The following is a 116,906-nucleotide window of genomic DNA, read 5'->3' as shown; positions in this document are numbered from 1 at the left end:
ATCACCCAACAAAGAAGTGAAAAGAAGATACACATTTGTATAAAATATACAGCCGCTAATTGATTGCTATAGATACAATGGGGAAATCATTTTATATTTTTACTAGAAAACAGTAAAGGAGAAGTGTTTGACCAGCCAACATATGTGCCTTGGGGTTTATTTTGCTGCCAGGTGCTAATTATTTATGTGCAATTTTAAAGCCCCTGCTTTCCCTCCTAATGGTCTTTTTTAATCATTAAATTGGATTTGGATTGGGACCCCTTCCAACTGAGAATATCTTAAAACAGAGGACTACCCTTTGCAAAGTACAACATGCGACTAGCCTATGGCAAACATGGTCTTTTCAAGGATTTTTGCATCACTTTTAAAAGGAATCATGATTACACCTGCCCAGTCTCTGGATGAATGTAAAGAGATACAAGTTCATTAATTTTTTTCCCTCCCCCCCCCCCACTCCTTGTCACAGGCATGGAGAAGTAGGTACAGTGAATCAAAGACAGGATAACTCTAAACATTGCTGCTCTGAGTTGGCGTAGACTTGTACTGATTCCATATTGTTGGAATGGAGAGACCATTTGGCAGAGGTACAACTTCAAAAGTTTATTCCCATATAACTGAGCTTGCGAGTCTCATCTTTCTATTGCATTCCAATCTTCCATTCTTGCAGCCCTCTGTTCATCAGAGGGTTCACTTCTGCATTGGGAGCCTTCTCTTCTCATATACTCTTATGGCATGATTTTCTTTGGATCGTGGTCACAGAGTCCCTCCTGTGGCACCTGCCTTGTGGAATCTTCTCCTCCCGGAATTGAGATTAGCTCCATCCCACTTAACATTCCATAAATCCCTCAAGTTCTGGCTGTGTGATCAGGCCTGAGGTTCCCAGGAGACTGGGGAGATTTTATGATGGCTCCCTTATTAATTTTATTCACTCCTGTTTTGTGTGTTTGTACTGTTTTTTATATGTAGCTGTTTTTATGTTTTTATTTTTTTAATTGTTGTACGCCACCCAGAGTCACCTTGTGTGAGACGGGCGGCTATATAAATATGATAAATAAAATAAATAAATAAATAAATAAATAAACAATACCCCTGAGGCTGAAAGGCTAGTCATATTGGTGGAAAGAAATGTAGTTTCCAAGGCAACAGTGGAACTATAGACCCCTAAGATGCCTGAATCCCAGAATTACCAGGCTTGTGATTATTGAACCAGAAACCAAATGGAGACCAGTGCCTGCAGCTTCCAGGCCTAAGCTCAGTAATATCCAATATTCCTACTGCCAAAGGCTATACAGCAGATACCCCAACACAGACAGCCTGCCCAGGATAATCTCAAGAAGAAACAACTCAGTACTATGTACCAGACCCTTGATTAATTGATAAATTTAATATATTTATCTGTGTTTCCATTAAAAATTGTATGTCCGATGGTTTTCACTTCTTAGGAAATAGGTGAGGGCTGAGAAGGACGGTCAGGCTCAAGGAGCATACAGGTAGTCCCCACGTTAAGAACACCTGGGTTACAGATGGCCCATATTAAGAATGGAGCCTATTGTAGCAAAATTTGAGTTAAATACACAATGATTCAAGTTAAATACACAATGGTTTGAGTTCATTACGCAATACTACTTATACAGTATTATACAATAGTGCTGTTCTGGCTTACATACAAATTTGACTTAAGGACAAACCTTGGAAACGGAATTGTTCTGAAACTGGGGACTACCTGTACTGTACATAGAAGAGCTCTGTTCAAAAAAGGCTGTGATTAAAACAAATTGCTGCTGCCTTGGCTCTGTCCAGGGTCCTGAAAAATTTGCAACTGCCCCCACTTGTCTATGGTATCATCTTCTTTTGTGCTTAGCTATATACTAGATGTGTACCCTTCTGCCATCTGGCTCTTCATTGCAGATCAGGAAATAATTGGTAGAAGAGCTGAGCCTTGACTGGGCAGATCCAAATTCAAGTCAGCCTTTAATAATGAAAGCCCCTTTGGTGACTTTGGGCCAATCAGTATCTCTCAGCAAAACCTGCATCATAAGGCTATTGATCTGGAGAAAATGGGAGGCTATAAATCCAATAAATAACTGAATGAACATTATACATGACTCTTCAGTTTAAACATCCAGACATCAATACATGTAAGACAGTGATCTGGGGTGATGAAGAGGCCATGGAGAAGAGGTTTGTTTCAATGGAGAAACTTCATGTGCTCAGCTATGCATGCATATATCAGTGTTCAAATTAGTGTGTGTGTGTGTGGGGGGGGGATATATTATACAACCATCACTGGATATGATTCTTGAACTGAAAAATGTACCTATCCCTGGACTAGGCTTTAAAGAAATGTCCGGTCAGCATCAGCCTGTAGTGTGTAGATCCACTTCAGAAGAATTGAGCCCTAGATCATATCTCCCTATCTATACTGAGCCACCAGGGAATTATTGGATAGCTATGGAGACTCTGCAAATGCCTATTTACTTATTTATATGCAATATTAGCTTCCTTCAACATGGCTTACAGCAATAGCATCACAATATAGCTACAGTATAAGATAATACAATTTTAACATAATAATAAAGCACTAATAAAGTCCATAAATAGCACAGCTAAATCATTTGCCACATTCTTAAAATTAGACTCATAACAGCTTAAAAACTTAGAACAGAGTAATAAACCCATTCAGGAAAAGATTCAGTAGTCCTCCAATACCAACCAACTCATACATCAAAGTCTGCCCAGAAGACTGCCCTGACATAAAACCTGTGATCACAGGTTGATTCATCAGACAAAGCAGTAGCCAGGAGTTAGGCCTTCTCAGAAGCAGCACCCCAACCTATGGGAGAAAGCTATCTTCTCTTAGATAACATTTATGTTCATTCAGACATTTGTAGAATAACAATTTATTCCAAGATCAAACCATCTTTTAGATGATAATGATGACAATGATGACGATGATGACGATGAATCACCAGGAGGTATAAGAGTGGTATAGAAAATAATTGAACAACCGATAGAAAGATAGAGATAGATGATAGATGATAGATGATAGATGATAGATGATAGATGATAGATGATAGATGATAGATGATAGATGATAGATGATAGATAGATAGATAGATAGATAGATAGATAGATAGATAGATAGATAGATAGATAGATAGGCAGGCAGGCAGGCAGGCAGGCAGGCAGGCAGGCAGGCAGGCAGGCAGGCAGACAGTTTTTAGGGGTTTTAAAAAAACCAAACCAGACAGAATAAGGCATTATGGAATCAAGTATAACACATTTTTTAGAAAATGACAGAGAGTAAGAAGGAAAAATTTAAAAATGGTAGAAATAGGCTGCATTTGTAAAACTATACAGTTATCTGAATCATGTGCAGAATTAAAGTGCAATGCAAATACCTAAAGCTGGTTAGCTGCAGGGCTAAGGAAAGGCAGCTTTAACTAAAACCAGCCTTCATTTTCTTTGCATTAAAGTGACCTTTCCCTATCAGTTGTATGGGGTGAAAACCATAACCCAGTTGTTCAGTCCCATCTGCTCAATACTCCAGGAAAAAGAGAAGAGGTACAGATGGCACTACAGGTTTAACATTCACAAAAGCACTGAGGTGAGACATGGCTGTACTATTTAAGGTGTCCATAGAAAAACACCACAACCTTTTCTCTATTACCCTATAATGCAGGATTTGAAACAGTGAATTTAAGTTATGGGAAGGTACATTGCCGTTGGTGGTAGTGGGAAACTGCTCACACCAAAATCAAGACACAAGGAAAGCCAAACAACCTCCAGCGCTGCAAAAGGGGTGAGTGTAGACCTTTTACCGAAAAAAGTAGGCAAAGTGTTGACAGGGAAAGGCCTGAAGGCTTGAAACTTCAGAACTGCATCCCCAGCCCCCAGGTCTTGCAGCCTGCCAATTGCTGGAAAGAACCAAAAGGCAAGCCAAAGGAGACACAGAATACTGTCTTTGGAGGAGTGTTGCAAGAGACTTGTAGCATCTATTAGTATCATCTTTTTGGGTGGTGAACCTACCCATATGAATATGAAAATCAAAATAATTGAAATAAGAAGGCACATTCTGACTAAATGTTTAAAAAACTTTTCAAAAGTAAGAGTAACTCAATGGTTGAAACAATTGTCTCAGAACTGATGCCTTCTTCTTACAGGAGGTACTCAAGTAGCCTGGATTGTGGCATTGAGATAGAAACTGTACCTGTGGCAGGGCCACCAGCTCTGAGTGGCAAAATTCTGAAAGACCTCTAGAAGGTAGCAAGTTGGAGTTGTCTGTATCTCTGCTGCCATCTATTGCAGCCTGCACCTGGTAGTCCTCCTCCATGGCCTAAATGGCCCTCCTAACTCTAGATTCTATTATTCAAATAACCTTTGGTATTTCTCCTTTGTAAGGACAACTTGCTGCTACTAGAAAGGAAATGTCTTGCCTCTTTAAGAAAACATTTTTGAGTAAGATGATTGAACACACTGAGATGATGCAGCCTATGATGTTCCTACTCAGGCTATTATCTTTCTTGTTTGATATCTCTCTGGGGGCTGGTTTGGGGGCTAAATCTTATTTTATGACCCTGACAGTTACATGGTGATATTCTAAACTTTTTAAAATTCAACTATTACATATCTTGTTGACATACATACTAAAAAACAAAATACCAAATTAAATTAAAGTAACTTATGCCTGCTGTGAATACCAGTCCAAATGCAAAAGTTTTACAGCTCTTATGTGAAGTGGATAGACTCAGATTCTGTTAGATTTTGGGAAGGTGATTTGATGACTGTGGGAGCAACTCCTGAGCACCTTCAGGCAGTTTTTAGTATTGATCTCTTGTAAGAGATTCTTTGAAAAAGTGTTAAGGGAGCAGGGAAAGTAGAGATAGGAGCAAGTTAAGTGAACTTCTGAACATATTGATCCTGTTTTTCATGATTGGGCTTCTCTTGTTTTATGAATGCAAAACCCTGATCATTGTCCACATCACCTAATCATTCAAAATGTAAGTAAAGAGAGTGTACGCATTTATACTTTATTTCATTTTCTATGTGATTAGAATGGCACTGAGAAAATAACTGGATTGGTTCAGATTTCCCTTACCTGTACCTTTTAAATATTTTTTCTATTAGCATTTGTTCAATGTTATTCATCTTTACAATCACTTTGCAAAATCCTTTCTCCTCCCTGTGATTTACTCTTGCAGTCTCTAGCTTGTCTTCACTGAGCTTTATAGCCCAGAATGTGGCCTTTGTCTCTGAACTGTCTCCTGTCCTTAGGTAAATACTTAAGAACATAATAGCATAAGCAGTGCCCTGCTGGATTGGACCCCTGGCCCATCCAGTCCAGCAGTCTGTTCTCACAGTGGCCAACCAACTGCACAAGGAAGGCCCCTAGTCTCCCAGCAGATGGCCTTCAAAGGCAGTCACACTGACATCTAGGCTAATATCCATTGATCCCCATGATTTACATGAATTGGTCCAACCCGTTTTTTGAAGCCAGCCAAGCCGGTAGCCAGCACCACATCTTGAGGCAACAAATTCCAAAGTTGAATTATGCGTTGTGTAAAAAGGTGTTTCCTTTTGCCTGTCCTGGGTCTTCCAGGATTCATTGGGTGACCTCTGGTTCTAGTATTTTGGGAAGAGGAAAATAGGTTTTCCTTGCCCACTTGGTCTACACCATGCATAATTCTGTATGCCTCAATCATGTCCCCTCTCATTCCTCTTCTTTCTAGATTAAAAAGCCACAAATGCCACAATCTTTCCTCATAGGGAAGCTGCTCCAGCCCCTTGATCATCTTAGTTGCCCTCCACTGAACTTTCTCTAGCTCCATCATATCCTTTTTGAGGTACAGTGACCAGAACTGCACATAATATTCCAGATGCACTATTGATTTATATAAGGGCATTTTGATATTGGCATCTCTATTTTCAGTACTGTTTCTTATTATCCCTAACATGCTGTTGGCCTTTTTTACAGCGGATGCACACTGTGTCAACACTTTCATTGAACTGTTTACCATTACTCCAAGATTTCTTTCCTCATCAGTCATTGCTAACTCTGATCCCATTAATTTGCATGCGTTGTTAGGATTTTTGGCACCAGTTTGCATCACTTCACACTTGCTCATGTGGAGTGACATCTACCATTTTGATGCCCAGTCCCCTGATGTGCAAAGTTCCCTTTGGAACTCTTCACAATCCCTTATTGTTTTTACCACTCTTAACAATTTAGTGTCATCAGCAAATCAGAAGACTGGAAAATAAAAATGTTTTATATTTCTTCTTAAAAGTATCCAAAGATGTTTCCATTTGTATCATCTGGGAAAAACTCTCAAGCGATGCTACCTTTGAAAATGCCTTGACTCTGACAGACATCAGCCTTATATTTCCTACAGATGGGCCAGAGTGTAGGACTTCAGTGTTTGCATCATTGGCTAACTGGGTTAACAATCAATGCCATGGATTTTACAACCAGTCTTAAATCTACTGACATTAAAAAAAAAAATCAAAAACTTTAATATGGTCTTTTGACCAGTGAACACTACAATAAAAATACATAAACCTATGATTAATAAAACTAAAAAGGAGACATAAAATACAACAAAATTACATAAAATAAATAAAGTAGCAGTAACGTAACAATACAGATAAAAGTGGAAATCACCAAAATTTGTACTACTTTTCAATCATAGTTAGGACAGATACAAGAAATGGTGGCACAAAATCACTTGGAAGGTGATTTGGAAAAATATGTCAGGGTCCTGGTCAGATAGAAGAAGTGACAGATAAGCCTTCTGCTTTCTACCAGGGTAGTTCTTTAAATGGGATAGATAGATGTCTTCTGAGATTTCCTGTAAAGACAGCAACAAAGGAGCAGGTGGTTTAGGGGTTCCAGAGTCATCTCCACATGGGCATAAATGCTGCTGGAAAGGAATGGAGCATTCCACAAGGATGGAGGGTAGTGCATCCAACCTGGCCAAGGTGAAGGCCTGGCAAACTTTCAGAATTAGAATTGAGGAGAGAAAAGACAATGGCACATGCCCATTTGAGGAAAATCCATGAACTGTGGGGTTAGATATTTTACTTTTTTCTCAATCTTAAAACCAGTTTTCTCCATCAGTTCTATTTGATCTTCTATTTTCATATTTTTGGTTAATATCTTCATCTTCTGCCAAAGTCCTATAATTTTCCCATTAATGTTTTTACTCCTCCTAATGGATCCTCCAAAACTACCACCAGGTCATCAGCAAATGCCCTTAACTTATAAGTTTCTTTTTTAATCTTTACTTCCACAATTCTTTCATCTGGTCTTATGTCTCTATTCAGTACCTCAAGAACTAAAATGGAGACAACAGGCATCCTTGCCTTGTCCCTTTTTCAATTTCACAAGTTTTTGTTAATTTTCCATTAACAATTATTTGTGCTTTCTGTGAGGTATAAATGAATCTTACACATTTAATAAAATTATCTCCAAGGTTCATATCTTCAAGAACTCTAAACAAGAAAATCCAGCTCAAATTATCAAAGGGCTTCTCTGCACCTAAGAAGATCAATGCAGCTTGATTTTCATTGTGTTATTCTAAATATTCCAGAATATCCAACACATTTCTAATATTATCTCATAATTGTCTTTTAGGTAAAAACCCACATTGATTTTCATGAATAAAGTCCTGTAAAGGTATTTTCAATCTTTCAGTCAAAATCATTGTAAACAATTTATGGTCATTATTCAATAAAGACATTGGTCAATAATTTCTTGTTAAAGCCAGGTCCTGGGCCTCTTTAGGTATTAATGTTATATTAGTCTCTTTCCAGCTGTCAGGAATCTTTCCATTCTGTAAAATAATATTCATTGTTTGTTGTAAAGGTTGTAAAAGTTCATCCTCGGAACTTTTATAATAAGGCCATCTGGATCAGGTGCCTTTCCTGTTTTAGTCTTTTTAATGGCGTCACAAACTTCCCTTGTTGTTATAGGCCCCTTCAAAATGTTTCTTTGATTCTCTGTAATCTTTGGTAAATTCTGTTTATATAAATATTCATCCACTTTTTCCAAGGAAATTTCTTGACCCTTACATAAAGTAGAAAAATACTAGTGAAGCACTTTTTGCATATTTACATTATCTCGTATTACAGTATTTCCTTCTTGAAACTTTAGTATCACTTTCTTTTCTTTTTCTTTTCTCAACTTCTAAGCCAACCATTTCCCTGGTTTATTTGCAAATGCAAAATTTCTTTGTTTTGCATAATTCATCTTTATTTCCATCTCCCTCACTGTTAACATAGATAACTGCCTCTGTAGAAGCTTAATTGGGTGGGTAATAGTTGTCCTTTCTGGGGACTTTTTAAACTCTTCTTCCTTTTTTATATAAATATTCCAAAATCTCTTGCCTTTTCTTTTTAAATTCATTGTTACATTGTATAAAATATCCTCTTATAAGAGCTTTGCTTGCATCCCAAACCATTCTTACTTCTGTGCCTTTATTAAGATTATTCTTAAAAAAATATTTTAACTTCTTTTTGCACTCCTCTAGTACTGTTTCCTTTTGCAACAACATCTCATTCAATCTCCATCTCAAAGAGCCATTTTTCCTTTTAAAAGTTAAAACCACTGGCTTGTGGTCTGAGAAAATCTTTGGTAATATCTCCACTTTATGAACATTAGTAGCTAAAGTCTTAGAGATCCAAATCATATCTATTCTTGAAAAATATCCATGTCTTTCAGAAAAATAAATATATTCTTCTGAGTCACCCTTTTTATATCTCCATACATCAGGAAGCTTCAAACTGTCCATTAAATCAAAGAAAATCTTTGGCAGTTTCCTTGTGTATTTTTAATATTTTTCTTTGTGGGGAAACCACCCCAATCTAATCTCCCAGGAGACACTAATTTTCATATGGAAAGTCCAATAATTTATCCATAAGTCCTTTATAAAATGCTGTTTTCATGTGGGGCATAAATTCCCAGTATCAAAGTTTTAGCCCTTGCCTTACTGCTTTTTGGTGTAAACAGCTCCAGAAAGATGCCTCCAGGGGGAGCATCTGACTCTCAAAGAGATGTTAGAATAAACAGGCTGGATAAGAAGGAACAATCTTTTATCTATTGAGGATCCCTGCAGTTTTTCCCATAGCGTCTCCCTTGGAATCAGATCAAAAGCTGATACGAAATCCACCAAGGCTGCAAATAGGGCGCCTTTGGGCAGTAAGGTGTATTTTTTAGCTAAATGGTGCAGGACCAGATAGCGGTGTAAGGTTGAACAGCCCCCTCTAAACCGTGCCTGTTCCTCAACAAGAATATTTTCACTTTGGACCCAATCCTATAGTTTTAAGCAAAGGTATTTTGCATATAGCTTGTTTATTGTGTTAACCAAGTGAATAGGTCTGTAATTAAGGGTTAAGTCTATTTCCTGTATTCTTACAGAGAGACGTAACTATGGCTTCATTCCATGCAGATGAAAAATGTGCTGTGCTGTTAATATAGGTAAAGAGAGCAAGCAGCCAGCACTGAGGGTCACCAATCTTTATTTTCTTTTAGCAACTCTGGAGGGATGAAATCACCTCCAGGAGCTTTCCCAGATTTCAGTTGCATGATGAGATCCTTAGCCTCAGCTATAGATACAGGAAGCCATTTGAGAGGAGTCACCACTGGGTGGGGAACCACCACTGGATTATTTGATAGTTCTGAGTTGAAAACATTCTGAAAGTAATTCTCCCAAAAGCCTGCAGGTATTTGGCAGATGGAACCTAAGCAACTACCCATAGGAGAGCAGTTAACTAGGTGTCAGAACCAAACAGAGTTCTTAAGCTTAGCTGCTGCAATTAATTGACATTGACTTTGGTTAGAAAGTGATAAAAGCAGGGATGGGATAGGGGGACGTAACAGCTGTTTTTTTTTTTTTTTTTAGAAGTGAGTGCTAGAGAGAAATAGTGTTAATATACTCTAGCTTCCCACAATAATATTATTTGATATCATTTGTTAAGACCTGATGATGTCACCGATTTGCTAATACTTCAAATATGTGTTACATCACTTGGGTCTGGGTGTTGACCATCAGCCAAAGAGTTGAGTTAAAGATGTACATGTGCGGGAAAATGGGAAAAATCTGAACAGATTTTATGTCTGATGAATGTAACATTACTTTGTGCTGACATAGGATATATAACTTTTTAACATATACAGTCATGTGAAAAAGAAAGTACACTCTCTTTGAGTTCTATGGTTTTATGTATCAGGACATAAGAAAAATAATCTGGTCCTTAGGAGTTCTCAGAAGTAGGTAAATACAACCTCAGATGAACCACAAGACATGACATATACCATGTCATCATTTATTTTATAAAAAGAAATCTACAATGGAGAAGCCATGTGTGAAAAACTAAGTACACCTTATGATTCAATAGCTTGTAGAACCACCTTTAGCAGCAATAACTTGAAGTAATTGTTTTCTGTATGACTTTATCAGTCTCTCACATCGTTGTGGAGGAATTTTGGCCCACTCTTCTTTACAACATTGCTTCAGTTCATGAAGGTTTGCGGGCATTTGATTATGCACAGCTCTCTCTCCGCCACAGCATTTCAATCGGGTTGAGGTCTGGACTTTGACTGGGCCATTACAACACCTTGATTCTTTTCTTTTTCAGCCATTCCTTTGTAGATTTGCTGATGTGCTTGAGATCATTGTCCTATTGCCTGACCCAATGTCGGCCAAGCTTTAGCTGTCAGACAGATGGCCTCACATTTGACTCTAGAATACTTTGGTATACAGAGGAGTTCATGGTCGACTCAATGACTGCAAGGTGCCCAGGTCCTGTGGCTGCAAAATAAGCCCAAATCATCACCCCTCCACCACCGTGCTTGACAGTTGGTATGAGATGTTTGTGCTGATATGCTATGTTCGGTTTTCGCCAAATGTGGTGCTGTGCATTATGGCCAAACTGTCAGGATTTTCTTTCTCATGGGAAAGGATTCATCCCGTTATCTTTACAACAATAACAAATAATATTTTGACTACAGAGATCGTGTGAAAAACACCTGTTATTGTGTGTTGTGTATTGTGCTATTTACTGCCACCTATTGGCGTGTGTATGCTAGGTACCCAGTGGGGGTGGCATAGAGCTATAATACAAAGGGAGGAAAATGTGCAGCCTCTCTGAGTAGTTGTTAGTTGTTTTAGTGTTAGCCACTATGTAGGTTTTATGGGCTACGTAGTTGTAACAAAGTACCAAGTAGCGTACCTCTTCTCTAAGAGTTTGTAGCTAGAGATTTTGTTAAGCTTGTGTTGCTAATAAGTCTTGGATGCTACATTAAATGAGAAGATGTGTTGTTCTTTATATTTTGTATGATATTTGCATTTTATGGAATTTTGCATTTTCATCAGTAAACACCAGTTAGTATATACTTTCTGACTGGATTTCTTTGGGAAACAAGAAATGGACATTGCATTGTATTTGCTATCATGGCTAATATTTTCCTGGAGTTTTTGCTGCGCTCTGCACAAACAGGAGTGTTTGTGATTATCACTCTGCCCGACACAAACATCTCCACTTTGGTCTTGTCTGTCCAAAGGGACAGTGTTCCAGAAGTCTTGTGATTTGTTCAGATGCAACTTTGCAAACCTAAGCTGTGCTGCCATGTTCTTTTTAGAGAGAAGAGGCTTTCTTCTGGCAACCCTTCCAAACAAACCATACTTGTTTAGTCTTTTTCTAATTGTACTGTCATGAACTTTAACATTCAACATGCTAACTGAGGGCTGTAGAGTCTGAGATGTAACTCTTGGATTTTTTGCAATTTCTCTGAGCATTGCACAGTCTGACCTTGGGGTGAATTTGCTGGGACGTTCACTCCTGGGAAGATTGGCAACTGTCCTGAATGTTTTCTACTTGTGAATAAACTTCCTTTAAAGTCCAATGATGGACTTTAAATTGTTTGGAAATGGCCTTATAACCCTTCCCAGATTGATGGGCAGCAACAATTGCATCTCTAAGATCATTGCTGATGTATTTACTCTTTGGCATTGTATTAACACACACCTCAATGCTCAAGACCAGCAAACTCCTAAAACTTCGGCTTTTATAGAGGTAGTCACACTTGCTGATGATCAATTGATCAAGGGCATTTGATTAGCAGCACCTGGCTGCTACTTAGCCTCTTCATACCTATGGAAGCAGTGAAGGTATACTTAGTTTTTCATACGTGGCCTCTCCATTTTGGCTTTCTTTTTGTAAAATAAATGATGACATGGTGTAATATGTCATGTGTTGTTGTTCATCTGAGGTTGTATTTACCTACTTTTGAGAACTGCTAAGGACCAGATGATTTTTATTATGTCCTGATACGTAAAACCATAGATCTCAAAGAGGGCGTACTTTCTTTTTCACATGACTGTATGTATGTGTACATATACATATACATGTGTGTGTCTGTGTGTTGTGGGTTTATCAAAATTGCTTTATTTTATCCTTTTATTTTGTACTTATTCTAATGCTAAGTGATTTGGGAATATTTTAAAGTAAGCAATTAGATGATATGCTTACTTTCTGAATGGCTACTCTAGCCAAGACAATCTACTACTGGTGTGTATGTGCATACAAACATGCATTCAGACATACTGCATGTAAGTCAGTTATTCTAAACAGTTGCCCTTTTCCTTTCTTCCTCTTTACCAGCGTGGGTCTTTTTTATTTCTACAACAGAAATTATTTTTCTTCCATGCAAACTTCATTGATTAGTGCTATAGTGCAAGCAAAGAGAAAATCAAATTTAGCTGCTGAGCTTCAGATGAATCAAGAACAAGAGCCAGTCTCTAGGCTGCAGGAAGTCATCTCCCACCTCCAAGTTTTCGAGCTACCCAATTTCACTTGTGGGATACATTCCTTCCTGGCCATAAATTGAGTTGACCAGGCAGAATCTGCATATAACCAAAACTTGCTTATTTGGTAATTTCAAAAGAAAATTTTAACCAGGCAAAATTTCCTGAGGGGAATGCCTCTTACCACAGAAAAGTAGAACTAGTGCCTCTTTTGCATGTTGCATAGAAGACTGGGTAGTTTTTAGATATAAAAATTGGGCCCATTTAAATAGAAGTTATCTTCCGAAACACCCTCCACCTTTCTTCCCTTGGTGTGAAAATACTGCACAAGCTTATATTAAGAACATTGCCAGGTAGCTATATATAAGTCTGTAAATAAATAGTTAAGTAATCCCCACCACTATAGTGTAGAGACAAGGCTCAATAAGTAGCACCAAAGACTGCAGAAGTTGTCACTAATGAAGGTGGCAGGGAATCATGTGATAATAGATTTGTTAGTCTTTGGGGTACCAGAAGACTCTCTGCTGCATTTGCTGAAAAATACTAATATGATTACTGCTCTAGAAACAGTAACAAAATGTATATATTAATAGTACAAATATATCTTTGAGAACAATGAGGATATACAAGAAACATCTAAATCAGGCCTGCACAATTTGTGAGTAGGAACTGATGAATGAGTTTTTTGCAGTCCATATCAGTTCAGCTGTATTCTAGTACAGCTTTGTTCTATCCTGTTTATCAGTCAGCAATTAAGAAAAAAATAAAAAATAAAACACAGAGCTGACATTTATTTATACACATACAATTTGGCCATTTAGGCACAATATTTTGGCTAATTTTGTTTGTTTGTCTTGCACCTGCACTATTGTACAAGATCATGCAATAATAACCCTCAGCTGGAAAGACTTCTGACTCTGCTAGATTCTTAGCCAACCATGCTGGATTGGAATCCTAGGATTTGTGGTCCTTTGAAAGGGTACTGAGTTGTTAGAGATAGTTGCCCATGATTATTGTTGTTGTTTAGTCGTTAAGTCGTGTCCGACTCTTTGTGACCCCATGAACCATATTGCGCCAGGCCTTCCTGTCCTTCACTGCCTCCCTGAGTTTGCTCAGTTTCATGCTCATTGTTTCAGTGATGCTATCTAACCATCTCATCCTCTGCCGTCCTCTTCTCCTTTTGCCTTCAATCTTTCCCAGCATCAGGGTCTTCTCCAAAGAGATCTCTCTTTGCATTAGGTGACCAAAGTATCTGAGCTTGAGCTTCATTATCGATCCTTCCAATGAGCAATCAGGGTTGATTTCCTTTAAGATTGACTGGTTTGACCTCCTAGCAGTCCAGGGGACTCTCAAGAGTCTTCTCCAGCACCACAGTTCAAAGGCATCAATTCTTCGGCGCTCAGCCTTCTTGATGGTCCAGCTCTCACAGCCATACATTACTACTGGAAAAACCATAGCTTTGACTATGCGGATCTTTGTCGGCAAGGTGACGTCTCTGCTTTTTAATATGCTATCTAGGCTTGCCATAGCTTTCCTCCCAAGGAGCAAGCGTCTTTTAATTTCATGGCTGCAGTCTCCGTCTGCGGTGATCTTGGAGCCCAAATAAATGAAGTCTGTTACTGCTTCCATTTCTACCCCTTCTATTTGCCAGGAATTGATGGGTCCAGATGCCATGATCTTAGTTTTTTTAATGTTGAGTTTCAAGCCAGCTTTTGCACTCTCCTCTTTCACCCTCATCAAGAGGCTCTTTAGTTCTTCTTCACTTTCTGCCATTAGGGTGGTATCGTCCGCATATCTGAGGTTGTTGATGATTCTCCCTGCAATCTTAATTCCGCCTTGTGATTCTTCCAGCCTGGCATTTCTCATGATGTACTCTGCATATAGGTTAAATAAGCAGGGTGACAGTATACAGCCTTGTCGTACACCTTTCCCTATTTTGAACCAATCGGTTGTTCCATGACCAGTTCTAACTGTTGCTTCTTGGCCCGCATACAGATTTCTCAGGAGACAGGTAAGGTGGTCTGGTACTCCCATCTCTTTAAGAATTTGCCACAGTTTGTTGTGATCCACACAAACAAAGGCTCTTGCATAGTCAATGAAGCAGAAGTAGATATTTTTCTGGAACTCTCATGCTTTCTCCATGATCCAGCGAATGTTGGCGATTTGATCTCTAGTTCCTCTGCCTCTTTGAAACCCAGCTTGTACATCCGGTAGTTCTAGGTTCATGTATTGCTGAAGCCTAGCTTGTAGGATTTTATACCCCTATCTTTATTCCTTGACAGCCTGAGCTGCTCCCTCCCTTCTGTCTGTCCTTTATTACAAGGGTTGCAATCTATTTATTTGTTTGTTTGTTTGTTTCTTTATCAAATTTATATGGCCACCCATCCCCCACGAAGTGACTCTGGGCAGCATACAATGAAATCAATTAAAACATTCTACAAAACTGATTAAAAACAATTAAAAACAATATACATAGATAAAACAAGACCATGAGAGGGAAGATATTACATATAAAATGCAGCCAACACACAGGTTCCCTATTACCAGAGGATCCCCAGGCTTGCTGAAAAAAACATGTTTTGAGGGCCTTCTGGAAGGTCACAAGAGTTGTGGCTAATCTCACCTCAGGAAGGATGATTTTCCAGAGGGCAGGTACCATAGCAGAAAAGGTTCACCTCCTAGGTCCCATCAGATGGAACTCCTTAGCAGATGGGACCCACAACGTGTCTCTCCTGCCAGACTTGATGGGACAGGTGTATGTAATCAGGAAGAGGCAGTCCCTCAGATAACCTGGCCCCATGCCATGTAGGACTTTAAAGGTCAAAAACAGCACCTTGAGTTGGACCTGGAAGCAAATTAGTAACCAATGCAGCTCACAGAGCAGAACTGTAATGTGTGTCCTTCTAGGGGCACACATAACTGCCTGTGCTGCTGTATTTTGGACCAGCTGAAGACTCCGGATACTCTTCAAGGGGAGCCTCATGTAGAGTACATTACAATAGTCCATGTGAGAGGTGGCCAGGGCATGGGTAACTGTGAGCAGAGCCTCACAATCCAGGAACAGGGGCAACTGACACACAACATGAAGTTGTGCAAAGGCCCTCCTGGCCACAACTGCCACCTGCTCCTCGAACAGAAGTCATGACTCCAGAAGGACCCCCAGATTGTGGACTGGGTCTGTATGGGCAGTGCAACCCCATCCAGTACCAAAGATGGTAGAGTCCCATATCAGAAGGCCCTAAAACCCAAAGCCACTCAGTCTTGCCAGGGTTCAGTTGAAGCCTGTTGTTCCCCATCCAGACCCCTGCAGCCTCCAGGCATCAGGACAGGACATCCACAGCATCACTTAACTTGCCAGGGGCAGAGAGATATAATTGAGTATCATCAGCATACTGATGATACCTCACCCCATAGCATTGGATGTTCTCCCCCAGCAGTTTCACACAGAAGTTGAACAGGAGTGGAGAGAGCACTGAATCCTGTGGCACCCCACATAGTAGGGACCAAGGGCAGGATCTCTCACTCCCAATCAACACCAACTAGTATCAGCCTTGTAGGAAGAAAGTGAACCAGCAATGTACAGTGCCACCCACTCCCAATCCTCGAAGCTGATCCACAAGGATACCATGTTCGAGAGGTTAAGGAGAGCCAGGATGGATGCACTACCCCCATCCCGCTGCTGCCAGAGATCATCCAAAAGTGTGACCAATGCCATTTCTGTCCCATATCCAGGCCTGAATCTTGACTGGGCCAAGGGTGGGACCTCTCACTCCCAATCAATACCGACTAGTATTAGCCTTGTAGGAAGGAAGTGAACCAGCGCTATACTGTGCTGCCCATTCCCAATCCCTGCAGCCAATCCAGAAGGATACCATAGTTGATGGTATCGAAAGCCACCAGAGGTCAAGTAGAACCAGGATGGATGGATTTACATTGTTGGTTACATTGTGAATTGTGATTGTTGCGCTGCCACCTTAGCTTAAGATCTTTGACTTTGTGTCTGCTTAAGTGTGTGATTTGAGGCAAGTCTGCAAGGAATATCTCCTCGTTTTTCCTCTTAGCTAGAAAAATGATTTAACCCAGCATACTAATTCATATTTCCCTGGGCATTCTCTGAACTTTCTTTCTTTTTATTTAAAATCAGTTTAACTGCTGGGGATATCAATATAATGTTTTATTATTCTGTGTAGCAAAATATACCGTAGGTTTGGATGTGAGTTTAGCTTTGAATTCATTGTGCAGTTCCACCTGAAACTGAAGAGGGAGGAACCTTGATATAGACTGTACATATAATTTTTGATATATAAGTTGCTGCAGGCTGAAACCAGATTTTCTCAGATGGAATCAAGCTTTCATTTAGATAATATCTTTGATTATTCTAAGCCAATTTAAAACAATTCAGACCTAGTAATATTTCAGGGCAGTCTTCAGTAAATCTGGGACCCTCCAGGGGAATGGGGATTAAATTCCCAGAATAATTACAACTTTCAGAATTCTGAACCAGCCTCCATGATCTGATTTCTTTCAAATGTGCATACCTTTAGTTTCTATCATACACTAGGCAGCACAGATTATGGAAGAGTGTGGTTGGGATTATGGCAGTAATTTTTCTAATTGATGGACGCTATTGCATGAGATTGTACACATACCCACACACGCACAACACAAAGAAGAATGAAAAATTATCCACAACCCTGCAAGACATTGCACATGTGCACTAAAACCTCATAAAAGTTCAGGGTCCTTTTCTTAAATGTTGTGAAATCTTACGTGAGAATGCTGAAATCTCATGGAATTACAAGTACTACAAGTACATGGTACTAAATTACATTTAGTTTAATAATTGTTGTTTAATTTGAGGGTTCCATGAACATTATGTCATCTAAATGTGCCACATTGCTCACCTCTTGATTATAGAACTCTAACACCTTAGGAACGCAGCATATTGTAGAAAAAAGTTATCTAACTATACTCAACTATCACTTCCTTTAGCTACAACTCAGCCTCCCTGCATTTAATTCATACCTCTTTCCTAACCTCAGTAACTATGAAGTCCCATCTTGATCATGCTGTAATTATCTCTTCAAGGGCTTGAATCATAGACTCTTAGTTTTAGGACCTTGTTTTTCCTAATTTTTAACTAGCATGACTACCAGTTCTTCAGTTGTCTCAATCTTTTGCCTTGTCTGCACAATTTACTCATTTTCTTGCCTGTAGACTTTCTCTTCTTTCAGTTTTCCTAAGTTTAGGAACTTTTGCCCACCCTCAGTGCCCCTAAGGTTTTAATCCCAAGCAATCTGACAACTTCTTCCCACACAGAAGCTGAATTGCAAAACTGATTTAGTGACTAAGCATTCCATTTTACAATACCAGTTCAACCAAATGCAAGGGAATTCCTGGAAGTTTGGCATTCAGACAAGGCAGCCATCAACAGGCACATAGAGATAAACAACATTTATACACTATTCAAAAGGAACAAGAAAAAGGAAACAAGAAGACCAGAACATCTCCTCACCAACAACCAACGTCTAGATAAACAGGGATTAACACTAGACAAACAATCAAGCAGTAAACAACAGCCTAATCTAGGAACTACCAAGGAAAAAACAACTCCCTCACCAACACTGACAGGGCAAGCTACTGCATATAAAAAGAGAGCAAACCTCACTCCCTTCTAGCACCAAAGATGTTACCTAGCTGGGTAACAAAATCGCTGCAAGAAAACAACCAAGCTCAGAGAACCCCAAGGACTCCTCAATACTATCTAATCTTTCTCTTCAATAGATTATCTATATAAGATAAGCAATTTCAACTGACAATATCCATGTTACTTTTACCTATCTAGAACCTGCTTGTGTCTGATGACTCTTTCCAGTGAGATAATCAATAAGCTTAGTAAACAAGGTTTGGAGTAACATTTTAGAACAAATATTAGTATAGTATACTGTAGTATTATTGTGTAATATTATTAGTATAGTTTAGCATTATAGTATTATTAGCATTAGCATAATATTATTGTTTTGTGCATTTCACTCTGCTCAAATAGTCAACAATAGTCATTTGTATTTGTTTCTAGCTTCCTGCTGATCTATTCTGCCCTTTAGCTGAGCCAAGTTTGGATTTATGCTCAGTTCTGTTACATTTGTCTCAAATAATTTTAAAATCAACCAGCAAACCATTTTTCCCTCTAGGAAATTATTTTAGCCGCATAAGAAATTGAAATGTATCTTTGTCCTTCCCGCCCCCAGATCACTTCCTTCCTTCAATTTTCATTAAAGGGATGAACTGATTCTACATTCTGTAGTCTTGTCACAACTGTGTTTTACAGCACTTGAACAAATATGGTCTTCAGTATGATCAATATTGTGTATTAAATGATAAGTCAATAAATTGCAGAATCAAATTAATGTTAATGTGTAATATTAATATTACTTAGGATCCTTTTCCTGGTGCATTCTTCAGTCTTGCCTATTGCTATATAAGAATTATAGAAACTTTTTTGAATTACGAAATTTACAATGACAATAGTGAATTTAGGCAAAATGACAAAAGCTGTGGCCGGTTCTTTTTTAGTAGTGAGGACAATGGATAGAATCAGACTGTTTCTTGGCCATTGGATGCCAGTGACAATAAGAGATGACCACTGTAAATGACCACAGAGGCACCAGCTTTACTTTTCACTCATTGTAGGAAACAGTTGGAGAAAGGCAAGTCCTGACTAAGTGGACTTTGCATATCAGAAAAACAGCACCCAGTAGCATCACTTAAACCATATTACAGCTGCTTCATACAGATAGCTTGTCATGCTGAGACAACCGCAAGAAGCAAAATGTAAGCATCTTCTGAATAAAATATTAGGCTTTGGCAGCTCCCCAATGAAATGGGAATTGATAACTGAATACTGATAGTCAGTTTGGTGTAGTGGGTTAAAGGTACCAGGCTAAAAACTGGGAGTTTTTGGTGAGTTCTAGTGCTGCCTTAGACATGAAACCAGCTGGATGACTTTGGGCCAGTCATTCTCTCTTAGCCCTAGAAAAAAGGCCGTGGCAAACCACTTCCAAAAACGTGGTGAAAAAAACTGCATGGACTTGTCCAGGCAGTCACTAGGATTCAAATTTGACTAGAAGGTGCCATAAATGAATGAATGAATGAATGAATGAATGAATGAATGAATGAATGAATGTATGAATGAATGATAAATAAATAAATAAATAAATAAATAAATAAATTTTTAAAAGTTGTTAAGATGGGCGGTGACAAATTAAATAAATAAATAAATAAATAAATAAATAAATAACCCACTGCCGCCGCCACCTCAAAAAACCACACATCCACTACACACTTGAATCCTAAAGCACTTTCAAATCACAGTTTGCAATCATTTTGGGATCAGCTCCAAACATGATTGATTTTGTGCTATCATTTGTTTTCAGATGCTGAATTGTTCTGTTCTGAATCTACTCCAAATTCTTTGAAATCACTGCAAAACTGATATTTTATTTAGAATTGCTGTAATTCTGTAAATTTAATGAGTGGTTCATTTCCTCATTAGCTGGAACCTTTCCTTCACCCTGCTTCTTAGCACTTAGGTTAAAGTAAGTTATGTTAAACTAGACCTCCAAGGTCCCTTCTAGTCCTATGATTCTATGATCCCCTCCCCACATACACGCTAGAACAGTGTTTCTCAACCTTGGCCATTTGAAAATGTGTGGGCTCCAACTCGCAGAATTCCCCAGCCAGCCATGAATTCTTCCAGGATTCTGGGAAGTTGAAGTCCACACATCTTCAAGTGGCCAAGGTTGAGAAACACTGCACTAGAAGTTCAGCATCCTATTCTTGAAGCTTGACTTTTTCTGCATGCATCATTTAAAATTTATCTCTCCTTTTTCCCAGTCCAGTAAAGGTAACCATGGTCACAGCTGTAAGGGAAAGTATCCACTTGAAAAATTGCCAAGAGAATGAGGCTTCTCAGTGCTTTGAGGCCGGTAGAAGTAATAACATTTATTGGTTGGACTTGGAATCACACTGCTTTATGAGGGATTAAGGGGGTGGAAACGCTGGTGGTGTGGAAGTGGCCCTAATTTGCTTGAGAAGTTCATTCTTCCTGACAGGTTTTGCCATGCCTGCCAGTCTCTGTCACGCTCAGTTGCATGATCAACACGGATTGTATTGGATATCCAAAAGCAGTCAGTATCTCAGTTGCACCAGATTATCCAGACGTGGCAAAGATCTGGTAAGAAGAGAGAATCTCTCAGCTAGATAAACTGGGATCCAGTTATTTGATCCTATTTCAATTGGAGGAGGGGGTTGTCTGGGCATTTATTCAAAATGATTTAAATGTTTACTCTGTTTTTTGCAGATGGCTCAGAATAAACAGCTACTTCCATAAAGCAGCTGTAATGTGGGCCTGCTGACTTTCAATCATACCAGTTTAATGCTATTTCTCTGATCTCTAAAATCACTCAAAACATGTGAATGACATTTTCTAAACATTTGTCAGGATTGTACTACTAGGATAACCTCGGGATAAAAATAGTTTTTCTAAAACTTATGAATTAGATTCTGATGGCAAATGGATAATATTTGCTAAGAGGGAATACGAATACATGTATGCTGCCTATTGGTTTTGATAGATTCCATAAATCTTGGACTCAGTGTCTTCTTGCCATCTGAAATTGTGTTTTGCATGCTGTTTATTCTTATTCTTCACATTGTTTTGACCTTTGACTTTGGAGTGAAATTTGCTTTCTTGTACTGGTTGTTTGGCCTAGTAATGACTCTTGATTTCCCTTCATTTTCACTTGTGATATTGCTTCTTTCTCTTCTGTTTTCTCTGCTTCTCCAGTGATTTCACGCAAGGCTAACTGAACACCTCTTTGCATGAGAGGTGGAAAACCCCAAAGGGCCTTCATTCTTGGCTTTCCCGCCCATTCTTTAAACATTGCTACACAGGTGATGGCAGAGACTGCTGCTTGGCTGTGTCCAGAGCAACCTTCTCCAACTTGGCGCCCTCACAGAATTCTAGGCCAGTATGGCCATGCCATCCCAACACATCTGGAAGGCACCATGTTGGAGATTAACAGAGAGCGAGGCTTTGGCTGATATGACTTATTTTATCTTTGTCTTCTGTTTCTCTGTGTATTTCATTTTAGAAATACTGTACCTAATAATTACAAACACCAAATGGGATGAAGTGGCCATCTTGTTTCATGGTTTTATTCCAATGGTATAGTTGGTGTTTTTTTTTTAATGTTGTGAGCTGCCCAGCCTATACCTACAAAGGTCAGAGTTGTGCAAGCCATGATTGATATTCCACAGCCTGGAAGTGAAAGTTGGACTTCAAAGAAGGATAGGAAGAGTATTGGTGCTTTTGAACTTTGATGTTGGAGCACGCCTTTTCATATGTCTTTTTTAAAAACATTAAATGTTTGTGGAAACTCATAACTTGCACTGTTTTTAATGAATTATGATGTTTTAAAATTCTGCTGGGTCGTGTACATTTCAGCCCCAATGAAATGGAGGGGGTGCTGATCTTCTATATAAATGTTTTACTTACCTTTACAAAAAAATTATTAATGCTGTCATGCCCTAATGTGAAAATAATAAAGGACCTTAGTACAAATGAAAAGAGTGTCATGTGAAAGTATGATTCAAGCAAATGCATGCTCGGAAATGCTCTTTCCCTCCCCACCAGCTGTGGAGAATCAAGTTTTAATTCCCTATGAACTTCATAATGGAAGTCAGTGACTGGACAGATACACGATTCAGAAGTGGAAGGACAGAGCAGCGCTCAGCCCATGCTCAGAGGGGCTTTATTATCATTTCACAACACAAGCGCTACAATTCCAGCGGGACTCCTGATCTAAACGAAACCCAATTACGGACGAGTGAAAGAGCGCCATCTATGTCACCTCTTCCTCGGAACTACAGCTCGGGTTTCATTATTCCTTTTCCTCCTGAATGAAATGTGTGCGGAAATAGCGCCCCCCCTTTTCCTTTTTTCCCCCGTTTTGCCTGGCAGGACAGCCAACCAGCCCACGGCTAGCGAACGAGCGGGGCGGGGACCCAGCTCCGCGGAGGCCCGTCCCCCTTTCACCCGCCTCGCCTGCGCCGAGGAGCCAGTCTGGAGACGCGCCTGGTGCTGTGCTGGTTGGAGAAAGAGCCTGGCGGCGCGCGAGCGAGCAAGCGAGGGAGCGCGAGCGAGGAGGGAACGCGACGCGGCGGGGATTTCCAGACTGGGCTCGAGGGCGGGAGAGGAAGTGCGGGGCGGGGGGAGAGAGAACCAGCCGGGGCAGCGCACCAGGGACTTTCCAGCCGGGGCAAGGCAGCTACGTTTGGCCCAACTGCTGCAAGAAGAGCAGCGGTCGGCAGTGCTGGCGGCCGCGGCTCTTTCCCCCCCTTCTTTTCCTCAGGCGCGGAGTAAGGAGGGGAAGAGCGGAGAAGGTGGCCGGCTGTTGCTCTCCTCCAGGCAGAGGCGGAATCCGGAGCTGGTGGGGAGGGAGCGTTTCCCAAAGCCGAGGCGGAGCGGTGGGTCTCAGCCGTTTCTGTTGCCTTGCTAGTCAGGGGCGGGAGCTGGCTGGAAGCGAAGTCGTCGTGTGCGTGAAGAAGGGAGGACGCGGCGGCCGGAGATCCCTTTCAGAGAGCCCACGGAGGCAGCCGCCGGACCGTGGACCTGCTGGGGAGGGGGCAGGGAGCGGGACCAGTAGCGGTCGAGAAGGTCCCCGCTGCTAGTCGGAGGGAAGGCGAGGCAGGTCCGCCGCCTCAGGCAAGCGCGTGTATCGAGAGCCGAGAACGCCTAGTGGGGGCTTGCCTAGAATTGGGTAGGGGCTGCATCTCCCGCTCCCCGGAGCTGTTGCTTCTCTCTTGCCTCTCTTTCCACTTAAGGCAGCCGCCCGGAAAGAAGGCTGCTGCTTGGGGACTATGCGGGGAGTCTGTCGGTGCTGCTGCCCGGAGGCATTCGCATTCAGCCTCCATGCTCTTCAAACTGCCTCTCCGAGATAGATTCGTTCTGCTGCTGCTGCCGCCGCTGCCAAGAATCACCACTGGCTGCTTTGCTCACACATTCATCACCCTTCAAGCTGTGGCTGCTATTGTTGCTCCTCTCCCTCCTCCTGCTCCTCCTCCCTCCACTATCGCTTTTGGAAGAAGAGAGGTGGTGTGGTTTTGTTTTTTGTTTTTTTAGCCTTTGCGAGGCCGAAACATCTTTTAAATGTTTCAAGATCGGATCAGCAGAATGTGATGTCTGATAGCTGCGGGCGGTGAAGAAAGCATGCCGTTTTTCTTCGGCCGTTGCTGCGCTGTTAAGGTGTCTGCCTGCATGCATTTGATGTGTGTGTCTGAATGCAGAAAGCTCTCTTAATTTCTGGCTCCCTCCATATGCAGTCGAGGTGGGCGGATCGAAGGCTTTCAAAGGGGAAGCGTCTGCCTTGAAAAACCGGGGGTGGGGGGAGTGCTGCTTTTAATTCACTTGTGGCAAACTCTCATTGTACCAACTTTGTGTCTTCCCGAACACTTGCTTTGCTTGATTACTTTGCAGTCGCTGAAGGATGCTCAGGGAGCTGCATTTTGAGTTTCCATCAGTAATAGTGCAGGATAAGGACTGTTGCGGGTGCAACTGAAGAGGGAGGACACATAAGAAATGTGGGATGAATGAAATGCAATGGAGGTTTATTCTTTTTTTTTTTTTTTTATAGGGATAGCTTTATAGCAAGTGCAGAAGAAGGAGCAGTTAAAGGATACAACATGAAGGTATTACGGCCTTGGGTTACAAATTGTTTTGCTGTTGTCACCACAGTAGTGCTTTAAATATGCCTCTATTTTAACAAATAGAGAAGCTTGAATTACATATGATTACGTCATTTTATAGTGCCATGAAGAATTTGTTTAAAAGTTTATCCTGAGTCATTCCTCTGCAGATTAACCTTACTGATACTTAAAGCTGATTGTAATGTTTTTTATATGCATGTCTATTTTAAATGAGGGAAGTTGGCAGCAGATCAGTTTGTAAAATGTATATTTATTTAGAAAAAGATACAGTTAAATTAAGAAAATCATAGTTGCATTTGTCAGTCTAGTCATGTCTCCATAGTGTTTTACTAAGATACTGCTGAAATATGATTCAGATGTTATTGTCAACAGCATGGATTTCTGTCCTTTCGTTCATCTAAATGTATTTTAAAAGGCTTTGTTCTGTATTATGTGGTGCTAGAAAATTAAATGGATATGGATTGTAGGATATTGTGGGTTTCTATGTGGTGAAAATGGGAGGAAGAGCCATCAATCTAGTAAGGACTGAATCTTCTGCATTTTGATCAGAGATGGTACAAAGACAGGGTATGTGTTATAGTTTTTATGGGTAAATATAATACTTTAGAGCTCAATTCTTGCAATTATTGACCTCGATGACTAAACATGTCTCTGAGATTAGGACTGCACCAGTAGTACTGTATGCTTCAGGCATGTCTGTGGAGTGAAGCAGAGTCTGTTTCAGCATATGCTATTGAATGCTATAATGTGAATGACTTTGACTTTTTATTGATCTCTGTACAGGCTGTTTAGAAAAATGCATTATGAGGATAGTTACTGGCTGTGTGTAGTAGCTAAACTGTAACAAATTTTGACATTTTTTCCCCATAGACTATCTTGTTTTTCTTTTCTAATCTTCCCATTCTCATTTGCTGAAGGCTAATGGTTGGTGTTAAAACTGCATGTATTTGGCTACCTAAAATAATAGAAGATAGATTTATGAAATCATATTCAGGTTTAAACATTTTAGCGCTTACAGCAAAGATGTTCCATGTACGAAACAATATGTAGTGAGATTGTATCGTCATTTTGGGAAGCTCCTTGTATTAGCTAGGAATGGAAACATGTCAGGTTAAGCAAATAAAATTGTATCTGCATGTGTCCTTAAAAGTAAGTTGTGCTGATGTTATATACATATAATACTTGTGTGCAATTATAAGGAGCTAATCCCAAGTCAATGAAGGTGTTAAGAAAACTGAAAACCATGCTTTTTCTAGAATCTATAGGTCAGAAAAGAATATGTGTGACAGTTTGGCGCTGAGATTTAGCAGTGAAGAGCAGACAATTTTGACATTCTAAAGAAAACATTAGACTAACTTATTGTACATGTACATTATTTTTGTCTGCAGTGGACATGTGCAGCATGCCATGGAGCTAAAATCAGGAATTATGACATTTTTTGAAATGTAACGTGTATACTTAAGAACAGGACCAACCTGCTGGATCAGACCAAAGTCCTCCCTAATGTGGCATCCTGTTTCCTGTAGTAGTCAAGCAGTTGTTACTGGGAAGCCTGCAAGTAGGATGTAAGGATCATAGCCCCGATTGCTGCTTCAGGATCACGCTGCTTTTGATATTAGAGATAATATATAGTTATCACAACTGCTGTCCATTGATGGCTATGTTCTGCCTGTGGTCATTAATAAAGAATAGCTTCAATGAATTTCCAACATTTCAGAGGGTTGAGAGAATGAGGTTTCCATGCTGATGAGAAATCTTAATTCCTGGATGCATGTCAATTCTGCACAAAGACCTCTGCTTTCAAATCACTTATACTACTATGTTTCAGGATGGAAAGAAACTACATATTAAAGTTTGGAGGTGATGGGATGAAATAATTGAAGTGTGCACATGATACTGGATAGCACAATATGCTCTTCAGTTGCTTTTCTTTTTTTCTTTATATTTTATTGTAGACTTGGATTCCATCTATTTATAAAATCAGTGTAAGCCTACATAAGAAATAAAGAAAATAATTTGTTAACAGCTCATTTTGCAACTGTCTTCTGAAATTTTTGATACAGTCTTTTCTTCTTAAAATGACCCAGTGGGACAATAGGACAAGGTAGCCATCTGGTACTCTTTTGACAAGTTTGTTCAGTTTTTTAGAAAACGAAAAGTGAGATTATATTCTGAATTTTCATTTCAGATGGACGGCTCGAAAAGCTATATGTAGGATAAAAGCAAGACGGCACTTGTCCTCCAGTGGCCATTGAGATCTGGGTTTACCATTTGCATACCCGTATATAAAATACGATGCATGCAGTTCTGTTTTGTGCAGTCATGAGGAATTTTACAAACATCACATTGTTGACATTCAGTAGACACAAAAATATGACTGTACTTCCCAACTTTGCAGTTAAATGCATTTAGACAGCCCAGAACAACTTACAGCAGAGCTCATTACAGCAGAGCCTACAGCAGAGCGGAGGCTACACGTCTTGGTGTTTGCATTTGCTGCCATCTTTCATAGCATGGTATAATAGGACTTGGGAGCTGCAAAAAATAAACAGAGGGGCCTACCTGAATGTATAGTTGGTTCATAACCTTTTTTCTGCAACCAGGTTTTTAAACATTTCAGTTAATACAAAACTGACAAAAAAGTCCTTAAGAAAAAAAAAATGAAATTCTTCAAAATTCTTAGTATATTCTAATTCTGCCCCCAATAAATATATATCAGCATTTATGAATTATTGTCTCTATATACGTAGGTACCTGCTTAAACACTGACTTCTTAGTGAATAAAGTTAGATAAACCTGCTCTTGCTTGTTAAGCATTTTATGTTTGAAAAGGCAAAGTTAATTGCATAGAAATCTGGAGCTTTTCTTGTTTGTTTATTTTATTTATTTATTTATATATTAAATTTATATGCTGCCCATCTCCCCTAGATGGTTGCTACCCTTAATCTCTTCAGTGTGCAGAACAGTTGCTAGATCTTCCTACTGCAAGTTTATTCAAAATATTTTTGAATTTGATAGTAAAGCACTGAAATAATCTGATCATTCTGCAAATGAATATAAATACATTGCCACAGCAAATGTTAGGGATATGGTTCAATAGGAAAAGTACTGAACACACGATCTCTTTCAATGTGTAATATTATATACCAGCAGAAACATTTGTTATCACTGTAGATCTAGTTAACATTTTTGAAAATGAGCAGATGGATTTTTTCATTTGAACTAGTTTTAATTGTCTGTGGCCCAGAGATTTAAGATGTGAATCAATAACTTTTAGAAGAAATTGTATAACGTGGTAAACATTTACTGAAGCAAAAATAATAGTCACCCTGATCTTTTCCCTCATCTTCCTATCTTTCTCTAGCTACCAGCACCAGCCCAAATAAAATGCCTTATGGTATTTAAACATTCCATACGTTGTAGGGTCTTCAAAAGAGAAGTATTTCTCAATTCTGGAGTAGCTTATGTGAACATACCAATGTTTCCTTGAATTTAGTTAGGGCAGCAGTCTAAGAATGTTACCTGTTAATCTACAAATTCTAGTAGATAATAAAGGAAAATGCTCATGTTTGATTTGTGGAAAATGGGACCATATGCTATATATGCATCTTAGGTGTGAGTCGCTGAGTACAATCTAAGCTACTGGATACAACATTTTCAGACTTAGATATATTTAAACCCTACCTATGGTAGAAACTATATAACTTCTAGATGTATGGTTCTCGGGCAAATATCCTCCCTTGCAGGCCACAGGTGGAGATGGTAATCCAGAAGAATCAGTACGGGCAGAACCATTGCAATATGACCAATAGCAATGTTGCCAAACAGATCTTTACAAAAGCTAAATAAAAAGGAGGTGAAAAAGCATGTTATCTTCTCACTTTAGAACTGACATAAAAGCGCACCAGGTATTTCTCTGTGTGAAAATGGAATCTGGGTCCAAGTGCCCTGCAGTACTAGTACTCTGAGAAATCTGACAGAAACAATGGGCAATGGTAGAATAGAATATACAATCATCAGCCTCTTAAGATTGCATAGACTTTGTTTTAGGTGAGCCATCCCTGCAGTAGAAAATAGGGAAATGCATTTGGGTGTTTTCTGCATACTGATGGCTCATTTATATAAACAATATTTGTATCTTCCTCCCAAGCAAATGTGTACCCACCCACAACTTTTCCAAAAGTCTTTGCAAAGCATTAATCTTTAAGTTATTTCCTGAGTCCATAAACAATTAAGCTGGATGGCTCTTTCTTATGAAGGAAGAGCCTAAGCCCCACTACTGAAAAGGCTCTTGTTTTACTGATAATTACTTTTATAGTTATGCTACTCTTTCTCCATTTACTTGCCTGACTCATTCAGTGCCTTTTCATACATTTCAAACTGCAAAGGAAGGAGAAGGTGAAAATCTGCAGAATCTATGCATTCACAGGAATATCTTCAAAAGATGGCTATTGCTATCCATAGATTATTGTTTCAAATTAAAAGAAGCAGATCTGATTTGGTAGTCTTAATAGATGCTTGCAGCTACAGTATCAGCACTCAGTAGATTGGAATTGTAGCATAAATGAGCTATCATACAGCTTTCAAAGAGAACATACCTTGCTGTGAAATCAGAATTTAAAATTGAGATTCACGTGGCAGCCAGGAGAAAATTCCAAGCATGGAGTATCAGTGTGTTTTTTGGGGGGGGGGTGCCTTCGAGTCAGTGTTGACTCCTGGCAACTGCCTAGACTAGTCCCTGCAGTTTTCTTGGCAAGATTTCAGAAGTGGTTTGCCATTGCCTCCTTCCTAGGGCTGAGAGAGTGACTGGTCAAAGGTCCCCCAGCTGGCTTTGTGCCTAAGGCAGGACTAGAACTCACAGTCTCCCAATTTCTAGCCTGTTACCTTAACCACTACACCAAACTGGCTCTTAGTGATTTAGCACTATCTCTACTTGTAGAACCCAGATAAACAGGAGAATAAATAACATACTTTTTTGAATTACCAATGGCTTTCATTAATGATTTACTTTTTCAATTTTGTCTATTGCTCTTCCTCCTAAAATTCAGTACAGCAACTTTTGGGGAAAGCAGTAAGAATTTGCAACAGTCCTATTGCTTCATATATGAGTAGGCTTTCAAATTCTTTCCAATGTAAAGCTCAATTCATTGTGCCATGCTAGCTTCCCTTCCTACCTCTAGTATACAGAATCAATCACCATTAACTTTGAGCTTTAATCACATATTTAACTTTGGTTGGTTTCACCCAGCTTGCAAGGCTAAAATGTGGTTGGCTAATTTGTGGCTAATTTTGCAAATCCAGGCAGTTGGGTTAGTAAACTGTGGTTCAGTTAACTGGTTATATTGTGCATATATTGATGACTATTAGAGCTCTTGGACATGGAACTCTTCAATGACCTGCTGTTATGTAGGCTGCACCGGTGTGTCAGCTGTCTCACATCAGAACTGATAAAAAAGAAAGGTGCATTTCTTCCTATGGTTAGTAAAAAAAGAAACCTAATTGTACTAATTTGAAAGCAATTTGTTAATAAATATGGATCTTCCAGAATTTAGTTATCTATTTAAACAATTTATATGGCCACCTATCTCACTATTGTGACTTTGGGCAGCAAGCAAGAAATTAAAGCCAGAAAACAGAAGAATGCAAATAATTCAAAAGAAATGTCAACTACAAACAATATATTGTATCATGTGACAGATATTAAAAAAACCCCACCATTTTACAATCAGTAAAAAACCCAACAACCATAAACAAATCAACCAGCAGGACTCACTTAACATCCTGACCCAAATGCCTGAGGGAGCATAGCTTTTGGTGAAGCTATTAATGCATTAAATATGATATGTCCCAAATTATGGAAATTACGAAAGCTTAAAAATGATTATTCTAACACTTCTCTTGCACATGAATTGCTATGCCATCTTACATATAAGAGGCCTTTCCTACAAGATGTTCATAAAGAGATCTTAATTGTAATAAGTAACAATATCAACAACAAATTTAAACATCTGGTTAATATATATCTTTAAGTCTGCCATTAACAATGATGGCCTGCATATGGAGAAGAGTACACATAATTAAAAACTGAGTTTGTCACTATTGTCAGGTGATCAGCGCAGGATGCATTTGTTTGGTTCCTAAGTACAGCACTTGGCCACAAACATAGTGTTGAAGCAAGTGAATTGGGTCCTAGTTAGCTACTGGACCTGAAGTAGCATGAGATCAGGTATCTAGCAGATTGCCTTTCATTACAGATCTGTGGACTTGCTAAAATTGTCAAAGAATTTATGTTGGCATAAATTGTGGATCATCATCCTACAGTCACTCAGAATGGCCTTTCTTGGTCATAGTATCTGCTCTTCGGAATGCCTCCCACTTGATAAGCAAGGGGCAACTATTAGTGCATTTAGAAATCTTCCTTGTGAATGGTAGAGGTGGATTTTAATTTTTTTTCTCCCATTCATTTTTAATGTATATCTTATGTGGAGTGTTTTAACATACAGTTTTATTATCATTCTTAAAAGTGATTGTAAACCGCTTTGAAATATGGTATAGGTGGCAATATATAAGTGGTTTTAATGAATGTCATGTTAAACTCAATAGTATTGTTATTGAATTGGATATTCTTCTCTCATTTGAACTATCCAATACATTCTTGCTTTCAAAAAAGTGCAAATATAGATTTGTATAACATCTCTAAGGTCAATTGCATCTTGTTCCTTGTTGAAATGCAGTAGAACTATGTGGATTAATCTTTCTGTTACTATGTTTTCCATAAATAAAATATTTTTCTTGCAGATATAAATCACATTCAATTAGTGATCTTCAAGACATGTTGAATATGAACTGTTTGGATGTTGACTTTCTTGTATCTGGACCAGTTTATTAGTATCTGTTGCTGATGGACTTCAGCTTTCCTTGCTTATCATAAGCCTGGAATCTTCAATCCATTCATATTCCTGGATCTTTCAGTTCCAGGAATAAAATATATCAACAAATCCATTTGATGGAGGAGGTTATGAATATATCCTTCAAATCTGTTGTGATCTAATTTGTCATGTCTTTCAAGAAGACCATTTAAAAGCTATATTGGGACAAAATATGGTAGCTTCTCTGCATGGAATATTTATTGCTATTACATAGTACACAAAAATTAAAGTCATGGTCCTTCTACCAACAAGCTAATTAAACATAATAATGAAATTATTGAAAAGGTTCTTGTGCTAGTTGAAAAATGAAAAGTGTGAAGCAAATGTAAAGTAAAAGTGAAAGAAATATTTTTCACTATTAAAAATTTTTACTGTGAGACTGATGGGAGTTTAGGAACTGCAGAGTACAAATGAATAGAGCTGAGAGAGAGAATATCCTGAAGGATGAGTTTTGAAAGAAATAGGGAGATGAAGAGTTGTGGCCTAATGGTAAAGCATATGGTTCTAGGTTCAACTTTTGGCACTTCTGGTTAAAGAACTGTTGGTAACAGGCTTTGGAAAGACCTTAAACTGAGACCCTGGAAAGTTGTCAATGATTTAGGAGATCATTGGGCTTGATACACTAATGATATATGCCCTTTCTGAAACTATACCTGTACTGGGCTTCATAATCCCACAGGTAGACTTGGATGGGGGCTGGAAAATTATGGGGTACATTTTGGGATTGAAGTCCACCACTTCTGGAAGGTACTAAGATGTGGAAGGTTGGAATTGATGGATTGATTAGATATTTTCTATTGCCATCTCCTTATGTCTCTTACTGATTTACAATAAAAATATGAAGTCAGGGTCTGCATGAATAGGAAAGAAAGTGAGGAAGAAAAATGGTATCTACAGGGTCCATAAAGATACTGAAACCATAATTATAGGTACTTTGAACTCCATCTAGCAGGGAGAAAGGAACTAATGCAGATAAATATTCACATAGAGGAAACTAAATGGAGCAAAGTGCTTGACAGATAATGAAGATTAAAGAGCAAGCTTCCAATATTTAAACAATAGCTTAAATGTATACATTACAAGAATTAGTAAATTTGCAAATTTTTAGTAGTATCTTTGAATTTCAGAAGATTTTTAAAATACCTATCTGTGGAAAATGCCTTGCTGAAAACATGAGACAGTCCTGAATCAGTATCTACAACTTTTCTCAGTATTCCAGGTGTCCATATTTAAAAGCCATCCTGATAACTCAGCCCAGTTTAGAGTATCAAGATGGAAATACGTTACATCAGAAAGGGAAAAACTGAATGGGAAAAGAAGAGAACTAAGCGAAAAATCAAGCTGGCTAAATAAAAGGGAGAGACAATATTTGGATTCCAGAGCCAAAAACTGGAGGATAGTATTATATATCTATATCTATCTATATCTATATTTTTATCCGCACTCAATCGTTACCGATTCTGCGGCAACTGCCTGGACGAGTCCCTGCAGTTTTCAAGGCAAGGTGTTTTGGAAGTGGTTTGCCATTGCCTCCTTCCTAGAGCAGAGCCCAGCTGGTGAGCACAGGAGACAGGGTTTCCATTGCTTCGCGCCTTTTTCAGGCGTGCGTGGCTTCTGCATTACCGGCAACTTGGTCCCGTCTCTCATGCAAGCGCCGCCAGCATTTTTCCTCCCATTGGGGTGAGAGTACCCATTTAAGTTTTTGAGCTGCTGGGTTGGCAGGAGCTGGGGAGGAAACAGGAGCTCACTCTGCTGCGCGGAGCTGGGCTCAAACTGCTGAAGTGTCGGCCATTTCTGGCCGGCAACTTTCAGCATCATTAAGCCGCTGCGACTTTCACACTACAGGTAGTCCTCAACTTCTGACCATTCATTTAATGACCATTTGAAGTTATGATGGCAGTGAAAAAAGTGACTTACGATCAGTCCTGGCATTTATGACCATTGCCAGTGTCCCTGTGGTCATGTGATCAAAATTCAGGTGCTTGGCAACCGGCATGTTTTATAATGGTTGCAGAGTCTTGGGGTCACGTGATCTCCATTTGCAACCTTCCCAGGGGGTTTCCAACAAGCAAAGTCAATGGGGGAAGCCGGATTTGCTTAACGACTGTATGATTTGCTTAATGACTGGTGATTTGCTTAACAACCATGGCCAAAAAGGTTGTAAAATTGGGCCCCACTCGCTTAACAACTGCATTGCTTAGCAACAGAAGTCCCAGTCCCAATTGTGGTTGTAAGTCGAGGACTACCTGTACTGGCTCTCCTTTAAAAAGCATTGTTGTCATTATATCTGGAGGTATTGCTGTTGGGAGTTTTGTAGCTGGTAAGTATCCTTAAAAACAACAACTTTGTTTTGCAATAGGATAGTCATTTGTGTTTTCACTGGTTTAAATCTTAAGCTCTTGATAACCATGCAGCTGCTCTCACTTGTTATTATGTGGTACGTGTGTATGTGTATTGGAATATGTAATTTTGATAGAAAACGGTTTGAAGTTGCCACTGTATATCATAACTTCTTCCTCAGAATTGTGGCAACACAGTCACCTTGGTTCATTTTAGTGATCTCAGCCCTCATGCATAGCTGAGATGGAAAGCTTTCCTCCAGTGTGGTCTCTGTTTTACACATGTACAGCCTGAAGGTGGCTTTGAAACCACAGCAAAGAAGTGGGAGAAATGGAAACTGAGACATTAGTTAAAAATAGCAGAACAGCAGAGTGTTTGGGTAATAGTCTTCATGTAGTCTCAGCCTTTCCAAAAATGGCTTTTAATCAATACTATAGTATAATTATAGAAGGACATTCAATTTTTTTAAAATGTGGAGATTTCTGATGTTTTTACTTTTTTACTGAACTAATACTCAGACCAAGAATTCTTTTACAATAACAGAATCTTCTGACTCTCCCCATCCCATCCGTAAGCTAAGTGAGAAAAATAAAGCCATTTGGTTATTGCTTTTGTACTGCTAGAAGTTCAAAATCAGTGTTAACCTTCTTCAGATTATTCATGTAGACATGTTACAAAAGGAAAAAAGAGGGACTGTAGATATCCTGAAATTTAGCAGTAGGTCCTCAACTGATTTCTTCACAAATAAATCTCCTGCTGTTTTATTGTACACTTTAAAATTATGAAGCTTGTATGCTTAGGTCTGTTTTTTACAATGTTGGTGCTCTGTAGTTCTGTAGAGCCCCAACTCCTAGAATTATCAGCAGTGGAAGAAGCCCAGGTTCGGGGAGACTGGCTTATTTGTAGAAGTACCAGTACCACTGTTTGCATTATGAAAGCTTAATGTTATGAACCTGTATTTTTAGAGTCTAGTCTTTAGTGAGTTAGTATTTGCGTGGGTTTAGTCAATTCAGACTGCAAGTGATTACTCTTCTGTTATTCTTCCAAATGGTCTCTGCATGGAATAAATTGACAAGGGATAAAAGTGGGTTGGAAAGATCTATATTCTGACTGAATATAACCCAAACAGATTTGGTAGTTTTGTAAAAATTAGGCCTAAAGATGCATTCACTTTAATAGTGATAGGGATCTCCAGAAATTTCCTGGAATTAGTTTTGGTAAGAAGTTAGTAGAAAATATATTAAAGGCTCAGTTCTGTTAGGATCCAAAAATTTGAGCAAGGGGTTAGGCTAATAAGAGCTTTCTTTAACATAGCCGAATAGTTCATTGTTATTTGCTAAGTATTAGGATTTGCAGAATACAGTGGGGCAAAAAAGTATTTAGTCAGCCACCAATTGTGCAAGTTCTCCCACTTAAAAAGATGAGAGAGGCCTGTAATTTTCATCATAGGTATACCTCAACTATGAGAGACAAAATGGGGAAAAAAATCCAGAAAATCACATTGTCTGATTTTTAAAGAATTTATTTGCAAATCATGGTGGAAAATAAGTATTTGGTCAATATCAAAAGTTCATCTCAATACTTTGTTATATATCCTTTGTTGGCAATGACAGAGGTCAAACGTTTTCTGTAAGTCTTCACAAGGTTTTCACACACTGTTGCTGGTATTTTGGCCCATTCCTCCATGCAGATCTCCTCTAGAGCAGTGATGTTTTGGGGCTGTCGCTGGACAACACAGACTTTCAACTCCCTCCAAAGGTTTTCCATGGGGTTGAGATTTGGAGACTGGCTAGGCCACTCCAGGACCTTGAAATGCTTCTTACGAAGCCACTCCTTCGTTGCCCGGGCGGTGTGTTTGGGATCATTGTCATGCTGAAAGACCCAGCCACGTTTCATCTTCAATGCCCTTGCTGATGGAAGGAGGTGTTCACTCAAAATCTCACGATACATGGCCCCATTCATTCTTTCCTTTACACGGATCAGTCGTCCTGGTCCCTTTGCAGAGAAACAGCCCCAAAGCATGATGTTTCCACCCCCATGCTTCACAGTAGGTATGGTGTTCTTTGGATGCAACTCAGCATTCTCTCTCCTCCAAACACAATGAGTTGAGTTTAGACCAAAACGTTCTACTTTGGTTTCATCTGACCATATGACATTCTCCCAATCCTCTTCTGGATCATCCAAATGCTCTCTAGCAAACTTCAGACGGGCCCAGACATGTACTGGCTTAAGCAGGGGGACACATCTGGCACTGCAGGATTTGAGTCCCTGGCAGCATAGTGTGTTACTGATGGTAGCCTTTGTTACTTTGGTCCCAGCTCTCTGCAGGTCATTCACTAGGTCCCCCCGTGTGGTTCTGGGATTTTTGCTCACCATTCTTGTGATCATTTTGACCCCACGGGGTGAGATCTTGCATGGAGCCCCAGATCAAGGGAGATTATCAGTGGTCTTGTATGTCTTCCATTTTCTAATTATTGCTCCCACAGTTGATTTCTTCACACCAAGCTGCTTGCCTATTGCAGATTCAGTCTTCCCAGCCTGTTGCAGGTCTACAATTTTGTTTCTGGTGTCCTTCGACAGCTCTTTGCTCTTGGCCATAGTGGAGTTTGGAGTGTGACTGTTTGAGGTTGTGGACAGGTGTCTTTTATACTGATAACAAGGTCAAACAGGTGCCATTATTACAGGTAACAAGTGGAGGACAGAGGAGCCTCTTAAAGAAGTAGTTACAGGTTTGTGAGAGCCAGACATCTTGCTTGTTTGTAGGTGACCAAATACTTATTTTCCACCATGATTTGCAAATAAATTCTTTAAAAATCAGACAATGTGATTTTCTGGATTTTTTCCCCTCATTTTGTCTCTCATAGTTGAGGTATACCTATGATGAAAATTATAGGCCTCTCTCATCTTTTTAAGTGGGAGAACATGCACAATTGGTGGCTGACTAAATACTTTTTTGCCCCACTGTAGGAAGGCAATTTAGGTATAAGACAGCAAGGGTTTCTAAATGTATAGGCTGTTGTGACTTCATTTGCAAAAAGCAAAATCTTCACATGTAACCTATTCTAAGGCTAGATGGTGGGCAGTTTAGTTTTCTCTGTTTTATGATGTTATCTTGTGTCAAACAAAGCAGCATTTTAGAAGCTATATAGAGTTCTTTGCCACCCTTCTTAATTAAAAGTCTAGTTCAGCCTTCCTCAACCTGGTGCCCTCCAAATGCATGGACCAATTCCTAGAATGTTTAGCAATGGCTATTCTGACTGGGAAATTATAGGAATTGAAGGCAATATATCAGGAGGATGTCCAAGTTGGGTAAGGCTGATCTAGCTCTTTATGAGAATTAGAAAATGGTGAGGCTGCAAATGTCATTTTTATAGCATAGAAGGCAGAGGTATGGTGACACCTGCATCCTTATATGAGGATATGTTAGGAAATGAGAAGGCTGTTTCATTACTAAGGATATTTCATTACACAAGTGCCAAATTATGACTTTCTTATCTATAGTATGAATTTGACAGTGAAAAATACAAAGACCTAAAAAAAAATATAAATGCAAAAGTTATAAGACAATATTAACCAGCTTAGCCTACTGATGCAGGAAATGCATTGTTTGATAATTTTGTAAAATCATAGTTCTTCATTCCAGTTTTTCAAAACCAAAATTAACTTGAAGCTGGTTGTTCCAAAACCATTTATCTTCCAGTACGTGGACCTTTAAATCAGTGTTTTGAGCTGGAATTCTTGTGTTCAGTATCAAAGCCAGATGCTTGATACACACAATGCAAATAACACACACATGTCTGACCAATATAGAGATTAAGTTACAAGGTTCAGTGTTTGTTTTTTGTTCACTACTAGCTACCTTGAATATTTGGTGAAAGTGTGGAACATAAATTTAAGGAAAAAATCCTAAATCACTTGAAACGGCTAATGATATTAAGAATTAAAGTAGGCAAGGACATTAAAAAGGGAGAGGAACCAAAACTATTAAAATCATTAAAAGCTCATGAGGCTGGATTTCTACGAGAACAGCATCTATCTGGAACAAACCTGAAATGAAGTTACATAGTTTGTGGAGCTAAGGCCCCTGTGTGAGAAATTATCTGATGGCTTTCAGATGATAGAGGCTTTCCTGGAACACTCTATGTTCCATGAAACACTATATTCATATTTTATTATGAATCTGAATAGATATGTGATCTCACACAATCATGGCAACTATCCTAGTGAGTTGCCATTCTTAGACCTTGAGCTTCCTAGCTTGAAGCCATAGACTTCATGGAATAGGATAAGTTCATAAATGTAGAACATGAGAAGCTTTCTTACTCCAGGTTAAACTGTTTGTTCCACTATCACAGTATTGTGTACTCTGATGAACAGCAGCTGTTTGAGATTCCTATCAAGGAAAATCTTTCTCATTAGCCACTGCTTGGCCTTTTTTTTTTACTGGAAATGCCAGAGATTAATCCTAAACCCTTTTGCGAGCATAGCAAATGCTTTACCTCCATTTGACCTGAATTTTGTGTTTGAAGATACTAATTGTTCCATTGAAAGCTGAAAGTTATTCTGGGAAGGCAAATTTTAGAGGCAGTGCCTGGAAACAATTTATTTATTCTGTTCTTTAACTATAATATGTGTCTCACCTTTCAAAACAAAAGTTTGCATTTTATCAAAAAACATTTTCAACCAATAACTGAACATGTTTAAAGTAGCATAAAAACATTCAGTCAGACCAAAACTTAGAGATATGATAGAAATGCAGTTCATCATTTCACTCCACTGAAGTGGATTGAAATAAAAATTTACTTAAAATAAGTGGGAGTCAAAGATACTACTTCTTTAAATGGTGCCATCACTGAAAATGCTTTGTTCCTTGCAAATCTAATTTATCTTAAAATAAGAGCAGATTTTCTGTGATTAATGGTAAAGCCTAGAAAATTCTTATGAAATAAAGTGACCCTTTGAGGAATCTGGTCCTAAATCTTGGTAAACTCAAAGCACTAAGGAAAAAAAAAAGTGTGGTACTGTGGTTTTGGTACCAGTCACCAGTGAAAAGAATTGGAAAGTAAATGGGAAGGAAGGAATGACTCTTTAGCAAGCTGTTCAAATGGAATTCTGTTTGGAACTTTGGAGAGCGTGTCCTGCGTAATGCCATTAACCAAAGCTTGCATTGATACAGAAGAATATATTTATAAAAATTATTTGGGTTGGAAAAACATAATATAGAATTGGAGCAAATTTATTCTAGATTTTTTTGCATTATTTTTCTCAAAGTAGATTCACAAGAGAGTCAGTCTGGTGAGTAGTTAAGGTACTAGGCTAAAAATGGGGAGACCATGAGTTCTAGTCCCACCTTAATTTAGGTACAACGAATCCTTAAAACTCTTTTAAATAAAATAAAACAGATTCCTCACAGAAGAGCAAAATCATTTGTGCTATCACTACTTACAAGGATTTATTCCCTGGAATCACCCATCTTGCACTCAAGGGGAGATCTGAGTAATAATTAGAGCTAAGGCTCCAAACACACTGAATGTCACCTCTTTAGAATCCACTGTCGTCAAGTGGAATATATGTTGACCCTAAACCAGTTTCAGTTGTCCTAATTGCTGGCAAATTGATCAGCCTGTTGGTCCTGATGCATTGTCTTTTGTCTATGCTGACGACTTGGCACTTACTGCTCAGGGAGCCAACTTCAAGGAGGTGGAAGTTAGGCTTACTCTGGCCCTTAAGAATATGTCAGAATACTGTAACAAGAATGGACTAAAACCTAATCCATCAAAAACTAATGACTGTGCATTCCATCTTAAAAACAGGCAGGCCAGACGTAGGCTTGATATTATCTGGGATGGAGTGAGTCTGGTACATTGTGAGACACCTTGTTACCTTGGCGTTACATTGGATCGAACATTAACCTTTAAAAGTCATTGTTGCAATTTAAAGCAAAAGATCTCCACCCGTAATAATCTCCTCAGAAAGTTGGGTGGAACTACTTGGGGTGCCCATCCTATTACTCTGCAAATGGCTGCCCTTGCATTGTGTTACTCGGCAGCAGAGTACGCCTGCCCTGTTTGGGGACGGTCTGCGCGTTCTATACATGTGGATAGGACACTTAGTGATACATGTCCTATTGTTACTGGATGTTTGCGCCCCACTCCACTTGATAAACTGTATACAGTGGTACCTCGGGATACGAACGCCTCTACTAACGAACGTTTTGGGTTACGACCAGCTTCAGGGAAAATTTGCCTTGGGTTATGAACGCCTCTACTAACGAACCGGATCCGCGGCCATTTTCCCTGCTGCCACGCGGCCGCGGCTTCCTGTGGGCGAGGTCGCGGTAGCAAGGAGACGTTCGGTGAGGCTTGTGGTGTGGGGAAATTGCCTCGGGTTGCGACCAAATTCCGGCGGAGGGCGGAACGGATTAACCGTATTTACACTGAACCTTGTGGGGAAATTTGCCTCGGGTTGCGACCAAATTCAGAGGGCGGAACGGATTAACCGGATTTACATTGAACCCTATGGGAAAATTTGCTTCGGGGCACCACCAACTCGGGATACGTCCAGAGTCACGGAACGGATTAAGTTCGTATCCCGAGGTACCACTGTATCTTGGTGGGAATAGCCCCGCCAGGTGTTAGAAGGAGCGTGGCACAAGACGTGGAATATGGAAAGGTGTTACATGACCTGGCACACCGATTATTTGGCCAAGTACCTCCCACAAAAAGATTGAAATCAAGGAGGAGCTTTTTAGATTGCGCCGAGGAGATTGCTACCACACCTCAAACAGAACGATTAAAAAGATGGAAATCCCAAGCAAAACATCTTTACGATTGGATAGAACCGCTTGAGGAGTTGCCTGGAGGTTTGGAAGAGGAGTGGACGGTTTGGAGATGTTTAAATAGACTGTGCACTGGTTTGGGTAGAACTAAAGATCAAATGGAAAAATGGGGGTTTCTTCCTGAGGACAAGAATATTTATTGTGAATGTGGCGCTATTCAAACAATGATCCATCTTTTGCAGTGCCCCTTGGGACAGACATGCAAACAGAATGACTTGCTGGTCGGAAATACCTTTGCCATCAACATGGCCCGGCATTGGGCAAGAATTATATAAATCTATATTTTTATTAAAGTTTTTAATTTTTTTAAATTTAGATTAATAATTTTCTCCCTTCCAGTTCCTGCATTTCTGACACGAGATGAGATGAGCTGGCAAATTTTAAAACTGGATTAGTAAATTAATTAGAATCTTTATTTTTTGTGGGGAAGAGTTTATGTTGATTTTTATGTGTTAAATGAAATACCTTGTAAAGATTTATTTATTTTTATTTAAATCTATTTGTATGGCTGCCCATCTTATAAATACAATTCTAGGTGACTGACAAAGATTAAAAAATACAATACAAAACTGATTAATCGATTGCAGCTATTGATCAATTACATTCTTAGAGGACAGTCCTAAATAAAACAAACTTAAAACAAAAGAAATAATTGGTTATTACTATGAATTTGTTACTTGCAGGTCATGCCAGATTAACCGTATCTCTCTTTTTTGGTGATCTCATGATGCAGCATAGGAAAGCCATGCATATAATACATCTTCATTTGAGCAACGCAGTGAATATATGCTTGACGAATGATATAAAATTTAGGATAGAAGATATTATTGTTAGATGGTTCAACAGCTGGTAAAGTAAGTACACTTAGCAACTGCTTATTCTAATGGGAATCTGAAGAACACCAAAGACCTCTATTTTGAGCTCCGTACTGTTCAGCATTTTTATAGATAATTTAGATGATGGGGTAGAGGTGTAGATTCGCTTACCAGATTTGAAGATAGGAGAGATTGCTGCTACCATAGAGTATCTTAAAAGGCTGGGATATTGGATTGAAACTGGGAGAAGCCTGTCTTGGGAAAGAAGTACAGGAAAACAGTTTAAATACCTTAATCAATTACAGATTGAACAGTGTGTTGTGATGATTGAAAAAGTGAATGCAGTCTTAAGCTTTATGAACAAAAATGTCAGGATTATTGAAATCAGTTTTTGTCTGTATTAAGGCAATAGTGCATTGCCAGTTGATAAAGTGAAGTGTTCAGAAAAGAGTAACTAGGAAAGGAAGGAATCTAGAAAACCAAGCTTACAAAGATTTATTGGAAAAAATGATCATAATTACCTTGCAGAAAATATAATTAAGGAAAGACATGACAGTGGTCTCCATATATCTGAAAAGTTGTCATGCTGAAGATGCAATAAATTAGATTTCACCCAAAAAGTAGGAAAAAATTCATAATTGTGAGAACTAGTAGGAAGTGGAGCAGAAGGGTTATACTTCACTACACATATTTAAGCAGATGCTATAGCAGTATTGTACATTGAGATAATAGTTGAACAAGATGTTCTCTAAGATTCTATCTTATATTTCTCTAAAAAGATTACTAAATCAGGTGAAAAGTTCATCTTAATCCAACATTTAGTACCCACTAGTGATCACTAGATGCTTCTGGTATCCATCTGCCAAACGTATAACTACTGTTCAGAAGATATAATTTCTTTGGAATATGAAAGTTCTATGTAGCCATTGGCTATTGATGAACCTACCTTCCCCCAACAGGAATCCTGAATGTGTGTCCCATCACAATCTTAATGACCCTCTTCTCAATCTTTGGATTTTACTATCCTGAAGTCTAGGCCCTAATATATTTGAAGGACTGCAGTTTCTTTTCCATCACAGTGATAGTGATGTGAAATAAGTGGAAAAGAAGAGGCTTTTCTTCCATAATGCTAAAACTTGGAGTCATCAAATGAACTGAATGGTGGAAGTTAAGAGATAGACAAATTATGCCAATGAGAAGTATGAAAAAGGATAATTGTTGGATAAATAATATGAAAGAGTCAATTAAGAGTCCAAAACATGCATATAAAGGAATGACAGATGCAAATAATGAAATTGTGAGCAAAATGTGTAGGAGTGATTTGTAATGGAGTAGGAGGATGGGTGGGGAAGATGTTGAACCCATCAATTCTGACCTGCTGTCCAGGTTCAGATAGAGAAAGCTATGCTTGGGTTGGGGTTGATGGTGGCCTTAAGGTGGAGGATGAAGCCTATTTGCTATTGCCTGATTTCAATTGTCACACATCGGTTTGAGAACATCCATATGGGAATGTTCTTGGTCAGAAACAGAAAGCTAATTTTCTAGATCAGAAAATGGTAGACTTTAAACACTTTGGGAGAGCCTATTTGGTGTAGTGGTTTAAGGCACAAGGCTAGAAAATGAGATAGTAAGTTCTAGTCCTGTCTTAGGCACAAAAGCCATCTGGGTGATTTTGGGTTAGTCACTCACACTCTCAATTCAAAGAAGAAGGCCATGGCAAACCTCCTCCAAAAAACTTGCCAAGAAAACTGCATGAATTTGTCCAGGGATCACCAGGAGTCAAGAATAACGCAAACCTTAACACTGCTGAGCAAGTCTTTACATATAAGATCTTTTTCCTTGCAATCAGAATACAAGCAAGAAACTGAAGCTACTTGTTGGGTTTCCGTTTCCATTCAGTACAGATAACCACCCAACAAGTCCTATTGTGTGTAGATTCTTACAATTTTTACAATCTTGACAATTTACTAGTTCCCAGAGATTATAGTCAGTGATTGTGTAATCACTTCTGCTAGCTCCTTTAGTACCTGGAGACTTAAATTCATTCAAATTATCTAAGAATTTTTTTACTCTCTCCTTGTCTATCCTGAGCTGCAGCTCTCTCTTTCTACTAGCAACACAGCAATGCCTAGCTAGTGCTTTGTTTCCTTTCAGAGAAAAGACAGATTAAAATAAAAATTAAGACATTCTATTTTCTCATGATATCTTGATTCACAAAATTTTTCATCCTTCTTAGATACCTTCCTCCTTCAGGATTTTAAGTCATTAGATCTGACCTATTTTCTATCTGAGTTCATCAAAATCTGCTCTTCTGAAGTCCAGTATACTGCAGTTTAACTTTTCTCTATCCTTCCCTTTTATATAATGAACACAAGGATAACAGGTCCCAAGTTCCTAGTCACCTTCACTTCTTCAACTTGTTCCTTTCTGTTGGTAAGGGTTAGGACCTGGATAGGAGACCCCTTGTTTCTTTTTCCACCTTGTGACAAATGAAGTTGTTAGCGAGAGAGACAAGAATTTGCTGGACCTCTCAGTCTTGGCAAAGTCACATTCCCAGCAAATGTCATGATAATTGAAATTCCCCCATTATCACTATTGCATGCCTCTTTGAAAGGCTGGTAATCTGATACAGAAATATTCCATCTGTATCTTCTGCCTGCTCCTGTAGTCTATAATAATCTCCCATAGCAGTCTTACTTTCGTTTCTCTCCTTTTATTCTTACCCAGATACTTTCAGTAGGATTTCTATGCTCTGATTCCTAAATTTCTGTGCAAGGATATTTTTTTCTTTACATACAGTGCAGCATCCTCATGCTTTCTCTTGAGTCTGTTACTTTTAAACTGTAGCCTCCCAGTGTGGGATGCCAATCATGAGTATCATCTCATAAAGTTTTACTGATGCCTATCGCGTTCTGAGCTAGGATCTCTAGTTTCCCTGTTTATTTCCTGTAATCTGTGCACTGGTATAGGTTTTAGTCCCATCTAACCTGCACCACACCCCCACACACCCTCTCTGACCAGCGCCACACCCTTGCACACCCTCCTGGACCCTTGCCACACCCCTTCACACCCTCCCTGACCCGTACCTCTTATGTACCCCCTCAGACTCTCATGCACCCTCCCTGACCCTTGCTGCACCTCTTGCGCACCCCCTCACATCCTTGTGCACCCTCACCAACCCTTGCTTACTCTGACCCATACCATGCCTCTTGCGTATCCCCTTGCCCCCTTCTGACCCTTGCCGTGCCTCCCCATGCCCCCCCCAACTCCCTCCCTCACCTGGCAACAGCCACTTACCTGCCTGCCAGCCTGAGACTTGCAACTTCCTGCTGGCTTCCCCGCTGACTTTGGTTGTGGGAAGCCAGCAGGAAGTTGCCTTGCCTAACGACCATGGGATTCAGTTAACAATGGCAACTGGGACTGCAGGGATTGCTGTTGCTAAGTGATGCAGTTGCACTTTACGACCACATAGCTCAGTGACTGAAATTATGGCCCAAATTGCTGTCATAAGTCAAGGACTACCTGTAAGGACACAAGCGTTCACTTCCAGCAGGTATGGTTTGGTTTCTCTTCAGGCAGAGGGACATATAGAGCACACAGCTTGCAGAATACCTTGAAACTTCCTTAATTCTACATGCTGCTTGGAGCTCCCTCTCACACTTCTGCCAAATTCCCACAAGAAACTTCCTTACTTGCTCCCCTGTTTGCTTGCTCAGTGAGCTTGCTCTCTCAGGAACTGGCTTCCTTATATGGCCCCTAAAACTGTGTCAGCTAGGTTAGCAGCAAGCAGTACTCCACTCATACACAGTGCACAATCAGCAGCCCTCAGAAAATAGCCAGCCAGTAGCAATCAGTCACCAATTGCCTTCCCCTCTCTTCCCTCTCCTCAGTTCAACTCCGTTTTAGAACTCTTCTGTTTTCTCTCCTTGTTTGTTCACTCTGGAATGTAATAATCTTTATGCACTTGATAAAGAATATTCACTGAAACACATAAAGCAAAGACAGTAGGGGCAAGAGAAAAGATATATATTGTCATGTATGCTGCACCACTGAAAGACGTGAAAGATCAGGTTGGGACAGATTATCATGGAGAAAATCTATGTGGTCACTAAGAGTCAACACCAATTTAATGGCACATAATTAATCAATACCGGTGCAGACGTTCATGGTTGGTGTCAATCAAGGGATGATGAGTTTTCAGGCTAAATGGCCATAGTTTGGTTTTTTGGTGTCAAAAGGGTAGATTTTGGTTAAAAGTTAGGACTGTTTCACAGTGAATCAAAATGCTTTGGAAGATTGGTTTATCTATATCAGAGGTGGGCAACATTTTATTGGTTTGGGGACACATAGACATTTTGGGGAAGATTAATGCAGCAGTGTATGGGCAAAAATGTAAAGTAGTTGGGATTATGTTATAGTCAGATTTTTGGGGGCAGCGGAGGATTTTTTATTTTTGCTTTTTAACTTTGGGACTTATTTTAGAGCTTAAGATTGCTGCTAATTTTCAGCAAATTTAATTAGAGGGCACTCAGTTCAGATTAAGTTACCCATCTTTGTTTCAGATGGGTTTCCTGAATTGTACAAGAATTGGGCAAGAAGATGCATATGGGGAGGAGGGGGCTATGTAGATGGAACTGTGAGAAGGAAGTGGAAGAGGAGTACCGTTTAGGTGACAGCTGCCCAGGTATGAGAGCCATGGGAAATAAGTAGCTCAATTAACTCACTGTAAGTCTGGCCGGGATTTATTCTTAACAGCTTTCAAGATTATGTTTTACCCCAGACTATCATTAAATGCCTTTCTGAAATCCATATAGTTTTTGCTTCTTTGGTTTGCCAGCTACATGGGGCTTGACAAAAGGGGACATGGCCACATCGTCCATCAACATCATTATTTCAGGGTTGTTTTTTTTAGTTTTGGAATAATGTGTGCTTATTTTAGGGCGTACGCTGCAGTTTTCATGTGCTTTTTGGCTGAAAATGTTAGAAAAGTGCCGTTGATTTTAAGCAGTTATGATCAAGGGCCTCAGAAAGGAGGCTCAAGGACTTTGTGCACCCTACCCCAGCTTATAAGATCTGCTCCAGTACCATGATTCTGATGTTCAGCAACAGCATCTCTTCCTAGCCATTTTGGAGAAGGTGGATACAATAAAGTATATGGATTCTGTATATGGGTGCTGTATTTGATGATACAGGTAGTCCTTGCTTAATTACCTTAATTGGGACCAGAATTTCCATGGCTAAGTGAAGGGGTCATTAGGCAAAACATCACGTGACTGCACTGCTTAGCGATGGTAATTAGGCAACGACCACACCGTTGTTAGATGAGGACTTCATACCTCTCCTGCCCTGCTGCGCTCACCTCTGCTTCAACTCCTCCCACCCACTTCTCTCCTCCCCCTCCCATCTCTGCCCTTTTGGCCATCTTGCATTCCACTGTCAGCACCTGCCCCTGCCCCCCCAGCTGACCTTCTCCATCTTCCTCCTGCTGCTGCTGACAAGGAGTGCCTGGCCAAGGCAGCAGCTGGCCACTTGCAAGGCCATGCAAAGGATCAGCAGCTGCCTCAGCCAGGTGCACCTCGTCAGCAGCAGGAGGAAGAAGATGGCAAAGGTAAGCAGGGGCCAGCAGGGGTGGTGGAAAGGGCAGAGATGGGGGAGATAGGTGCAGGGAGTTGAAGCACACACTGTGGTCATAAATGCAGGTGGGCTGCCAAGTGCTCAAATTTTGATCATGTGACCGTGAGGGTGCTGCAATGGCCATAACTTCAAGGACCAGTCATAACTACCATTTGTTCAGTGCCTTCCTAACTTTGAATGGCCTCTGAATGAATGATCATTAAGCAAGGATTATCTGTAATTCAATGTTCCTTTTTAGTTTGTAATGCACAATACAAGGGAAATACTACCAGTAATTCAGTATTTCTTTGATTTTTGTCCACCTGCATTAGGATAAATTGTCCTGTGAAATAAAAGAAATCACTCTTGAACATCTGCTTTTTAAAGACTACTAGACAACCCTGTGACCTGTTGGTTCATCCTTTGAGAGAAAGGTAATGCAGTCTGATGTGACCAGAACAAACATTAAATTTTAGGCTGACCATATTTATTTTACCCCAATGCTGGATGGTCCTGTGATCATCTAAGAAGAGTATATATCATAAACAGAAAAATAATTGTGGTGGCAAGCAAACTTCAATAATAAGTCAATATTTACTTATCTAAACAGATAAACAGAATGACCACGGGCAAGCAAAAAAAGCAGTGGGAGCGGGAGCAACTTCCAACTTCCTGCTGGCTTCTCCATTGACTTTGCTTATGGGAAGCTGGCAGGGAGCGTCGGAAATCATGATCACGTCATCATGGGGACACTGCAACTTTGTGAATAAAATTGGCCTGAACTTCATGGAAATTTCAATTCCACAGGAGTAATGGGTCCCAGATTGTTCATGCATTCTTTAAGTTAGCGGATTTTAGATATCTTGATTCAAAAATTGTTGCAGTATAACTTGACGGTAGAAACAGACAAACAGGTAAACACAATGAGAGTTTTAGTAGTATATAGATTGTCTTCCAAGATACAAGCTGTTCCTCAACTGTTATATTATTTCAATAGTTTATTTTTTAATTCATCATTGTTGTGCTTTTATGAGTCAACAGCAAACTGGTCTGCTGCTCTTAAAGCTTAAGATCTTATTACTTTTTGATGAACTGTCCACAACATGGAGAAGCTGAGAGGGCAGTGGGAATGCAAATGTTTTCAAGAGTGGTTTATTTTTCTTTTTTTAATTTATATTTATTGAGGATTTTACATAAAGTAAAAGACAAATCTAAAGAAAAATATAGAAAAGAAAGAAAAAAGGAAGAGGTGCAAGAAAAGAAAGAAAAAGAAAAAAACTAAAGTTATGAAATACAATGAGTTCTGACCTTCTCTTCAACAGCTATTAACAAACCTATCATCTCCCCTCCCTCTGAACTCTGCCAGATGTCTCTTCAACCCCTTCTTTAATTCTCATCTGTTTCAATCATTAAATCCATAAATCATCATTTCACTTTTTTCTTCTTTTAGCAAAAAGTCTATATGATGGGTTTATTTTTCAATGAGCAGCACAGCTTCTAGAATTGAAATCTGAAGAATCCCCTGATAGTTCACTCAGTGTATACCTGAGGAGAAACTTGAGTTTGAAAGCATGAGTTGAAAAACTGCATACTTCGACATTTTCACCTTTTTGAATATATACCAGTGCCTAATAAGAAATTTATATCTTAATGACAAATTAGTATTTCTATTCAAAATTAAATAGTTCATGTACATATATGATTTGCATTTATGGTCTTTTGGAGTTGACCCAGAAGTATAAGAAAAAAGGAAAGAAGAAAGGGAAGCATCAGAGTTATGAAATATAGAAGCAAGAAATACCAGTATCTGAACAAGAGAATAGTTTTAACACTTCTGCAAGCAAGGGTTTAAAAAGCTAAGCAGCTTTAGGTTGTGAACCTGATATGTAACTAAGGAGTAATCACTTTCAAGTGTTTCCAAAGCTCCATCACTGTATCGATTTTTTGCCTTTGGGGCTTGGTTTAATTACTTATGCTTATTAACAGGAAGTTAAAATAAGGTTCACCAGTTTTTCTCCCAGCAGGAGATCCCTGACTTGAAGCTTCCAACCTCGATAATGGGACCAGTTCTCCAACCAACTCCAATCCATTCAAAATGCAGAGTGGGGTCTTGGATGTTGCTTTGCCATTTTCTTTTAATGCATAGCTTTATTCCATACACATTGGAAAATCCCAGTAGAATTATTTCATTTCAATGTACTGCAGAATGCTGATCTTCTCTGTGTATATGGCTTCTTTCCTTTTGCAGTAAAACAGGTAATCTGGCCATATCATGTCTGTAAACTTCTGCTTTAATCAAATGCCTTTAATTGTTTAAAGAGTCAAGATTTATTGCTATGTTTGGAGTGAAGCTTGACTCTCACAGTGTCAGGTTCAATATGTTTTGGCCTTCCTATTACATTTAGAACAAGATGATTTCACAGTTTCTTGCCTAAAATTATACTTCAACCTATCACTTCCTCTTCTCCTTGCTGGGGGAGGGGGAACTCCCTTTTTTCTAACCAACTGATAAAATATTTCATGAAGGGCCTGGCATATCTCTATCCATCAGCATCTCCACCACTTCTAGTTTGGAGTCTGTCCTTTGTTCTCTCCATGTTAATGATGAAGCACTTTTTGTCCATGGTGACCACCCCATTCACTTCCTATCATGGAAGACAACTTTAGCTCACTGGGTAGGAGAGCTATGTATAGTACCTTGAAAAAATATTCTCTTTATCTTTCATAAGTATAAGATCATTTTTTGATTCAGTCATCCTCATTCTTCCAAATTCTGCCTCTGTGTTTCACTTGAGTCAGGTCATTATAGTTCAAAACATAACTAAAGTTTGCAGCATCTCTCTTCAATGATTGTCTAAATGGATAACAGCAACTATTAAGCATTATTATGCATTGGCTAAGAAGCTGTGCCCCCTTCTACTAGGGGGACAGTAGCATCTGCAGCTTTTCTTCAAGGAATCCCTTTACTGGTACTGTGGTGGGCAGCAATAGGGACATAGTCTTCCACCTTCATCCCATGCTACAGACTTGACTTCCACTTTCAGAGAGATGCCATCTTTGAAAGAGCAGTCCTTTCTTTTGTTATTTTATGACAGTCAGACCTTCTTCCAGGTAACTGGTTACTGACCAATATGTGTGAATCACAGAGACTACAGTGAAGATGTGTAACTAGAATTTACACTTTAGGTGTTGATTTGTGAATTTGCCCAACCCACTCTCATATCTCACTTTGTATCAGGTTACTTCACTGTTCCTCCTCATATCTACTGTGTCAGTCTCAGAAACTGAAGAGATTCAGCAAAAACCTTGTCTTGATGCATGCTATGCTATGCTCAAAGGACAGGATTCCCACCAAAGAATTCTCTCATCTCTAGAAGGTTTCCAACAGGCCTCTTCACAGGTGCATAATCCATATGTGTGAATTGTAGAACTTCAACTCACGGTAAATAACTAGTATTTTCATACACCATCATACATATTATGCATATGATCACGAGCAGTCACGTTTAGTATATAAATACTCAACTTGCTATTCCAGAGCTCACAGTATTTTCTGTGTGATTAAAATACACTTATTATCTAGATAGTTTGCAGAGCCCAGTTCAATGGTTTAATGCATGTGATGCACCTTAGATGTGGTGGAATTATAACCAATCAACCAACATGACCATGCAAAATGACATGCAGAAATCCAATAAAGTTGGAGGGGGGGGGCAGGTAAGAATTGTTGATAAATGCTTGGTTTTCATGGCATTAGTTCTGCCCTGAGATACTGTTATCAAAATATGGAACAATGCAGCTTCATTATAATGACTAGGGGTTCTGTCTTCATCAGCCATTTATTGTTTGTCATAACAGTAGAGTTACCTGATCTGGACTGTAAAAATCCAGATGATTACTAGATGGCAGCAAAGAGACAAAAACCTCTAACTTTTTGCTGCCATCTTGCTGGCTGGATTTTTACAACCCAGATTTGGTAGTTACAATAACATCACATTCTATCTTATTCATCCTGTTAGTCTTTTCAGTAAGTAAGCAGTGAGAGATAAATTTTTCAGACTCTGGGCAGCATATAGAGGAATAGAAGCAAAGCAGTATCAGATCAAAACTACAGAATCCCAGTACAATAAAATAAATGAAGCTCTTAGAATATATTGCAGAGTTGTCCCAAATTCCATTGGTCTGAGCCCTACAATGTTCTAAGCTAAGGTTCATAATAGGCAATCTTTGTACAGTAATAGCTTCTGCTTCCTGATTTGAGAAAGCTTGTGGTAGGAATACATCCATGTTATCTTTTTGGGATTTGACTGTAGCCTGGAAAGTCAGGGAAGCTGTGGGTTGCTGGAGAGGAGATTATACAATGAAAGACATTTCTTCCTTTCCTGTGTCTGTGGTGCTGCTTTTCACTGAAGCAGAATTAGTGGTAGAATTGTTTACTATGGGTGGATCTGCAATAATTGTAGACCAATTATTATGTTGCTCAAGTGGAGGTTAAAGGTTGGTCTTTACCATTTCTGTATGTATGTGTACAACCCATCATTCCAGGAAAGATGTGTTCCAGAGAATCTCAGAATCTTCTGTTCTTACACATAATGCTGGTCTACCTGTTCTATGGATAGTTTGGTGGTTTTCTAGATATTAGTCCTCTGAGCAGGAACTGGGATTTTCTAGAACACCATAAACCCATGTGGAAGGATTAACTTCTGGAAGATGTACTCTTGTTCTCCTGTCAGTTTATCAGGTTTAACTGTCTGCCTAGCCAAATAAATAGGCATGTAGCAAAGTCAGAAAGCTTCCTTTGACTATTTCTTAACTAACATAAATGCAAGAATCTCAGCTCCGTGAGAATTCCACTAAATATTTCCTTGTTGAGAGACAAACAAAATTCTCTTCCATCAGATGAATGAGAATGGTTAAAAAAAAAACTGAAGAAAATTTTGATATAATTCATGCTAAAAGAATAAGCTGTGTTTTTCTCTGGTGTGTCTTATATAGATATTTGAAACTCAAGATTGATTTGGAGATATAGCATCTTTCTGCTAGATCAGACTAATGACATATCTGACTGCATGGATTAACCTGCCTCTTGCTTTCTTTTCATGTTTGAGGGCTTTTTTTCAAATGTATATTGTGTTTGAGAATGCTTGTTTAGTCCTTGCTAAATAATTAAGCATCTTCATCATATATCTCTTATATAGGCACAGAGAATATTTCTCCACTGATCAAGTGCTCTCCCTTTCTCCCTGCCCTCAGCTACCGATTCATATGATATTCTGTTCTATTGGATATTATGTTCTTTCTGAAGAACAGATAAGATAAATGTAATAATATGCATTTTTAGAGCTGTTCTTTAAACTGGCTATGTTTAATCCAACTCTTTTAAGGCTGTCCACCTGAACTCCTGGAGTGTGCAGGATGTCTTTTGTGGATGGATTTTTTCCTATTTAATTTAGCTAATCAAGATTGAACATCCGTCAAGTGCCAGTTTCTAATCCCAGTAATGTTTTATGGTGTCAGAGAGCCTCTTCACATTCTTTTTTTAGAAAAGCAAATTCATAGTGATGCTTATTGTTCAACAGCATGACAGGGAAAAGAAAATCCAGGAATTACAGCATTTTTCTTAAATTGTTCTTCACCCTTCTTACAATGCATGCAAGCCAGTTAAGTTCCAATTAAGTTTCTGTAAGCATTTTTAGCTACTTTGGAAGGGAATGTGACATCAAAACTGCTTCTGTGTACCCACCCAGACTTAAATAGCATGTTCAGTGTGAAAATTCAGCATTCTTGTTATTTTTTAAATTTAAATGCTATTTAAAAAATATTAGTAATGTAGAAGTAATATGTAAAAGTAAGTTACAAGGAAACAGAATGAAATCCAAGAAGCAAAGCTGCAATTGTGTTTAATATTTGGTTTTATGTACTGAATTTGACTTGAGCGTTGGTTGGCAGCATAGCTCTGATGAAAATTCCTGTAAATAGTAAACGGTGTTGTGCTGCTAGGTTGTATATTTGGAGTTGGCTGTTCAACACTGAATTGGTGGCAAACTGATCCCTTTTTCCCATTATTGCAACTGATGGTGGGGTAAATTCTTTTCACCACTTGTACATGCTTACCAAGTTGGTATATGCTCCTTATAGTTTTGCCATACTGTAAACAGCTATGTCTATCCGCCTCAAATTCTGGTATACTGAAATTCCTGTAAAATGCTTCTCATGCCATAAGATATATTTAAATAAGTCTCAGTATTTCATCACTTGGGGGCAGAAGAGCAAATCTATGTGTAAAAATTGTAGTAAGTAGTGTTGGTAGTGAAAGTTTTGTGATGGTTCAAGACATACTGCTACTGTTCAGCATTCATCAACCTGACACCCTTTAGCCATGTAAGTCTATAACTCCCATTATTCCCTGTCAACATGGACAGGGAAGGCTAATACCATTGGGCTGCCTTTAAAAGTTCACTCACGCTGATCATCGTCTACTTTGCAACTTCCATATTTCACTATGACTGAATGAAATCATATTAAAATCACTCACATTATTAAGATGTGGTTTTGTTAATTGTGTCTCATATAATATTGTGGCCTGGAGCATATAAAGCATTAAGTCACATCCCAAAACACCATTCTGTGGCTGAGGTGAGATATTGAAACGCAGAGTGTGTCTCACATTTATAGCATTAGATAAATTTTGGGACTGTGTGAACCATTTGAAGGGGCTGTTTGTGGCAATCCTGATGAGAATATCCTCTCTACATGTACATGCATTGCCTGATGAGACAAGGAGGTGAGGCCCTTGATGGCCATATCAAGTCTTTAAGAAGGCACAAGCCTTTTTTGCTTTGAGCAGTAGGTTCAAATGAGTGCACAGCTCATACTAAACTTCCATATACAAGTTTGTAGAATAAGTATTGTCACAGTTACCCCTGTTTTATAGTACCAATACCAGGTAGTGGAGTTCATGCTTTGGAGCAAAGCAGAGTTATAGGCAAGTGTTTGCTTCAAACTGAGGTGTCTAAAATCTAAAAATACAGCAAAAAGCTTGTTTGAAGTAAGTAGTAATAAATTACTGCTTTTTCATTTGTAATTTATCCTGTGGTAATGAATGCTTCTCTGTAAAAGTAAAAATAGTTTTGAAAAAATAGAGAGTAGGCTATAGAGGTTCTACCCTACCCCAATAACTTCTGTTCCAACTTAATATGCAATGCCTATAGGTAAACTCCTTTGATTGTTTCTGTAAAAGCAGTTTACAATAAAGGTAGGTTCCTCAAACTGCTTGCACACTGCCTTGATTTTATAGCCATCAAGGAAGATTGCAGTGCAATGAATGACCATTGGACAGTTTATAAACTGAAATCAGTGGTAACTCTTCCCTTCTGCCCATCTGCAAAGATGAAATAGGAAAGGAACATATGCATTTTAATTTATGAGTCAATAAGGAGCTGCCTTCATTCCATGCACTGGGGTTTTTGTGCTTTGGCTGTTTAGCTAAAAATCTTTAGCAAAATACATTTTTCTGAGTAGTTTAGTATCTGCATGTCAGACAGCTGTGCGTTGGACTTGAATTCAATAAGAAGTTTTCCAATTTTGTACTTTTTCTCAACCCATTTCCTGGACTAGATTTGTTTTTTCCATTGTTTACATGCAAACTATTTGCACATTGAAGAGGTTATTAATAATAACTATGAAATAAAAGTATTTAACACAAGTACTTCCATGTTTGCCAGCTGATATTTTTTTCTCATCTACCTTGGACATAGTTTCACAATTGGCTTTAAGGAGAAGATATAAGCTAAATTCATTCTCACTGATGAAAATAGTATAAACTGAGGCGATTGGATGTGGTTTAGATAGTTACAGGCATGAAATAACTTTTTGGAAGTTCCTCGTCACCATAAAGTAACTATCTTAATAAAAATGGACCATGTAACTGGGATTTCTAGGTAACATATTTGTCTATCATATATTTCATTATTTCTAAGTCAGTTTCTAGCTCTTCCTCAGTTAATGGATGAAAATCCAAGCCAATTCTCAGTGGTCCTCCTTGAGATCTATGAGACAAAGAAAATGGGTTATTATTGGAACATACTTGCAATCTGATATCCTCCAGATACTCTGGTCACCAGACAAACATGACATTGGGCTTAAGTCTTAAGAACATAGGCATTTTGGGTTGGACAGCAGTATAGATTATGTACATTTGTGTTTGAATTAGTTAGAAAAGTTTCTGTGTGTATATTTGCAGATGTGAATCAACTTTTAAAATAGGATGCCTTATTTTAATATATGTTAATTTAACCATTTTATGGCCCTATAATTTTTTTTAAAAGAGGTCTTTGGGCAGTGTGTATATAAAGTCTCCTTTGAATCAAACTTGACTCCTGATGACTTTATGGATAAGTCCAGGCCAAATTTGTGCCTGAAAATAGAACTCCAGTTCTTTATTCTGATACCTCTTTTGTTGATGCACATTTTAAACATTTAGGTTATTTGAAGAACCTAAACATCTTGACTGGCACTAACTAATTAGATGTTGCTGAGACAGTGCCTGTATAGTCTATTTCTATAGCTTCTGCTCTACTGAAATTATTTGCAAAATACAAATTGGTAGATGTCCTCTCAATACTTTTGCTCTAGTGGTTTCACAGTTAGAAACAGCTATTTATGGCTATTCTGAACTTGTTTAACACGTTTGCTTCAGTTGTAACACTGTGACATGCATCTTTCTCATCAGAAAAGACTTTTAAGTGATTCTAATTATATTGCTCATGCAGCTTACAGAGAGCTTCATGTTTGCTTTAAAATTGATTTTAAAATTCAACTTATATACCTAAGAACTATTTAAATATATTCCATTCTAATGTTTTTCTGGCTTTAAAAATCAATCGGCAACCAATATTATTATGGTATGATTTTTGGCTCTGAGGATGGTGTAAGGATTTTATAAATAAAATAAGTGTCTGGGTTCATGATACATTTATATATTTCTTGGAAAATCTTTATTTATAAAGCAGGACAGACATCCACAGCTTGCTTAGGTCAATGCAAGAGACTTTAATTAGTCTAACAGATTTCATTTTCTTTCTTTCACCTGTCATTTCCAGTTGTTCAATATCACCAATGAATACTTGCTTTTAAAAACAATTGATTATGTATCAAGGGAGACATGATGGGAAAAAAACAAGCCTTCCTGAATTTGTGGAACCTATTTCTGGATCCTAGTTCAATTACTGGTTATCTCCTTTTATTTTCATTCATTCATTCATTCATTCATTCATTCATTCATTCATTGCCAAACATGTTATAGAATATCTTATTTATTAGGACATCAAATTATGGCTACCGAGCATAGCATCTATAGCATCTTCTGCTCAGAACTGGACACAATATTTGAGGAGGATTCTGGTGAATGCAAAGTAAATTGAAAATATTATTTCCCATGACTTGAAAGTTATATTTCTGTTGATGCAGTCCAAAATTACAATTGCCATTTTTTTGCAGCCATATTACACTGATGACTAATACCAAGTTTGTAATTAGATTTTCACAAGTAGTTTGGATGGAACATGATGAAACAAGCTGGTCCAGATTGGCAAAGGAGTGACACAAAGCTATAATACTCTCTCCCTATTTATTAAACCCACTTGCTGAATACATATTGAGGAAATCTGGATTGGAAGATGTGCATGGTTTTAAAACTGGAGGAAGATATACCAATAATCTATGCTATTCTGATGATACTTCTCCAAGGGCTAAAAATGCAAATGATCTACAAGCTCTAATAACAAAAGTCAAGGAGCATAGTGAAAAAATGGACTTTCAAAATGTAAATATAAAGAAAACCAAAATAATGACAAGTACAACAACCAGCTTTAGGACTAAGGGTGAAGAGACTGATAGCTTCTGCTTTTTTCAAGGTTGATTATTAACAGTAAAGGAACCAGTAGTCAAGAAGTATGCCTCAGACTAGGACTTGGTAGGATAACATTGAAGGCCTTAGAAAAGATTACAGATGCTGTGAAGTATGTATACCCACATATATCAAAATTATGCAGGCAGTGACTTTCCCTGTGACAAAAGTTGGACTTTGAAGAACCAGGACAGAAAGAGTATTGACATTTTTGAATGTTGGTGTTGGAGAAGACTTTCTGAGCATATCATGAATCGCCTAGAAAAACAAAAACAAAAGGAACATAGAACAAATCAATCAAGAGTTCTCACTTGAACTACAAAAGACCAGGCTCAAATGATCATATTTTGGACACATTATGTGAAGACTCAGCTCCCTTGAGAAGTCTATAAAGCTGAGAAGGGTGGTAGAAAAGAGAAGAAGAGGACAGCTAGTAGCAGGATGTATGGACTCAATATAGTGGTGATGGGTGCACTGTTGCCTGAAGGGCCAGACTGGGGACAGATCATCCTGGAGAAGGTCCATCTGTGGTAAGAGATGACACTAAATTGATGGGACATAATCAATTTCACAAGTACTGTTGCCAAGCTAGACATCCCTCTTATGCCTATGCACCTCCTGTGCTTATACTTCCTATTTCTTAAGTGAAGAACTTTGCATTTATCTTTGATCAATTTCATTGTTATTTTTTAGCCCTTTTCTCTAACTTATCAAAATAATCATAGAGAAAAGCCACATGGTGTTTAAGAGATCACACTGACTTGATGGCACATAATCAATATAAAAATAAATATGAATGTGATATCATCTACAATGTTGATAAATATTTCTTTACCCTTATCATCCTAGTGGGCAGGATTTATAATTGGATTGCTGACCAGGGGAGCCTCAAAATTGACAGTGCATCTTCTGGAAAACAACCACCCTTTTACAGATAAATTATACTAAAGTTATGGCCAGACTGAGAGCTGCTTTTGATGAACTGGGTAGACAAGGAATAACTTATCATAAGATTGAACAGCTGTGACAAGGTAAGCACAGAATATAAGTGTAGAGTTCCATTGGATTGAGGCTGTGTATACATTTTATAAATAAGTGACACGCAGCGTCTGGTCCAGGATGTGAGATGGAATGAGATGACATAGATTGACTGGTTTAAAAGAGCCTACAGGATGATCAAATTGGACAGAGCACTCCAAAACCTTTAGAAGCATTCCTTCAGTCAAAGGTCAACAAACTCAGCTCAGCCACTAGGACATGTGAACAGTTCACACAATGAACTTGCTAATCACCCCCAGCAGCCCCTCCTTAACAATTCAATAGAAGAAAAAAAAACCCTGCCTAATCCCCAGGAAGATACACACAGATGCTGACACCAAAACAAGCAGCCACTCAGTAACCCAACCCCCCCCATACACCCCCAATCCTCCCCTTCCCCCCCCCAGATCTCTATAAATACCCACAAAAGGGTCACATCACCCTGGGCACAGAGAGAACTGCTCCTGTCTGTGCTCCTGCACTCTGAAGATGCCGGCCACAGGTGCTGGCGAAACGTTAGGAAACAAAACTTCAAGACCACGGCCACACAGCCCGGAAGACCCACACCAGCCATCGTATGCTGGCCGTGAAAGCCTTCGACAATACATTCCTTCAGGGCTGCAAGAATTGTGACACATTATGGATGGGAAAGAGAGAGAGTTTCTTTGATTATCCCCACCATTTCCCTCCATCTGTTTATCAGACGTCAAATGATGTAGCAGGGAGCCAGCAGAATCTTACTGTTGGCTGCAGAAAAGCAGTGCCAACACATGCATGGTCTTTGTTTATATTGTGGGACTTTGGGATATTTTGTACTAGATTGCTAACTTTTCCTGCTCTGAATCAGCTGTGAAATCCTGCATCAAGCCTAGATGCCCTATGCTTGGCTCTTTGGTGAAAGAACACAACCTCCACTCCAGGAGTTTGGAGGGAGAAACATCTGACAATTACAGGGGGCTCAGACATATAGTGTACAGCATCAACACTTACCTGCTATTCTTTGCACTGAAACTGACTCTTTAATAAATTATCAGGCCCTGAAAGATTCTGGAGCCACAAACAATTTTGGAGACTTCGCAGTTGCTCACAGATATGCTCAGACACTGCCCACTGATGAAGATAGACAACATTGGTTGCAGAATCTTCCATTCATTCTAAATATACAGGATGTCATCATCTCACCATTTTTGACCATCATGAAATCTTGTAATTCTATTTCACTTCTTGTTGCATGTATCCATAGCATTGGAGATGGACTGACTTCAGATCTATAACCCACATATTCATTGGGACCAAGAAAATATCACATTTGACTTCACTGCTTGTGGGAACTAAAATCTCTTCCTGTTCTCCTCATGAATCAGCAGAACATTATTCCTGTTTTAGCAGCCAAATATTCTGATTATGTATTGTTGAAGGCTTTCACAGCCGGCATACGATGGCTGGTGTGGGTCTTCCGGGCTGTGTGGCCGTGGTCTTGAAGTCTTGTTTCCTAACGTTTCGCCAGCACCTGTGACCAGCATCTTCAGAGTGCAGGAGCACAGACAGAAGCAATTCTCTCTGTGCCCAGGGTGAAGTGACCCTTCTGTGGGTATTTATAGAGATCGGGGGGGGGGGTGTGTGGTGTGGTGGGGGTTGGGTTACTGAGTGGCTGCTTGTTTTGGAGTCAGCATCTGTGTGTATTTTCCTGGGGATTAGGCAGGGTTTTTTCTTCTACTGAATTGTTAACGAGGGGCTGCTGGGGGTGATTAGCAAGTTCATTGTGTGAACTGTTCACATGTCCTGGTGGTTGAGCTGAGTTCGTTGACCTTTTGCAGGCTGTATTTTTCAGGATTGGTAGCCAGGTTTTGTTGATTTTTAGACTCTCCTCTTTTTTATTGAAACTGTGCTGGTGTTTGTGAATCTCAATGGCTTCCCGGTATAGCCTGGTATAGTGGCTGTTGGTGTTGTCCAGTATCTCTGTGTTTTCAAATAGGATTTTGTGTCCAGTGTGCTTGAGAGCATGTTCAGCTACTGCAGATTTTTCTGGTTGCTGTAGTCTGCAGTGTCTTTCGTGTTCTTTTATCCTGGTATGGATGCTGCGTTTTGTGGTCCCGATGTATACTTGTCCACAACTGCATGGTATGCAGTATACTCCTGCAGCGGTGAGGGGATCCCGTGAGGGTATACTCCCGTGAGTATACCGCATACCATGCAGTTGTGGACAAGTATACATCGGGACCACAAAACGCAGCATCCATACCAGGATAAAAGAACACGAAAGACACTGCAGACTACAGCAACCAGAAAAATCTGCAGTAGCTGAACATGCTCTCAAGCACACTGGACACAAAATCCTATTTGAAAACACAGAGATACTGGACAACACCAACAGCCACTATACCAGGCTATACCGGGAAGCCATTGAGATTCACAAACACCAGCACAGTTTCAATAAAAAAGAGGAGAGTCTAAAAATCAACAAAACCTGGCTACCAATCCTGAAAAATACAGCCTGCAAAAGGTCAACGAACTCAGCTCAACCACCAGGACATGTGAACAGTTCACACAATGAACTTGCTAATCACCCCCAGCAGCCCCTCGTTAACAATTCAGTAGAAGAAAAAACCCTGCCTAATCCCCAGGAAAATACACACAGATGCTGACTCCAAAACAAGCAGCCACTCAGTAACCCAACCCCCCCCCACCCCCCACCCCCCGATCTCTATAAATACCCACAGAAGGGTCACTTCACCCTGGGCACAGAGAGAACTGCTCCTGTCTGTGCTCCTGCACTCTGAAGATGCCGGTCACAGGTGCTGGCGAAATGTTAGGAAACAAGACTTCAAGACCACGGCCACACAGCCCGGAAGACCCACACCAGCCATTCTGATTATGTTTTGCTATGTTTTGTTATGTTTTAAATCTTATGATTATTTTATCAACTTGGTTCTAGAAGCTTGAATCCCTGCTAATTGCCCTATCCCATGTCCTCAGAAGCACTGACCTGTTTAAAGGAATTTATTGATAATAATTTGCAGAAGAGGTTTACCCATTGCCAGCACACCAACATTGTTTGTTGAAAAGAAAGATGGTTCTCTGAGAATGAGCCATGAATTCAGAATTCAGACTCTGGAACTGTTAGGTATTACTATCTTTTCTCTCATTTCTGAACTTTTGGAATGGCTACACAAGACACAATATTTTTACCAAATTTTACCAAGTTGGATTTCAGGAGAGCTTACAACCTGATTTGCATAAAGGAAATACACAAATACCTAACTGCTTTTGACACAAATTAGTATGCTGTTTTGTCCTATGGTTTAGTGAATGCTCTTTAGTCATGAGGAGATTTATGAATAATATATTCTATGTTGGAGTTCTATTTCATTCTGTATTTGGATGACAGTGATTTATTCCAAAGAGTCAGCTACCTACGCTGATTAGGTCAAGACTTTACTTGAATGGCTTTGCCAGTGCAACTTGTTTACTAAGCTTGAGAAAACTCCTTTTGATTTGTGTCTAGAATTATTTAGAGTACCATAACTCTTTTGAGGGCATCCAGATGGGTACTGCCAAAGTAGACTCTATTCTTTTTTGTCACTCCTCAAGAAATGTTAAGGAAGTGCAGAGGCTTTTGGTCTTGAAACTGTTATTCCTAACAGATTTTGTGGCTCACCTGAGAAGTTTAACCCAACTTACTAAAAGGGGGCCCCTGTTCAAGATGCACCTCTGGCTTTTCTATCACTAATACATACTTTTTACCTTCCAGCCCCTTCTCCATCCAGATCTCATTCACCCATCCATTATTCAAATAAATGCTTCTGATTATGCTTTGTGTATTTTTTAGCATACCTTAACCACCAAACTAGTTGGTCTGTTGCATCCTGTCCCTACAGGTCCTACAATTTCCTTGGATTTTATTACAAACCTGACAAGGATCTGAATGTTACATGATTGTCCAAGAAACCAGATGCCAAATTTACTGGTCCCTACCCAGGCTCTACCCATTTGCCCTTCTCCTGCAACTCTGGATATAATGAAAATACATTGGGTTTTCCAATGTTCCCTTTTGGTCCTTGATCACCTTCTGTGCTCCTTAGGTTCTATCCCACCTTCCCCTCCAGTCTCAGTTGTGGGGTACAAGGGGAAGAATTTGAGGTAGAACATATTTTGAATTCTGAGTGCAGAAGGGGAAAACTGGAATATCTGATTAACTATTCAAATGCAGACAGATCCTGGGAATGTCCATTTGGCAGTTCCATTTGTAATACTTGCCCAAACCCAAGCCTCTAAACAGGCCATTCAAACTGCTTAAAGGACTTACCAGTTCTTCAGGTTCTGTGGGGGAGGGAACCAGATTTGGACAACAGGGTCTGCTTCCTACAAGGACCCTGATTCATCTCAGCCTGGGCAAAGTGAGAGATAATGACTAACATTTTCCTTGAAATAAGCATTTCCCTTTCTAACTCTGATCCTAAGGATAGGCAATTTCCTATCTCCAGTTTGCTCCAGAAACTGTGGAAATTAATTCTTTTCTGGGGAGAGTGTTTGACCAGAAGTTTATGGTGTCAGAACTTCCATGCCTCCTGTTTCCTGTCTGGAAGAGATGGAGATTCCTCCCTCTGACATTTTGGGGCCAACGTGGAGAGAAGGGAGTAGAGATTCCTTTTTCTCTAGGTACCCTCCAACGGGAAGAGAAGGGAGGGTTAGTCCTTCAGTCTTCAGACAGGTAAAGAGATTCAATGAAGAACCACAGATCCTTTCTGAATTGGCTATCTGAGGGGGTGGGTGAGGGTGGAAGCACCAGGCTTCTGCAGGAATGAGGGAAGGGATGTCTTGAAAAGGAAGTAGTGTGAGAACACGTTCTCATAAGACTACCAGCAAATAGCCTAATACCAGATATAGGATTTGCATACATATCAGTCAGTGGAATTCTTTTGTAATAATTTAATTAACTTTGCTATTTATCAGAGCTTTTGTATTCTTGGAAGCCTTGTTTCTGCAGTTTCTTATCTAGCTACCCAAGAGAAGTCTCATACCTCCTTTTTTTTTTTTTAAAGGAACTCACATCCTTCTTGAGTTCTTTTTCTGATTAGCTTCTCCTGCCAAAGGAGTTTATTTATAATTGGTCTACTTATTGATCCTACTTACAATTGAGCCTTCTAGTTTTATGATTATTCTTCATAAAATAATAAGAAATAACATGGCTTATAAACTTCATGACCTTTGTTGTCTATACATGAATGCGTAGAATATGGGGAATAAACAAGGTGAGTTTGACTTTTTGATACAGGAAGGCAAATATTAATTAATCCTCAATTTAATAATGGTGATAATACATTTATAAATTCAAATTATTAGAAACAATAGAAAGTAGTTTTAATGTGTTTATATTTTTATATCTTTATAAATATATACATTATTTATATCTGCTCACAAGTCTAAGAGAATGAACCTGGAAATACTGTAGAGTATCTGGATTAAAATAAGTGGAGGAACAAATTAAAAAACAGGTGATCCTCAGTTAACAACCACTTGTTCAGTAACTGTTCAAACATGCAACGGCACTGAACGAGTGGTACTTAAGACTTGGCCTCAGAGTTCTGGCCTCACAGCATTCCTGCGGTCATGTGATTGTATGGTGATTCGCTTAACGATGGCAACTGGGAGTGTCAGAATTGCCATCGCTAAGCAGCGTGGTCATGTGACGTTGTATTTTACGACTATCACTTATCAATGGCAGTTCCAGTCCCAATTCCTATCTTTAACTGAGGACTACCTATAACATTGTTGGTGTCTTATATTGTCCACTCAGTCCAAATATAGTGGATTAAACTTTCCAAAAGCAAACTGCAGATCCCCAGTGATGGGGACTTTAATAACTGTTGGGAGACAAACTGCCAAGCATAGTTCTTCCAAGAACAGCTGACCATTTTATCCTTCAGAGGAGTGTGAAAAGACACAAGACACTCAGCTATCCTTGACGTGGTGTTTTGTTTAATTTTTAATTGTGGTTTTAGTATAGTTGCACAATTTATATTGTTTATGTTGTTGTTTTAATTGTGAGCCACCCAGAGTCACACTTGTGAGATGGGCAGCTATACAAATGTGATAGATAAATAAATAAATAAATAAATAAATAAATAAATAAATAAATAAATAAATAGGAAGACTTAGTAGAAATACCATAAATTTTAGGGAAAAGTGATCATGTAACACTAGAGTTCTTTATTTTAAAGGGAAAAAAAAGTGTAACCAAAAACGTACCTTGGATTTAAAAACAAATGTTAATAAGTAGGATCCCATAGCAGAAGACCACCTGAGCCAGCTCAGCTTCCAGGTTCTTGAACTTCCTAGATTTTTAAGTCCATGATTTGTACCTGTTTTTGCAAAACTAGTTGTCTCCACATGTTTTAGCATGAAGGGATAGTAACTACTGGACGTGATAAATCTTGGGAATTCTGTTGCATCCCTGATCCTTGCATATGACAAACAACACTTAATGAGATGACAGGTTCTGCTCTGCGTATATTTATTTCATTTCCTCATGGTAGTGAGTCATCATCTATCAGAACTCTTTGCGTCCTTGCGGTGCTTACATTGCAATCCTAGGAGCTGAAACAGTCTTTATCTTAAGGAAAATTGCAAAAGTTCTTTATTGCATAAGAGGGATGGAAACAGAGAATTAAGATGAATAGTTGAGTATAGAGGTGAGCAGCTACCAGCACAGCAACTCCTAGTGGAGAAATATGAAATGCAGATTTCAAGGTAAGTTTCTTAAGCAATAAGAAATTAAGCAACAAAATGGATGTTTTCTGAAGTTATGATGTAGAAAAAGCTGTATTGGAGAATACTATCCTATAGCTGTATTGTCTAAGAGCGCTTCCATATTTTTCACTCTGTATACTAAATACTTCATTTTCAGAAGCTGCAGTATTGTAGATTTCATAAGATCAGTTGGATGTGCTCTTTAATATAAATTATTTCCTGTAATCAGTAGGTTTCTTATATAACCCCTGAAGATGGATACATCATTTTTCTAATACAATTATATTCCGAATTCAAACATAATGTTGTCTTGCTCATTCAAAGTTATTCCCTTTCTCTAAAATATAACTTGACTTTATATTTAAGATTTTCTCTTTTTTTATATGCATCTGAAATTAGTAAATAATCATGTAACTAAAGAAAATACTATTTCATCATGGAAAAATTAAAAATATCTCCTGCAAAATGCATGTTTGTTTTGTGTCCTTTAATCTGCCTTTGAACTACCAAAACTAATTTCTTATTGCAAATAACCAGCGAGGCTACCAAGATTGGGCAATAGCTGTTTATCTCACATTCCTTCCTATTTTGCATTTATTTTTTCAGAGTAAAAGGGGGGAAATGTATATCTTTGGCCAGAAATATCTGCTGACCTGTGACTGTGGACAGATTTGTGTGGTTTCTACTCATTAAAGAGTCTTATGACAAAATACTTACTTCTGCAGTTGAAAGTAATAGTAACAGTAGACGTAATTATGATAGAATGTCAGGGTTTAGAAGCAGAAATGTCCATGTATTCATCATACAAATTTCTCTATATTTTTCATGCTTGCATTCAAATCTGTGTAAAAAAAAAAGAATGCCACTGGTTTAGAACATGTATAATTATAAATTTGCATGGCAGTAGTTCATCTTATAAATATTTCTGGGTTTTTTTTTTCCTATGCTTGGATGCAAATCTGTGGAAAGAATACCACTAGTTTGGAAGAGTGATAATTGAAATGTACATGTAATGTCACAAATACTGAAAGCCAAATAAAAATGAAAACAGGATTAAGATGGGAAAATAAGTTTTAAAAGACATCTGCTGGATTTCTAGTAGTCTAAGCAATATGAAAAATAACTCTTAGGGGAGTAAAAGAGACACACTTAATGATTGTGGGGAAGAGAACCGTCTGATTATGTATTCACCAGATATTTTTAATTCTGTAGGATTCTGTAGGTATCTATATTTTGGATATGAGCTTAAAGACATTTGTCTCTATCTTTAGGTTAAAAGAGTCCACATTTGATGACATCACCTCGGAGCTGCTTGAGTATTCCTTTTTCTTTGATGTTTATCTCTGTTCAGACTTAGATGTTCTTACCCTTTTCATCTTTCATACAGGTAAGCTGTTTTATTCTGGGACGGAAATGTTATTAGCATTTAGGAATAGACTTGATGTTATAAGGGCCGGCATGGTGTAGTGGTTAAAGTGTTGGACTAAGTCTAAGACTCTGACCCCTGTTGGGCATGCCTTTTCTGGTTTGAACTTCTTTGGCAATTAGTTTATCTAACATGTTCTGATTTGACTCTCTGCCACCTAGTGCTGGCTGTCACTGTTGCCCCGTGCTGCTTCCAGCCTCATCTGCAGCTGTTGCCTGGCTTGGAAGAAGTGGGAATTCTGGGGGCTGAAAGGCTAACATTCTATCTTCTTCTTCTGACTTGGCCACTTCTCAGGGCTCAGCCTAGTACTCCAGGACTTTCCAGTCCCCTCTGACTTCCAGGGGACTTGCCCTCTCAGACTTCCCCTGGCACCACTTTCTTTCTTTCTTTCTCTTTTAGTTCTTCTCTTTAACTCTTGAGCTTCCTTTTTTCCTTTCTTCTTTGTGGTGCTGCACTGCAGAGCCAAGTTTCCCCTGCCTGCTCCAGCTACATCCTTGTTTAAAGGGCTGGCTCCTCAAAAAGGTAATGATGGGAGCCTTTTAAGCCATTGTGGGAAAGTACAGACTTCCTTACCAGTGCTGTTGTCCTCTCACAGGGAGATTGTTGCAGGAAAAAGAGCACATTGGTACATCTCCTTGCTTCAAAGCCAGCTGCTTCAACTCTTTTTATTTTTATTATTATTATTACTTTTTCTAGTAATCTTTTGAATGTTTGGTGTATTCAGGGTTGATAGGTTTATTAAGCTCATACTTATTTTTCCTGCTGATCTCATCTGTGCAAATGAATTCCTAAGAACATCCTGTGATGACTCTTTAAATCAAATGTTGACTTCCCCAACACTTCTTGGGACTTAGCAAGACAGAACACACAATTCTGCATCTATCCTCCCTCATTATTTAAAATGAAAAGCAAGTTTGAAAGACTGCTGTTGGGATTGGAAAATGAAAGGGGTTGATTAAACTTCTCCTTCTGCTGTTCAGTGCTTTCCAAATATTAATTTTGCAAAGGAGAAAAGATGCTGACACTTGCTTTTCTTGAGTATAGAGTCACTCAAAAGACTTTTTTCACTGTAAGAGTTTTTCTGTGACTGTCAATCAAAAACATTAGTTCATTAGTCCTGCAGGTCCTAATCAATAAGTATGTTAACAATATAGCAGGAAGCTGTTAATCACAAAATTACACGCAATTTTAATCACAAAATTCATGTGGAAAAGCTCAGTGACTGGTCTTACCACTCTTCCAAACTTCAAATCCATATATTCATATCCATATCCTGTTGTAGCACTGGGATTCATTAGGTACCACCTTGCCAGAATTGGCTTCCTGTCTGGTCTGAAAACCTAAGGAGTCCTATTTAAGAATTCCCCCATCTCATGAGGTTCATGGAGTTGGTGAAATAACAGGCATTCTCCATAGTTACTCCCACGCTCCTGGAGATATGCTGAGCCCCTTCCTTCTCACATTCTTAAGTCCATTTTATTCCACTGTGCCTTTGGTTCTGATTGATACTGGGTGATCATTATACTTACATTTATTTAATTTTGTATTTAATTTTTGCTTTTTTTTTTTTTTTTGCTTTTTTTATTTCTGCTTTTTGTAACATGGCCCATGTCTCCATGGATTGGAACAGTCAACAAATAGTAAATATATGACCAAATATACAGACTTCTTTTTCATGTCATGTCCCAGATCCTAGCAAATGACTAGAAAGTCAGTGGATCTTAAAATGTTTAAGTTTCACATGAAACAAGTCAGAGGAACTGAATGTAGGATAGAACAATAAAGATTAAGAGTATATTTTAGTTCTGATTTACTGATTGATAGTAAATTCATTAATGTCTTGATAAGCAATTTAAAGCATGTGATTATGATACCATTGTTCTTGTTACTGTTTCCATGTTGTAACTATGTTTTAATCTTTTGCTACTTCTATTACGTATTATCAGTTAAATCCAAGACAATATATAACTTTTAATCTGGTTCATTTCAAATGTGTATAAATTATTAATACTTTCTGTTGGAATATGAAACTGGTTTTACAGAATTGAGAACTATTGTGTTAATATTCAAGGTAGCAAACATTGTTTTGAATATAGTTATGGTTGTAGTACAAAATAAGATATGTCTGAGGGAAAGTCGTGGGTGCATTAGCTTCCAGTCTTGCTTTTCTAAGGTGACAGAATTCTGCTGGAAGGGTTGAGTACCATTGTTATAAACTCTGATTTTGTGGAATATCTGCACATTGGCATTGCAACTTTGTTCAAAATGTTGAAACTGGTTAAAAAGGGGGAGTAGGTGAGTCATTCTAAACTTAGTGGCAGAAATAATTCATGTGCATTTCAAGGAAGGGAATAGAAATCAATCAAGAAGCTTGAACTGATAGTGATATAAGAGAGGTATGTGTTGTGTCTATCCTCTTATCTTGAAATGTGATTTAAAGTACAACTGGGAACGTTTACCAGACTGGAAGCAGAGGGAAGGCATATTGGTGACAACTAGTGCTGTTGAGAAGGATGAGATGGCAGCAAATGTAATATATGCTTTTTAGCTGTCAGTTATAAGAAAATACTATTATGTTGCCTTTGAGGAACTGGCCAGTCTTGATCTAAGACTAAGGCATTCTGAATTGACGAAGTGCAGAAATAGGACAGAAAGAAAGGCCAACAATGAAACTTTTACACAAATATAAACAAGAGGTAACCAGGTCACATGTTTCCACCATAGTACATTGAGAGCTAAAATGTTCCAGTCCTTTAACTTCATTCTCATTGTAGATATGCAAGATTAGTGAGAGCATTGCTCCTCCCTGTCACTATTAATGACCCTAATTCTGAGGAGCTGTAAGGATGAACAAGCTGAAAAAATATTGATATTCACTATGTCTACCAGAAGTTATATTTCGACAGGTTTGTATGAATGAACTCAATTGAAAAATATAAAGCTTGAGGTGATAGATGATTACTTGATGATGTAATAATTGAGGAATGAGCCTTTGTGCATGAACTGGGCCATAAGAGGGAGGAGTATTTTTGCATACTTGTAAGTACTTAATGCTATCATATTTGTAAATGTGGTATGATTTCAAGGAAATGCAAGCATGAACTGTACATTCATTTTCATATGAGTTGTATGGATAAAAGATTATGCTTTATTTTACTCTTGATATGTTTAATTACTGTGTGTATATATGTTTTCTTTGTAGTATTTATTAACTCCAACATGGATGCAAGCAAGAAAACAGATCCTCCAGTGTTAGTGGAATCAATACAGCAAAAGGCAAATCCTGATCGACACCCTATCCCATCCATTTACGTACCAGAACAAGGAGGTTACAAAGAAAAATTTGTGAATGCAGTGGAAGACAAATACAAATGTGAAAAATGTCATCTCATCTTGTGCAATCCAAGACAGACAGAATGTGGACATCGCTATTGTGAGACCTGCATGAGTGTTTTGTTGAGGTTAGTCATTCTTTATATATTAACTAGACTAAAAAAAAAAAAATCTAAACTCAGGATTTTAAACTTGTGTCTCAATTCTTTCCTGTTTACTTCCAATTCATACATTAAATAACTATGCTGTATGCATTACATACTTCCAGAAAGTCAGGAACACAATCCAGAGTAAACACAGGTTAGGTTTGTATTGAGAGATCCATTAATTAGGTCGCCATTTTTAACCCAGCAGAAGATAAGTAGATCCTTCTCTCTAATGTCATGCTGTATTTGAAAGCACTCCTAATTTCAGTTGCTTCTGGAGGGCCTTAGAAAGCATGCGTGAATTGGGAGATGATTAGGATTGTACGGCACTTTCTGACTATTTGTGTTTATGATACAATGTTGAAAGGAAGGGTGTGGGTTATCTGCAAAAGAGCATTTGAGCTCTCTTTTTTTTTCTAAAAGAAAAAAAATAGGATAGCTATGAAGCATCTAAGAGATAATTTAATTTTAAATTGCATGTCTGTGATGGTGATGGTTGGTACAAAATTTATAGCAGTTTGAAATAATGCAGTGAGGCTGGAAAATTGTAATGTTCATACTTGCTGGATGGATAGAAAACAGGAATGTCACTTTTACACAAGTGTAGAAAGAAAAAATTCAAGGCTTATATAGTGAATTATTGTTTTAGGTAGTTGCTAATTGCAGGCTACTGCTGTTAGGTTCACTGCACGTTCTTTAGATACTGTCTGGGGTGTGTGGGGCAGGTGCTTGTCTGCTTGAATTCTAAAGTCCTAGAGCATTTTAGCTTCTTCATTTTCTATTACTTTGACTGTTTTGTGGTCCCATCAGTTCTTGCTTGCAGGCAACTGGTATTTGTTCCAGATCCATCCTTAAATCTGCAAATATCAGACATGTATCTTACTGACTTTTACTGATAAAAGGGATTGTGTATTACAAGGTCTCTATCTGATCATTTTCTACTACTATAAATTGTTCAGCTCTGTCAATGTTCGAATGTTACCAAAACATATATCAGGAAATAATAAATAGAGTTTAAATATATAAAATCTGGAAAGAACAAAAGGGTTTGTGGCATTTTAGTACTGAACATTCTCCTGCATTGTTGGTTTACATGAAGTTGGCATTCCTGAACAATGCTTTTAAAAATATTATTTTCAGTGATTGTATAATTGTGGTTTTTTTTCCCTTTTCCAGCTATTAAAATAAATGAAAGATATGTCATAATGAGGATTTTCAGAACTGTGGATAGTTTTTTTTTACTTCCAGCATACATGTTAACATATAATGATGAAGCTGGGAAGCTTTACTACTTCTTTGGGTCATTTGAGGATACAAATACAAGAACTACAGATGATTTCTCAGTGATGATTACTGCTCAGTAATCTCTGTGACATAGCAGTTCAAGAGAACAAACAAGCTGCTTGAGTAGATTCAGCAAGGACTAGAAGACAATGACACTTTTTCTGCTGTTTGGTCTACTGCAGAATGTAGTTTGTAGCATTGTACTTGTATCAGAGAAACAAAAAATAGAGATTAAAAAAAAATTAAAGCCAGTGTAGAACTGTTGCTTTTAAAATACAAGGTTTCAAATTGGCTAAAAATGGTCAAGAACTGCGGTGGTGGTAGCTGTCATTCAAATGCTGGAGAAACAATTCAATATAGTAGCAATTACTGCTCTATTTTATACAAATGCCATGCCAAAACCCTGCTTGTCCACTGACTAACCAAGAATTTGGCCTTGAACTTGGGAATGCACTGCCTGGTCTGATATATATGAAATGTTACATTTTTCCAAATCATGTAAGATCATGTGGTGTAAGATTTCCAAACTATGTGGTGTAAGATCAAGTCAGGGATCTCCCATCTTTTTAGCTGATGGGCAGATTTGGAATTTTGAGTGGATTTCAGGGGTTCTCTTAAAAAATGGCTGTCATAATGGTCATGGCAATCATAAAGACTCTATTTAGCAGAAGGCAAACTAGTAAGGTTGTTTCCTTATCAACTCATCTGATCTCTCCAGTTGATATCTATTACCTCCACTTAATTCTTTTTCTGGACTGATGGCATACTTCAGCTAAAGCACTACTCTCCATTTTTATTTTCTAAGAATAAAGTAGACTTCTCTGGGGTCCAAGTGGGACCCAGAGATATTGCTGTAAATACAGATTGTATTTGAGACTGGTGTTTTGCTTCCTCTTTACTTACTTTTAAATAAAGGATCTTAAAAAATTGGTGGAACAGATACCCTGGCAGATGCCAAGAAATGTATACCTAAGCCTATGGGCTCCCATAGGTGTTACAAAGAGAACCTGTGATTTACGTTGTTGGTAAAGAATGTGCAGGCGCACAAGAACAATGATGCAGTTTTGTTTATAGAAATATACCCTGAATTGCATAAATCAAAATGTATATTAACAGTAATATTGTTCCAGTCAAGTCTCTGTCTGCTTTGTGTCTGTCTCCTTTGGTCTCTCTGTCAACATGCACCTCAAGGTTGTTAATATTAATGCATTCAACTCTACATCATTACTTATTTACATTTTCTGATCTGTCTCTATCTCATCTATCTACAAACAATTAATTGTCTAAAATCAAGGTTTTTTTCTCTTCTAGTTCCACAAGTCCAAAATGTACAGCATGTCAAGAAACAATATTGAAAGATAAGGTATAGTTTCTCTCCATAATCTTGCAATTTTGAACTGCTGCTGTTACTATTACTATTAATAACAATCTTTCTGTTTGGTTGTACTTTGAAAATCCATTTTACTATATAGCTCAATTTAGGGTTTTGTGCTATGTAAATGAAAAGGGGTTTGAGCTATGTAAATGAATCTCCACCTTTCTTACTCCAGAGTTTTCATGAATGCAGTTCTTGAATGAACAGAAGACCTGATTGAATTATTTTGGTTTTTTCCCTAGGCTTTTTTTAGATTTTTTTTAATCCTCCTTTATTATTTTTATGAATAACTCAAGGTGGTGTACATGCGTAACACACCTACCTCCTCCTATTTTCTCCATAACAACAACCCTGTGAGGTGAGTTGGGCTGAGAGAAAGTGACTGGCCCAAAGTCACCCAGCCTGGCTTTCATGCCTAAAGTGGGACTAAATCTAATTAAGTTTGGAACTTTCCCCAAAGCTTCACCTATTCAATGGTCTGGAGATAGTACTTGTCATTTCATTTTTACAATGGTTTACACAAATAGATAACAATAAGGTTGGTTACAGAATTATTTTTAAAACAAATAATATATGAACATTCACCCTTGCCCCTCTAAAATATACAAGTGTCTGGTACATGTTAGGAAAATGTTGATTGCTTGAGTGGGATGGGCAATGTTTCGATGTCCAGAGGCTGCAGTTAACATGAGGAGAGACTGGAAGATTCTGGTTTTTGAGGGGGAAGGTAACTGTGCTAAGTCTGTTTTGGACTTTATATTCATGCTTGTTTCAGAATGCTAAATATGCATTTTTCTTATTTTCATCATTATTTCTACTTGACATTCTGTTTGTTTTTAACAAAAATCTTGCCTCCAAAATAACTCCACCTCAAGCTTCCCCTGTTTGGTGCTCTTCAAATGTGTTTAAATACAACTGTTATAATTAATTTATAGAGTTAGTGACATTGTTGGCTAGAACCTGATATTGAAGTTCAGCACATATGGAGGACATCAGGTTAGGGAAAGCTGGCATAGAGTATGCTGTAAAAATTCCAAGAGCAAGGAAAAGAAATCAAGCATGACCGCCATCAGTGTCATACGACAGCAGCATAAAGAGCCACAAAATTAGCATTATATGTGTGTATTTGAAAAGAAATAAGGCTGTGCAAAGCATTCAAAACAGGTGCTTTGCCAAATGTGTTGGTCTGAATGTATAAAAACAACCATGTCCTTTGCAAGAGTCATGTGGCCGGTTCACAGGCTGTCCTCAGTTGTCTACATCTCCATATACAAACATTTCCTTTGGCAGTGCTGATGAAGAGTAGCTGTTCTTCATATGCACACACATGCCAATAGCCAAAGACAAATGTGGTCCAACCCCAGAAGCTGCAGGGGGGACACATTTAACACTAGGGCCTCCAGAAATAAATACATGTTTGCCTGCTCTTACATAGGGAAGTTGCTTTGCGTTTTGAGAATATATGTGGTATGCACACATGATTGGGAAAATACTGATTGTTCTATTAGGAAAGAACTTAGGAGTGAAGAAGGAGGACTGGAAGATTAAAATGAGGAAGCATACAGTCCTTGCCGAGCTTGATATATAGCCTGTCGAAACTGCAGTCCTGGGAATCCTGGGAGTTGCATATTTAACACATTTGGAGGACAACAGATTGGGGATGGCTGTAGTTCAGTTTGCTCTTTGCAATACTGGCCAGACAAATACTACCAGAAAACTCACTGACAGACACAAAGGTATGATATCTTTCCTGTGATGTCCTCCAGCTGATATTCAGAAAAAAGATTTGGAGGTTCCATTGAGCAGACATGGCCAATTGCATTTTGCACTACTGGAAGATGTGTAGTCTTTTTCATTTTAAAGAAGAGTTAAAATCAGATTTTGGCAACTATGAAAGTAAACACCCATGTAGCCCATGTTTCTTTACTGAAAAAGTAAGTGCAAATGCTAATGTTCTACTACTGTACACCAAACAAATGAATTGGGTGCTTTAGAGGTTATGATACTACTTCTGTGCCTGAAGATAGACCTCAACTGCTCTTCTATGGATATTAATTCAGATTTTATCTGCTTGATCTCTTCCTCTATATACTTTTTTTAGCTAGACTTGGAATTGAGCTGGTCATGTAGCATTCATCATATAGAATGTTGTTTACTGCACACTCTTGTTATCTTACTCCATTTCTCTGCTCCTTAGTCATTTGTGGCAGATCCTTATTACTCTTTATAGATTTTTTTATTGCCTCATAAAACCTACTTTAAAACCATTGGCACAAGGTCTGCTTTTGTATAGATAGTCTAAAATCAGGTTATATGTTTTGTGTTCATGTGTGTTCCAATCAAAAGAGGGCAGATAGTCCTGGGAAATATATCTTGCCTCTGCTGTGTATTTGGCAGCTAGAAACCTAGAGAACTGTTGGAGCCATTCAAAATCAATCTACAGATATATAAATAGTGTATAGTCTGGCAGTTAATCCTTGAGTGGGGGCAAAAAGACTAGAGTTGAAAGATGTGTCACTTTTGAAGCTTCCCCTTGATGGGCCACATGCAGGTAGGAGAGAAGAGTTAGTATTTCCAATTTCTATTAAATTGTGGTTCTCTATTATAGCTAATATTAATAAAAGTTGGAAGTACATAAATAGTCCTAAAGGTTGTTGAAAGTTTCCTTGGACTGAAAATCTTTTTTCTTTAAAGGAAAATCTATAACAACAAATCTTTAATGTGCAAAAAATATGTAATTGCAATTTTGTATGGTTAAAATGGGATATCTGTTCATTTTCTCACCTTTTGATATTTTGGACTAGCTCAAAAATTATAGCTCCCCATTTTATTACAAAAAGAAGAACTATTCTTATGTATAATTTTCTTGCACTTTTAGACACTGACTATAAAAAATAATAATTTGACCAGAGCAAGTACTGCATGCACTACAGTACAACATGATCTATACAAGCCCTTTTTCAAACTAAATCATCTTGCTGTGCAAACAGAAATGAAGAGGTTCTTGTTTTGTTGTCAGTTTGTAGCAGCTATAGCAATTGCCTTCAAAACTGATCTTATTCTTAAAAAAATGTTCTAAAATAGTTTCTCAGATATCATGTGAATGTATGTGTAACAGCAGTTTATTGAGCCATTTACCAGAATCTAGCTATTTGCATCAAGCAGGTCAGTGCCAAAGTAATAAACTTTTAGACCATTGCTAAAATTAAAAATATATTAAATGTCTCTAATTCTAGATATTTAAGGATAATTGCTGTCGAAGGGAGCTTCTTGCCCTTCAGATATTCTGCAGAAATGAAAATAAAGGTTGCCGAGATCAACTGACCTTAGGACAGTTGCTGGTAAGTAGCTGAAAACCTTCCAATATGTTCTTTCTCTCTCCCTCAACCCCCTTTCATCACTGAATGGTGGATTATATGATTTGTTGTGTTCACTGAATCTAACTTACACATTGTTTTAACCTCCCCCCCCAAAAAATCAAAGGTTGTAATGTAATGCATGCTGTCTGGAGAATTCTGGGAGTTGAAATCCACCCGTCTTAAAGTTGCCAAGGTTGAGAAACACTGTTCTAGACCAAGGTTTCTAAACTTTATATAGCTAGGGAGTGTGTGTCTTTTCAGTACCTTTTTTCATGGCTTGTTGTTGTTGTTACTTTATGCACATGCAAAATGGTGGCTGGTTTATACATATAGATAAAGATTTTTCAAACTTAGGTTATTCAGTTGTCAGTGCTTTGATTGAAGACTTCAGAGGAAAGCTCTGCCTTTCCCCTGTGACCAGAATGCTGGTGAAATTATAACTACAGTGATTTGGTTGGAGGGGAAAGAGAGTAACTATTTGTATATTTCCTAAGGACCGATACTACTTTTTTTTTTTTTTTTAACAAGGCTGGTACCAGGCCACACTTTGGGAAACACTACTCTAGACTATAGTAATATTCAAGCATGCAGTAATAAAGAATACTCACCATTCAAGCACTCCAGATAAGCCTTGCCAAAATTGCTCAAATATCATCAGCCCCTACAGGATATCTATTCATATAACAGCACACACATCTGTGGGGAGAAAGCCTTCTCATGTATAACTGCATACACATTGGCTTCCATCTGAACAAAGATACTTAATCTGCACTTGAAGGTTAGTGTGAAGATGAGAAATACAAAGTCAAATTTTGCATTTCTCCAAATGTTGCTCCAAAAGCTCACTCAAAAACATTTAGATATTCATGTTTTCAGATAAAACATATTTTGAAGTGCATGAATTTAATGCATGAGCTTTTGTTGAGGGTTTTTTTTTATGCAGATACTACAACAATGGATAGAATAGAGTTATGAATGAATATGTGCAGATTCTGACCTCTCTGTTTAAATCTATCAAGCCAACGAAAACTAAAACTATTTGTCTGAAATATGATGGGGTAGCAGATAGTATTTATCAAATTCTAATTGATTTAACTATATGATCTCATATGTAAAATAATAGATTGGCAAGAAAAAAATATACTCAAAACACAGTGAAATCTACTATTGTTGGATACTAAATTCTTAAGCACGAACTCCACCCCCAAATATACTATGGTAGGTACCTTTGTCAACACTTTAGAAGTTAGTATCATATTTTAGCACTGTTCCGGCAAGAAGATCCAGATGTTTCAAACTTCTGGGTGGCAATCTCAAATTTATTGGCAACCAGGTGTTTGAGTTTTTCTTCTGAGCTGCTAATATTAACATATATTTTTTATGTTCAGGCAAAAACAAGGGAGAAGAATATTTGTAATTTCTTTCAATCACTAAATATGGTTAATAAGATTTATTATCTTTAAATTGATAAGTAAAATAAATGTATTATCTTCAGTGTATTGGTAACCTGGTACATGTTGCTTTCAGACACATCTAAGAAATGAGTGTCTCTTTGAAGAACTTCCATGTCCTCGTACTGATTGTAAAGAAAAAATACTGAGAAAAGACTTGCCAGATCATGTAGAAAAAAACTGTAACTATCGGGAAACAACATGTAAATACTGTAAAAGCCAAGTACCAATCATTATGATACAAGTAAGTATGTCTCCTTAGAAAGCAAAACAACTTTTCAGGAAACCATGTATGGTGAACAAGGTTTTTTGAAGAATCTGGGAACCTTTAAGGCAGACAGCTCATTCAATGCCCTACTTGCTCTCTAAATATAACGTCAGTGGACTTTTTTCTCCATTGTTTCTCATTCATTACAATTAGTGGTCCAGTAAATGGGATTGAATGGCAAAAGCCCAAAACGTTGATGTCTCCTAAGATCAGTTTTACTGCTTTGATTGAAAAGTGGAAGGATATTTTTGATCAGATCATTTCAAATAGATAACCATGATTTGGATAGGAACCTCTCCAAGTATAGGGTCCAGAGCAATTGCCTCCCCAAAGGCTGTAATATTGAAAGTCTTTTAAAAAGTTTATGAACTGGGAAGCATATGCCCTAAGAAATGATACTGCAGCATATCAGCTTCATTTAGAACATTTGGGAATTCAGGTTTCTTAAAATTTTCAATCTGTTGGATGGCAAAATCAGCATCTAATGTAGGGAATCCAAAGGAATGCTCAGTAGCTATCTTTGTTTGGGCAAAATATCAGAAAATCATACCATTTTTGTAAATTATTTTAAGTAGATGAGAGGGAGCTCTCATACAATAGAGGGAACCAACTGGTTTTTTGGAAGCTTTTTTGGTATGGTCACAAATTCCAGGTCTTCAAAATGAAGAGGGAGGGAAGGAGGTCTTCTTGTACAAGGCTGGGGGTGTAATGAAAGCTATCCAAATAAAATTTTATATTTTTCTATTTTTGATAATTCAGACATTCATAACCTCTACATGTTCTGCAAAGTAGGAAATCCCCTTTATGTTGAGGATTTTCAATTGAAGGAATAATGATTCTTCCAGAAAATAATACCTTTGGCACTGATTTTTGATGTTTTTATTTCAGTAATTTAAAAACAACAATACATAATTGTATGTTGGGAAGGGCAACTTTTCTTAATCTGATGACCACATATCTGCCAGTTGTGGCTGTTGATTACCATAGTAGCAGCATTAAAACCTTTAATCTTGTTTCTTCAGAGATTTTTTTTTTTTTTTTGCAGATTTGGGGGTTTAGTAGGACAAAATGGGTGTCTTTAGCCTTCCAGAGTCTTATATTTTGTACTTAACCTTCTCAGATATGAAAAATCAGCCCAGTTGTGCAGAGTTTTGTATGTATTTTTTAGAAAAGAAAGGTATTAGTAACATAGCCACATTGGAAAATACATTTTGCTTCAAGCTTGAAACAAAGTCCTGCTTGAAACATTCTGTGCTGCCTATGTTCTGGTGGAAAAGAACTTGAAATGTTCTGTTGGAGCCAGATTTGCAATGTTTCAAGAGTTCTGAAGGAAGCAATAGGAAATTATCATGACTGCCTTGCTGTCTTCTTTTTATCACAGTGCTGCAAAAATAGATGAGATGGTCAAGTTGCAGAAAAATCAGCCAGAATTTTAAAACGATCTGCGGTAGGATAGGTTGAACCATTTCCAGGGTTCTCAGTAGAGAGAGAGAACCAATCTCCAGATAGTTGAGCAACCTCCAGAGGTGCATCATCAACACAAAGAGATCAGTCTTCTGTATTCATTTCATTATCAGTTAACAGGCATATTAACAGAAGCAAGCACCAAGACCCTGGAAAATCTAGAGAAACCTAGCTAGTCAGAGAGTTGTTGGGAATAGGGTGGCATAAAATTTAATAAATTATTATTAGTATTCAGTGCAAATTTTTTTTGTTTGTTCTATAAAAAAAATTAACATCGCTCTGCAGTAATCAACTGTTGTGCCTACGACACACAGACACGCATACACACAAGCATTAAAAAGTGATATGTACGTGTATACGTATCTCAGAACACAGCAACACACACACATACTGTACACACAGACACACCCTGCTGTACAACCAACAAGCAAAATGCATTCTGAAAAAAATTAAGACAAGGTAAGAACATTCATGAACATATACTTTCAGACAATAGAACTCAAGTTAATGTATATTTTGTTTGAAGCTTGGAACACTTGAAATGGGTTGGAGGAAGAAACATTTTCTGCATCTCTAAAAGGCATGTATTTTGGTGCTGAAAATAAATTATATTGGCTTAGGTTATAAATTCATGTTATCTGTTTTAAGAAACAGGTTACTTCCTCACAACTTCATTTTTTCTCCATATCTCAAGTATTGATATATGAAGTGGAGGCTTTTAATATCCACACTTTGCAAGAACATGACATGACTTTTCCTCTTGTCTTCCTCTTAGAAACATGAAGATGCAGACTGCCCTTGTGTTATGGTTACATGTCCTCATAAGTGCAGTGTTTCAGCACTCCTCAGAAAAGAGGTAAAACATCATATCGCAGAGCTGTTTATAACATCAGATAACATGCTATATTATGTTACTTAGTGTAGAATGTTGTTTGTTGTAATAGTATGCAAGAAATTTGCCAGAAGCAGCTCCAATACATTTGAAAAACAAGTGAACAGGTCTTCTGTTGCTGAAATTAACTTTAAAGGTATTTCTAAACTCCCAGGAAATAATGCTGCAGTTTTCTAAAATTAAATCAAATTAAAATAAATAAATAAATAAATAAATAAATATCTGCAGTGGTTGCAACAATTCTTTCCCTTTAGCCTTATTATAAGCTGCATTAGAATTCTTAATTATTGCAGGTATCAGAAGAACTTGTTTGTGTTTTGTAATGTTTACATTGTATAGGAAATTTTAAGTATTAGAATTGTGTAAATGCTTGGTAAATTTAGAGCTTTTAGACTCTTAGGGTGACATGAACAATGGAGTTCATAATCTGTAGTCTTTGCCACATAACTTGCATTAATCAGTCATGATGGCAGAATAATTTCTAAGAAAGCAATACACACACAAACACATATTTATTTCCTCCAACACTCTCTTTGATTTGAGAAGCTATTTGTACTGGGAGCTAAAGTAATATACATGTAATATAACATAATATAAAGCCCAAATACCTATATCTTGCATTTTCTGAAACCATGTTAAATACGACTCAGTCATGCAGTCATTGGGATGAAAACTCAGCCTGAGATGAAATTTAAAAATTACCTTCAGAGGTGGACATTTTTTTTTTTGGTCTGTCTGAGCAAAAGTCAGTGCAGGTGACAGGTTAACCATTCATTGTCAACACTTCTCCAGTTCTTTTTAATGATTTTATTCCGACATTTCTTTTCCAAGCCACCTCCAAAACTAGAAATGTCCAAGGGCTAAAAAAAAGCCTAGGAGGAAAAATTTGGGGAGATTATTTAGCATTCCATATCCTACCAAGCAATTTTTTCTTTGCAGTTTGAATGAACAGTAATGCCTTGCATTACTATGCAACTGTTTGATTGAAGTAATGCGATGCTTCACCTTCAGTGTATATAACTATAACCATGTTTATTGACATTAATTAGAATAATTTTTATGATGGTATGATGAGTGCATTTATTGGTCTGAGGATTAATATGGATGCCTTCTTTTGGTAGAACGTTTAATAGAGGTCTACTGGCTCAATGGAAACTGGTTTGAAGCAGGGAGGGAAAGATTCAGAAGATGTATTTGAGCTATGTGTAGAATATTCATCCCACAATGCTCAGTATTTATGTTGAAGTTGTTAATAGGATTTGGTGGTTTCAGTACTAACTGGGAAATAGATTTGTCTCAAGTGAAAATTGGAAGGTGGGGTGGAAGAGAACATATAACAAAGAATTTCATATGTGAAATAATCTGGCTGCATGTTTTCCAGAGTCTGGATTATAATCTCAGAGGAGTTTTGAGCTCTAAATTGAATTGTATTCTGCTTGATAGTTAAATGCTTTGGAGAAGTGTTTGAAGCATTACAGAAAGAAATAGTGCACAGATAGTGTGAGATGATCTGTATGCTAATGATTTGACCAGGTTTTGGAATGAGAAGGTAACTAGATCATTTAGTAAACTCAGAAGAAGCCATTACAGTTGAATAAGCTTACGAACCAATATCATAGTTGAGGTTATGCTTTTGAGAGAGAACTTTACTGAGTTAAGTTATGAAGAAAGTTTATGTGAAATTCTGAAGTAGCAGAAATAGCTAATCTATATGGTTGCCATTAGCTCCATCCTATTGCTTAAGTCATCTGCCATACCAACAGTGAAACAGTAATCTCTTCCACTGCTTTGAAAAAGCTCCCACTAATATGAGAGCTAGCTCCAACCAAAAAATAAATGTAGTACAGGGGTGTCTTTCCTTCTAGGAAGCTGACCAAGTAAAGTTGTAAGGTCTGGAAGGAAAAGTAATTTCTAGATTTTTGTTCAGGAAAATGAATTTGTGCTGTTTTCCTTATACTTGACACAATTTTCTCTAGGATGACGCCATTCAACTTTAAGAATTTACTTCTTGGGAAATATGGAGTGGCTGTTTAAAAAAAATTACTGTAGGAAGTTGTGTTTCTTGGATTTTTTTCCCCTCAACTTCTGTAGCATCTTTTTAAAAAATTCTTCATTGTTACAAAAAGGGAGGCATACCTTATGTTACCTCCAGTTATTCTTACTCTGATGCTGTAGAGCAAATCTAAAACTGTTTCCCCTCACACATCTACTATATGCCATAAACAAGAAGTTGGGTTGTGAAGATTTTAGACTCCATGATCCTGAGTCATATCTCCATTAGTTGTAAGTAGAGGGCTGAGGAACAAGGCATGTTAGAGACTACAGATGCTGTATGGGACAGCGAGATTTCAGTATAGGCTGTATTCAGTGATGCTTTAGAGGATCCAAGAGCTTTTTGTGGAATAATGAAGACCATTCTTTTATTTACTACTTGATCTTTTCCTGTCTTATATCTACTTTGTTCTCAACTGCTCTTAACTGTTAGGATAGTTATATATATCCAGTGTGAAACAACATCTTGTTATTTAAACAACTTTTATTTCTATGTGCTGCTTCAGTAAATATCAAAATTTAATTTACAAATGTACATGTTTGTTTCATGCAATATTTGTTTGAAGTCTCTGTCATAATGTTCTATTTTCTTATCACTGGAATTTTGCATGAAAATCTGTTTTGAATTAAAAAACTGGGAGGAGGTCTGAAGGGGAAGGATGTGCATTAATACAGTGAAACCTCTATCCAGAATGATTGGCCCATAAGGTTACTTAATGTGCCTCTTGAAAAATTGGCTTTTTAGTAAAAACACACCAACATCCTTTTGAAATTAACGGAAATGATTATGAGATTAGGTTTCACTGTAAATGTGTCAAATCTGTATATTCTACTGGAATGTTCCTGTGATTACATGTATATGTGTATACCCTCAAGTACAACTGGAGGTAATATGAACACATGGTTTTAAAACATACCAATCAACCACACAATGCACAAACTTGTATTGCATCCCCTATATATTTTTATTCTTATTGTGCATACATTTTCCATCCCCCCAAAAAAACTCACATTTTTTTCCTATTACAGTTGAATGCACATTTGTCAGAATGTATTAATGCCCCAAGTACCTGTAGTTTTAAGCGTTATGGCTGCACTTTTCAGGTCAGTATATAATGATTTATATACTTGATGAAAGTCTGCAATAAGAAAATATTATTAATAACTCTCTGGACTGGACTTGATGTCTCTTGTTATCCATGAAGAGAGAATGCATCCAGTTGAGTGATTTAAAACTACGTATTGGATCTAATGTCCTTTTTCTTTTCTTTTTTTTTCATACTTTAGAAATTTAAATGGTTTAAAGAGTTTTGAATATCAAATTTAGAATATGCAAGACACATTTTTAATTCAAGAAAGCAGACTGTGATTATTTCAGTTGTTTCAGATACATTTTTCTTCAGAAAAGAAACATTCCAATTCTTCCTGTTTGAGTGGGATCAAATCCATAACAGGCCAAGAACTGTTGTGTAAACTTTGGCTATTGCGAATTTCACTTTGATATATATTCCATATAGATTCAGAGTTTAGTGGATTGTGTTCAAGAAAACTTAAATACATTAGCCTAGTATGACTCTGGCAGCAATCTTAATGTATATGTGAATAGACTTGTTGTCTAACCCTTGAAAATAAAAATTAAATCAGCAAAAACAAATTAGTATAGTAGAAGATGGGCTTTTTATAGCAAGGCTATGTTGTGTATATATTTTAAGTACATGCAGTACACATTTTTCTATAAATTGCTTATTTGATATCACTGTTAAAATCCAACAAGAGAGTTATATTAAGAAGGATACGGTAAAGTGTAGCTCACTCAAATAAAAACCCTGCATGTCTTTTTTCTCTTTCCAAACTAATGTAGCTTGCAGACTTGTGACTTGTGACTTAATTTTATTTACTTGAATATTAACTGCCCCTTTTTAAATCCAAAGCCGAATCCACAAAATCCTATGTCTCCCATAGTTTACTACTTTTCAATATTTTGGGAAGGAAGAATAGTATAATCCAAGTTCCATATAGAGCTACAGTTCTCATTGTTTAAAATTGGGTTATATTTCTCATGTAGCCATGTCATAAGTTCAGTAAGAAGGAACAAGACAAATGAACTATCTTCTTCTAAAAAATTCTAAATACCGATTGGCACTGAGTGCTTGATAAAGTGAAAACATTCAATGGTTTGCATATAACACAATTGCTCTAAGAAGAAATAGTCTGTCGTGTTAGCATTGCTTCCTGTTCCTTTTTTATTTTTATGTTGTGTGTTTGAGTATATGTATGTGTATACATATAGTTTGAATATATTAAACACAATGTACATACTGACATTTATAAAAATACTACATTTGCAACTTAATCTGCATAATACTTCTTTATCAAAATGTCATATGTACTAAAAGATAGTATGACAGAAATGAATGGCAAATATGGTCTTTTCCTTATGTACTCTCTATATTATTTGTTCTGTAATTATCTTATGTAAGATGGGGAGATGTATTGTGTCTAACAGCATTGAGGTGTTGTGAGACCTCTTTAGAGCAGGAAATGAACTCTGTTAAAGCAGTCAGTGCTACTGTTTCTGGGATTGGTGAATTAGGTCTAACTTTTTTCATTTTGATCTATTCAGCTGAAACTGTTCGTCTGTGTACAAGAGCATTTTGATAATCTAGAAATTTTGAGATCCAATCCACCAAGTTCTGCTCCTATGCAATTTTAATGTAACTAAGAAAATAACTGCTACAACTATTGCCCTTAAAACCACACCATTAATAATGTCCAACTGCCTGTCCTTTCTATTATTCCATCCTGCAAAGAAGGTAATAGAGTTGAAGCTCAATTTTTATGACTTCATGGACATATCCATGTAGCTTTCTTGACAACAGTAGAGATATAATTTGCCATTGCCTTCTTGCAAGATGAAGCTCCACCCACCTCCCCAAAGCCTACAGGCCTCAGATCTGCTGATGGTCTACCAAGGCTGACTATACTTAGTTTTTGAGATTGGTCAAGGTCAGCTATGTCCTGCCACAGAACTTTAAAATCTTGCAGACATCTCAGAGCCATTGGTCTTCCCATCTCAACCCTACATAATCAACTAAATTTTTCTAGGAAGAAATCACAGAAATCCACAGAAGGAGGTATACAGTGGCATATTGTCACTGATAACTTTATTCTCTGTGAATTTGTCTAGACTCCCTTTAAGTTGATGTCTGTCACATCTTGTAGCAGTGTGCTCTATGAAACATTTTTTGGTTTGTCTGACTAAATCTCCTGTAAATCATCTTAATTGGATAACTCCAGTTTTACTAATGTGAGAAAGAGAAACATGTCATCCCCCCCCCCCCATTTGTAAATACCATGTATAAAAATTCAAGAGGTGCAGTGCAGGATGCTTTCCCAGGGAAGTTGACTATAAGGATAAGAGAACTTAACGTTTGCCTGGTAAAAAAGTCAAAGGAAAAGATGGTTTAATAGAGTATGAGTAGATGGTTCATAATTAATCTTTTAAAGAAATATTGGCAACATTATAGAAAGGTAAGGTTCTTGCCACCTTTTTAAGATAATTATTTGCTACAGAGCAGCATTTGGTGGATTGATCTTTAATTGTTCAAAAATATATTACATAACCTTCAGTTAGATAAATGATTCTGAATGTGATTTGAAATAGTTGTTGTGTTTTTAAACATGCAGGAGGAATTTTTGGCCCTTCACTAATTATTGGAACGTTGAATCTGTATTATTGTTTGTATCATTTTGTTATTAAAATAGGTCTCCAGTAATATGTTTGAAAATGCATCAGTGGGTCAATATATAATATTGTTTAATTGTAGATGGGCCGATGCTACATTTCAGTGTAAGTTTTGCTAAGAAATGAAGCAGGCTAAAATATATTCTTTGTCACAGGGAACAAATCAGCAAGTTAAAGCACATGAAGCCACCTCAGCAGTGCAGCATGTAGACTTATTGAAAGAGTGGAGTAATTGTCTAGAAAATAAGGTACATCTCCTGCTCACATTATCTTTCATATTTAATATATTTTACTAATTGAGCACAAGTAAAATTCTGGAGTGTGGAATGGCAACCTAAGTACTGTTCAGTTTCAAAGGCAACGAAATTTTAACTTCAGGATTTAAGACCAAATCCAAACTACATTGCATCATAGTTAAAAATAAATATTGAAAGAGGTTTTTCAAGAATCAGTGGCATATTCATCTTGTGCTCTTAACTGGTTGCTTCTCATAAAGTATTTCCCATTGGTTCATTTCATAAAAAAGGGGGTTGCGGGCTTTTAATAATAGACCTAAAGACTTTTATCATTTACAGCTGATTAACAGTCTCTAAGAGGCTGTGCCAGAAATGTTACTGCGTTTCTGTTTGTTTGCTTTTTTATTGCTCACAGAATTGCAATGCATCATTCACAGAATTAATTTCTGCTATATTTTATTGCAAAGTAAGTTTTATCCATTTATTCTACTTGTTGGATCATGAAATTGCATACTTAAACTTCTCTATAATAGTTCCACTCAGTCCAGACGTTTTTCTTCCTGTTCTTTCCCCTTTACTCCCCCAGACAGAATAATAAATATACTAATAATAGTAGCACGCTCCACCATACACATTTTTTAAGATTGGACTTCCTGAAATACACATTATCAGTATTCTCATGTTCTATTACAATGAAATAAACCCTCCTATCATGATGTTGGCTTTCCTGCATATCCTAATAACAGAAGAAATCATTATTTGCCATTTAATAGGAATATTCAAGATGTTAGCTAAATCAATTTGATGTGTTACATGTTGATTATTACTTTGTGCACGTCTCAAAATCACTAGTGCGCATGCAGATGTCTGAACCACTTGTGTGCCTTCTCACAATGCCTTAGGTATTTCAGAGAGAAGGGATGAGATCACTGCTGATATTGAAATTACTCTCCTTTCTACCCCACCCCTATCCCCAATCAATAAGAGAGAAATACCAGGGAACATCCATACTTTTAGAGAGTTGTGCTTCTGTTTTGGTATTTCTGATTAAATGGGTTGTCTGTGCTCCAAGAAAAACAGACAAAATGGAAAGATGGAATAAGAGATCTTCTACAATGTATGCAATATTAACAATTCCTCTGGAAGTAGCCAAAGTCCTCAACTATCTCATCAAAGTACAGTTGCTATTCTAATGTTCTGTAAGCCTAGAATATCTCAGTAACATAATAGGAAAGATATAAAAGCAATGTTTTCTGTCCAATGTGGCTCAAAAGTAGAAGTAATATCTAATACCACTGTGCAGCTCTCCAGACTGAAGTCAAGAAGGTGCTTTGAAATGCATAAGGATACTCATCTCACGTCCATCTGTAGTAGCTTAAAGGAGATTTGTCTTTTCCCAGTATTGTGTAGCTCTTCCCTCACAATCCTGAGAAAAGATGTGTTTAGTTTAGGGAGCTGCAAACACATACTCTGAAACATCTTTTGCCTTTGAATCTGACACATAAGAACAGCCCTAGGGCATGGCATATTTAAAGTGCAATTAAACAATTGTTTCTTCAGAAACACTGACTTTGCTATTTCTGTTGGAAATCAGTTTTGTATGGGTAGAAACAAGTTACAAATTCAAGTTTTTTTATTTTTCAGAAGTGTGATGTCAGGGCCTTGTTGTTTAAGAAAAAAATAGAATGAAACTGGCTTTCAGCTATCAGTTATAGGTCATCTAAAGTGAAATTTGTATCTGATTCTTTTCTTGAATAAAGCTTTATAAGTGATAAAATATTTCTTTTAAAATACTTTTCCTTAGACCTGGTGCTCCCTAGTTATGTTGGATTTCAACTCCACTGATTCTCAGGTAGCATGGCCTTTGATGAGAATTGGTCAAAACATCTGGAAAGCACCAGTATGGGAAAAATGGCCTGGGACATAGTAATAGGCATTTTTTCAAAATCATTTGCTCAGATAATGCGTGACCTGGCTTCTGATAATAATTTCTGAAACATTCCATTATACGGTTGTCTTAATAAATAGGCAGAATATGAAAAGTGTCACAGGTTATTATGTTATGGTGTTGTATATTTGGGGACCTGTTAGATTCCAAGTCCTAGCTGCCCAAGGCAATATAGTCCAGTAGTCAGTGAAAGTGGAGGTTGCAGACCAAAAACAAATGAAGGGCCAGAGATTCCAGCCCCATATTACATGCAAGAAGTGTCCATATACAGGAGAATCTAAATATCTTTATATGCATCCTTTCTAAAATAGTCAGGAATCATTTCATCTCTTACATATTATATTGCCTTTCATTTTGTGTTGTTGCTTTGTCATCGTAAACTGGAATATGTGAAAAGGTATTGTGGGTGTGCCCTGAGAGGATTCTAGGATAAACACTTATTCACAGAGCTGAGATTAATAGGAAAACTTAGTCTGAATATACAGTACTACTTCTAGGATGTCAAACGCTACTTGTGTGATACCATCTAGGAAGGTTACCTAATCTGCCTGAGAAGTGAGGCTGGCTCTGAAGCTATATGAAATAAGCTAAATAAACTTGTTAGAGTTTTGCTGTGGCTTGGACATACATTGTCATTGTGTTTCTGTACTTTCTAAAGTTCAGCTTTCTGCAAATACTGTTCGGGTTTCGGAGCAAGGAAGCAAGAACTGTTGGGAGACCACACTTTTTTTTTTTTTTTACAAAAAAGGGTTAGTTGGTCTTAGGCCGTTTGATTACTTATGGTAAAAATTGATACTATCTTTTGTATATACTGGTGTGTTTTTACTGTTATTGATAGTAAGTGCCATATTGGATGGATCACAGAAGTTTATCCTTAGCAGTTTGCAATATGATTTACATGGACATTTTCTTTAGTTGCTTTCTGTTTCTAATACGGTATATAGAACATGCCTTTGGCAAGACAAGGGGGCTGAATTCCAGGTGCGAGGTATTTTTAAGGAAGAAAAGCACTGATGAATCATGTGGAAGTTCTTGTGAGTGATGCATGCTGTGAATAAACATGCTAGTTAGCAATTCTTTATGGTACTGTTCAAAAGTCTAGAAAGTTGGCTGAGAATTTTAAGAAAAAAACAAAAGCATGGATTGATACTTTCAATATCAACAAGGCATTTCCCTCCTCTTTCATCTTTTCCTTTGTGTGATTTCATTCATAAAATTATTGTAGGCTGATCTTGGCTTTCATCATTTACTTGTAGGTTCACTTAATTGCTACATATATAGTAGCTTCAGTCCTGGCCACAGAACTAATCCGTAGTGGATTTATTCTGTTTAAGAGATAAAGCAGGATGATACAACTACCATCATTCTACTTCTTTTGCAATTAATTGACCATGAGAGATAGCTGATACTTTTCCACATTTGGAGGAGTAATTGTAGAATTTTTTTCAGGTGGCCATGCTCCAGAATGAAAGCTTGGAAAAGAACAAGAGCATACAAACTTTACATAATCAAATTTGTAGCTTTGAAATAGAAATTGAGAGACAGAAGGAAATGCTGCGGAGTAATGAATCTAAAATACATCACTTACAGGTAAGATTTTGTCTCTTCCTCTGTAAAAAAAAAAAAAAGCAGCAACCATTTTCTTACATTTTGGTTTTCATGGTGAGGTATAGTCAAGTCAAGTCTGCAAACCTAAACACTTCCCTAGGAATAAGCTATTTCTGAATATGTATTCAGAAAAACATGGCTGTGCAATACAGATACATCTTGATGGTTCCTTCTTGGTCATCTTCATGCAGTTATGTTATACACACACACACAGAGACATATGTATGTGTGTGTTTATTTTTTCACTAGACAAAAACGAATGAGTTTCAGCATTTGTCCAAGGAAGAACTCTAACCCCCTAAATATATAAAAGGGATAGGAATTATAGACAAGTTTTATTTTAATGAAAGGAAACAAGTTCTTCATTTTCATTTCAACTTTCCTATCATTTGAGTTCTCAAGAGATTAGTAGATTGCAAAGTCATTCATTAAATTGTTTCTAGAAAGTAACTTCATCTGGGCTCATATACTGTGCTAAGCCATGTTGTGGTTTATTTGATTTTAGCTTAGTGCAATATGTGAATCCCCCTCTGAGATATGGTGAGAATATTTATCATTGTTTGTAAATCCAAATGTATTTAAATGTCACTTTTCTACCTCAAATAGCAGCACTCATTTATCAATGTTAATTACACATGTATTGTATATATATTAGCCTGGTTATAATTGTTAATAATTTTCCTTTCCCCAAACCAGTGGGTTAAAATAATAAGGGTATAGCTCTATATCATTTTATTAGTGCAGAACAAATTGATTCTTTTTGATAAAGGAAATACATTTTGGGCAACTTTTTTAAAATGAATTTTTGGGGAGGGAAGCAGGACATAGCTCAGTTAGGAATGGCTATGTGATTTAGCAGTCTACTGAGGTCATATTCTAGAACATCGTCTTGTTCAGCAATTTTGTATCTTTTTTAAAATTATGAGAAAATGTAGCATTTCCACTGAATTTTCAAATTCAAATTCAAAATTGAAGAAGAAAATAATTTACTACTGCCACTGGGTTACAGTAGTTTACTTTTTTGTATGGTTCTTTCATGATTCAATGAACTAAAAAAGTTTGAGAGCCTGTTTCCTTTTTTTATTCATAATGGTGGAAATTTGAGAAAAGCACAGTTCTTCGTCTATAGCATCAAACCATAATTTCACTGTTTCTGCCTGAGCTTTGAGCTCCTCTTTTCTTCTCTCTTCTGCATACTAAAATTGCCTCTCCCTAGCTTGCTTTTACTTCCAAATTAGGCATAGTTTATCAAACAACACAGAAGGGAAGATGTGTCTTCTCTTGCTCTCCTTCTAGATCAAGAAGAAATTATTTGCCCTGGCCAATTATTTTGCAACCTCATAGGTACAACTGATTAAATTAAATTAATTAATTATTTGCTTAAATATTTTAACCAAATATTAATATGGCTGGGAAATATTATAATTTGGAACTGAGCAGGAGTTCCCATCAATGGTGGGAACTGATAAGGAATGATTCTTGAAATTACTTACAGTTTTCTCTTCTTTTACCTGCTATAAAAATGTAAATACTGTATAGAACATTATATCTGGAGCAAATATTGTATCTAAAATACAAAGTTGGTTTTGAATAATAATACTTGTCATTTCAAATCCTGTGATTGCAATTGCTTCTGGTTAAAATTTCTGCTCTTTTAAATTGTGTGGGGCAATGTACTAGAAAGAAGCCAGACTAATGCCTGAACTTCAGCACATAAATGTACTGTATTCTGTAATGGTGATGGCAATGTTTTTCTCCAGATACACTTTGATTTAGATAAAGTAGGAAATAATGAGTTTCTAGAACTGAACTTCTTAATGAGGCAGAATTCTTACATAGCTTATTATTCAAACTTTAGTCATTTATGCTAGTCCTTCACTCAGTATTGAAAGCATTGCTAGTTGTAAGGGGCAAAAGTCCTACTGATATACCTTGGCCCATTGAAGACCAAGAATCAGACTCCTTTCATGATGCACAATACATTTATATTTTACAGAAGTGGAACTGGTGCAGTTGGAGAGGAGCAGGGAACACATTTTGTAGTATTTTTCCAACCCAAGATTTTTCTCAATCACATACTTGCTGGCTATCACAACTCTGTTTATTTTGCCTGGCCAAAAAGAATATAGCAATGTGCCTCTTTTTCACATTGCAACTGTAATAGTAGTATTGCATTATATAAATGTTTCAGTAAACTTCCTGAAATGGATATAAACGCATACCAAAAATAATTGTTATATTGAAAATTGATTGAAAAGAGTTGCTCAGATTTGTAAGTTTGCTTAAATTTTATTTTCACTTAACTGTTTTGCATTAATAAGGTTCATTAGATGGGTGAGTTATACCAGATGTGGCACTAGGCATTCATGTTTTGTTTATTTGAAATCCTTATATAATTACCATGAAACTTCTTTAAACAGTATTAAGTGTTCCCTGTATGTTGCTTTCCTTGAGGTTCTTCTGTGTTTATGCAATTTACTGTTTTCTAAAAGCGGGTAATAGATAGTCAAGCCGAGAAGCTGAAAGAACTAGACAAGGAGATTCGACCTTTCCGACAGAACTGGGAAGAAGCAGACAGCATGAAGAGCAGCGTTGAGTCCCTCCAGAACAGGGTGACTGAGCTGGAAAGCATTGATAAAACTACTGGGCAAGGAGCTAGAAACACAGGTAAGTTTAAATATGAGATAGTAAAATATTGGCAAATTCTGACAAATTAGACATTCTGAGATGGGGCTGCCCTGTAACTTCTTGCAAGTTATCTATTTGTTTAACCTGGTTCTTTGATGCTTATTTTAGAGTGTTTATGCTCCTAAATCAACTGAGGTATTCTCCTGTCTAGCCCCATCAGAGCAAAGTAGCATATATAGTATGCTAAAGACCATATTGTTGATAATGCTATGAGTTAACTTTAGATTGCTCTTTTTTAAAAAAGAATAGGTATTCAGATTCCAAAGAAGTTGCATATTTTTTCTTTAAATATGAGTGTATGTATTCATAAAAAAATAATAGCAATTGTCTTCTAAAGAAAGAAGAAAAACGTATCCAATTACATTATGTTTTGCTTGATACTTTCCCCATTTATAGCTTGAGGTTACTTTTACTGAAGTCTTAACATCATACATGTTTAGTTCAGAGGAATCTTTCTTCTGAGCAATACAATGGGATCTGATAAAATAAAAAGGGCATTGCCTCATTTGAATGAAGCAATAAAGCCACAAATTAGCAATATGACATGTACCTTTCTGAGAGGCTCACACAACATTGTTTAGTCAATTCAAAGACAAATTAGCATATAAAAGGATTGCCATCTGTTAATGTACGTTGAATTACTATCCATTCATTACAGAGCAGTACTACAGTCATTCCAAGCTGAAAGTTCAGGTAGGATACTCATTGCTTCTGATGCTGGTTGAAATTTCATAAGCTCCCATCACAAAGAGAGGAAAAGTGACTCTTGTAAGCATGGAGAATTGATTTGTTCAGGAGAATTATGAGAGAGATTAAAGTCCCAAATAATATTTAAAAAATATTCAACTAGGATAATAGAACATTTAAATAGAACATTAAACCAATATAAGTTCAGTTTCTGTCTATGTGTGCAAATACCTGCTCTGTGTCTCCCCCAAACATAGAAACTTGCATTCGCCCTTTGGAACATCTTTCCCCGAGATTGGATTAGCCTGCCCCCTGCTGGCCTTCCGCAAGGCCTTAAAATCACGATTGTGTTGCTGAGCTTGGGGATCCAGATGTGTGGCACAGCCCGTGATCTGGCGGTGTTGATTTGTCTGCTGGTTGTTTTGGTTTTCTACCTCAGTTGCTGATTATATATGTATTATTGTTACGTTGTTACAAGGTGTTTTTAAATGCTATTAGCTGCCCAGTGTCATGCATTTGAGATGGGTGGCCATATAAATTGAAATAGTAAGTATAAATAAATAAACAGTTCTCTTCAGTAATTAGTCACACTGCAGGGAGTTTTGTTTGGGTAATTTTGCAGATAAGAAGACCCTTTGTATGGAGAAATTACTCAGCCTCAGCATTCATAATTGATTCACAAAATTATTTCTGAAGATTGGTTTTTATGTGATCAAATTATTTGGTTACATGTTTGTCACTGATTTCATGCTTTTTACATTTTTTTTAATACTGTGGAAACACCTTTTGCTAAGTTCCATCAGGTTTGTGTATTCTTCACACTGAATTCTCAAGTGCTATACACCCACTCCTTGTTTAGCGACTACCTTGGTTAGCGACCATTTGCAAATACAACAGTAATAAAAATTAATTTTGTGACCAATGCGCGCATTTATGACCGAATTTTGTGTGTCTGACAACAGCGCACGTCGGAGTGAGAGAAACACTGTTATAGCTGTACAAGAGAACTTTATCTGAATGAGACAGCAGCAACCAAAGATCTTTGCAGCATCTCTCTCCCTCGCTCTCTCAGTCACGTGTTCACTTAGCAACCATGTTGCTTAATGACCTGGTTATTGGAATGGAACTCGGTTGCTAAATGAGGAGCGGGTGTAAATGGAAAAAGAAGTCCATAATGGGAAAACTGTCCCTTTGTGTCATGTTTTAAACTTCCCTTGTTTCCTTTCTAGGTCTTCTAGAATCACAATTATCTAGGCATGATCAGATGCTAAGTGTTCATGACATCCGTCTGGCTGACATGGACCTCCGATTTCAAGTCCTGGAAACAGCGAGTTACAATGGAGTATTAATCTGGAAAATTCGAGATTATAAACGTCGAAAGCAAGAGGCTGTTATGGGGAAGACTTTGTCCTTATACAGCCAACCTTTTTATACAGGATACTTTGGCTATAAGATGTGTGCCAGGGTTTACCTCAATGGAGACGGGATGGGCAAAGGGACGCACTTGTCTTTGTTCTTTGTTATAATGCGGGGAGAATATGATGCATTGCTTCCTTGGCCATTCAAGCAGAAAGTCACCCTTATGTTGATGGATCAAGGACCTTCTCGGCGCCACTTAGGAGATGCTTTCAAGCCAGACCCCAACAGCAGTAGTTTCAAGAAACCCACTGGGGAAATGAATATTGCATCTGGCTGCCCAGTCTTTGTTGCACAAACTGTTCTAGAAAATGGAACATATATTAAAGATGATACTATTTTTATTAAAGTCATAGTGGATACTTCGGATCTACCAGACCCCTGACATATAGCAGAAAGGCAGATTCAACAGAAGACAACTCCATTTGGGGCTCTTTTTTATATCTGTCTTCAATGAGAGGTCCTTAAAGCTCAGAGAGGACCACTTTATGTTAACAGAGGAAGAGTTTGGAGGTATAACTTACATAGGGTCCAATGGCAAACATAGCAACCCATTAAGAAACCATAACTGTGGTGTAATTTCTAAACTAATAGGAACACTTCAAGTTCTGACAAGTTACTTAATCCTCATGAAGACAAAGATTACTGTCAGAAAAGCTTTTTGTAATTTATTGACAATGATTTGGGGGAGGAAAAAAAACAAAGTATCCTCTGCTGAATACAACATCAGACTTTTCTTTCATTTTAACTAGAAAATAAAAGTTCACATGTGGGTTAGCTAGAAACTGTCAGCATGTTAAATAAAAAAAGAAGAAATTATGAAGTATTGTTGCAGTTAAAGATATTACTTTGAACATCTAAGTGCAATGTTGTCTGAAATACAGTATATTGTCTATTTTTAAGGCCTCATCTGGTCTCTGTTTTAAATAATTACTTTGTCAGAAGACCTTGACAAAAATGTCTAGATCTTCTTGAAAGTGTCTAAATCAGAGTCATATTTTTGTTTAGAGTTCTATTAATTGCTACAGAAAACATTTTATTTTAAAACTGTTGATAGACTGATATTTCTTGGAAGAAAAAAAAAGATCAAATGCAGGTTATCACTTGTGATATGAAAAGAGACTATTCAATACTGCTGTTATTTCTCTTTAGAAATGTAAACCTACAATATATGTCGTAGTTAATGACACTATTTCAAAATTAAGAAAAAAAAATCACTCATGGATGCTGTGCATCATTATCAGATTTATAATTTTCACCCTAAAATAGGGCATTTGTTGAACTTTGGAGTTCTAAACGGAATCCTGTATGTTTTTAAAGTTCTGCCTCATGCGCTCAGACCAAGCTCTATAAAATAGATTTGTGTATATAAACATATTATATTCTATTTTTTGCTAAAGCATAAATGTGCAACATATTTTTGGGTTTGAGAGGAGGCGTAGTGCTGAGTAATACCTATATGGGAAACTGCTAATTAATCCTCTAGATAGAAATTGCTTTATCTTATAGAGGGTCTCCGTTAGGAGAAAGCAGTGTCTTAATGGAGATATGGTGGTGTGCATGCATTCATGTGCCTTAGCTGTGATGTGCTGCTTTATAGCTCATAGTTTTGTATTCAGATTTTAATTTCAGATCATTAGAATACTCGTTTTAACTGGACTTCAGGCATAATGTGCTGACTGATCTGTAAAACCCACCAATATTTTGCAGCTTGCAGAAATGGAAGCCCAGATGTATGTTTCTGGCTTGCCAGTGTCTCCATCAATTCAGTAACATGGAATACTACTTATTCAGGTGCTATATTTTTGCTCACAATGCTCCTATGGAGCTAGGATTTCTGACAGTGCCCCTTCCCTTCAGTTTCCAAAGCAGTAGTGAAACTGCTGCATGATAAGATGCCTAGAAGTAGCAGAGCTAATCATTTCAATTTGGCTCAATTCAGAATGGTGAGAGAATAGATTCGCTAGCCAACTTACAGTGATGGTTTTCTGGCAAACTGACACCTACCCCTGCAGGGAAACCCACAGGAGCCTCCTATTTAAACAACTACCTGAGCTTTACTAGAAAGCATTCTCCAGCCTTTAAATCATGCTGATTGCAACCCACAGAATTTACTGACTTCTGTTTTAATAGTCCTTTGTGAGACTGGTAAGTCTAATGGCATAGCTTGAGCGTACACCAACCATGTGGGTGCTGCTTAATTGCATGGGTGCTGTGTAACTTGAGTGCTCCCCTAGACTGAACTGATGTGCACATGGAAAAGGAATTGTGTAGCCTGTTGTCTAGCCAGTGATGTTACATCCATTGAGCTTTCCAATTAAGTTGGGCATTATAGGCAGAGTTCATGTCTAGGACTCAGTTGAATTGTCATGTTTCATAGTTGAGTTTCTTGCCCTTGCCATTGTTCTTTATGGCTGTGCCTTCCCACGCAGTGCCTGCCAGAGGTATTTTTCTGTTAATAAATATACAGTGCATGCTGAGTGGTCCTCATGGGTTTTTTCAGCCACCTGCTTGAACACTGCCTGCTATTTGGCAGCCAGAGCATTTTGTAGCAATATGTCTTCCTGTTCTTGCCTTCTGTTATTCAGGTACTGTATTCTGTCTTTCTTATGGTTCTTAGGTGTCAACTGGTACAAATCAATGTAAGAAGGCAAGTGTTACCATTCTAGTTCTGATACAAAAGGAAGACTTCCTACTCAAGATCTATATGCCATGGTTTTATGCAGGCTGTTGCAAACCCATCACCTTCTCTTAGAGGAAAGAATTAATTGGGCTTTTGACGCTATTCTAATAGTCATGAGTATAGGCAGCTGAGCTTTTGTATATGCATTACAGAATTTTACTGAAAACAGGATTCCCTAGTGGAAATGTCCAAAGGGCTCACTACTCATAGCTTCTGCATCATGCAGTTAATGTCCTGTTGGAATGTTGTGTTATGTAATCTAGACTGTTCTAATCTGGCAGTGTTCTTTCAAAAACAGCCCTTACTCCAAAAACACTTGAAAATGCAAATAGAGTAAAAAATCAATTCTAATTCTTTTTCTTAAGTCTACAAATCGCCAATAAAGACTGGCTTATATATTCCAATTATCTGACGTGCTAACAGTTTGAAAGGTTTTTTGTTTTTTCATACACATTTAAAACACAAATTGCTTAAGTTGTCTTACTGGGCTATAAAATTAGGACTTGTGCACTTTATTAAAACTTCCTTGTTACTAAATAAGGCCAGATATCAGCATATTTATGGCACCTGTTATGGCTCCATTGCTGTAGTTATTTTTCCCACCATTATGTGAAGGTTTTTCTTATTGCCACACTCCTGTAGATCAATGCAAGTGCTGCAATTTCTGCTGCAGAGTCTCATGGCTGGTAAAAATAACCTGTCTCCCCAAAGCACAAAAGAATAAGCTCATGGTTCTTTTTTAAACCAGCACCCAGAAGGGAGGGGCAGTAGAGATGAGGATGTTCCCATTCAAAAGAAAACATACCATTCAAAAGATTAACTTGGGGTTTTCTTCTCAATATAATTTGGTGCTGGCTTTTAGAAACAAATGGTTTCTTCTTCAAAATGATCCAACTTTAACTCTGTGAACATATTCTTTGTCATCCACATTGGTTCACTAATGCTTTTGATATAGGCACAGCAAGCTAGCTAGCCACTGACAAAATTGTATTTAGTTCAGGCTACCTTATGTGATCAGAAGTAAGTTTTGTAGGATGGATAGCAAGTTACATGTTCTTGATAATAATACATTCTTTGATAAAGATGCTTAGCCAAAAGGACTGAAAGAACGCTGGTGGGCTCATATATATCTCCATTACCCTTCACAGGATGCTTGTTTGGGCCATCATGAATAGTCCCAGTTTGTGGAAGAAACTATATCCTGAAATGTAGATAAACTGAATGTGAATAGGATTCTAAATCTGAATAGGATTAGAATTTGCATTTATATGATTTACTTTATTTTGCCTTCCTTAAGGTTCTAAAATTATTTGTCAGCCCAGTTCACGTAGAGGACATATAATCTAAATTAAAATAAAACATAACAAATATTGCCATATTACCAGCTTGACTCTGATTGCCAAAAGCTACCCCATTTTATAAAGTCTTAAAATATTTTCAAAGGATGGTCAGTTTTTAATTTTATAAGTTTTTATGGAAAGTGGTTCTATAGTTGGGAAGGAGGAAAGTCCAGTCATCACTCCAAATAATAACTCTTCATGATTGATTTGGTCATTTATGCTTATGCCTTAAGAATGTATCTTTGCTTGACCCTGATTTATGTTGAGATGGGGGAGAGGGGGAGATGCCTGTAAAACCAGCCATGTTAGTATGTCTTCTGGAGAGACTGAGAGGAAAGTTTTTTTCAAAGTCCAAAGCTATTGCTCTTTTTTTAAAAAAAAAATTGTGAATATGTTATTTTTATATCTTTGGGATTTCTTTCCTAAAGGCTATTAATTGATACAACCCTTCAATGCTCCTGCTCCAAAGTTGCACTTGATATTATTTAAGCTTCTTGCATATTTTATTTTAATGGAAGTGCATAGAATTCAGTGTTAAGTAAGTTTCTGGTTATTGGTCTTTAAGGACTTCTTCACTAAGCACAGTATCAATGCTGCTACTTTTGATTACTCCACATTAGACCTCCAAGCAGCTTTGCTCCCTTATATTTTAACAAAGCACTTTAGTCTGCCATATCATACTGTATCATGCTTGCCTTTCTTTTTTTAATCCCACAGAATCCAACCCCGATTATATCAGTGCCTAAAGATCAATATGTAATCCTTCTGCATTATTTATTTGCATTATTTTACTGTTTATTTTGTTTCAGCTACTATTTACAGCAGAATTCTTAAGTAAAAATTGGGTGGATTATATGCAGCATTCATTTTCAGCCTTATATTGTAACTTTCACTGCTTTTGAGAATGTAGAATAGAAAAAAGTTGTGGTATTACAGATAATGGAATGTAACAGACCTCTTAACCTGTAAAGGTGAGATGCACTCAATTCCCTTTCAAAGCTAGCTTCCTTATACCCTGAGAAAAAGCATAAGGAATATTTGAGTATATGGAACATTGACGTTATAGCTGGCCAATCTTTTTGAATTCCAGAATTTTGGTTTAATCATACAGCCTGTCAATTGCTGAGATTATATTATTTTAAAATATGACCATTTGCCCTGGGAAACTTTAAAAGAGGAAACACTTATATTGCTTTCCCAGCCTTGTAGAGTATTGATTGTATGGTACACACCATGGCTGCTAGACAGTGGTTACTATGGGAGATATTTTCTGCACCTTGATGATTTAACAAAAATTCCAATATCTCCTGTCATTTTGATGCCTTCATACATGCGAACTATGCAAATGTATAAATAAGTGGGTAGATTTAAAACAACAGTTTAATTTCAGCTATGGGCTTAATAATTTAAGTGACATGTGTCTGAACTTTTCTCAGCTGCTATCCTCAAATTGTCCTTTAAAATTGCTTAGCAGGTGAGGGATGGTAGCAGAGCCTACGCTTTGTATTCAAAAGATTCCCCCCCCCCCATTCAGCCCTTGGCATTGTCAGTCTAAAATTATTAGACAGCAGATGCTGCTGCCCAGTCCTTGGAAAATACAGCCAGCCAGAGTAGCCAATATGGGGTAGATAAGACAATTAAGGTGATGCATATAAAGCAACTTCCTATTTTCCTAGTACAAAAATGAGGAGGCTTATGTCACAGAGAGCATGTCCTCTTGAAAAGTTTTTGTGCCAAAGTGCAAGGATATTTTGGGGTTAGTCTGCAGCAATCACTCACAAAAGAAACATTCCCAAAAGAGAGGCAGCCTGCAACCTAATGTATCATAGCCTTAGACTGCGACAAAACCATGCATTTTCATTTTTTTCAAGGAATAATTAGAAGTTTTAAAATCATATTCCAGTCATTAAACTAGTCTTTATCTGACCAGACAGTTTTCCATTTCCTACCTGCTTGTGGTGAAAGTGAGGGCTTAGGGATGCTACCAAGCTATCATTCAACTGTGAATGCTCAGGATATGTAAACTCAACTTTGCCTAATATAAAGAAGTAGCTAATTGCTGCTTTGAAACACACTTGTGTTGGATGGACTGCCATAAAGGCTAATGTGCTCTTTTTCAGACCAAAAGTGAGGGTAAAAATGGGTAGAGCAAAATAGGAACTACTGTACAAACAAATGAATTGACAGCATGGAAATATCTGCCAGCTTTCTCAGTTAATTGTGTCTAATAATTTTTTCCTGTTATCAGTCAAAAATAATTGTTAAAACCAATGAATATGGGGTTTCGGTCAACTCAAAATAGTAACATGGTGCTTGGTACATTTTTCATCTGTGCAGTGTGTTACTGATGCCAATCAAGCCTCAAAATTGCTTATTTGTGTAGAAACTGAAATTGAATGTTCTATGGAGGGAAAGTCTGTGTAGGTGCTATATAGAATACCCAGGCTGTTACCTCCTTGTGCTACCTTTAGGCCACTGAACAATGTTATTTATTGCTGCCCCATAGAAATGGGCAAGGAAACTGCTTTTATCCTGTATAACTGACTGATCAGCCATCATGCTTTGGGAACATATTTATCCAATGTACATGTTCTGATGTCCCTTTATTTTTGCAATTGATGAGATTGAGAAATTCAATATGTATATTCCAGTGTGTGCCCAACAGTAATGATAACCTGTGTCTTGATTTCATAAAATCTTCTGGTAGAGGTTTTTTTTTTTTTTTTTTAATGTTTTCAGTTTTAAGGGCTTTATTGGACAAGATGAACTAAAAATATTTTTAAGTGCATGACTTAATTCTGTTCTGTCAACTTCTGCACTGTGAATATTTTAATTAAGTATTTTAAACAAAAATACATTGAGGGCTTAACTATTACTTCCTGCTTGTTAATATAAGGATCACTTCCAGCATAAATTTCTTGCATCCATTCATGGCTCCTAAAGAATATGAAAATGAGATTCATGTGAATGAATTGCTGAATTTGGTCTGCTCCTAAGAAAAAGAAAGAAATAGCTCATTTTAATAATTTTCTCCATATAGGGTAGGGCTGTGCAAATTTTAAAGTAGGTCCTTTTTTTCAACAGACTTGAGCGAAGCACCCCCTTCAAGCTGCTTCATGAAAAGATGGACCTTTTCTAAGAACAAACTGAATCAACCACATTACTTCACATTTCCTCCCTTGTGAGACCTCTTATGATTATTGCAAGTGCCAGTTAAGGCTGAGAAACAACACAAATTGCCTTGTTGTATATTGTGTGGCCTCTTCCCCTCAATGAAGGGAATTGTATCATCTCCTCATTTGAGGTCCTTCATCAAGGTGAATCTCAGTCACCGCACATAGGCATCATATACAGTCAGGATAATCATTTATTAAGAGTGAATGTAAAATATTATGCTGAAATTGATCCCTAATTTTATTGAGACTAATCCAAGATGGAAGAAAGTTGGAGCATGCAAATGGCTGCAGGATAGGGTTATCCTGTATGGTTTTGAAGTAGCATTAGGCCACAAAAAGGATGGTTTAATCCTTAATTATCTTCTAGCAAATTGGCAAGACCATGTAGCTTTTCGTCTTCCATTTCATGATAGTTTTAAGCCTGATGCTAAACATATGCTTGTGGTTCTGGTGTGATGCTAAGCTTGTAGTGCTGAAAGAGCTATGGGTATACCCCATTCCAAACACCAGTGTGTCAGGTGCATTAAAGTTTAGGATCAGGCAGTGCATATCTGTAATAGATAGTTTTTCAATAAGTAATTCCTTATTGGAAACATGCAAGCACTCCAGATTTTATAAGCATTAAATTAGAATCCCAGGTCTAGAATCCCATAGCGTATTTGAAATTACACCTGGATCTCTTTCTCCTACCCTTGCCGTATTTATCAGATGCATCCACCCATTAAGGGATGGAAATACTGCTTCTTTCCTTATAACTGCTGCTGCCACTTGTAGAAGGACTGTAATTTCTTACTAAAGGGAATTCTGATTGTGAACTGCTTGGTAAACTGGGGTTTTGAAATAAACCACTATTTTTAAGTATCTCATTCCATGCTGAGAGTATTCTGGACTTTAAGCAGAGCTATTGCATGTGAACACAATATTTTCCAACCCTGACCTCTTCTCTTGGCAGAGAGTTGATCTTTGTGCACTTGGAAAATGGGGGAAATCATTCAATTGCCAAGGCACTGAATCACCTTGTATAGTATTATTTTCCCTCTAGCTCTCTAAAATGTATATCTTCTACAATTTGTATAACTATAAGAAAATAGTTTTTTCACTGTGATCCAAAACCTCCAGTGGTTAGGAATAAATGAGGGTGTAATGGACACCCTATTTTGAAATGCTGGACTATGAATCTATTATTTATGACAAGTAGGATAACCTTTTAACATCCATAAAATGCCATTAATTCAATGTGCTGGAAAAAATGGTCATCCTTTTCCAAGAAGAAATATCTGTTAAATGCATCAGTACTATGAACTATGTACAAAATCAGTCTGTATAAACTTGTGTGGTGTTTTATTTCATATTCTATTATTTGGTAAAAGGTACATTGGTTGTGTTCAGTTTTCTGATCCAGAAACAAAGACCAAAGAAGGCCAACCTCATTTGATTGTGTATATTCTGCCTGTTTTAATTATAGATAGCTATAAAGGATACAGTGCAAGTAAGTGAATCTGGTAATCAATGATTTTTGTATGTTCTTTTTAAAGGAAAGAAAACTTTGACGTGTATAATTTATTGCTCAGCAATACAATGTTGTTAATAACTATTAGCAACATACCCTAATTTCCCAATAGCATTATTCTATGTTGTCCTTCAGTTTGTTGTATTGTTATTTGGTATTTATTTGTATTTGAAGGTCTTGCTCTGTCTTGTGTTTTGATGCTAATAATTGAGAACAGCGTGTAGAATGCAAAACTTTGAAATGCTGAACTGTATTAAAGGAAAAAAAAAATAAACCTAAGTAGGAAGTCATATTTTTTAAGAAACAGAATTGCGTTTTAATTTTATCATGTCATCTTGATGTACAAAATTAAAATATCCTTTTATCCATTTTCAATTCACTTGCTGCCTGCCAATCCCTCTTTTGCTTCATATTTCAGTGCAAGGTATGCTACAGTTCACATAACTAATAAGTAACAGTTTTTAATATGAATACATTACACTTCAAACTTTAAATTTGCACCTACAAGAAAGAATAGGCCTCTTCGTGAGCTTTCTTTTAATCTGTAAAAATCATATCTGCATCAGCTGAGTAGCCTAGTACACGTAAGACTGTTTCCTGGGTGAGGGGGGAAACAAACCTGTCAGTTTCAATTCCCAATTTGTTTATTTATTTAAAAAATAATAAAAGGACAAGGAGATGTCAACAATAAGTTGCTTTCTAAAATAAATTAATATAAAATACAGATTTACCAGAAACCTAAATCTTTGGGGTTAATTTACCAGTTCAGCTTAGAGGGGTTCCTGGACTTTATAGCATGGTCGTGACTTTTCTTGTCACCAGATATGTCAAGAGAAAGAAAACAGTGAATTTCTAGGTTACCAAGGAGAGGGCTAGTAGATCTGGTTTGCAAAAATCCAGACGATCGCCAGATGGTGGCAAAAGGTACTGAAAACTCTTGCTGCCACTTACTCATCTGGATTTTTATGGACCAGATCAGCTAGCCTTATCCAGGTAGGTGATTTAGTCTTTCAATCTGTACTTTGGAGTTATTTTCCAGGTGATTCCTACTGTGTTTAGCCTAAGACTAAGTTGTAAAGGTTGCATGCCGAGTTTGTTCTAGCTATATGGGAATATCTATCCTCTTTTGTGTAAGTTTTATAGGATAAGACATATTCAGTTAGATCCAAATGGCATCAAATGTCAAATTGAAGGAAATGATTCTGAGGGAAAAGGGGAGAGTATTAGAGTAGATTGGCGCCTAAGTGACATGAAGATCTGTTAATAGGGCTGTGTACAATTTGAAAATTATTTAGAGGTACTACAAATCCTGCACAAGTACAGCAATACTGTGCTAATTGTCAAAGTAACTTCATTTTTAGGGTTCAACTCAAGCCTGAAAAAAAAAATCATTGCTTCAAGAAATCAGTTGTTAAGATTAATGCAGCTTTAAGTAGCAGAGAGAGGTGTGCTACTTCAGAGGAGCTCTGAAGCACTCCTTTGAAATAAATTTCAAAGCATACACATGTTATTAAAATAATTGTGTTTGAATTATGTAAGTTCTTAGTATAAGCATAGATTTTTACAAACAATATTTTAACTACAAAAGTTGAAAGCCCCAAGTCATTAAAATGGGACAGTTCAAAAATAAGGTAAAGTCTCCCTCAAGTTGAACTCAAATTCTGTCCATATTGTTTTCTTGGCAACGGTATGTAAATGGTTTTTCATTAACTTTTTCAGGGAATGTTTTCAACTTCCAAGTGTTCTTTGTAAGGTAGCATTCTTTCTTTTTCACTTGTTTATGAGTTTTAAAATTGTTTAGGAATTATGGACAATAAAACTGTGACTATTAGTCATAATGGTTGTACCTTTTGCTGAAGTTTAGTTTACAGGAAGTATGCCTCAGAACATCAATAGAAGAATATTCTGTTTGTGGGATTCCCAGAGATAAATTGTCACACAGGGAAACAAAACCAACAATATTATTCTTATTTCTTATGGGTCAGGGGGTTAGACTCATATATTCCTATATGCCAGGAGGCCATCCAAGACTGCAACAGTTCACATTGCCAACTATACTTCAACGTACTTGTCAAATGGGGACACCTACTGGAAGGAGCAGCCCACCCTATACAAGTTTGTACAGACTAAAAAAATTTAGAGGTTTTGCAAAATGCTCAATCTCTTACCCTTCAGCAAATCAGGTGGGCACAATTTTCTCCTGCTCTGATTTTTACATCTCATACTTCCGAGGCTCCCAGAACAAACTTCCAGATGCCCTCTCACGTAAGCCAGAATATGAGGCCCCCTAGCCACCTCCCCTCACAACAATACTCCGGCCATGCAACTTTGAGGCACACTATAAATCAGACCAGCACAAAAAGCTGGGAGCAGGAAGACAAGCTGTTGATCTCTTTGGTTGGATTAGGGCATGGTAACAGCGGAATGCATATGCCAGGGCTCAGATGGATGGCCTCCATGGACCCAACAAGGTACTGTGATGCCTTTCAGAGAGGAGGGAGGGCAACTTGCACAATGGATGTTTATATGTGCCCCTTCCCCTAAGAGCTATTGCTCTGGGTTAACTCCACCCTTCTAGGCCTTGCAAGTTGATGTTGCCAGGTAAATATTTCTTTAATACTCAGTCCATTATACTCAGTCCTTTAAATACTCAGTCCTAACAAAAGTCCCAAAGCCTATACAACCTTTGCCTCTTTCCAAAAGTTCTTGCACTAGTTGGGATGAGGGGCTGCCTCAGTGTGCTTGCTCGTTTTTTGGTTGCGCCGAGCTCCAGGCCAAGCTCCAAGCTCTGCTCTTAAGCTGTGTTGCTTTTGAACACTCCAGTTGAGTTCCCAAGCCAAGCTCCAGGCAGGAATCCCACCAGGATATGCTGCTTACCATAGCTTGTGGTCCTGGCTTTTGACTGATAGCCCTCTTGCTTGCCTGTAATAGTTGTCAATCTCCAAACATTGCCTCCTGCTTCCCCATCTGTTTGCTGTTTTCTTATCTCCTTTTCCCCTACACACTCACTCACACTCTGTCTTAGCATTACTTTTGCAAGCTAAGGGCCTGGGTGGATATGGCTGCCTCTGGACATTGGCACATCCTTGAAAATACTAGTGTGTAGCTCAATTATCCAGGCAGCTAGAACGCCAGCATGAATGCTTGTAAGTAAACTTTGAATGAATGAATGAATGAATGAATGAATGAATGAATGAATGAGCCCATCTCTCAGATTGCTGGGGCTGTAAACTTTGGAAAAAAACATGAGCTGTGCTGAGCCTTGGGGAAATGGGGCGGGAGGCATTTCTGCCTGCCTGCAGCTTCTTTTCCCAGCTTCACTTTCTCACAAATAACTGGATTTTTTTTTATTAGTTTCAATGTAGGTATGAAATATAATTTTGTCTAACATGATTATCATTGAAAGTCTTCCTTTATTATTCCCTCAACCATCTTTACAATTTAATGTCTTTACTAACTGGCTCATTTTCTTCTCATTGTTTTTGTATACATCACACAAAACAATTTGCCTGCCTTGGTAAAGGGGAAAAAAAGGGTTTCCTGAAAATGTTAACATCCCTTTGTGTTGTCCCTGTCCTGCTCTGAGTGTCAAGGACATCCGGCACCCTAAAGAAATAAAGCATGGAAAATTGGGTTTATCATAAAGTGTTAAGATGTGAATTCTATAGAAAAATAGTTAATTCCTCTATTTTGAGAAGACAGAATCAAACTAAGGCTTAAGTCATATTTGGAGAGGAGAGGGCCTCTAAGTCATCACTGATCTTCAGCATAGATTATGTTATAGGAAAAAAACAAACAAACCCTAATCAACAGAACATTCAACAAGAGAAAATAGGACAGGAGAAGGGATAGGATAGGAGAAAAGGGACAGAAAAAAAAGGGAATTCCTCAAAAACCTTGACTAATGATGCCTTGAACACTACTCAGATCCAATGGGAATAAACCATATTTATCCCACAACTGGCTGAACTCAAGCTCCACTCCTTGCTCAGCAAAAACAAATTTCATTCCTTTCTCAAGTTAGTGGGAGGGTAGAGCACATGGGAAAGGGATGTGGGAAATCATTTTCATGGATCTGCTTCAAGAAACCTGAAGCAAAATGAGGAATCAGTTGAGGAACACCAATCAATTGTGCAGTGGAGGATCAAGGTTGAAGAACTGATTCAGGTGGCTGTTCTGCATTTGTAGTTATGGCAGCAGAGAAAGTGTTCCCATTGCAAAATTTGTTGTGTTACTTTGTGAGCAGGAAGACTTTACTTCTCTCTTGTAAATTAGGGCAGTTCATTATCTAACTCAGTGATTCTAACTCCCAGAATTCTGAGAGCTGAAGACCTCACATCTTAAAATTGCTGAGGCTGAGAAACACTGATCCAACTCACTTGTTGTTAGTGAACCTCAGTGTCTTGCTTTGCATGCCTCTGATACAAGAAAAAAAACAGCCTGTTGGCTCTCTGGAATGTAGAGTCCTAGTGTATATCCTGACTCTGTTCAATGTTATGCTTCATCTTACTGGGAAGATAGAACTTGAAGTAGAAGGCAGGTAATGCTAAAGTTGCAGGGGCTTGGGAAAACTACAGAGCAACAACAACAACACATCAGAAAACAAATGCTTTTCTCTTTGTTTTCTCAGAATAACTTTGAGACTTTTTTTCTAAATAATTGTGAGGGGAAACTAAAAAGTAAATTACAAAATATTTTCTGTTAGAATGAGGAGTAATGTATTAATACAAAGTATTAATATACTGAAACTCTTTATTTTCCCAATGAAATATCTGAAAACTATCCATTAGGAAGGTTTTTTTACACAACATCATTACAGGTAGTCCTCAACTTACGACCATTTGTTTTAATGACCATTCAAAGTTATGATGGCACTGAAAATGTGACTTATGACTGGTCCTCACACTTACGACCATTGCAGCAACCCTGTGGTCATGTGATCAAAATTCAGGTGCTTGGCAACCAGCATGTATTTACAACAGTTGCAGCATCCTGGAGTCACATGATCACCATTTCAACATTCCCAGGGGACTTCTGACAAGCAAAGTCAATGGGGGAAGCTGGTTTCGCTTAACAACCATGTGATTCTCTTAATGATCATGATGATTCAGTTAATGGGTAAGCGGAAAAGTTCGTAAAATCGGGCACAACTCACTTAATAACCTCATTGTTTATGTCAGGGGAAAAACCACGTTAAACACGGGAGGCAGACACACCATAAAACAAGTCACTTCAAAGTTCTAAAAACTTTATTAAATGTTAGTTCAACAAGCAAGTAAAATTCAACCAATAGCATACAAGGTACTCACTTAGATTCACATTGCAATGTCATGACCATTTTAATCGAGCCGTCAGGTAAACAGCTTGACCAAAATGGTACCAACCCCCTCAGATGCAATCCTTTTTATCCTTTAAAACCACAAACCACAGACATGACTCCTAGGTTTAGCAACTGATTTGTAACGTCCTTGATGCTAATTTTACCATACCTTCCTGTTCTATTCCCATCAGCAAGTTGCTTAGTCTTGCATTTGACTTTTCCTGTCATTGCCCTACAGGTCACAAGAAGCTAACTTGGCTTTATCAAATGCAATCAAAACTAACATTAAAACATATAGAAGGCTACTAAAATTTTCCTCTCACACTTAGCGACCGAAGTTCCAGTCCTAATTGTGGTTGTAAGTTGAGGACTACCTGTACAATATTCATACTAAAGACACTATAGTTGCAAGAGCAGATGCACTTCTAGTTCCAGAGGCACTGTCAGTTTCAGAAGAGAAGGTGGAAGAATTTAACACCTACTTTGCCGATGGGTTTTCTTGTTCACCTTTGTAGTGGTTGGTGGATCTCTTCCAGTTCTTTTGCCATATCATCTGACAAGCAGGAGCGCAGTGGAGATAATCTGTGTAATTTCTGGATGAGAAACAAGGAACAGATAGCACTGCTTTTTCAAGACAAAGCAAAAGGAAAGGGTTTGGATGAAACTCCTGTTCCCAGGACTTTGCCCTTGAGATAAACAGACCAGACCAGTACAAAGTGCTGAAACAAAGTACTGCATATTCTTTAGTGAACAATAAAAGTTCTGGATCCAACAAATTAAACTCTAAGTTCCATGTGTATCTTTTCGTAATCAATATAAATTATACTTGAATTCTTAGTAATCTCTTATTTTGTGAGAAAAAATGCCTATCTAATCATATTAAGAGAAAACTCTGAATCGAGGAGCAATTGAGGAACCTTTCAAACACAAAAGATTGGGGGTGGAGGGGGGATTACTTGGGTGGAATTTAAACCTAGACTATTTGATCCTGCCTTTTTAGGAAGAGGAATTAATCTATTCTTGTGTGCTTCAATGCCCTGCTGATTAAGAAGAAAAACAAATGGGTTCATCTGGGTGAATGATTTCAGATGAATCTGTTATTGGTGGTTTAATGAGACTCTTCCAAATTAATATGGTAGCCCCGGAGACTCTTAGTTCCAGTTATAAAACGGCACTTTTAATTTTGGAGCATGTGGATTTCAGAGGCTGCTAAAATCTCGTTTTGCCTGCTTAGTGCTCTTCCATACAATTGTAATTTCCTGCTGATTGCTTAATCATTAAATATTCAACACAAAGAGTTAAAAATATATGATGAACCTTAGATTACACCTGCTGAGTCTCTGTGGGCCAAACTAGATATGAAATTAATTGTGTGTATGCAGTTCAAGTGCACATTTTCAGTTATGCAAATAGCAAATTCAGTCAAAGCTGTTTCTTTCTTTTTTTTACCCACTACATAGAAGCTTTATTTGCATTGCAAGGGAGGTTTCCAGCACCAGCAGTGAGGACTGTTCTCTTGAAATTCAAGGGAAGCAGCTTCTGAGAGACCGCACAGAGATTTTTGTTGCGGGGGGTGGGGGGAGATGAGATTTCAATATTTTTTCACCAATTGGCATATACCAATAGATTAACTTGTGGCAGAAAATATGGAAATACATTGGAAGTATTAATTTAGCAGCACTGACCCTTCAGCACCTCTCAACCTCCCAACCATAAGGGCCAGTATGTTATAGATACACTAGCTAAGGATTTACTTTACCTAGTAACAATACAAGTGGGAAGAACCCCTATTGATTTTTTTAGTAGATACCAGGGCTACACACTCAGTTACGACTTCTCCCTGTGCACCCTTGGGTCAGAATTCAGTCCCGATTGTAGGTGCCATGGGGAGACAGGCCTTTCTCAGTTGGGAGAAAGAATTTACAACACAAATTTTTGTATATGCCTGAATGCCCCATTCCATTTTTATGCTGTGACATGTTGCAAAAATTACAAGCTCAAATTCATTCTGAGGGAGAAAATTTGGTCCTTCGAATTCCCAAGCATAAGGGATGGAGGCTTAAAGCAGCTCTGATAAGAACTCAAGGAGATGAAAAATTCCAAATTCCAGATGAAGTATTAGATGCTGCGGTAATGTGGGTATGGGCAGGAGAAAAGCCAGGGAGAGCAAAGAATGCTATTCCAGTAGATTTCCAACTAAAACCTGGTGTGCCCTGCATTAAGCAATATCCCATCAAATTGGGGCTAGAAAGGATTGTTGCTTATTATTACTGCTTTTGAATGGGAGGACTCAGACTCAGGCAGAAACACCCAGGTGTACTGGATGGTATTGCCACAAGAGTTTAAAAACAATCCAACTCTGTTTGGGACAGTTTTGGCCACTGACTTGCAAAAATGGAAACCTCCGCAAATGCAGCAAGTTCAGTACTCCAATATGTGAATGATCTGCTTTTGAGGGGGTACACCCAGGAAAGCTGTCTTAAAGGGACTACTGATCTACTTTTGGGGACAGGCAGGATACTGAGTGTCCCAAAAGAAGGCAGAAATAGCGATATAGGAAGTAACGTATTTGGGATTTTCAATTTCACAAGGCCAAAGAGAACTTTTGCCAGAAAGGAAAGAGGCAATTTGCCAGATGAAGGAGCCTAGGAATCGAAAACAATTTAGAGGATTTTTGGGGTGGCAGGCTTTTGTAGGATTTGAATACCAAGCTTTGGGGTAATTGCACAGTCATTATATGAGGCCACCCGAGGAAGGGATTCCGATCCCTTCAAGTGGACTGGGGATTGCAGAAGAGCTTTTCAAACCATCAAAGAAAAGGTGAGTCAAGCTCCAGCTGTGGGACTTCAAAACTTAAATAAACCTTTTCAGTTATATGTACACAAGCATAAAAGGATTGCAGCAGGAGTACTGACCCAAGAATTAGGGAGACAGAAAAGGCCAGTGGCATATTTTTTCAAACAAATAGATTTAGTGGCAAAAGGATGGCCAGCATGTTTAAAAGCTGCCAACACCGCCAGCTTTTAAACACGCTGGCCATAATGGATTTAATATTTTAAAAAGCTGTACCAATGCAATGTTAGGAAAACTGTCCTTACTGTAAGGGTATCTGATAGCAGAAGAGAGGGTGATGGGCTCCTTTCCGACCAGCTGTCTGGGATGGTTTAATTTCGTTCCCTCAATGCCCTAAATTTATTTGTTTGAGTGAATGATTTAGGCACTCCCCTACTGCAGACTGACTCTAGGTAGCTCACAATATAGCAAACAAGATAAAAATGCAAGATAAATTAAGGGGAAAAAAACCCATGGTGGCAAACCCAGCCAACAACACAAATTTCTGTACAAACACATCCCCCAAGATGGCCTTCCAGGTCTGTAATTCTATGATAATGATGATTTTCTATTGTACATTTATGACCTTCATTCACAGTTGGCAGCCTTTAAAGCAGTGTTTTTCAAATCTGGCAACTTTAAGATGTGTGAACTTCAACTCCCAGAATTCCTCATGCTGGCTGGGGAATTCTGGGAGTTGAAGTCCACACATCTTAAAGTTGCCAGATTTGAAAAAACACTGCTGTAAATAGACCTCTGGAAGTTTTGTCCAGCAACCTAGTTTGAATGGCATCTGAAGGAAGTAGAGATGGCTCTGAGATTATTTCTGTCTGGAATTACTGGAAGTTAAATGCATTCATTCCAGCTCCTCTGTAAGCCACTCTCAGTACAATTCATACTGAACATTGTTATTTCCTCAATTCAGCAATATTATACTAACATGTATAGTTGAAATATGTGATCTGTGGTTAACAGTGACAAAACTGCACTTTGTTTTCTAACATATACTGTTTTAAACTTCTTTTGCACAAGGGATTTCTAAACTGCCTGCATACTAAGAGAAAATATACATCATTATGTGATGTATAAACATGTGACAATGTCTCTTTTAAGCATAGCTTTTTGACAAAACAAAGAGAGCTACTGCTAGCCACATAGTAAATCACAATCATTCACTAAACCAGGAAATAAGGCAAATAAGCCACAGGACTCCTTAGTTTAAAGTGCGGACCCATGTGGCATGTGAATTTTCAAACACATATTTGTTAGAGTTACATGTTACTTGTGTATGTTTGTACTTTTTCAAATCATATGCTGTACCCAAAAACATATTACGTGAAGAAGCTATCTTAAAAAGAAGTGTAGATACAAAGATCAGAATGGAGGAAAAGAAGATCTATGCAGATATAATACTCAGTTATCTTAAAATATATGATGTAGGTAACAGTGTTAAATGGAATGTTGAATCTGAGTGAAGGTAGAAATTAAATATATATGGCAGTGGTAAAAGCAGGAGTTAGGAAGAAACTGTGATACTATGATAATGTAATCCTTGCATAAAAACATGATTTCTATGAAATGGTCACTTTGGTATTTACTGGCCTTCATTTTGAGAAAGAGAAACTTAATTCTTTAACTCCACTCTGGCTGATTGAGTCACATAATTAATGGATAAGGCCACAAGGGTTCTCTCTACGTGTGAGTGAGTGAGAGAGAGATGTGTAAACAGAGAACCTGGGAAAAAGTTTAAGCTTCCATCTCCCAGAACACAGTGACCCCATTCCTGATCAGGCCACCTTATGCATTTTTTTTTTTTTTTTTTGTCTGCGCTCAGTCATGGCTGACCCTGCAGTGACTGCTTTTGGACAAGTCCTTTGCAGTTTTCAAGGCAACTGTTTTCGGAAGTGGTTTGCCAGAGCCTCCTTCCTAGGGCAGAGCCCAGCTGGCGAGCGCAGGAGGCGGGGTTTCCGTTGCTTAGCGCCCTTTTCGGGCGCACGCGGTTTTTCGCGCTTACCGGCAACTACTCCCCACTCCTTTTTTTGCAAGGCACCGCGCCAGCATTTTTCCTCCCACCGGAGTGAGAGTCCCCATTTATCTACTCACGTAAGTTTTCGAACTGTTGGGTTGACAGGAACTGGGGGGAGGAAACAGGAGCTCACCCTGTTTAACGCGAAGGCTGGACTCGAACCGCCGAAGCGTCAGCCATTTCTGGCCGGCAACTTTCGGCGTCATTAAGCCGCTGCGCCACTTATTTACACTTAAGTAAATAAAAAGCCCGCTGCGAAATACATATTTTACATATTATGTAGTTCATCCCTCAATTAATCAACCACACACACACTGCACTGCACACAGGACAGCCTTCTACCTGCTCAAAATATGTTGTTCAGATCATAACAAGAACATAATGATGAAGTTAATTATTGGGGCATTTCAGCAAATTGCAAAAAGACCTGCAATATCTCCCCATTTATTTCAGACCTAGTTAAATGTTGGTTTTCATCATTAATACTTGATGCTGCTTAGGACCAAAGTCTCAGGCCACCCACCTTCTCTCAGGTGAGCTTGCTTGTTTATAGGTAGTCCTCACTTAATGACCCTAATTTGGACTGACAACTATGCTGTTAAGCGAAGGGGTTGCTAAGTGGGAAATCATGTGACCGCGACTGTGTTTTCTACCTTCAGCTTTTGTTTGCTTCCTAATCACTGCCCTTTGGGATGCTCGAGGGCTTGCTTACCGTCTTGTACACATTGAAAGCAATGCCACCCTGGTGCAGCCTGGAGCTGGGAGCTGCAGCCCTGCTATACAAACAGTTTATAGTATTCTCTTGAAATCTTTTCCTCTCCAATGTCTCCACTCTGTGGTGAGGGGGATGTCAGGCAAAGGAGAGATTGCCTACAGAAATTGCTTGTTGTCCCCCCCCCCCCCTTGCAGAGTAGCGAAATTGGAGAGGAAGAGATTTCAAGAGAGTTCTGTAAACTGTTTGCATAGCGCACCCATGGCTCCCAGCTGAGCTGCTGGTGCAGTTGCATTGCTTTCAATGTGTAGAAGAGCAAACAGCTTACTTTCTTGCAATTCCTTCTCTCCAATCTCTGCTCTGCAAGTGGTTGGGAAGGGGGGAGAAAAAAACATGTCAGGCAAACATGTGCTGGCTGTAATGGCGATCATGTGACTGAGGGACACTGTGAAGGTCATAAATGGGCCATAGTTATTTTTTCAGCACCATTGCAACTTCAAATGGTCCCTGAACAAATGGACAGTAAGTGAGGACTACCTGTATTGTTATAATGAACAGCGGCTCTCATATTAGGTTGCTTGATCTCCCGCTTTGTTATTTATCAGTTAAATTTGTTTTTTTAGAATTTTTTAGCAGCCCCTTTAAGGATAGAAGCTCTCTGAGAAACATTTCTGCACTAATGATTTATTATTTTTTTTAATTAAATTTATTATGGCCACCCATTCCACAAGACTCCAAAAGCATCACCCAGCCATCAGTAAAGGAACTATATCACTAATGGAAATAATGCTTTATTTCACCAGAACACCTGCTCATGAGGAAATACACCAAATCACCTTATAGTAAAATTACATTTTAGAACTGTAGACTTATTTATTTATTTATTGCTTGCTTGCATTTATATCTCACTTTTCCTCCAAGAACTCAAAGGTGGCTTCATTTTATCCCCCATGACAATATTTCCTCCATGACAAAGGTTGGGCTGAGAGAAAGTGAATGGCCCAAAGTCACTCAATGAGTTTCCATGACTGAAAGTAGCCTTGAAGGGAGTCTTTCCTAATTTCACACCTTAACCATGAAGATATTCTATGAACAGGATCACTAGGATGGTCAACGGGACATAAGAATGTGAAAAGTACAGAGAAATGAAGAGCGTAGTTACCTCTCTTTCATTCTTACAACAGAGAAATGAAATCTGATACTTTCTTTCTGATAAAGGTAATTTGGCTGAAGTATGCTTTGCCCGAATATTCTTGTCTTTGCTGCTTAATTTTGGAGGTAAATACATCTAACTTATAACATCAAGCTGTTCCGCTGATTTAATCATTCATTTCTGCCTGGCTAAATTCCCTGAAGAACCATGCAGTTTATTAGACATATTACATTAGTTGAAATGCAGCTTTGCAATATAACATTTGACATACATCAGCTCCACAAATGGCCTAGTTAGGGTAGAGAAGAAAGATTAGAGTTACAATCCCTTCCTGCCTTCAGGTGATTTGAATATCTGAGATAATCTGGCCATTTTTCTCACGGGTAAACTACATGTATTTTCAAAGGTACAGCCACTCTTTCTTCAGCAAAAGCAACCGAGTCAGGACTATAGTGTACATAGGTAGGAATTTCTAATTCTTCCTTTACTCACTGATCCTCCCAACTACTGCTGGCCCAATTCCATTTGTTAATGGAACGTGTAAATGTTAAAGGAGGGTGGAATTTAATCCTTGTGCAGGATTACATTTTAATATATGCTCAATCTGCCATCAATCCAGATATATTCAAATGAATAAAATATGGAATGAATAAGGACTCAATAAAATACTTTTTTGGCAGGACTCCATTTCATTCCGTTTCATTGAGGGGGTATGTCTATTTGGGGAAATAATAGTATGTTTAAACAATTTATGCCCAATCTTTTCTTCATACTGTATCATATCTCATTTATTTGATTTTATTTCTATATTTAGAGACTAGAATGGTACAATAAAGTGAAATGGTTTGCTTCAAGTTCAATGCAGTCAAGAGACTCCAAAGTTGTCATTCCTGTGTTCTCTAATAATCAGGTGTAATGAATGAAAATACTCACTGCTCTTAAGGAAATTATCACAGTGCTCTTCAGGCAAGCAATTTCCCTTTCATTGGTTGCCGAAGCATATGTGTCTGTGCTGAATATTTATTCTGGACCAATTTGGGCCTGTGAATTGTAAGTTGGGGTTCTAAATTCCAAATGTAGGACAGTTATATACACCACTCAATAAACACAGTTATGCTCAGGACAGCGAAAAAGACTGAGGGAAACTACACTGAGCCTCCTGGTTCTCTTGTATTTTGGTCTTGTATCTGTCGCCAAGTAGTGGGAGTGGCACAACTTGTGAGGAACTAACATCTGGCTGTTCTGAAAGTCATTTCCCTGCAGTAATGATTGTCTGAGATATGGTGAGGGCTAGAGATTCAGAAGTAGAGTGTAATGCAGGTAAAAAAGGGGCAGGGCTTCAATGCATGGTTGTGGCTGCCATTTTGACTTTTGTGGCCCCCTCTGCTGCAAACACACCTTGTAGCAGCTGGAAGCTGAAAGACATATAAACACCTTTGCTCTATCAAAAGCTCATGCCTCTGCTCCGGCATTCGAAATGGTGGGATAGATGAGTGGGTACAGCTTAGGCAAGGAAGCTTGATCCTTAGAGTCTTAGAGTCTAGTGGCGGCAACAACAACAGCCATTTTCTATAACAGCCCCCATGCTTCAGTGATTAAGAGTAGCAGTTGCAGGACACATTTTTCTGGAGGAAAACCTGAACACATTTTTGCCCTCACTAATAATTCCTGCATATGTTGTTGCAGAACTATTGTTAGTAGGGGAGATACATATGTAAATTGTTATGTTTATTCCAGTGTTTCCTAAATATATCTTAAGAAAACTATACAGCTGTGCTTAGGGACAATTCGTCCGGTAATTGTTTATGTCGTTTTCTGCATTTGATTTGACTTTGCATCTAGTTCTCAGTGTCAGCCCTACCAAGCTGTTTGAGAGCCATCTTTCTCCTTTTATTTATTTGTGTTACTGTTGCCAAATTCCAGGCAACATCTTCAGGTGAACTTTCCTCAGTTTTTTTCTTTTCTCACAGTGATTTA

General features: G+C 37.9%; 1 protein-coding gene and 1 long non-coding RNA gene across 11 annotated transcripts; one reads left to right on the top strand and one right to left on the bottom strand.

Moving 5' to 3' along the window:
• The first annotated feature begins 22,932 nt into the window (after positions 1 to 22,932).
• Positions 22,933 to 103,261, top strand: TRAF3 (TNF receptor associated factor 3). 8 transcript variants are annotated; one of them, XM_088149803.1, is made up of 14 exons: positions 22,933 to 23,330; positions 24,497 to 24,551; positions 47,437 to 47,538; positions 66,071 to 66,186; positions 69,428 to 69,686; positions 72,300 to 72,351; positions 75,600 to 75,704; positions 77,250 to 77,417; positions 79,681 to 79,761; positions 82,879 to 82,953; positions 85,750 to 85,842; positions 89,228 to 89,368; positions 91,879 to 92,053; positions 93,991 to 103,261. In XM_088149803.1, the coding sequence occupies exons 5-14, from the start codon at positions 69,445 to 69,447 to the stop codon at positions 94,560 to 94,562; spliced, it is 1,704 nt and encodes a 567-aa protein (XP_088005929.1). In that variant the 5' UTR covers positions 22,933 to 23,330; positions 24,497 to 24,551; positions 47,437 to 47,538; positions 66,071 to 66,186; positions 69,428 to 69,444; the 3' UTR covers positions 94,563 to 103,261. The 8 variants fall into 8 exon arrangements, with proteins under 8 accessions (XP_088005929.1, XP_088005930.1, XP_025023928.1 ...); XM_088149804.1 differs by having other exon boundaries at positions 22,933 to 24,108; XM_025168160.2 differs by lacking the exon at positions 47,437 to 47,538.
• On the bottom strand, positions 64,204 to 108,839 carry LOC112540923 (uncharacterized). Of its 3 annotated transcripts, XR_003084958.2 has the most exons (6): positions 108,689 to 108,839; positions 82,920 to 82,988; positions 80,500 to 80,669; positions 76,331 to 76,418; positions 65,517 to 65,640; positions 64,204 to 64,767 (listed from the first exon to the last, which is right to left on the bottom strand). It is a non-coding gene; the product is annotated as an uncharacterized LOC112540923 (long non-coding RNA). The 3 variants fall into 3 exon arrangements; XR_003084959.2 differs by lacking the exon at positions 82,920 to 82,988; XR_003084957.2 differs by lacking the exons at positions 76,331 to 76,418; positions 80,500 to 80,669; positions 82,920 to 82,988.
• Between the last annotated feature and the right edge of the window lie 8,067 nt (positions 108,840 to 116,906).

This window comes from Python bivittatus, unplaced genomic scaffold, assembly GCF_059951505.1.
Source record: "Python bivittatus isolate LINGU-HERP-01145 unplaced genomic scaffold, Pbiv_v1 ctg000580_np1212, whole genome shotgun sequence".
Classification (NCBI taxonomy): domain Eukaryota; kingdom Metazoa; phylum Chordata; class Lepidosauria; order Squamata; family Pythonidae; genus Python; species Python bivittatus.
Note: the sequence above shows the minus strand (reverse complement) of the source record. Positions and strands in the feature narration are given on the sequence as shown.

Coding starts and splice junctions, on each gene's coding strand:
- TRAF3 (XM_025168160.2), top strand. CDS start 69,445: ATGGATGCAAGCAAGAAAACAGATCCTCCAGTGTTAGTGGAATCAATA. Junction 72,352..75,599: donor AAACAATATTGAAAGATAAG/GTATAGTTTCTC, acceptor CTCTAATTCTAG/ATATTTAAGGATAATTGCTG. Junction 92,054..93,990: donor GCAAGGAGCTAGAAACACAG/GTAAGTTTAAAT, acceptor TTTCCTTTCTAG/GTCTTCTAGAATCACAATTA.